Consider the following 144,179-nt stretch of genomic DNA (forward strand, 5'->3'; position numbering starts at 1 on the left):
TGAATGGCTAAAGTGTGCCAGTCCCTATGCCATGTGATTTTTACCTGTTACGCTTTGTATCTGGATCTCATTATATCTAGATCTGCCAATAGTCACAAAAATGCAACTTAACCAATTATAGTACAAGTTTTAAAATATGTTGTTGTTTTTATCAATAAAACTTATTTGATGCCAGAGTTATTTATAATGAATACTCGTTTACAGCATTTGTTTATTTAGTTATTCAACACACGTTTGTTGAGCACCTGCTGTGTGTTGTCCGTTGTGCTATGTGCTATTTTAAATGGTCATTTAGTTCGCAGAGTGCTGCTGCTGGAAACTTTACAACCAGGTATTTTACCCCACATGGATGATAGCTCCAAAGAAAATGGGTTTAAATTAAGAATGATGGTAGATCCATTCTACAGCACCAGAAAAAGTAGTGGAATGGGTGATGGAAGGTAGGTTAATGTGGCGGGTGGTTCTTCTGAGGAAATCTTCAAGAACAGAAGTGGTGTAATTAAAACATAGACTTGCTTCAAGGCAAGGCCTAAGCCCTGTCTTGGGTTCTTTTCAGTCTTATTTCAAGTTTCTAAATGTTGGAAGAGTAACCTCAACACACCATCTGTGAGTGACCAGTCTACATCAGAGTGGTGCAAATGGTCCTTTCTCTCACAGAGCAAGTTTTCTCAGCCTCATAGGACAGGCCTGAAGATGTAACTAGGAACGAAATGTGGGACATGGGAACTGGAAACTGTTTTTTAAGTGCTAAGAGCCGAAGATGTGTAGATTACTGCCCCCATCCCCAAGTGAGCCTGTCTCAGCCTTCAGCTATCCTGTGACCTTCGCTTGGAGTTTCCCGGGATTCCTTTCTGTCATTAGCCTCCTCCCCATCTCTACCCCCAAGCCCCTAGTTGTTTTTAATCTAGTTCAGTTCTGGTTTGACTGAGATAAGGTGAAAATAGCCCTTACTCTGATTGTAATGTCATTATATCCCACTGGGACAAAATTAGGCTATGTATTGTAGCAGAAAAAGCTGCATGAATGAAGAATGAGATAGAGTTGGAAGAAAGAACAATAATACTCTGTGGGCCTGGGATCCTTCTTGATTCTCACAGATAAACAATAAGAAAAGAACAAAATAAAGGGAAGTTTGTAGGTTCAAAACCTTCTTTGGTAGGTGGAAATTAAATTTTATTTAGAAATAGAGGGCTGCAAAGGGGCTCCTGGGTGGCTCAGTCAGTAAGGTATCCAACTCTTGGTTTTGGCTCAGGTCATGATCTCGAGGTTGTGAGATCAAGCCCTGTGTCAGGCTCTGTGCTCAGCATGGAGTCTGCTTAAGATTCTCTCTCTCCTTCTTCCTCTGTCCCGCCCCCCGCTCTCTCTCTCAAATAAATAAATAAATCTTTAAAAAAAAATAGAGGGCTGCATAACTTGTAGTTTTTGAGGTGATTATGTGGTAATACTAAGCTAGGTTAGAGGGACTAACTAAATGTTAACCCTACAGGAATAGCTAACTGTTTTGGGATGGAGGCCAATCATAGTAATTCTTTCAGAATCCTTCCACATACTCAAAAGCTTTAGGATATTTATTTTTTAAGTGGAAAAATGTGCAAAACAATAATTTCTGCTTCTTTATTCTTTGCTTAAAGCTCATGATATTTTTGTGCTATGCCAAGAGGGAAATTCTGTCCATGCATACATAGTTTTTCCACTTGTCAATACTATTTGCATACTGCTCACACAGATTCACTGAGATTGGGGATCTGGCATTATGCCTCAACAGTGAAACAATTAAGAATTTGGTTTATATCATTGTATATTCCTCACCTTTCCTAGGTGTTTTTTGGTGAGGTAGTTTTAAATGGTCTTAGACCTGTATTGAAGGTAGTAGGTGCCTGAACTCTCAAGGATCATTATTTTGCTTTTACATGGAATCATCTTTAAATTTTTCATACCACTGTTGACTTGGGATAGGGACCTCAGAAGGTGAGGAGAAAAGAAAGCGTGTATATTAGAATAGCTGCATGAATTATCCAAACCCATGAACTATCAAAAGTCTTCTAAAACATCCTATTTCCCTGTACTAGATTTGCTAATTTACTTTAAGCTTTGCTTAGTTGATAATAATGGAATTTTCTAACCACAAACAATTGGTTGATGCAGAACTAACCATGGTGACAAGGAAAAAGGACACCAAGCTTGAAATCCATTGTTCCCAAAATACACTGAGGCACCTGGGGCCACTGAAGACAACTCATAGGGATACTGCAGGATATTTTAAATGTTCAAGGGAAACACAGTGATATACCAATTACTGCTCTGGGATTGTTCACAGTTTCAACATTAGATCATACTACATTCCTTTTGATTAGGTAGTATCTTCAGGAAGCTGGGTTTTTGGTGATTACTGTTTTACCAAGCAGGTACCGTTGACAATAATTGTGTGACAGGAAATGAGAGTGACAGTTTTCAACTTGATTCCAAGGCTTGTGAAGTTGTGCAGTAGACACACATTATCACATTAGTCAGTCAATGTGGTCAAGATTAAAATAATTTTTTTTTCAATTTGTGTGAATTGACCTTCCAGATGGCGATTAAGTAGATGGGACATAAATAGTTATTAAGTTGTTTGTACCTAGCAGAACTCTTAATGTATTTCTTCTGGCCTAGGAATGTCATGAAAGAGTAAATCAGACCGTAAAGGTTACCATGAATCAAAAAGTTTGGCAACCAGTAGTTTAAATTGTTTTTAAAAGTTGGTTTGGGTAGCCCTTTTTTCTTCTAAAAAGCTCTTGTATTTTTTTTTCCATCATTTTATCTAAATGTACAAATGTAATCATCTGCCTTTCTTTGTTTTTTTTTTTAAGTAGTCTCCATGCCCAGCATGGAGCCCAGTGCAGGGCTTAAACTCACAAGCCTGAGATCAAGACCTGAGCTGAGATCAAGAGTTGGACGCTAGGGGCGTCTGGGTGGCTCAGTCGTTAAGCGTCTGCCTTCGGTTCAGGTCATGATCCCAGAGTCCTGGGACTGAGCCCGGCATCGGGCTCCCTGCTGGGTGGGAGGCCCGCTTCTCCCTCTCCCACTACCCCTGCTTGTGTTCCTGCTTTAGCTGTCTCTCTCTGTCAAAAAAAAAAAAAAAAAAAAAGAGTTGGATGCTTAACTGACTGAATCACCCAGATGCCCCTCATGTATCTATTTTTAAAAGTATTTTATTCTGTTTCTCCTAGCTTTCCTCTTCCTTCTCCTCTACCTTCTCATTTCCCTACCAGGCAGCTCATTAGCAACCTAGTATATATCTTTTTATATTTGTCAAGGATATGCTTCTGTAAGATATATATATACATATTAACTTATTTAAACATGTAAGCCTGGGAGGGGTCACTGTTTTATGAAAACAAGAGCGTGATAGTTACAAAAGGCAGGTGACATCCAGTATTATTATGAAAATAATTTTGACTTTGCAGACCCCTGGTAATGGTCTCAGAGATCCTAGGGGCCTGTGGGCCACACATTGAGAACATTTGCAATAGATATGTTTCTACAATAAGTGAAAATAAATCTGGATTGCAGTGATATACAATAGCAATGTTCTTTTTTTTTAAGTTCCATGTAAATATTTCATGTGTAAAAATGCTTGATGATTTTTATCTGTTGTACATAGTTTGATAAATGAATGTGTGTTGAATGTTATGGTACATGATGATTGATCTTAAGATTTTTTATTTGTTTTATTGATACTGATTAAATATCTTTTGAACTTATAATTATTTTAAATGTTTTACTGTGTGAAATGTATATGCAAATTTATATCCTCATTGCATTTTCTCTTTTGGAACTTGATTGTTGTTCTGATGAAAATGAATTATAAACAATAACACTTTTAAGCATCATTTTTATTCAACATTTTGTTAAGAAAATAAGCCAATCATATTTTTTTCAAATAAGTCATTTTTCATTCCAGAAATAAAAATTGTTTCACTTTGCACTGATTCCTGTTCAGCATCAAAAGGCATTCTAGGCTGTTACCACTTTGTACAGTATTAGAAGATGTTCTTTACTAATACGGTTTTTGCTTGTTTTCCTATAGATTCAGAAAATTCATGTTTATAATATTCAAAAGGAACACTGAGAAACTATCCTAATTTTATAGTCTTTTAATTCTGAGTATTTGTTTTTAATACTTTATTAAAAAGTCTTGCATTAAAAATACCAAGAAACTATACACTTATTATTTAAGAAATGTAATGTACTGACAATAAAACCAAAGAAAAAGCTAAGCACTTTAAAAGTAGAAGTAACTATGTAATTTGGGAATATAATAAACTGTTGATAGTCTTAAGATGTCTCTTAAAGATTGTGCAATATATTCTTGCTGCATACTGTGATGTGGGCCAAGTCAGTGGATACTGCATTTATTTCTTATCTCTCACTAGTATGGGAGGCTCACTTAGGGTTTCTTTTCTTTTTTTTTTTTTTAAAGATTTTATTTATTCATCTGAGAGACACAGAAAGAGAGAGAGCATGAGCAGGGAGAGAGGCAGAGGGAGAGGGAGAAGCAGGCTCCTCGCTGAGCCAGGAGCCCAATGTGGGGCTTGATCCCAGGACACTGGGATCATGACCTGAGCCGAAGGCAGACGCGTAACCATCTGGGCCACCCAGGCGCCCCTAGGGCTTATTTTCATGATGCTTCCTGACAATTGTCTTGAATTAATGAATTTAAATTATAATGGATACTTTTAGTAAATCTTTCTGCTTATTGCATTAGTATTATAAGATTTATTAATCAGTATAGAAGTATTTTGACATTTTACCAGTTCTGGCAAATATCAGATGAATATATCAATTCTAACCTTTTTGCATTCATGGAAGTATTATTCATTCCTCAAATAGCTGCTGATCACTTACCAAAAATGAGGCACTTTCACTTACAAAATATGAGGTACAAACATGTGTATGACTCAGAATGTGTCCTCAGAAAGTTTGTAATCTATGATATATCAACACAAGAAAATAGAGTATATGGAAGAAAAGGCTAAATACTAGAAAAGAAGTATTAATAACATAAAATTTGCATTCATGGAGAGATACCAGTTTTGTCTGGGAAATTTCATTGTCAAAGATTGAAACCATATATATTTTTCCTTATTACAACAATATATTCTAATTGTGAAAAATTCATAAACTCTAGGCAGTCACAAAGAAGAAAAATCGCTCATAATTTTAAATTTCACTTAACAATTACTATCATTAATATTTTGGTATTTGGTTTTAGCCACTTCATTATTTTAAGTAGACTCTTTTGAAAAGTGCTTTGTAAAGATACTCATTCCAGTTACAGTTCTAGGAATAATGCAGATATTAAATACAGCCCTTGGTACTGATGATTTTGGAAGAGGAAACACTATTAGGTCAAGTTACTTTAAGCATAAGTAGTTTTATGGACAATAGTGATTTGGCCATGATTATGGCTTTAACTTTACAGTTGTGCCCAAGACATCTGAAAGAGAATGCAGCTCTCTCACTTGCTGGCTTAGGGGTAGGAGAATCTTACTCATGGAGTTCTAAGAATGTGATAGGTTCTACTCAGAAACAAAAGTAAACCTTATCTTACTTCACAGAAGAGAAGGACTGTCAGCTGATTCTTAGAGACAGTATTATACATGAGAGGTGAAATCTTAGCACATCTGCTATTAAAAGTAGGTCCATATAAAAGTTATCAGTTAAATCTTTGTAATTTAAATTGGCATTTGCTTATTGAGATACTTTTTCCATTCATAGGAAAATATTAAACAATTCATTTTTTTAACTTTTTTTTCATTTAAAAGCATCATGTCACAGATAACCTAAAATATCAAGTGATTTGTGCTTCTTTATATTTGGAACCTATTTTTTTCCCCAGTAGATCTCTCTTCCTGTGTTGGAACCTATTTTTTCCCCCAGTAGATCTGTCTCCCTTCCCTGTTTACCATTTATTTATTTATTTATTTGGCTCCATGCCCAGCATGGTGCCCAACTGGGGCTTGAGCTCACGACCTGAGCTGATATCAAGAGTCGGATGCTTAACCAGCAGAGCCACCCAGGCACCCCTCTGTTTACCTTTTAAATAATTTTTGATACTAGTGTGAATTCCTTGGAGGAGCTAGCTTAAACATTTTTGGTGTCAAGAAAATATCACACTGGAGTGAAAGATGGGTGAAAGATAGTATTTCAAGTATTCACATGTAGGTAATGGAAAGCTGATAGCAGGGCCACCAGTATGCAAAATGAAAAAGGGCAAACCCATTTTTTTGTCCTTTCCCATCTTCTCTTAGCATTCCCCATTCTTAGCTCCCTCTTGCTATTTTTCCTATGGTCCCTTTCTGGTGGGTGGCACCTTCTCCTGTCCTGTTTATATGATGGCCAATACTTAGACTTATGCTTTCTCCCTTTATTAAAGCGAAACCCATACTGTTGGCCATTTTCTTGGTTATCATGTTGGAAAATAAGCCAGTGGGCTGATTTCCCCAAAGATGTTAGTATTTTAGGATATTTAAATTTGTTAATCTTTTACTCCTATTTGAATTTTGACAAAGGTTTCTAGAGAGGCAAAGCTTTAAACTAAGATGGAAAAATGTTTAATGCTAAATTTTCAGATGGCTTGGAGAAAGTATTTGGAGACAGGGCTAACATTATAGATCCTTCAGTTCATCCTATAGACAACCAGACAGTTCCAGTTGAATACATACTTCTGTTTTGAAGAGAGTAGAAGAGGAAAGTGCTATTTGTGTCTTTTAATACAAATAGCCATGTGGAAATTCCCTTTCTGCAAGGTTTTATAGACTTTATTGTTGCCTCCGGAAGTTAAATGTGGGGACAATTTTCCTGAAGAGATTTGAAGTAAAAGGAACATACTTGTAGCCAATTTGCAAGCCTTCTTTCTGTAGTGATTTCTATATCTCTAAGACTCTAAAGATACTCAAGGAAAAGGCACCAAATGCAGAGTATCAATTACTTTCACATCCACAGTTTGAGCTCCTAAAATGGCATAATACGCAATCTGAGAAAGGGAGGCAGTCATCTAATTCATTTTCTTCTCAGAGTAGAGAAGTGTGTGCATGATTACAGATTGAGCCTTTAGGAGAGCAATAAAAATAGCTCTGACAGCCATTTCCAATAAAAAAATAATTTTTCATTGGGCAGAGTATCGAATCAATAAAGACATTTTTGGAGTTCTTGTTTGGCAGTATGTTTGGAGATATTTTATCTCCAATAGCAGTTACGGGAGAAAGGAATACATGATTGATGCAGGACAAAAAACCAGACACCTTATTTTAAGAGAAGTGCTTTATGACCTTTAAGTTTTAAAATAAGATTTTCTTTAAAGATTTTTTTAAAAATAAGAATTGACTAAGCAACAGTTCTGTCACCCTCCACTCTTGTGTGGCTATCATTTTCACCAAAAGTGCCATTTAGTGTAAAAGGGTTGAAATTGTAATAACTGTGGTCTAAGAGCCATTCATGGTGCTGTAAGGATTTTCTTCCCACTCTTAGTACCAACTAGTTATATTTCTTTGCTCTGATAAAACAAGAATTATAGACTAGAGAAATTGTGGAAGATTTGTGTGAATCAATTTTTGATTTTAATTAATGACTATGGAAATTGGAAATAGAAGTGCATTAATTCTACATCCTTTCCCCCTGTATGTTTCTTCATTTTAAACAACAAGGTTTTAAATTCTTAGTATTCTATTTTATTAATGGCCAGGTATTACTTCTGGTATAACTGCAATAAGACTCTCCCCCCACCACTCCACTCATTTGCATGTGATTTCTTTCTATGGCTAAATAAGTTCATCGATTTTATGTTTCACGGAGATTAGTGGTTTAACAAAATAAGAGATTATTGATTCTAATTTTTTCTACATTGTTATTGGATTTAGTTGTCTTTTTAACTGAAAGAGAGTCTTTAAAGATGTTTTCTCTTTGCTTTAAACAACATTAAATAAAATGTACAGTGATAATGACAAATCAGGCATGTTAAATAAACAAGATTAATATTGTGGGATTTTTCCAAAAGGCCAAAGCCAGTTTCTAAGTACCCGTTTAATTTTCTGTATTCTGGCTATAATATTGAATTGTGTTTTCTTTATGGAATATTTAATGCTGCCTTTTGAAAAGGAAGTATGTTCACATGGGTAAAAAAATCAAAACAATATAAAAAGTATGTGGTAAGAGTTCTCTTCCTACTCCTCTTCCTACTTTTCTTCTTTCTCTGTTCCCTACACTCTACCTTCCACATAACAACTTTTACCAGTTTCTTGTAAATCTTTAAGTTATTTTTTATGTAAATACATATATTTATTCTCTCCAGCCCAGTTTTCCCCCTAAAAGTTCACTTAATATATAGACTGTTCTGAATCTCTCTGTTATTTCTTTTAATTATTTATCTCACTCCTGAACTGTAAACATTTTCACTAGACTTTTTGGCCTTTTAGTTAGACAAACCTATATTTGAGTCCTGGCTCTACTACTTACTAAGTGTGCAACCTTGGGTTAAATGTGAGTTTCCAGGGACTTATTAAAATGGAAGAATCAGTACCTATGACATAGGGTTACTGTGAGATTTAAATGAGGTAATACACAGCCAGTAGTAGCCTCTGTTGGGCAATCAATATATGTCCCTTTACTCGGGCCTTTTCTTTCTCCCAAAGTGCAGTCACCCTTTTCCATCATCTATTCCCTGAATTAAAGCTACCATAACCTCACAAATAGCTTCCCTGTCTCGAGTGTAGCTCCTGTCCATCCATCCTTCACGCTGCAAGTAGAGTGGTCTTGCTGTGTCTTCTATCCTCTGCACAGAGGATATACTTCAAAGAGCATGTGATACTCTTCATGATCTAGGTTCTTCTTACTGGTTCACCCTTGTTTTATGCATTTCCTCTTCTTCTCTACTGTATATGTATTTTTCTCTGCCCAGAGTTCTCAGTCCCTGTTTATCCACCTGACAAGCTATTGTAGGTTGAACTGTGCATGCACTCCCCCCAACCCCCGCCCCGCCAAAAAAAAGAATGTTGAAATCCTAACCTCCAGTACCTGTGATTTTATTTGGAAATAGGGTCAAGTTAAAATGCGGTTATTAGGATGGGTCTTAATTCAATAAGATGTCTTTATAAAAGGGGTAATTTGAACACAGAGACAGATACGCACAGGAAGAATACCATTTTAAGATTGGAATTATGCTGCCATAAGCCAAGAAACTACCAGAAGCTGGGAGAGGGGCCTGGAACAGATTCTTCCTTAGCACCTTCAGTGGGACTATGGTCCTGCCAACATCTTGATCTTGGCCTTTTAGCCTGAGAACCATGAATAAATTTCTGACGTTTAAGCCAACCAGCTTGTGGTATGTTGTACAACAACCTCAGGAAACTAATACACAATCTTTAAAATTTTCATCTCAAATGTCGCCTTCTCTGTAAAGCTTTCCTGACCTTCCTCCCATATAAAGGGTTCCTGCCTCTGTGTTCTTTGTTGTTTTCTCTATCAGATTATCTTGTTTTATTAAAAATTATAAGTTAAGGTAGTTTACGTTAAGTACTTCTAGACCCTGAGCTACTTGAGGACGGGCATCATGTGTTTTCATCTTTGAATTCCCTGTGGCCCGTAACACACAGTATGGATTAAGTAAACCTAAGTTAAAGCTTTTTTAAAAACTCTAAGGTGTTCTTGTCAGAACCTTGGTTCCATTAGCAGTGCATTTTTATAAAATGCTTCTTAGAATTGTTCTTTTCTACAGATGGATATTGTCACCTATTATATATGTTTTTACTGCAGTTGAGTCAAATCCTTTAAAGAATATAGCTTTAAGGATTCTTTAAAGTTATCTTTAAGATATTGTCCAAATTCCCTTAAAATCTTAAAAAAATATTCCCTTAAGTATAGTATATACAGTTTTTTGGTATGTACCATCTGGTACGCTAGTTTGTATGCATACTAACATTGAGAATCTTAGGAATTAGGCTCCCTGAGTACAGCTGAGAGCTGGGAAAAAGTGGTCCCATTAAAAAAGTTATCTTCCAGCCTGTAGAAGTGGCATATGTAATTTGGCTCATATTATGAGCATCCTCTCAGTGTATAAACACAAAATGGTTTTTTTTTGTTGTTGTTTTCTTTGCATTTGCTGCCCCCAGCTTTGCTATGATGAACCTCCACCTCCCACAGAGAATACAGTCAGCTCAATCGCCTAACTTTTCAGGTACTCTGTCGTTAGAATAGCCTCATTCCCTTTCTTTAAAGCTTAGTCCTTTTCACTTAAAAACTTCAATCTCATATCTAATTTACTGCCTTTGGCCTTAACATTTCTGGTTAGTGAACACTGTGGAAGTATGGTGGCTTCAACAGGTTCTGCTGACAAATGTCTTACTCTCAAGTATGTTCAAGTCTAATGTCCCCTAGACAATAATAACCCCTTTCAGGACTTGACTACATTCTCTGGGTGACCCCAGTTGGCAGCTTCGTGTCACATTTTTTTTTGGTCCTATGCTGTGATGACGCTCCATAAGAATGTAAACCCCAGTTTTATCTGCTTTGTCTGGCCAACTCTTGGACTTGCAGGCATGAATGGGACCCATTGTTCATACTTGTCAGGAGCTGGTTACTTCAACTTGGGAGCAGAATTGGCCATTTCTGGGCCATATCTGTCTAATGTTCTTTCCCCCTTAACTAATAATATTGAGTAAAGTCAGCAAGTTCATTGACCAGGCTGATGTCCACCTAGGGTACAAAATGCCAGCCATTATTATTATTACTATTATTATTATTACCTCAACCAAAGGCCTATTCCTTATCTATCATTCACCTACCTCCCTACCAAATTACCTGCTTACCAATACCTATGTATTTTATTGAATTATAATTCACGTACTATAAAATTCACCCCTTTACAGGTACAGTTCGATGGTTTGGTATATTCTCCAGGTTGTACAACCATTACCACTATGTAACTGCAGAACATTTTCATTACCCCAAAAGGAAACTCCACACCAGTAGTTGTCACTCCCCAGCCCTTCCTCCCCCAGCCCTAGGCAACTACTAATCTGTGTTCTGTCTCTGTGGATTTACTTATCTTGGACATTTCATATATGGAATCACACATCATGTGGCCTTTGTATCTAAAATCTTTCCGTTAACAAAGTTCAAGGTTCACTTATGTTTAGCATGTATCAGTACTTAATGCCTTTTTTATGAAATAATAGTTGACTGTGTGGATATCACATTTTGCTTCTTTGTTCACCAGCTCATGGATATTTAGGCTGTTTCCGCACTATTATGAATAATCCTACTGTAGACATTTGTGTGAAGTTTTTGTGTAAACATAGGTTTTCAATTCCAGCAGTAGAATTGCTTGGTCATATGGAAATACTATGTTTAACTTTTTGAGGAATTGTCAAACTCTTTTCCAAAGCAGCTGCATGGTTTTATATTTCCACTGGCCATGTATATATATATTTTTTCATCTTCATGTCAATAGTTGTTATTTTCTGTCTTTTTTATTATAGCCATCTGAGTGAGTATGCAGTGGTATCCCATTGTGGCTTTGATTTGCATTTTCTTAATAACTAATGATGCTGAGCATCTTCATGTGCTTATTGGCCGTTTGTGTGTCTTCTTTGGAGAAGTGTCTATTCAAATCCTTCGCCCATTTAAAAATTGGGTTATTTGTCTTTTTATTGTTGTTGAGTTGCAATAATTCTTTATTCTTTTTTTTTAAAGATTTTATTTATTTATTTGACAGAAAGAGACACAGCCAGAGAGGGAACACAAGCAGGGGGAGTGGGAGAGGGAGAAGCAGGCTTCCCGCTGAGCAGGGAGCCCAGTGCGGGGCTCGATCCCAGGACCCCGGGATCATGACCCCAGCCGAAGGCAGACGCTTAACGACTGAGCCACCCAGGCGCCCAGTAATTCTTTATTCTTGATGGTAGACTCTTATTTATATGATTTGTAAATATTTTCTTCTGTGGCTTGTCATTTTATGTTCTTGATAGTGTCTTTTAATATATAAAGTTATAAATTTAATGCTCTACATTTTATCTATTTTTCGTTTGTGTTCATGTGTTTTAGTTTCTTAGATACCTAAGAAATTGTTGCCTAATCCGGAATTGCTAAGATTATCATCTAAGTAGTAGTATATCTTTCATTCAGTAAATATGGGATGTCATTCCATTTATTTAGGTCTTTAATCTCTTTCAACATTGTTTGTAGATGTTAGTGTATTAGGCTTATGCTTCTTTTGTCAAATATATCCCTAAATATTGTATCCTTTTTGGTGCTATTTCAAATAAAATTGTTTTATTAATTTCATTTTCAAATGGTTCATTGCGAGGTATAGAAATAAACTGATTTTTGTATGTTGATCTTTGTATCCTGCAACCTTGCTGAACTACTTTTATTAGTTCTAATAGTTTTTGTGTGTGTGAATGGGTGCTTTAGGATTTTTTGCTTTATTTTTTACTGGGGTATAATGGATATATAACATCATATTAGCTGCAGGTGTACCATATAATGACTCGATATTTGTGTATGTATGCAAAATGATCACCAGAATTTGTCTAATTAGTATCTGTAAACATATAGGTACAAAAAATGAAAACCATGAGTTTATACTGATGATTCCAGTCCATAAGAGGAAGTTCAGTTTTTCTGTCTTTCCATATTTATAACTCCATTCTCCAACAATGAGAAAACTGACTCCCATTATCTTCCATATATTTATTTATTTGAACAATCCCTCTTGTTTGTAGCCAATCTCCCAGTGCTGATGCTGCCTTCTCCCACTCATGTGGATTTTCCCCTTACCTCTTTTGGGCTCCATACCTTTTGCAGGACCATTTTTTTTTTTTCTTGAAATTCAAGAGCCAACATATCATTAGTTTTTGATGTAGTGTTCAGTGATTCATTAGTTGCATATAACACCCAGTGCTCATCACATCACGTGCTCTCCTTAATGCCAATGTTACCTCTCTACCCTCTAACACCTTTTCACCCCATGAAGCAGACATCTGATTGCTCAGCGAGTTCCATCTAATGGTTTTTATACTGAGTTGTGAAGGATGGAAGGAAAGGTCTCTTGTTTTACCAAGTCTTTATTTTGAAAAATTTCAAGCTTACTGTAAAGTTGCAAGGATACTATAATGAAAAATCATATATCTTTACCCAGATTAAATAGTTGTTAACATTTTTTGCCACATTAGTTTTACTTCTCTTTTTCTCTTATATATAAATACATGTTTACATATATGTATGTCTAATACCTACATATCATTTTTTTCAGTTTTAAATGGATCATTTGAGACAATTTAGATATCATCACGTTACCGCTGAATACTTGACCTAAATACTTCATCTCCTAAGAACAAGGACACTCTTTCATATAACCACTGTATAGTTACCACACTTAGGAAATTTAACATTGATGCAGTGCTTTTATCAAATACACTGTTCATATGCAAATTTATTCAGTTGTCCTAACCCTGTTCTTCAGGACAAGTTTTTAAATCCGGGATTGAATCAAGGATCATACATTATCTTTAGTTAGTAGTTATCCAACCTTGAGAATAGTGTCTGACACACGGGAGACCCTGAGTAGATGTTTGTACTTTCATTAAGGGACCCTTGATTTAGCAGCATTTTCTCAATTTGTAATTTGACTTCTATTTTTTTTAAGGTTAGGCAATTTACTCTAGAAAGTTAGCTTTTTAAAATGCACATGATAAACATATAGAACAAATGAAAATACAGTAGAATTAAGTCTTCTTCCCATTCTAAACCCTAACCCCCCAGTCTTTCAGAAGTCAACCGCTTTTTCCAGGTTCTTGTGAATCCTTCCAGAAAGATCTCTGTTATAAGCGTAGAGCTGTATATACACATCCCCCAGTTTTTTACTTATAGAAATGGGATTATAGCACTTACTCTTCTGTAACTTGCTTCTGCATTTTTTAATATATCTTGGAGATAGTTGTGTATCAGCACACATAGAGGTACTTTATTCTTCATGACTCTGTAGTATTCTGTCATATGGATGTGTCATAATTTACTTAATTGTTGATGGATATGAAAGTTGTTGCCATTCTTTTAGCTATTCAAAACACATATTTGGCCTCTTAAAGGGACTAGACTTTTTAACTTTGGCATTCTGTAGCAGAATAAAAGGTTAAGAGCATTTAGATGATTTTCTTCACATACCTGGTTTTTAATGAGCTATTCAGTCATCATGGCTTTCATGTAGTACTTCAATGAAATACTAATAAACTTCATCTGTCAAATGAAGTGGCTGATGAATTATTCAGTATTAAAATAGAAGTGTCTAACTTAGTCATACAGAGTTGAATTAGAGCAATTCTTCTGAAACTATCTGTGGTGAAAGACCCAGATTTTTAAAAAATTTCCAATCCTTTGCAGACTGATACCTTTGTAAAATGCAGGAAAAACAAAGAATCAGAAAAATAAAAATTTAAAAAAGCATAAAGAATAAAACGTCCACATGATTAATACAGAGCAGTGGTTCTTAAAGTGTGGTCCAATAATTTTTCAGAGGTAAAGAGACCAAAAAGTTTAAGAACAACTGACACAGAATTTCTATTACAAGTTTTTGTTTCTCTCCCATTATAACTACATAGAATGTTATAAGTGAAGCAGTGTCCCTTTGTATTAAATGCCTGTATCCCACTTTAAAAGAATACTATATATGTCAAAATTTAAAAATTTCAGTGTGACAAATCTGTCATATTGAAACTCAGTGTGACTTGCGTTTTGCTTGTTAATTTATTTAATCTTGGTTAGATTGCTGATAATGCTATTCATAGGAAATAATGTATATCTAAACTGTGTCTATGGTCTGTTTTAATAACACTCTAGTACAGAAACCAGTCTCAGAAGTATTTGATGGCTGCATAAGAAGAGATTTTAAAACAAGCTCATCAAGCTCAAGATACTAATTTTTAAAATTTTATTCAAAATTTAACAAATGATTCCATATTTTCAAAATTCATCTTCAGTTTTTCATCAGTTTCACAAATTCTAACAATTTTGTCATTTAAAATTATAACTAAATCAATGAAATGAATAGATCCCAGATACATGAATTTCTTATGAATAGATCTCCTTTTAATGGAAACTAAAATTCAGAAATTTTATCAAATTAGACCAGTGTTTAGTACATCAAGACCACCTTTTTCTTTGATAATATTGATAAATTATAGAACATCATAATGTGTACTTGTAAGCTTTTACAATCATTTTGTGTTTTGCTCTTACCTGCCTTTATTTTATTTATTTTTTTAAAAGATTTTATTTATTTATTTGACAGAGAGAGAGCGCACAAGCAGGGGGAGTGGCAGGCAGAGGAAGAGGGCGAAGCAGGCTCCCTGACAAGCCAGGAACCCAATGTGGGGCTCAATCCCAGGGCCCTGGGATCATGACCTGAGCTGAAGGTAGATGCTTAACTGACTGAGCCACCCAGGTGCCCCTCTTATCTGCCTTTAAAAAAAGATGTTGTACCCCTTCTTTCAATAGAAATATTAGGAAAATTTAAAATGCCAAAAATATCAGACAAATAAGCAAGTCTGTTCATTCAATTTATATCCTTGAAATCTGCTTTTTTTATGTTATAGCAGCACAAGAAGTTCATTTTTGAGTTCAGACATTCTTTACAGACTTTCTCCAGTTGATTAGCACTGTACTTACACATACAACTATTTTTATTGTCAACTTTTGTATTATTATAAAAAACAGAATTATATAAGATTTAAGTGAATTAGTTTTTATTATGACCCCATTTTTGCTATGTCACTAAGCACACTGTTTAATTCTGTTGACTTTTTTTTTTAGTAACAGGACCTTGTCATTGAAGGAGGTGGTGTGATGACTTACATTTTGGCTCAAACTCCTTAATCTGAATTGCTGTTCCAAAAACATTTCCTGTCATTGGAGCCATGCCATCTGAACACATTCATATACAAAATTTAATTTAAATTCCAAGTCACATATGTTGACAACTTAGGATATTATACAGTTCAGAATTACTTGTGTTTATCAGCAGTGAATCTGGAAAAAATTATAAATAGAGTTTAAAAACAGCTATATTAACAATGAAAAATACTTGACTGGCTTTATTTGCTGTATTAGTTGGTCTTCTGTGTCACTAGCCAGGGCCTAGCTATGTTGAGCTGTTGTAACCTTGAAAAGTGGTATTTGAGCTACTTTCTTTGCCTTAGATTTACCTGTATTTTCAAACAATTTTGTCTGTGGTCTTTTAGTGGTAGCAGCCCAAAGTGGTACCTAAAAAAGGGCCGAGAATTGGTAATATTTATATGTGGGATATTGAGCGTATACTTCTGTTAGCTTTTTAACTCAGTGCCCTTTCTTTAAAAGAATTCTTTGGTTTTGAGCTTATTTATTTATGATTTATATGTAAGATCCATTTAAGGTTTTTTAAAAATATTTTTATTTATTTATTTATTTGAGAGAGAGAGAGTGAGAGAGAGCATGAGAAGGGAGAGGGTCAGAGGGAGAAGCAGACTCCCCACTGAGTGGGGAGCCCGATGTGGGACTCGATCCCGGGACTCGCAGGATCATGACCTGAGCTGAAGGCAGTCGCTTAACCAACTGAGCCATCCAGGCGCCCAGATCCATTTAAGTTTTGATTAGTCAGTACATCTCCACAAATATTACATTGTTATGTTAGTATTGCACCCTTAATTATAGCTACACAACTGAAGTCAGTATAAAAGATATCATATTCCTAAGAGAATTAGTACAAACTGTTTTGGTCCTCATTTATTTGGAATTACTTCCATCATTTGATTTATTACCACTGCTGCATTCAGAAAAAATGAGTGGCTATTCTTGACAGAAGTTCAGTGAGGCTTATCTCGGCATATGTAAATTAGAGTTAAAATAAAATAATTTCATTTTCCTAATTTAGCTTACTAAATTTAGAAAGTAAGCTTGACCTCAAATCATAATGATTGTAAAAACAATACATTTTAAAGATAAAACAAATACCTACATTTTATCAGATTTTTATTTATTTGTGGGTTACAGATGTAAACTAACCTGAAATATCACATTTAAGCAATCTTATTGTGCTTAACTAGCATGCATTTTATGCTCCATGCTGCTCACTGCTTGAGTTTGACAGCATCCAAACTTGTTTATACCTTGTTTATCAAAATGAATCCACTGGTCCCATGTTTGGATGTTGTGTCAATGTCAAATTGCTAAAGAAGTTTCTAAACACTACTGTCATATTCTATAGTTATCCTGTCAAGGACCTTAACATTCTGTGAACCAGTGCTGGCCTAGCAGGTATTAATATGCCATAGTAATAATAGTCAATGTATATTGAATTTGTATTGTATGCCAGGCTCTTTGGCAAGCAGTTTACACATTTTATCTTATGTAATTACCACCATCTAGTAAGATATAGGTGGTGTTATCATCCCCAATTTACAGATAAAAGAAAAATAAGGCTCAGACAAATTCAGTAAATTTCCAAGGTCATAATCTTCATTTACAGATGGAGCTGGGATTTGAGCCCAGGTCTGTGGACTTCAGAACCTGAGCTCTCAGTCTCTAAATTCAAATGCCATAAAGTACCGTCTTTCAACTTACAGGGTGAGTTATAATGGAAAAAGCAAGGAAGTGGTTCTATTTTTAGTTTTGTCATAACCTAGTTATGTGACCTTTGACAAGTCACTTTATCTCTCTGTTTTTTTTATCTGAATGTGCTTTGGGGAAAATAGTTCTGTGGTCTTTGAGCAGTGGGGGGCTAAGGCCAGTTCATTCCAGCTCATAAGAAACAATTGTTAAGTTTATAGGTATGTTTTTTAGCTGGTTGGTGTCATCCTGGTAGCATGAAACTAACTGTCATGGATGCATTTACACCATGGAAATTAACAAACACTGTCAAGTCAGGACTTTCCCCTGGTTTTTCAACATTTACCAGCATATGACTGCTTCCAGGTTTCCTACAGCTAATTCTGTGCTTTTCAACCTTGCCTACCAAACAGGAAGAAAGTTTTTTGTCCCTTTATCTCTAGCACCTAGCATAGTGGGTATCTAGTACATACTTGATGATGGTGGTGGTGATGATGATGATGATGATAGTGATGATTAAATCATCCCATCAGTACTTTAAATCTTTGGATGGGCCCTGCTTAAAGTTAGTTGTCTGGAAATGATGGAACCTCAAGGGAAGCTCTTCCTACATCCCCAGTGACCTGGGTATTGACCTACTTTTTAATGGAGATACTTTAACACAGCTTTTAGGTCTCTTTTTGCAATCTGACTATCCTTTCTCAGATTATTATGCTGAATGAGAAAGTGTAACACAAAAATAGTACATACGAAGTCATTCTTGTATGTACTAGTTCTGTCCAGCTTTTCTGGAGATAAAGAATTTAAGTGTTTTTCATTTTTAGTTCGATTCAGAATCCTACTCTATTCTTTACTAACCTGGATCACATCCCTATCTTTCCTGTCTCCTACTTCTTTCCCTCCAGTTCCCTCTTTCTTTCTTAGTAGGTCTGGATTGCTTTATGTGCTTTACCTCGTTCCATACAGTTATTTTCCTCTAATTAATCCTCATTTTCATGCTCTTTCTTGAGTAGTCTTTCTTCCTGGATCTTAAGAATTACAACTAATTCTTAATTTAATGTTGAGCATACTGTTTTTATATAATTAAGATGTATATTGATGAGGTAATAGAAAGAACCCTAGACTTTTGGTAAAGGAGGCCTGGGTAATTTGGTTTTGCTTTTGTTCTTTAACTACTTGGAACTTTAGTTGTCCTATTTATTAAATAATGCAGCTGGATTCTATCAATGGTTTCCAAACCTGCCTGTGCTCCACTATTCAGGGAACTTGATAAAAATAGAGATGGCTAGACTTGCTTTAATTCAAAACTAGTGAGTCTCTTTTGGAAATGGGGGACTGGGAATGGCCGGTACGGGAGAATTTTATTTTAGTCCAGTTCTGCGTGTCACTAGATTGCATATGTAAGGTTGCCAACCACTGGATTAGATTATCTCCAAGGTGTTTTACAGTTCTGAAATTATGTGTCTGATATTTTACCTCATCTTTCTTTGCCTTCCATCTTCCCCACTTCCTATCAGAAAGTCTTGAAGGCTACAAGTGTGAACCTATTTAAGGCACTGGGAGATTGTTGTTGTATCTAGATTTATATAATTATTTTGTTAAGGTTTCTGAACACTACTGTGTTTTATACAATGATTTGGTTTAACTCAATGGCTAATAATAAAATGTACAGTATTGCAGTTAATCCTAGGAAATATAAAACCACTAATGAAAGACACACATTGTCACCCGATAGCCTACAAAACCATATTTAGTAAATAAGAAAACAAAAAGAAATAGCTTGTTGCTTCCAAGAACCATACAAAATTTATCATATAGCATAGTATTACTGGTTCCTGGAATCAAGTATATGTTACAGCCCTAGATTGATAGGCTTAGAAGGAACCTAGATATCATCAGCTTTTTACAAATTAAAAAAATGAGGAGACCCTCAACGGCTTAAGCCCTCCATTCATGAGTGGCAGAACTGGAGTTACAAACTATTTTCACAGGAATAGAATTTTTTCTTTTATTTTCTTATAATGAAAACAAATAGGGCTATTTCTACAATAAAGTATTAATGAAATGTGCTACTGATTTTTAATTATGCTCAAAAGTTCTCATTTTTCATAGTAAAAGACATAGTTATATTTTTTCATGTAATAGTATTTAGGGAGATCAGTTAAACATTTATTGTTTGGTGAGTCACATAATATCTTTTCAGGCTATTTGTTCATTTAAATCAACTTAAATATTCACAGTATGCTTCCATATAGCTTCAGTTTTAGGAAGTGCAGTAAGAAGTATTTTCTGCCCATTCCTGTAGCAGTTAAGCCTAAGCATCCCTGTTGTCTCTTGTATAGGTTCCTTTCAAATCTCTTGTCAGAGAATGATGTTGGGTCTGGTCACTAAATTCCCCCAAGGGAGTTGGGATCTGAGAAAAATTCGCACCCCGTGCTTGAACCCATGAACTTGGAGCCAGACAGATCAAAGTTCATATATTTTATTTGTCATGTATAAAGTAACCAGAACCACAGTAAAATGAAATTAATTTGAGAAATTAGGCTCCTGGGAGATGTTTTTAGGATACACATTCTCTTAGGACACTATGAGACCAGCAGAAACAAGCCAATACGATTTTTTCTGTTCTTGTTCTGAAGCTGCTGCTTCTGCTACTTCTGAGCCTTGCAGCAGAGTTGCTTGGCTGGGTGACATTTGCTGATTTCAGCAATAGAGTTCTTATATACGGAATAGTGTTGGGTGTATGCCCAACCAACATTTTGCTTTTTTCTTTCTTCCTAAGAGAATTCTGATTTTGTCCAAATATCCACCCCTCCTCTCAGAGCTGTGTGCTTTAGGGGAAGTGGGCCTCATTTGTAGTATAGCAGGTAGACCCCGATTAGAGTGAGCCAGTGGTGATGATTTAAATGAATCACTTGTTAGTGATTGGTTTAGGGATGACATATGATTTGTTCTGGCCAATAAGACATGAGGGAAGGACTGCTGGGGAGGAAGTGACAGGTACCGGGAAAAGTTTTTGTTTTGTTTTTATGAAGGCTATATCAGAAGAGACCATCCTTCTTCTGCTTCTTGACATTATCCTGTTTTACGTTTTATTTGGAGCTTTTCTTTTACCACCAGCCTAAGGATAAAGCCAGCATAGAGGAGAAGAGAACCAAGATCATTGCAGGGGTGTGAAGCTGGGGCCCTGATCATACAAACTCTGGAATTGCTCTACTTCTGAACTTACTTGTATAGGAGACAATACACACCATTATTTCAACACATTGAAACAGTCTGTACTTGCAGCTGAAGTCATTCTCTTGCCTGTATTTCTCCTGTGTCTATTATTCTAGCCTGGTCACAGGTTCTTCTAATTGCTCTCATCACAGACTGAGACTAGACTCTAATGAAATGGATGTGCAGTGTGGAGAATAATTTTCATTGACTCACAAAGCCAAACCCACCTGGGGTCTCGCCCTAAGTGCGGTCGACACAGATGCAGCACAGGACAAGCGTGATGGGCAATACCTGCTCCAGGTTCGTCAGGGGTCTAGCAGGCCTGCATCACATTTGAACTTCTTCCTCTACCTGGTCCTGCCTCTTCATTTTTCCTTTCACTGGTGGCATTCCCTAATAAACGCCTTGCACTCCATACACCATCTTGGCATCTGCTTCTAGAGAATCCACCAGCCAGCTTCCTGTTTAACTTCTGTCCTGTCTCTCTGTGTCCAGAAGCGGCTCATATCCCATGATCATTCCAGATCTCTGTGAACTTCCGTGTCCTGGGCAAATTGACCATGCAGAAGCTTTTTTTTTTTTTTTTTTTTTTTTTTTTAATTTTCAGAGATTAATTCCAAATACAGGAAAAACTTTTTCCCAGGATATTTTGCCATAGGGTATTCAGTTTTTCTTTTCCAAGGGAGCCCCCATCCTTATTCATAGGGGCAGAGTCTCACTCTATAACTCCAAAAAGACAATCACAAAGGAGTCTGATATTTGTGTTGTCTGGTTTATATAGTCTGATCCATAGTTGTTTTATTGCCATGCTGGGTGACCTCAGGTGAATTGCTTAATCCTCTGAGTCTCAGCTTTCTCTTTCATTAAATAAAAATAATTATCCTCACAGAATTGTAGTTAAACTAAATGGTATATGAAGAATGCCTAGGGGAGTGCTGAATGTAGTATGTTCTTAGTTGAGGTTAGATTCCTTTTTCTTCTTTTTCACCATTCTCACTTCTGTCTTAGCCCCATATGAATTCTGTGTCTTGTTGAAATAAAATTACAGTAAACATCAAGGGCAATCATGAAGGAAGAAATAAGTCAAACATGGTATTATTAAGTATATATGTATACATATATAAATACATATTATATGTATTATTAAGTATATATACTTATGTGTAGGTATATATTATTAAATAATATTTAAGATTAATAATTATTAAGTAATAATAATTACTATTGGGGCGCCTGAGTGGCTCAGTCGGTTAAGTGTCTGCCTTTGGCTCGGGTCATGATTCCAGGGTCCTGGGATCGAGTCCTGCGTTGGGCTCCCTGCTCAGCAGGGAGCCTGCTTCTCCCTCTGCCCCTCCCCCCTGCTCATGCTCTTGCTTGCTCTCTCTCTCAAATGAATAAATAAAAAATCTTTAAAAAATAATAATTTTAATTAATAAGTAATTTTAATGTTATTAACAATTTTACTTAATTATAATTTTTAATTATATATATACACACACACATATATAAGTGTGGGAGAGCCATCCTATTTGTCAGTCTGGGTGAAGTTGGAAATTTTAGAGGTACATTGAATATATGTATCTTAGAATTGTTTGTTACTTTGTTTTAGTATGATCTATAGGCTGGTCTCCTACCAGCTGCCTTAGGGAAGTGTCGGTCATAATACTTATGAGTCCTCGTCTATGTTGACCCTTACCCAAAATGAATTCATTTATTAACATCAAGGTTCAAGGACTTGCTGATCTGATATAGTCTGACAGATTCAGACTAGGCTGTTATTTTAACCCTATGGTCTTATGTTTGGAGAAAAAAAACCCACCTATCAGGTCATGCCACCTAGTGCATGATGAATGATACCTCCCTTCCTGCCTGCCTGCCTTTCTTCCTTCCATTTCCTTGAGTATAATCTGCTTACTATAAAATTTACTCACTTTAAGCATACAGTTCAAAGATTTTTAGTAAATTTACAGTGTTATCATCACCACAATCCAATTTTAGAACATTTTCATCGCTTCCAAGATATTGCTCACGTCCATTTTTAGTCACTTCCTGTTTCCACCTCTAGCTTCAGGCAACCCTCGTTCTACTTTCTGTCTATAGATTTGCCTTTTCTAGACATTTCTATAAAGGGAATCAGAAATATGTAGTCTTTTGCCTTTGTCTTCTTTCACTTAGCATAGTATTTTTGAGGTTCATCCATGTTGTAACATGTATGTATCAGCACTTTGTTCCTTCTTATTGCAGAATATTAATCTGCTTTTTGGATATAACACATTATGTTTACCCATTTAACATTAAATTGTTTTCATTTTCTGTCTATTAGGAATAATGCTGTTGCAAACTTTTTCTGTATAATTCTTTGTGCGGACATATATTTTCATTTCTCTTCCACCTAGGATTGGAATTACTGGATCACATGGTAAATTTATATTTGCTTTTAAAAGGAAGTACCAAACTGCTTTTCAAAGTGGCTGTACCATTTCCTGTATTTATTACCTTTGATTTTTGTAATTATTGTAAGATTAGTTATATGGTGTTTATTAAGAAACAGAAGGTTATTAACAACAGTATATAGCAAATACTGTGATGTGACACCTCCGATCCTCCTTCAAGACTGAAGGGTCTTCTATTGCTCCAGCTTCCAGAAGTGCTAGTCCTCAGGTGTTAGCCCTCTCCAGAAATTGCCCCTGACTAAAGAGTCACCTTGCCCATGGTCAGAGCCCCTTCTCAGGGCAGTGAGTATCCAATAACTGGTTGAAGCAAGGCTTATGAAGTCCTTAGGTCTTCTTGCCCCAACTCAGGACTGCTCCCAAAGAGCTACCTAGCTTCAGAGCTTTGGGGTAAAATAAGGCTCTTTTTGGAACTACAGTAGAGCCCAGCTGCTGCCTTCTTTCTTCCCTTTCTCCAGAAGAAGGTTGAGCCCCAGAGTACTTCCTAATAAACTTTCTGCATGTTACTAAGTTGGCTCCTGGAAGAAACTAGCCTTGAAAGTAACAAATTGCTACCTTTTAAATATTACAGATTACATTGACACTTGTCTTATTAAATAGATCCCCCTACTGGCAAGAATCAGACTATTTTCTTGAAGCTTGAAGCCAATTCCAATCCCTGCAAAGAAATCAGCTTTTGTTATTTTAATCTACCAAGAGAGGGCAGTGAGATGCTAGTTAAACTAGCAGCCATGTGGTAAGAATAAAGGAGAATTTAATTATTTCTGAAATTTCCAGCACTTTGTTTTCTAAAATAATTATTTTTGTTGGCTCTTCCTATATCATCCAGAGATCTGTAGAATATGTAGGAATAAACTTCATTTAGTATACTCCAATAACAGCAGAATTCCAAGGAACTCCTCTTTTTAATATATATACCACATCTTTTTTTAAAATTTTATTTTATTATGTTATGTTAATCATCATACATTACATCATTAGTTTTTGAACTCCTTTTTTTAAAAGACATTTTTAATGCTTTTAATTTTTAATTAGTGTTTCCATTGATAGTAAAGAATCATTTGAAGAAAGTGGGTTTTTAAAAATTTAGTCAAGGATGACATAAAATCAGAGAATGTTAGACTCCCGAGTTTATCTAGTTTGTCCTCCTTATAGGTGGAAATACATGATGTGTAAGACTTGGAGTCCTTGGTTTAAGAATACCAAGAAGAATAAGGCCTAAAAGTTAGTAAAAAAAAAAAATCTTTTTTAACTAAACCTTGCTCTCCTTTTTCTGTTATAGGACTTTGATTATTTCCAGTTTTCCAGGGAATTAAAAACATTTATTCATTAAGAAAAACACTATAGATCTTCATGAATGTGATTGCTAATAGGTGTTAGCATTGGCAAATCAGGCTAACAATGATATTTTCAGGGACTGAGTTGGCATATTCCAGGATTTGTTTTCTTCCTCTGCATTTCCAGTCATTTTTAATACTACATTTTTGATGTGTGTGACTATTCCAATTTAACTTTATTTTCTATTTACTGTCTTAACAATTTGCGTTATTAGTGAAGTCAAATCTAGTTGACCAATTTCTATCTTGAATGATCTGGTTTTATTTTGTGGTGTCCAAAACTCTTCTCCTGGGTGAAATGCTATAGTTTAAGAATATAAAACCCTCTAGGGAAATTCTTAACAAAGTGAAATTCAAATAACCACTCCCTTCATCTTTGTTATTATCAATATCAAATTATTGAACATCTTTGCTTGGCAAAACCAGGAAATATCCTGCTATCAGACCTGATTAAGTTTTAATACCAGTTATATTCAGGGAGCTTTCCACATGCTGGTTGTCCTTTGTTCAAATCTGAGGCAAAGTTCAGTGCCATTTATTTTTTGATGACCTTCTTGCCATGAATTATCAATTCCCTTTGTCTCTGTAAATATGTACCCTTGTTGTGGCAGAATCCTAAAGAATTAGGAAGTGTAATTATAAATGCATTGCTAATTGGGCAGTTTAAGTTTTCTATCTCTTTATCAATGTGCTTTGAATTTAAGAGGTGTGTGCGAGAGAAAGAATGGTGTTGGGGAGGGAGGAAAGGAGCGAGGTGGGGAATGGGAGAGAAAAGAGAAGAGAAGAGAGATGTTTTCTCTATTGGTCTTCCTGCTTGTTTTCTTCTAGATTCAGACCTGGGGCCACTTAAACACTTAAAGAGTCAGTCATGCTTCACTGACTAATTCTTTCAGTACTGAGCTTTCTTTTTAAGGAACCCAAAGCCATTGGCTTAGTATCAGTTTAGTGTCAGTTTATCTTTCCTACTGGTCCAGCTCTGACCCTAGGTTCTTATTTGTTCCCCCTTGGGTAAATCATCTAAATTTTCTGAGCCTTGGTTTCCTTATATATAAAATGTGGTTAAGAATACCTAACTCATAGCATTGATGTGAGGATTAAATGAGATGGTAGCTATAAAATGCTTAGCACATAACAGTCAGTGTAGGATCATTACCTATTCATCAGCTCCTCACCTTCAAAAGTTTCCCTGTTTTAGATCGCCAGTTACACGGAGTATAGATAACCAAGAGCAGCTTGTATTATACACCCTACATTTCCCACTACATCCTAAAAGGAATGGAAATCTAATAGGGCCAAATCCTCAAAGAAAAGGGATGCATTTCTGGTGGAATTTCAGGCATTAATTAGCCAAATGGAAGGATCTGATGGAGTGTTGGTTAGCTTCTTCATGGCTTCCAAAATTATTCCACATAAGGAATTTACCCATTCTGTGTTTGGGCATGACTGTTGGGCTTTTGAAAACTTGAATTTTTGATTATCAGGATGACTACTTTACCCATTCATTCTTCCTTTCCCTTACTTCTGGCCTTTATTAATGTTTTTTCCTGTTAGTTCTGCCCTATGTTCTGCATATGCCAAATAATTTGAAGTATAGCACTTTTGTTAAAATTGCCTTGTATTTGCAGGTATCTACTAAAAATCCTTTAATTATAATTTATGAGTAAACTAAAGTTTTACTTCTGCATTTAAGTGTTCCAATGCATTATGTTATATATTTTGATAAGTATGTGTTGCTAAAAATGAACTAAAGCACTCACATTTCTGAAATGTGATCTTATAATTCTTTCCTTCTTTAAAAAATCATATTTTACTATGTAAAAATAAATTGGGAAGATTTGGAATTTTTTTTATGAAATAACTACAATTTGGGGGTTTAGGTAAGCTTGGGGCAATTAACAGAGATACATTGTGAGAATTTAGATAGTTTCATTTGTGAAAAAGTGTTTTGTAAACTATAAAGTGTTATTTATATATGAGGAATCATAATCATTGCCAAAAAAAAGTTGATAAACCACACTTGCAATCACTTATAAATGACTACAGGAATTTTAAAGGAACTGTAATGTGTTCTACAAGTTTTATGGTCTTTGGATTCAAGGTTTTACAAGATTATCTTTAAGGTAGGTAATCAACCTTGAGATTCTCTGAAAATACAAGCAATAATTCAAAAATAACAAAAATATTAGCACAACCATTGCAGTCCCTGCTCTTACCCTATGCAGAGGACAGTTTTCTCCTAAATATTAACTGATGAGAGGGGCGCCTGGGTGGTTCAGTCGTTAAGCGTCTGCCTTCGGCTAAGGTCATGATCCCAGGGTCCTGGAATTGAGCCCCGCATCGGGCTCCCTGCTCAGAAGGAAGCTTGCTTCTCCCTTCCCCACTCTCCCTGCTTGTGTTCCCTTTCTAGCTGTCTCTCTCTCTGTCAAATAAATAAATAAAATCTTAAAAAAAAATATTAACTGATGAGAGTTGGTTTCAGATTTGTTAGACATTACTGCTGTAATGTCTGATATTGGTTAAGTATCACTTTTATAGTCTGAGAGAGTCAGGGCTGTCTTTCCCTGACATCTCCCTACCATTTACAAGGAGCCTACTTTCCAGTGATGTACTTTGTAATAGTATCTGTTTTATCATTCAAATTAATAAGCTTTATGGAAAACCTAAATGGGATGTTATTTCTCTCAAGAAAAAAGGCACTTGAAAGAGTTAAAGGGCAGCTGAGTTAGACATTTACAAGTCATATCTATGGAAAAATAATATGTGTGCCTTTCCCTTCTGTTTTTCCTTTACAAAAAAGGATTCTGGTGCTGCAGATCACAGAAACATTTATGGCTCACAGAATTACTGTCACCCCAAACTCCCCTTTCCTGTGTTTGTTGGTGTGGTGATCTTGTTGGTGAGAAAGGGACTGGCATTTTGAAGAGAAATAATACCAATACAGTGGCTTGTGGTGGCTCTTTTATTAAACGTCTCTGTGTTCCTTTTCAGAGACTCCCTAATTAGCTCAGGCTCTGGCCCAGAGGACTGCATGGCTGTATTTAACCACCTGGGAAGTGGCTCTGGAAAGATGCTGGCTCAGCATAAGTAACTGGGTTGGATCTTGGCTGCCTCTTGGGTGAGAGCTTTATTTTTAACTTGCCTCCTTCTTTCAGATGATTGCTGAGGTCTGATCATAGTGAGGAGAGCTCCCTTTCATTCTTAGATCTTTTTTTTCCTATTTAGTAGAGTTCATAACTCTTTTCTTCTTGTATTTTGCCACTATGCGAAGGGAATAAAATGTTAGACTTCCCTGGAAAATGTTATGTGCGTAATACTAAAGATTTACTATGTATTTTCTCATCTGTAGATTTTGAAGGAATATCTCTCTCTTTTTTTCTTTGGGTCTTCTATCACTCAGTGATATAATAAATAAAATAAAGTGAAATAAAATAAGCAGTTCATTTGCAATCTTCAGTGTGGTAAAGGTTATAAATATGTAGAAAATGACACAGCCTTGCCCACTTAGAGCACGTAACGATAATATAAGGCAGACTGAAAGATCAGAGGGGAATATTCATAGTGTCCTTTGAGAGCTCAGAAAACTTTAAGGGGATGAGGGAATGCTCCCTAGAAAATGCAGTATTTATGTAGGGCTTTAAAGATGAGAAGGCTTTATAGGCAAAGAGGAGGCTGGGGGCATTTCCCAGTCAGTGACTCCTGAGACAGGAGTCTTCAGAATGCTTGATGAATTGCTGGAGTAGAAATAGACAACTATTGATGAGTATCAGGTACATGGTTGGGTGTACTCGGAGACTAAACTATAGAGACATGTTGGAGTAGGATCTAGGAGGGTCTTGAATCTGGTAGGCTAGGGAATTGTACAGTTCTAGATCTCTTCCCATAGAGTTTGGAACCAGTTGAATTTTTTCTTTTTTTGCTTTAAAAAAAGTCACGCCTTTTCCTTGAATTATTTTGGAGTCATGCTCTTGGTGTAAAAGCAATACATTTTAGTGAAGCAGAAATCATTTGAAAGGTAAGTTCACAATGCCATTTGTCTTATTTAATCATTTACTTATTTATTTATTATTTATTTATTTGAGAGAGAGAGAGAGAGAGAGAGCAGGTAGGCGAGGAGCAGAGAGAATCTTAAGCAGGCTCCATGTCCAGTATGGAGCTGGGCATGGAACCCGATGCAGGCCCAGCTCTGGGTTCCACATGGCCAGACGTGGGGCTTGATGTGAGGCTGAGATCATGACCTGAAATGAAATCAAGAGTTGGTTGCTTAACCGACCGAGCCACCCAGGTGCCCTTGGAAGGAGTGACTTTTAAACCTGATCAAATGAGATAATATACAAGGAGAGAGTTTGAAAAGGGTGATATCTATTACAAATGGGAGATTCTCCTATTCTGAAGAAAATCCTTGACCTTTACATTATTATATCTACATTTATTTAAAACCTCTCATTACTTTTCTTTTATTCCATGCCTTCCACCTTCATTTAAAAAATAAAGACAATTAAAATAACATTACGGAAAGTTCGGAAACAGAGGGGAAAACATATCCATGAGCCTCCTCCTCTCATAGAGCTACTGCTGTCCCTCTGGCTAGGGGTTAGGGCAAATTTGGACTTTTGTGGTTTTTGCCACCCTGGCATTCATTGTTTTTTCTTCCTTATGTAGCATTCTGATTTTCCCTGGAGAAACAAACTACTCTTAGGCCATATAGTCAGTATTGAACTGACCTATTGCTACATCTAGAAGATCCTGGCATAGCCAAATGAACAGTTGCATTGTCCTACCTATGATGATTGGTTTAGAGATGGGCATGTGTTTAAGCCAGGCCATTCAGAACCACAGACTCAATTTTATGACTTTTGCTGGAACTTTTAGAAAAGCATGCTTTTCTGCTGGGGTTGCTGAGGAAATAGAATATAAGCCCCAAACTGCTGGTAGTCATCTTGCTATCACTTAGGTAAGAATGAAGCCAACTGGCAGAAAAGCAGAACCAAGGGGCGCCTAGGTGGCTCAGTTGGTTAAGTGACTGCCTTCAGCTCAGGTCATGATCCTGGAGTCCCTAGATCGAATCCCGCATCGGGCTCCCTGCTCAAAAGGGAATCTGCTTTTCCCTCTGACCCTCCCCCATCTTGTGCTCCATCTCTCTCATTCTCTCTCTCAAATAAATAAATAAATAGAAAAGCAGAACCAAGAGCCAGAGAGGGAGATTACCAATACCTTGCTTAAGCATCAGCCATGCTAGAAATTGGCATTATAGTCATGAATTTTTTTAGTTGTGTCTGCCCAAAACATATATATATAAACCATGTATATATAAAACACACACACACACACACACACATATATATTTTTTTGCTTTGGCTACTTCTAACTGTGTTTCTGTTACTGGTGAGTGCACATAGAGAAATACTCTGGGTGTTAGCATTTGAATTCAAAGGAAGAAGCCTGAAAAAAAAAAGAGGGAACTGAAATGGTTTGGGAAGTGGTAATGTTGGACATGGCATTTTTTAATGAACTTTGAAGGATTGGCTAGAATTGGGCTCAGCTTGCTCCATCATGCACTGTGGGTTCTGCTGAGCAGTGTGCTTCCCCCTACCTGGGCAAAGAAAGGGCACTTCCAGGTACTCTCAAGGTCAGTTTTTAGGAGAGAAGGGGCAGCTACTCTGCCTTTCAACTGTATGCCTGGGATGAGACATGGCATAGACATACTTTTGCTTATAGCAGCTCTGAGTGTGCAGAGAGGATCGGAGATGTGGTCAGTTTTGGCCATTTTGAGACAGAGTGGCAGACCATGTCACATGCTTGGTTTTCTTCCCTTTGTTCTTATCCCAGAATATTTTTCCTAGTGGAATCTGTCTAAAATAAACAAGGACAGCCTTATTTGTAGACTTGTTGTGTACTTTTAGGACCAAAGAGCAGAAGCATCTCCTGTCCCTACCTGTCTCTCTATATGAGTGCTCAGGTCCCAGCAGCACAGACACTAATTGTGGGACCTTTGGGAGAAGTCTGTATGTGGCACCAAGGCTGTTCTACTACACCCTGGAAGGGGGAACAGAAGTGAAAGTGGACAGATTTTCCAAGCAGGCTTGAGCTCTGATGTCCTTCACGCTGCTGACTCTGGCATTGCCTTTGCTGTTGAGCTGTGATTGCAATCATGATCTCGGCAGGCATATCACAGCTCCGGTTATATTGCAGATGGTTGACACCCAAGCCAACAGAAAATGTGCATAATCCTGGGCTAACAGATCCTTACAAATCCTTCGCAGACAGCAGGACGTGCAACCCATGCCCAGGCTGTTTAAATTTCTGCAAATTCCAAACTAGTTAGACAGCTCAGGATTAGAGGCAGGCATTTAAGTAACAATAAAAAGGTAGACTGATTATATATTGAAGCAGCTTTGCATTTTTAATCTTAATACATTTCCTTCTTCCCTCCACTTATATGTCCTCTTATCTAGCTGTGAGTCCCAAACCAAATGTTACTACTATAGTAAGTCCTAGTTAAACAGAGTATTTCTCTCTCCATGTTCCTCTCCCCCTCCCCTTCTCTCTTTTTCTCTCTGTCCTTCTCTCTCCCCCACCATTTCCCCCTTTTGCAAGTTAATGACTTTTCTTTTATGAGAAAATCACGTAAAGGCAAACAAAATCAATCAACATGGGCTGGTACAGTGGGAAGATCACTGCCCTGGGAATCTTGAAACGTTATTTTTCTATGAGCTTTGTCTTTATACTCTGGACCTTAGTTTCCTAATCTGTAAAACTTCAAACTAGGATCACTGTATTAGTGTCCTACTGCTGCCATAACAAATGATCATAAACTTAGTGGCTTAAACAATATAAATGCATTATCTTATAGTTTTGTAGGTCAGAAGCCCAGTATGAGTCTCACTGGGCTAAAATCAGGCTGTCAGCAGGGCTGTATTTTTTGTTTGTTTGTTTTGTTTTGTTTTTCTTATAGGCTCCAGGGGAGAATCTGTCCCCTTGCCTTTCTAGAGGCCACTAGGTTCCCTGGCTTATGGCTCCTTTCTTCCATCTTCAGAGCCAGCAATGGCAGGTCAAGTCCTCATACTGTATCTCTCTGACCTACTCTTGGGCCTTCCTCTTCTATTTTTAAGGACAGGTATGATTAGATTGAACCCACCAGGATGATCCAAGAAATCTTCCCATTTCAGGGTCCTTATCCTTAAGCACAACTGCACAGTCCATTTTGTCATGTAAGGTAACATATTCACAGGTCCTGGGGATTAGGGTATGGATATCTTTGAGGGGTGGTGTGTTATTCATCTGCCTACTTGTTAGTGAACCCCAAAGTCCCTTTCAATATTAAATTTTGTTTTAGAAGCTTGCTTTCTTTCCAGCAATGTTCCATAAATCAAGAATATGGTCTAGATTTGACCCAGATTCGACTCAGTCTTTGATAAGAAGGGCTGCAATCTGGTAATTGATAGGCCAAATTAGGCTTGTAGTCATGCAGATTGGCTGACATGTTTTAAAAATGTTTAATTGAAAAATTTTAAATTGGAAGATATCATGTAAAGACACGAATATATCTGGCTTCTCTTGAAGGAACAACAAAAACAACAAAAAGTAGGAGAATTTGATAACATTAGGGTTTTTTTTTTTCTTTTTTTCTTTTGGATGGCAGCAATTAGCCAGACTTGAGTAGTGAGTATGTTTGGCTACTTGATAGAAGACAGATTGTCTTCTATCGACAGGATTTTTGTACCTGATTATTTATATTATCTGCTTGGTCCTATGTAGACATTTGAATTTTCAAGTGCTATTGTATCCCTTCTATAACTTCACCCCTACTATAAAATTGATCTTTACCCTGATGACCCAGGAGTACTGAGAGCTCCTGAGTCATTAATTATGCTTTATTCATTAATTATTGAGCTAGACAAATAGATTACTGTATTTTTTTTTATGGTTTCAAAAACAATACATATATTACAGCATTTGAGAAAACTTTCAAACTCACCACAGCTACACCCCTTCCCTTGAGCATGACAGTTAATTGAGGTTTTCAATATTTTTGACTTCCTTCTGTTTGTAAAAAGAAAAATAAAAAAATAAGTGATAGCTCTTTGTTTCTAAGTAGTAAATTATGGGTTGTTTTGATAACCTTCTTTTTGAAAATGTGTTTTCTAGCTATCCTAAGTGCAAGTGATACTTTTATAATCTGAAAAAATGTAATGGAAATTATTTATTTTAAGAACATACTTTTGCCACTAGGGTTTGTGCTACCACTACTGAGCTCTGGGCAAAAGAGTTGAATGGAAAATTGTTCACTGCTTGGTATTTTGAAACTTGCAATTCCCTTCCTAGATTATTCAGAGCCATTTATAACCAAAAGGCAAGGTGCTGAGATTTGTTGATAGACAAAAACAAAATAAACAAAAACCAATCCATAGTCCAAAAAAGTGCTATATCCCACATCAAATCCAAATGTTACTTTGTTGAAAAGGTAGAAACATGTAAATAATTCACATCTGAGATTTTCACCTTATGTTGAATGATCATACCATTTTAAACAATTGCAGACTCCTGGAAAGCTATCTTTTGGCCTTATGCACTATATGGGTCAAATAGGGTGATATTAGCCTAAATTAAGATTGCAGTAGCCATGAAAATATGGGAACAACAGAAAGAAGCTTTGCTAGAGATAGGCAAGATTCATCCTCAACTGATGATCCCATTTTGAAGGGAACGCAAAAGATGGAAAGCAAACCAAAAATTAGTTACATAATTTGAGCTTATGTCTTAAAAGCTTTTTAACAGTGCCTTTTTTTTTTTTTACACTACAACTCATTGAACATATAAAAGTTAGCTAGATTTTAAAAAAAATTGAAAACCTTTATGGGAAAGCACAAATAAAGTGTAATTGTTGATGAATTGCATTGGAAGTCAGATGATCTAAATCAAATGTTCTCTAATTCTGGTTTCAGAAGTGCAATGAGCCAGTAGAGAAGTTGGCATTTTAGATAAGATTACACCATGAACACTTTTGTTTTAGGGTGCATTTTTGCATTTAAATATAAAGATACAGAAGTGCAATTTCAGATTGTCTATTGACTGCCTGAATATTCACCAAGTCAGGCAATTTGCAGTTTTTCCTCTCAGAAGTAGACTTCCTTGCTTTGCTATGATTTCCCACTGTATCTGATGAAAAAACAGATTTTCTCCTTCATTGAAGAGGTTGGCTGGGTGCATATAACAAATTGGGAAGAAAGTGGTTTGATGGAAACTGCTTGAGGTTGTAACTTTCAATTTTCCTACTTTTCATTCTCTCCCTGAGACCTCTGAGTTCATTGTACCTGTAAAAAAAGCCAAAAGGTAGGCTTGTAATGAGCTTGGCTGTGTTCATTCCCTACTCTTGCCATTCAGGCTTTATTTTTCAATATTTGAAAGTTCAGCAGTTCCATAAGGGTGAATCTATTTAGGGATTATTATCTTTTTTTTTTTTTTAAAGATTTATTTATTTATTTGAGAGAGAGAGAATGAGAGACAGAGAGCATGAGAGGAAGGAGGGTCAGAGGGAGAAGCAGACTCCCTGCCGAGCAGGGAGCCCGATGCGGGACTCGATCCTGGGACTCCAGGATCATGACCTGAGCCGAAGGCAGTCGCTTGACCAACTGAGCCACCCAGGCGCCCTATTTAGGGATTATTTATTTATTTTTTTAATTTTAGGATAAAGATAATGTGGGCAGGTTGTACAAATGTTTTTAAACAGCTCATGGTGTGTGTGTGTGTGTGTGTGTGTGTGTGTGTGTGTATGTGTGTGAGTTTTTGTGTGTGCAAACATGGGCATGTGCATGCACATTTGATGGGGAGTCCAAAACCTCCTGCAGAACTATTATTTTCTACTTTTTTTTCAGGGGTTTTGATTGTCCTAGAGATGACACTTAGGTAGCTTCAGGAGAAGAAAAGAACATAGTTCAAACATTTAATTCTATCTTCATTTTGCAGAAACTGTATTTTTTTGTAGGCGACTAGGATCTTTCTCAGAAACTGAATAATTTTTTCAGGTAAAACAGCCCAAATTACCCATTTCTCTGTTTAAGTAGGTCAGTGTTGTGAGGACAAGGAAATTAGGATAGAAACTACCACTGTATGTATTATATTTGTTTTGGGGGCTTAGTAGAATGCATAGTTCATAGCCAACTAAAATTCCCTTGATATTTGGTTTGCTAAATGTCAAAGATAAATGGCATTCAACTCTGCTAGAGAACACAACTTATTTTTTTTTGTTAATTTTGCATGCCAATCCACGATACCTCCTGAGTTAGGGGCAGGAGACCCCCTCTGACATGTGGGCTACATGGTTCCAGGCACATCAGCAGATTCCACTCAGTAAGAAAAGTAGAAGGGGACAAAAGCTCATGCAAAGGCTGTCTGTGTCTCAATCTTATGTCAAGCCTCTTTGAATCCCCATATCCCCTTCCCAAGTCTGCAGGCCCCAGTGGGGCAGTTGGGTATATCTGTTTTTCCTCCATACCACATGTAGGCTCCAGGAACATGTTGCTCTCACAAACCTTTTCTCTGCCTGTACCTTTTCTCCCTTTGTCTATAACCGTCTTCCTCTACTACAGCCTTCCTGTTGGTGGAATATATTCTGAAAGATTGCATCCTCCCAGGAGTCCAGATGGAAGCAGGAAAAAAGTCCCTTCTGTTCTTACATCCTCAAGGTGTAGTTGAGGAGAAGGATGTTTCTACTACCCATTCTCCCATTCTAGGAATGAAACCCCAGGTCTGTGGGGATGTGTGGGAGGATGTGAAAGAAGCCTTCACTTAAATTGAATTCTCTTTTGTTTCTCTCACTTTCTTAATCCAGCCTAGGAATGATTTTGAAGGCTTTTCTTTGTAATGGGAAATTGCTCTAGCATTATGTCCTATATGTTTCTTACTCTGTTGCTTATAGGAAAAAACAGATGCCTTGAATTAGTCAGTCACTGGTTTTTAATATAAAGAGAAGCTTCTGTGACTTAGAAAACCTCTTTTCCCCCTCCTAATTGTTTGGCTCTTACTGTTGAGACCTATTGCATTCATGACTATTACACTTTTTTTTTTTTTGACTTAAAAGTATCAGGGTTGAGCAATGACTTCCTTATTTTCTGCCCTCCGGCAGTGGATGCTTTATCCTCGGTGACTTGAAGGTCATAAGGTCAACAAGACTTAGGATGAAAATGTATCAGACAATATTTGAAATGTTATTCCATCAAGTCAATACTGCTAATATCAAGAGCATAATAATGCCACCATGCAACTTTACATTTGTGTGTTAGTTTACATCTTACAAGCCATTTTCTGATGAAATACTTAATACCTTCCACAACTTTGCAAGGTAGCTTTTTAAAATTCCCTTTTTTGTGTAAGGGGATTAAGACTCAGAGGGATCAAGAGGCTATTCCAAGGCCATCTGTTTCATGAATTTTCCAATTCCAGACTGGAACTGAGGTATTCTGATTCTAAGTACTCTTTGCACTTCATCAGAGTCTTGGTGTCTGGATCAATAGGTCTTGTGGCGACTTGTCTGGGTCATTAAATTCAGCTTGATACTTTTTGAGGCCTATTGGACCACTGCTCTTCAGTTCTGGATGGACTCCCTCCATGTTAAACTTGCTCTTCTAATTTTAGTCTGATTGTCAGCTGCTCTCTCCAGCTCATGTCTTGCTTAGGCTACAATAAATCTAAACCGTGCCCCTGCCCCCAGCTAGCATTCCAGATCTCCAGCTGGGCTTCTCACTCATCTAATCCTCCTCTGCCTCTTTAATGTAGGAGATTATAATCAGATTTCCTAGATGATTAATGTAGAACGTAGTGAACGTTGCCCCCTTTCCAAAATCCTGAATTCTAGATTTGCAATCTAATATTGAATTTAATATAGCTTTATATAGAAATCTTTATTGGTGTTTTGGGGACTGTTGATTTTAGTCTAACATAGAATTGAAGAGTTGAATTAATGGTTTTGCCATTCTTGGGAATATCAAGGACATATTAGCTCAGAGTAGACTGGGCAAAATGTGGAAATTGTAAAACACATGTTCCTAAGTACTGTATCTTTCATTCAATGAATGTTGCACAGTGAGTTAATTAGTTGGCCTTGATTCTGGTCCCATTTCTGCTACTGACTCACTGTTTTTACCATCTGGGCAATGGGGCAGTGCAGAAAAATGCCTCTTTTGCCATGTGTTTTTGTATTATTTTACTATTTGCATAGAATTCATTTAAGTAGCAGGATGGAAGTTAATACTTAAGACACGAAGTCAGTTCATAAATATGGCTCCAAAGCAATTGCACATGATATATGCTTAAAGCTCATTAGCTGCTAGGGACTCATTAACCCTGAAAAAAATAGGTTGAACTTAACCAAAAATGAACTGTGTGTTAAAAAAATATGTAATTAAAAAAACAGCAGATCTGTGACCTACAGAATTAGTGCTGTACTTCCTCTGATTACAGTTATATTCGTCCTTATTCTTATGTCATAGAGAATCATGGAATGTCAAGATTTGGGGGACACTTGTCTAAAGCTGACAAGTTAACTACTTCTCTTGGTGGTTTGTGAAGTATTTTTAATTAAAAGGCATCAGGAAACAGAAAAACCAAAAGCTCAGATGACAGTGGTGACTAAAAAGAAGTGCTGAGTGACTGTGGGAGATTCTTATGTATTCCTTATCAAAAGGTCGTATACCAAGAGCAGCTTTTATACAAATTGTGGCCAAAGATATGGAAATGTAATTACATCAGTGAACAAAGTAACAAAAGGTTGTGGGGTCTAAAGGAAGTATTATTATTATTTTTTTATTTGAGAGAGAGTGAGAGAGAGAGAGAGAGCCAGCTGAGGGGAGGGGCACAGGGAGAGGGAGAAATAGTCTTTATTTTTTAATTTTTAATTTTTTTTATTAATTTTACTTTATTATGTTGTTAGTCACCATATATTACATCATTAGTTTTTTTAATTATGTTATGTTAATCACCATACATTACATCATAAGTTTTTGATGTAGTGTTCCATGTTTCATTGTTTGCATATAACACCCAGTGCTCCATTCAATATGTGCCCTCTTTAATACCCATCACCAGGCTAACCCATCCCCCCAACCCCCTCCCCTCTAGAACCCTCAGTTTGTCCATAGTCTCTCATGGTTCGTCTGAGGGAGAAATAGTCTTAAGCAGACTCCCCACTGAGCGTGGAGCCCCCTCCCCCGCTCCCTGGTCTGGACAACTTAACTACCATCCCATGACCCTGAGATCATGACCTGAGCTGAAATCAAGAGTTGGATGCTCAACTGACTAAGCCACCCAGGTGCCCCTGGAGGAAGTATTTTAACAGTGTTCTCTATCACAGAAAGGTGGATGTATTCAACAGAAATAATGCAAATCAGGAACTGGTTCTCACTCTGATCAGAATAGAAGAGGTCCTAATAATTACCTCAGAAAGATAGAAACAACTCTGCTAAGAACAGGATCATGATTTTAGTAAATTAGTTATCAGAATTATTTAACTTTTATGGGGGTTAGGGATTTGAAATAGACTGAATGATGAGAGAGAAACACTGTCATTTGGAGTAGTTAAAAGAATTTAAAATTTTTTGATTTTTTGGAATGCTGTGCTTTCCATTTTTCTTCAATTTGCAATAACATTTTGTTTTTATGTTTTATCTTTTAATCTGAGGTACAAAATTATAATTTGTTATATGCCACAATACTGTGTATGTGGTAGACACTCAGTAACTGTGTGTTAAATTGAATGAATGACTAAATCAATCAATAATTACAATGCAAATATAAGATTTATGTTATTGTTATGCCTTGTAGTTTTGTATTTGCCATGATTTCTGGTTGATTTGTCAGGGTTATGGCAAAAATTGAGGTCATGAAGCTTACAGAGCTGATTTTAGGATTTGATGTTTCAGCATGACAGTATAAGGAGAAAGGGATGTATTTACTATTAAAACATATAGGTGGTTAGCTACCTAAACAAATTTACAGTTAACCTTTCCTTTTTTTTTTTTTTTTTTTTTAAATCCTTCATCTTCTATGTATCTCTCTGAAACCTTCTGCTCCCAACAGGACCAATTTAGACAGTGCTGTCATTAACCTGACATTTTCAGTGAGTTATGCTTATCTTCATTTGAAGCTCTTTGTACAAAAATGGAGCAGTTTAATTAAGTTTGTTTAGAAGCAGCAAGGATTTTGCATTGTTACAACCCAGCTACTTCTTTTGCCTGTCATTCGAATAAGAGGTATAAGAGGTATGATTTTGGTAGAAAAGATGCCTTGAACCAATTAGCTACTTCCAGCATTGAAGCCAGCTTGGCAAAAAGAATTGCAGACCAGTGAAACTTTTTCGTTATTCCCTAGATAACACACTGTTCAGCTAGTGACCAGATTTTTTCGAGCAAAAGTCACTCATTTCTAGACTATTGTTCAATCATGACAACATATATAGAAAGGAAAGAAACATCACATAAAATCAAGGGGGCGGGGAGTAACAAATGCATGTAGAAAAGGCCACTGTGGCTTTGTAATGTTCATGTGGAACAGAAATCAGCAATACTGCCCTGTTGGTGAAAGGTATAGGTATTGGTAAATGGAAGGGAGAAGGTACAAAAATGAGTATATATTTCCTAGGATCCATGTTCTTTCACGTGTGTTCTCTCATTTAATCTCCTTAACAGCTTTGAAAAGTGAGAATTATTAGCCGTATATATCTTGTTTATATGAAAGAAAACTGAAGCACATAGGAATTGAAGAACTGACTTAAATTTGAGCTATCGTTAAGAAAGTCAGGATTTGAACCCAGGGCTGATTCCTCATCCCTCTACCTGAAGCATCTCACACAATGAATCTTTCCCAGTTGATGCTCTTTGCAGGTTTCCCCTGACTTTTCTTGAGTCTCTAGGTCAGATTTCCTTAGAAAGTTGAACTCTCCAGTCAGAAGATGTGTATGCCCCTCCATGGCTACCAGTGTACACCTTTATCATCCTGCCCTGAGTCAATCAAGGTTGCAGTTAGGGTCATCACCCCTCTGGTCCTCCTGTCAGTTTTTTTCAGTCTGTCTTCCAGCTCCTATTGAAGTCCTGCACTCTGCACTCTCAAGGTTTGATCTCTTGCTCAAAATTCGAGTCTGAATTCTGGTTCTTGTTAGTCTCAGTGTCTGGGTCGCCACTTCCATGCTCCCTGTGTTTTTTTGTTTTTGTTTTTTTATTTGAGACAGAGAGAGAGGGAGAGGGAACAAGCGGGGAGGAAGGTCAGAGAGAAAAGGAGAAGCGGACTCTCTGCTGAGCCCGGAGCCTGATGTGGGCCTCGATCCCAGGACTCTGGGATCATGACCTGAGCTGAAGGCAGACGCTTAACCGACTGAGCCACCCAGGCGTCCCTATGCTCCCTGTATTCTAATTGAAGTTCTTGCTCCTAGTTCCCTGCACCCTTACTCTATGCTTATACTACCCACACTGTGCTAAAAGCCACACCCTGTGAGACTCTTTGATGCCTATCTCTCCTTCCCACCTGTGCTGATCTCTTGTCTCTCTCATCTGGGCTGCCTGCTTCACTTTCTCTTGCCAAGGCCCCCAGACATCAGACTTTTCCTGATATGATGTGCAGGATGAGTGTTATTCCCATGCATAATACTGTTCCACAAGTATACCCAGAGTTGGATAAAATCCAAGGTACATAAGCAGATAGTACCACCAATTTGTATTCATTTCACATTGCATTCCTTAAGGTATTTTTTCTGGTATGTCAGTAATACAGTTTACCAATTTTATAATCTCAAAATTATAATTTATTTAGGAAAATCAGTTAACATGACTAATCTAATTTTTACCTTCACTTTAGAAGAGGAGTTATGCTCTACTAGTTAGTGAAACAAGCAAGTATATATCATCAAAGAATAAACATAAAATGTTTTATTTTATTGTGATGATTATAAGACTTATAATTTCAGGATTTTAACTATATATTATCTGTGTCACGTGTACTCTCACGTGATTTTTGACTGAGACATTGTAATTGTTGTGCCATTATTGCAGCAATGTTTTTGGAGTCCTCTTCACATTTGCCCTAGGTAAGTGTGCATGTACCATTTATGCTTTCTTAATCTGTGCTTGCTTCATTATTAAATATTTATGAGAAAAAATTAAGTTATTGATATCATGTTGTACAGTAATTTTTTAAAATACTTTCAATTTCCAGTTATATATTAGTAATAAGAGCACAGTGAATTTTTAGCACAAATGAGGGGTTGTATGTTATGTCCCAGGCTGTGGTGGCTCCTTTCTCTTTAGTTCGAGAAAACATTTCAGAATGGACATGAGTGAGAGTGAAGTTATTATAGGGATGTCCACAAACAGGTTGATCATCTACTAACTTTAGCGTATTAGTACTTGTGCTATTATTGGAATCCAGTTACTTTTGATACCTCACTGTTTGATGCATTAGTACATCTTAATACTGTGGATAAGAACTCCATTCTAGATGTTGATGTTTAAACTCACAGTGCTTGTGGGAGCACCTGGGTGGCTCAGTAGGTTGAGCATCCACCTCTTGGCTTTGGCTCAGGTCATGATCTTGGGGGCATGAGATCGGGCCCCGCATGGGTCTCTGTGCTCTGCTTTGGAATCTGCTGGAGATTCTCTCCCTCTGCCCTTCCCCCCGCTTGTTCTCTCTCTCTCTCTCTCTCTCTAAAATAATAAATAAAATAAAAATCTTAAACTCACAGTGCCTCCTAGAATTTTCCAGTTTTTTCAGACTTTGGCCCTTACCTTTTTAAGTCTGTTTCTTTTTGTTAACCAAAATCTGTTGGTATACCGTGTTGGAAAAGGATGAGAAACATAAAGCTAAAAAGTCATTACATTTTATTAATTCTTCCTAGGTAGTATTGATCCAGTTAGGAATCATCAAGAATCTCTTGTGTGTGGTCATTAATATTGTCAAAGAAATACAGAGGTCTTTTGAAATTAGAACTTCAATAGAAAATTTTCAACTGTAGGACCCTGAGTGTAACTCTGTGTGTAAAACACCTGTATGTAAATCTCATACACAGTGACCTGGCATCCTGATACATTATGGTCAGAACAGTGTTTCAAAATACAAAATGGATTTTGTCACTTTTCTGCTCAGTAGCTTTCATTGGCTCTCATTGCTCTCAGAATAAAGGCAGAAATCCCTAACATACCTACCTGTTTATACTCATCTTACACCTCATTCATTTTCATTCTCTGTGTTCTGGACATACTGTCCTCTTTTCAGTTTCTTGAATGTCACTGTCTTGGGCCACAGGAGCTTTATTAATGCTGATCCCTCTACTTGATCCTTTGACTCTTCTCTCCCCCACCGAGTCATCTCGCATCTCAGCTCAGGAATGATGTTTCTGAACTCCTCAATCCACATCAGCCCCTCTAATCCTTTCTTTTTATTGTCATCAGAGTTTTCATGATACATTCATGTATGATTCTGTGACTGATACTTGTTTTTCCATCAATATGAGCTCCAAGTATGAGTGCTATGAGCTCCAAGTAGGCAAGGCTTTGTCTGATTTGTGTTCTTATTGTTTGTTTCCAGTGCCTAGCACATAATCTGCTCTCAGTGAATAAATGAATGAACAGATCAAGTAAAATAATATGAGTGACTGGTGGTACCTTTTAAAACTTGTTTGATGGTCTACCTTGGAAGCACAGCTACACATAAGCTTCAGCCAAAGAATGTTCTTTGTCCGCCTGAGAAGGTCATCTGCCTTTTGGATCCAGATTCAGTTGCACTGCACGTGGGGCAGCAGCCAGATCATCAGTCTGTCAATTGCCCTTTCAACCAGGGATTTAATTTTTTATCTTCTGAATTGCTATTGGAGGGCAAACGATTGTTGACAGGGTGAGAATTATTTTATTATAAAATACATTCTGTTTGTTTAGTTCTTCTTAGCTCTCTTTTATATGACCTCATTTGGTCATCATGACAGCTCTACTATAGAGACAGAGCTGGTATCATTAACAAATGAGATAACTGTCTCCTGTTGGTTATGCGACTTACCCAAATCATGCCCTAAATACGCAGTTGAGCTGGGACTTAAACTTGGGCCTTAGACTTCAGTCCCTGACCTAGCCTACTAATACCAAGCTTTTTCCTCTCTAAGTGGACATATTATTTGGAAGCAAAGGATCAGTGAATTTCATTTGGTAGCCCCTTGCCCCACCATAAGGATAAATGACAGTATCAGCTTAGGCTGGATGTAGTTTATATAACAGGTTTCAGAAGTTGAAGACCTTTTGCTCTCTGTTGAGATATCATGTTATACAACTTGAAGAACCCTTTCTGGTTCCTGACTATAATTCTGTCATTTATCCTTCCTAACCCCCAAGTCTCCCTTCTAATTATTGAAATTCTCTTCCTAATAAACCAAACTCTACTAATTACTTTCCACTCATTTCTGCTTTGGAGTTTTATGTGTGTTTTGGATGCTTAAATCTATTGCATGATAACAATGGGAAAGGACATTTATCCTTCTTTTGGTCCATTGTTCTGAAAAATATGTCATTTGTCACTGTAAATCTTACTTTGAGGGCTTTTATAAACATCTTAATTCTTTTATGATATAAAACTAATACATATTATATAAAACCGTATAAAGAATAAACATAAATAATCCACATTCCATATTCTAATGATAGCATTTGGCATAATCCCTCTCAGGAAAGTAAAAATTATTTAAAAATACTATTTTAAATAGCCTTATAGCATTCTATTATTTGAGTATAATTATCTAACCATCCTTGCAATTTTTTAATACCTACATTGTTTCTAATATCTCACTACCATAAATTGTGTTGGGTGAACATCTCTCTCCAAACCTATGATTATCTTCTTAGGATAATTGCTTAGAAGTTGAATCATCAGCTTCATGGGTAATAATGAAAAAAAACCCCACATTTTTCTAAAAGTAAAATATAAAATTGGGAACAATAATAAAATAGTACCAAAGGGTTCAAAATAAAAATTAAAAGCATTATTTTACCTTCATAAAAATGAACTCAAAATGGGCCTACATATAAATGCAAAACTATAAAACTTCTGGGAGATGACATAAGAGAAAATCTAGATGACCTCAGGCTTGGCAATGACTTTTTAAATGCAGCACCAAAGGTACAGTCCATTAAAGAAATAACTGATAATTTGGACCGCATTAAAATTAAAAACTTTTTTCTTTTAAAAGATACTGTCAAGAGAATGAGAAGACAAGCCACAGACTGGGAGGAAATATTTGCAAAGGACATCTATGATAAAGGAGTGTTAAATTCAAAATATTCAAAGAACTTTTAAAATTCAGCAATAAGAGAATGAAGAATCTGGCTGAAAAATGGGCAAAAAATCTGAATAGACACCTTACCAAAGAAGATATATAGCTGACAGATAAGCAGATGAAAAGATGTGTGACATAATATGTCATTAGGGAATTGTAAATTAAAACAGTGAGATACCACTATTAGGATGGCAAAAATCCCAAACACTGACAATACCGAATCCTGGTGAGGATGTAGAGCATCAGGGACTCTTATTCTTTGCTGTTGGAAATACAGAATGGTACAGCCACTTTGGAAGACAATTTGTCATATTCTTACAAAACTAGACAGACTCTTACTGTCTGATCCAGGACTTGTGCTCCTTGGTATTACCCAAAGGAGTTGAAAACTTATGTACACAAAACTCTGCACATGGATATTTATCATAGCTTTATTTATAATAGCTTAAACTTGGAAGCAAACAGTAGGTGAATTCACCTTCAGTAGGTGGACTGATAATCAAATTGTGGTATATACAAACAATGGAATGTTATTCAACACTAAAAGTAAATGAGTTATCAGGCTATGAAAAGAAACATAGGAACCCTGAACACTTAACTGAGTGAAAAAAGCCAATCTGAAAAGGTTATATACTTGATGATTCCAGCAACATGACTTTCTAGAAAAGGTAAAACTGTGGCGATAGTAAAAAGATCAGTGGTTGCCAGAGATAGAAGTGGGAGGACAGGTGAATAGGCAGAGCATAGAAAATTTTTAGGGCAGTGAAGAAACTATTCTGTATGATATTATAATGGTAGATATGTGTCTTTATACATTTGTTCAAACCCATAGAATGTAAAACACCAAGAGTGAACTCTCATGTAAACCATGGACTTCAGGGGATAATGATCCATCAGTGTTGGTTCATCTGTTGTTACAGATGCATCACTCTGGTGCACGGATGCTGTATGTGCGTGAAGTGGAAACAGGGTGTAGATGGAACTGCTCCTACTTTTCACTCAGCTTTGCTGCAAACCTAAAACTACTCTAGAAGATACAGTCTACATAATAAACAAAAGCTTCTCCACCCCCAGTCCCCTCTTTCTACAGGCCCATTCATTAGAAAAAAATTCATCTTTGGCCATTTCTCATTTCTCTTTTTAGTTACTCTGGTAGTTGTAAGATGCTTATATCTCCATCTCTAACACTTGATTTCTCAGCTTCTGGAAGTTTCTGTTGATGCTGTGCTAAGAAAGATGAGGAATTCAGCTCATGTTTATTACCGCCCCCCCCCCCCCAGTAATTTTGTTGGCTATATGGTTTTACTAGTAGTTTCCTTTGTAGCTTTTAAACTGTATTTTGGTATCTTAATTTTAATGTATTATACATCTTGGGATAGTGGTGTGTTTGGCTTTCCTTTTCAGTATGTCACCATTGTCATGGAAGCCACCTCAAAGATTAATAGGTATGGTGGTAGTGGGGGAGGGATGCAGTAATTCAGGGCGGCATTGAGTTAAAAGAAGGGAGGGAAATGGCACTCTTAATCTCTAGCAATATCAATTGGAAAAGATCTGAGATGCTCACACATTAAAAACAATCAGGGGTCTCACTCACAGCAGTTGGCCCATGCTCGGTGTCTTCCTGCCACTCATTTTTCATGCCCACTGCTGCCACCTCTACCTGTCACACTGGAAGAGGAGATTTCTGTACTCATCATTGATGATGGCTCTGGTATGTGCAAGGTGGGCTTTGCTGGGGATGATGACCCCCCTCTCCTGGCCATGTTCCCATTCATTGTCAGATGCCCCCTGGACCCCAGGGCATCATGGTGGGCATAGGCCAAAAGACTCCTATGTACGCACCAAGGCCCAGAGCAAGCAGGACATCCTGATCCTCAAGTACTGTATCAAGCCCAGCATCATCAACAACAAGGAGGACATGGAGAAGATCTCGTACCACACCTTCTATAATGAACTGTGCATGGCCCCCAAGGAGTCCTCTATGCTGCTGACTGAGGCCCCCCTGCTCCCTAAGGCCAACCAGGAGAAGATGACTCATCATGTTCAAGACCTTCAACATTCCCGCTATGTATCTGGCCATCCAGGTTGTGCTGTCCCTGTATGCCTCTGGCTGCACCACTGGTATTGTCATGGACTCTGGGGACAGGGTCACCCACACTGTGCCCATCTGTATGGGGTACTCCCTGCCCCATGCCATCCTGTGTCTGGACCTTGCTGGCTGGGACCTGATGGAGTACCTCATGGAGATACAGAGAGTGATTATAGCTTCACCACCACAGTTGAGTGGGAACTCATGTGTGACATCACCGAGAAGCTCTGCTAGGTCACCCTGCACTTAGAGTAGGAGATGGCCACTGCAGTGTTGTCGTCTTCCCTGGAGAAGAGCTGTGAGCTGCCTGACAGTCAGGTGATCACCATGGGCAAGGAGTGGTAATCCTGCCCCGAGGCGCTCTCCCAGCTCTCCTTTCTGGGTATGGAATACTGTGTTATTCAGGAGACCATCTTGAAGTCCATCATGAAGTATGATATTGACATCTGAAAGGACCTCTACGCTACCAGAGTGCCATCTGGTGGGACTACCATGTACCCAGCCATCTCGGATAGAATGCAGAAAGGGATCACAATGCTGGAGCTCAGCATGATGAAGATCAAGGTCATTGCTTCTCCTGTAGGGGCTCCATCCTGGCCTCACTGTCTACCTTTCAGCAGGTGTGGATCAGCAAACAGGAGTATGATGAGTCGGGCCCCTCCATTGCCCACCTCAGATGTTTCTAAATGCCCTGCAAGCAGATATGTAGCATTTGCTGCATGAGTTAATTCCTAAGTATAAATTTGCCCTGGCAAATGTATATACCTCATGCTGGCCTTATAAACTGGAATAAGCCTTTGAAAAGAAATTTGTCCTTGAAGCTTGTATTTGGTGTCAGCACTGGATGGTAGAATTGTTGCTGATTTTGACCTTGTATTCAAACTAACTTTTCCCTTCGTATGTGTTTAATATCCTGTACATACCTTTGATTTAAACGCCTTGTACATGAGGCTCAGTCACTTCATGGCTAAGGTAAAAACATGTTTATGGACGAGAAATCCATTGGTTTGATGAGCATCCTCCATAAGATTCTTGATCTGTGTAGGGTATTAATGTGTAAGAGCTGCCTATTCTAGGATTTCTCTAGAGGCTGGCAAGATTTTTGAACCAGTTGACATTTTTATGTCTTGCTGATCTGACAGCTTTAAGAAGGTCTGAGCCTTAGGACCCATTTCAGAACACTGTGGGTTGTTACTGCCTTGAGTTGGAAAACAGTTTGCATTTACACCTATAAATTTATTCATCCTTCTAATTTATGTAAAGTTTTTATGCACAATTCTTTAAGAGATGACAACAAATTTTGGTTTTCTACTGTCATGTGAGAACAAACATTAGGCTCCCAGCAATGTGTCATTGTGTGAGGAAAATAAAATGCTATATAGTAAACTGGAAAAAAAAAATCAGCAGATAGCCTCCCTTGCTTCTTGTTCCAACCTTCCACTTTCATAAGAAACTTGAGGACATGAGGTATCCAACAGAATATTATTAAGCATTTTTTCTAATTATAGTTTTAGGACTTGCATATTTTCTACAGTTGTATAATAGTTAATTTAGCCATTTACTGATTGATTATCCCTGAGAGCTTTTTTGGGGGCCCTATTTTCTTCTTTCTTAGTACATTTTCCCTCACTGATCTTACCTGCAGTATGCTGATGACTCCCAAATCTGCATCTCTAGTGTAGTCTATTATTACTCTCCTTGAACAGGTGCCTCAGACTTACGAAAATCACAAGTACACTTGTCCTTTCTCTCCAGAACTTCTTAATCTTCCACATTTCAATGAATGGTAACACTTTCAAACAGTTGCTCAGGCAAAAAAATTGGGTGTCATCCTTGACTCCTCCATCTCCTTTATCTTCCCACATCTGGCTGGTCAAGTCCTGTTGATTCTCCCTGCTACATTTTTTTTTTTTTTTTTTTACTGTTCCATTTACTTTTTTCTGTCTTTACCACTATTGTCCTGGTCCAGGTTACTTGTTTTTCAAGTGGATTACTGTAGCAGCTTTCTGTCTGATTTTTCTGCCTCCAGTGTTACTCTCTTTAAATTTATTCATTGTGCTCAACCAGAATGATCTTTCTAAAATACAAATTCAATCAGTGTTACTTTCCTGCTTAAATCTCTAATATAAAAATGTGTGTATTAGTCATGGTTCTCCAAAGAAGCAAAACCAATGAGAATGAGGCAGAGAGATTCATAGGAAGAGATTTATTATAGGAATTGGCTGATGCGGTTTTGGAGGCCCAGAAGTCCCAGTAACTGCTGTCTGTAAGCTGGAGAACCAGGAAATGGTATAATTCAGGCTATGTGTAAAGGCATGAGAATCAGAGGACTGGTAGTCTAAGTCTCTGAATCCAAAAGCCCAAGAACCAGGAGCACTGATGAATCAGTACAGGAGAAGATCAATGTCTCAGCTCAAGGAGAAAGAATGAATTTGTCCTGTTTGCATGTTTTTGTTCTATTCAGGCCCTCAACAATTTGAATTATGCCCCCCTGCACTGGTAAGGGCCATGTGCCTTACTCAGTCTAATGATTCAAATGCTGATTTCTTTCATTAACACCCTCAGAGACACACCCAGAAATAATATTTTCATCAGCCAACTGGACATTCCTTAGCCCAGTCAAGTTGACTTGTAAAATTAATGATCACAATATGGAGATATCTAATCTTTATCATCTATATCTATATACCATCCGTCTGCCCATCTATCTATCCATATACACACATACACATACACACAAACATACCCTTGAAGACATGTGCCTACAGATCTCATTAGCCTCTTCTTGCTAGAAGAATTTATTTCTTTTTAAAATTTTATTTATTTTTTTAAAGATTTCATTTATTTATTTGAGAGAGAAAGAGCCTGAGCGGTGGGGAGAGGCAAAGGGAGAGGGAGAAGCAGACTCCCTGCCTAGCAGGGAGCCTGACGCGGGGCTCAATCCCAGGACCCTGAGATCATGACCTTAGCCGAAGGTAGACACTTAACCACCTGAGCGACCCAGGTGTCCCAGAATTTATTTTCCTTGATTATGCCATGCTCTCTTGTGTTTCTGGAATGTAACATAGTTTATTTCTTTTGCCTGGACTATTATTCCTACTCCTCTTTAATTGGTAACTCATTCTCATCTTTTGTGTCTTGACTTGGCTTACATATCTTTTTCTCCTTGAATCCTTCCTTAATCGCTGACATCTGGGATAGGTATCATTCATAAGTCCTCCCAGGGAAATGTTTTTGCTTCTTCCATGAGGATATATTATCATGATGTATAGTAATTCTTGTTTGCATATTTGATCCCAGCAGGCTGAGTTCTGTACATATATAAATATACACAAGCATTTATATGCATGTTTATTGAATGAATATGTGGGTGAACATGAGAAATGGAAAGATTCTATCCAGCATCTACATAGATTTTGGTGTTAAAAAGAAGTCTGTAAAAGGAAAAAAATAAAAGCAAGAACATGAAAGAAAACATTTAATACCAGAAGGTAAACTTTCCAATCACTGCTTCTACTTGAAGTGAGAAAAACATGGAATAATTCATATTCCCTTTGATCTTTGATAAATTGGTTCCTTTCCATGAATGTTAATTCATAAAAATAGAAATATTTAATCATAAAAATTATTCATTTTTAGTCTGATCCATGATTTTTTTTTTGCATTCATTCAATAACTATTATTAGTGCCTACCTTATTCCTGGAGCCATCCTAGCAATTGGGCTGTTTTCAGGAAGAAGTGAAGAGATCCATAAAAAATGTTGAGAAAAATGAGTAGTGCAAATAGGATTGAAATATTTTCTCTTGAGAAAAATGATTAGTGGAAATAAGATTGAAATATTTTCTTTTCCTTTTTTTAAATTGAAATAAATTTAACAGATAACATTATATTAGTTTCAGGTATAGAAAATAATGATTCAATATTTGTATACATTGTGAAGTGGTCATCTGAACAAGTCTAGTTACCATTTGTCCTCAGAGAAGTTACAAAAAATTGTTTTTTTCTGGTGATGAGAATTTTCAAGATCTTCTTTCTTAGCAACTTCCAAGTATGCAATATTATTAACTGTAACCATTATACTGTATGTTACATTCCCATGACTTTCTTAATTTATAACTGGAATTTTGTACCTCTTGGTCTCCTTTGCCCATCGCCCCATCTCCCCTCCCCTTTTGCAACCACCTATCTGGTTCTATGAGTTTTGTTTTGTGTGTTCATTTGCTTTGTTTTTTAGATTTTACATGTAAGTGAAATCATACAGTCTTTGTTTATCTCTGCCTGATTAATTTAGCATAATACCCTCAAAGTCTATCCATATTGTCACAAATGGCAAAATTTCATTCTTTTTTAATGATTGAGTAGTATTCCATTGTGTATATTTATGTGTGTGTCTATGTATGTGTGTATATATGTATATGTGTGGAGATATATATATATTGTTTCCATATCTTGGCTATTGTAAGTAATGCTGCAGTGAACATAGGGATACATGTATCTTTTTAAATTAGTATTTTCATTTTCTTGGGATAAATACCCAGAAGTATAATTGCTGAATCATAAGATAGTATTTTTAATTTTTTGAGGAAGCTCATACTGTTTTCCACAGTGGCTGCACCAATTTACATTCCCACCAATAGTGCACGAGGGTTCTCTTTTCTCCACATCCTTGCCAACACTTGTTATTTCCTGTTTTTTTAATAATAGTTATTCTGACAGTTGTGAGATATCTTACTGTGATTTTGATCATGATTTTTCATTTCCCTGCTGATTAGTGATGTTGAGCATCTTTTCATATGTTGGTTGGCTGTCTGTATGTCTTCTTTGGAAAATGTCTATTTAGATTTTCTGGCCATTTTAAAATCAGATTATTTGTTTTTTGATATTAAGTTGTGTAAGTTCTTTATATAGTTAGATATTAACCCCTTATTGGATATGTGATTTGCCAATATCTTCTCCCATTAACCAGGATGCCTTTTTATTTTGTTGATGTTTTCCCTCATTGTACAGTAGCTTTTTAGTTTGATGTAGTCCCATTTGTTTATTTTTGTCTTTGTGGCCATTTCCTTTGGAGTCAGATCCAAAAAAATATCACCAAGAATAAGGTCAAGGAGTTCTTCTTAGGAGTTTTATGATTTCAGGTCTTACATTCAGGTCTTTAATCTATTTGGAGTTAACTTTTGTGTATGGTGAAAGGTAGTATTCCAGTTCATCCTTTTTCATGTGGCTGTCCAGCTTTCCCATCATCTTCTCTTGAAAAGATGGTCCTTTCTTCATTGTATATTCTTGCCTCCTTTCTCATAAATTAGTTGGCCATATGTTCATGGATTTATTTCTGGGGTCTCTGTTCTGTTGATCTACATGTTTGTTTTTATGCCAATATCATCCTGTTTTGATTACTATGGTTTTGTAATATAATTTGAATCTGGGAGCATGATGCTTCCTGCTTTGTTCTTCTTTCTCAAGATTGCTTTGGCTGTTCAGTCTTTTGTGGTTCTATATGAATTTTAGAATTGTATATTATATTTGCGTGAAAAATGCCATTGGAATTTTGATAGAGATTGCATCGAATCTGTACATTGCTTTGGATAATACAGACATTTTATTCTTCCAGTTCATGAGCATGGAATATCTTTTCATTTATTTGTTTCTCCTGCAATTTCTTTCATTAGTGTCTTACAGTTTTCAGCGTAGATGTGTTTCACCTCCTCGGTTAAATTTTATTCCTAGGTATTTTATTCTTTTGGATGTAATTCTAAGTGGGATTGCTTTCTTAATTTCTCTAAGAGTTTGTATATAAAAACACAACAGATTTTTGTATATTGATTTTATACTCTGCAACTTTGCCAAATTTGTTTATTAGTTCTAACAGTTTTTTTTTTTTTTCCTAGAGTATTCAGGGCTATCTATATACAAAATCATAAATACAAATAGTGATGGTTTCACTCCTTCCTTTCCAATTTGGATGTCTTTTATTTCTTTTTCCTTGGCTCTGGATAGGATTTTCAATACTGTATTGAATTAAAGTGGTGAGAGTGGGCATCCTTGTCTTATTTCTTGTCTTAAAGGAAAAGCTTTCAGCTTTTTACCATTGATATGATGTTAGCTGTAAGGTTGTCATATATGGCATTTATTATGTTGAGGTACATTCTGTCTATACATATCTTGTTGAGAGTTTTTATTGTAAATAGATGTTGAACTTTGTCAGTTGGTTTTCTGTATCTGTTGAGGTGATCATATGATTTTTGTCCTTCATTTCGTTTGTGTGGTGTATCACATTAACAGATTTGCAGATGTTGAACCATCTTACATCCCTGAAATATATCTCACTTAATCTTGATGTATGATACTTTTAATGTATTGTTGAATTCAGTTTGCTAGTAATTTGTTGAGGATTTTTGCATCCATGTTCATCAGGGATATTGGCCTGTAATTTTCTTTTTTTGTTGTGTCCTTATCTGGTTTTGGTATTAGAGTAATGCTGGCATGATAAAATGAATTCAGAAGCATTCCCTCCTCTTCTGTTTTTTGAAGGACTTTGAGAAGGATAGATATTATTTATTTATTTATTTATTTGACAGAGAGAGAGAGAGAGAGAGACAGTGAGAGAGGGAACACAAGCAGGGGGAGTGGGAGAGGGAGAAGCAGGCTTCCCGCTGAGCAGGGAGCCCAATGTGGGGCTCGATCCCAGGACCCTGGGATCATGACCTGAGCTGAAGGCAGACACTTAATGACTGAGCCACCCAGGCGCCCTGAGAAGGATGGATATTAAATATTCTTTGAATGGTTGGTAGAATTCCCCTTTGAAGCCATCTGGTTCTGGACTTTTGTTTGTTAGTAGGTTTTTGATTAATGATTCAGTTGCCTTACTAGTAATTGGTCTGATTAGATCTTCTATTTCTTCCTAATTCATTCTTGGAGGATTGTATGTTTCTAATAATTTATCTATTTCTTCTGAGTTGTCTTATTTGTTGTATCATTGATCATAGTAGTCTCTTATGATCCTTTGCATTTCTTTGGTTTTAGTTTTAATTCTCTTTCATTTCTGATTTTATTTATTAGGGTCCTCTCTCTTTTTCTTGTTCAGTCTAGCTAAAGGGTTGTCAAATTTCATTTATCTTTTCAAAGAACCAGCTCTTAGTTTCACTAATATTTTCTGTTATCTTTTTAGTCTCTGTTTTATTTATTTGTGGGTGCTCTTATACTTATTATATCCTTCCTTCTACTAATTCTGGGCTTTGTTTATTCTTTTTCTAGTTTCTTTAGGTGTAAAATAGCTTGTTTATTGAAGATTTTTCTTGTTAGTTGAGGTAGGTCCATATCACTAAAATATTTCCATATAGAACTGCTGCTGTATCCCATAGATTTTGATGTGTTGTATTTCCATTTTCATTTATCTTAAGGTATTTTTTATTTCTCCTTTGTTTTCTTCATTGGCCCATTGTCATTCTGTAGCATGTTGTTTCACTTCTACAAATTTGTAATTTTTCCAGTTTTTTTAAATTGATTTCTAGTTTCATACTATTGTAGTCAAAAAGAATACTTGATATGATTTCAATCTTCCTGAATTTATTAAGATTTGTTTTGTGGTGTAACATATGATCTACCCTGGAGAGTGTTCCATGTGTACTAGAGAATGGCTATTCTGCTGCTTTTGCATGAAATGTTCTCTATATATCTATTAAGTTCATTTGATCTAATTTTATGTTCAAGGCCAATGTTTTCTTATTGATTTTCTGTCTGGATGTTCTATCCATTGATGTAAGTGAGGTATTAAAGTCCTTGACTACTATTGTATTGCTGCCAATTTCTCCCTTTAGTTTTTTTGGGTGCATAAGTATTTACAAATGTTGTATCTTTTTGTTGGGTTGACCCATTTTTATTATGTTATGCCCAGTTTTGTCTTTTATTATAGTTTTTGTTTTAAAGTCAATTTTGTCTGATGTAAGTATAGTTACCCCAGCTATCTTTTGGTTTCCACTTACATGAATCCATTTTTTCACACCTCTTTACTTTTAGTCTGTGTGTGTTTTTACGTTTATAGTTTCTTATTAGGCAGCAGGTAGATGATGATTGTGAAGATCTTCTTTTTCCTCATTCAGCCAATGTGTGTCTTTTGATTGGAGAATTTAGCCCACTTACATTTAAAGTAATTATTGATAAGTATGTACTTAGTGTCATTTCAGAGAAAGAATCTGAAGTAGACTCTGCACTGAGCACAGAGCCTGACTCAGGGCAGAGTCCCACAACTGTGAGATCATAACCTGAGCTGAAACCAAGAGTTGGAAGCTTAACTGACTAAGCCACCCAACTGCCTGTAGGTAGAGTATTCCTGTTTGGAAATTTTTCCTTTCAGCACTTTGAATATATCATGCTACTCTCTTCTGGCCTGCAAAGTTTCTGCTGAAAAATCTGCTCATAGCCTTATGGAGGTTTCTTTGTATGTAACAAGTTGTTTTCTCTTGCTGCTTTTAAGATTCTGTGTTTATCTTTTACTTTTGACATTTTAATTATAATGTGTCTTGGTGTGGGTCTCTTTGTGTGCATGTTGTTTAGAATTATCTGGGCTTCCCGGATCTTTTTTTTTTTTTAAGATTTTATTTATTTATTTGACAGAGAGAGACACAGCAAGAAAGGGAACACAAGCAGGGGGAGTGAGAGAGGGAGAAGCAGGCTTCCCTGTGAGCAGGGAGCCCGATGCGGGGCTCGATCCCAGGGCCCTGGGATCATGACCTGAGCTGAAGGCAAACGCTTAACAACTGAGCCACCCAGGTGCCCCATGGGCTTCCCGGATCTTGAGGTCGATTCCTTCCCCAGGTTAGGGACAATTTCAGCCATTATTTCTCAAATACATTTTCTGCTCCTTTTTGTCTTTTCCTTCTGGGATCCCTATAACATGAATGTTATTCCACTTGTCCTAGTTTTTCAGTTCATTTATTGTATTCTTCAGCTCTGTGGCTTCTGTTTGGTACTTTCCTATATTTTCTATCTCTTTGTTGATGTTCTTACTATGTTCTTGCATTATTCTTCTTATTTCATTGACATTTTTATGAACATTACTTTGAACTCTTTATCACTTGTCTCTGTTTCATTAAGGTATTTTTTTCTGGTGGTTTATCCTCTTTTCTTTTCATTTGGGACATGTTCCTCTGTTTCCTCATTTTGCTTGACTCTCTGTGTTTGTTTCTATGTATTAGGTTAAACAGCTATCTCTTACAGTCTTGAAGGAAGGGCCTTGTATAGGGGATGAACCTTATCTTTTAACTTTGCCCTAGCTCTTGGTTGTTTCTTGAACTGTCTCTCTCATTGTTTCAGACCCATTGGGTCCAGAAATAAAATTCTCCCTGGCCACTAGAGCCAAACACTCAATAGGTGTCCCCTGTGTGGGTTGCACTTATGTGCTGGGTCTGGCAGCAGTTGTAGGAATAGTACAGAGTACTCACTGTACAGTACAGTACAGGGCACTCACTTCCCAGTGCTAGCAGGCTAGAGTGAAAATGATACCTGCCTATGTCAGTGCCAGAAAGGTAGAGGGAGAATGTGAAGATGGTGCCCACCTTGCCAGCGCTAGCAAGATAGAGGTAGAATGCCAAAAATAGTACTTGTCTGCTCCTCTCTCCTCAGAGAAGGTCCCAACAGGTTTCTGCCCCTTTGGCAGACACCTTAAGGTTAACAAATGAATCCCCTTCACATATGGTGTAAATGTTTAAAGTCAGCTGCTTTTGTGCTGGGTCCTGGAGTGAACAAGTTTGCACTTGAGCCCTGTAAGAGTGGAATATCCTTTCTCCACAAGTGTATGTTTCTCCTAGATTTAAGCCTGTTGGTTTTCCAAGCCAAATGTTTTGGGTGCTCATCTCTTCAGTACAGGTTACAATGGTTGGGGTGCCTGATGTGAGCCAGAGACCCCTCACTCTTTGGAGAGAAACTTTATATTTCTGTGGTCCCTCTTGATTCTTCCTGCTGTGGGTTGTTGTGTCAGGGGTGGGGTGTTTGATAAACTGTATCTCTGCTTCTCCTTCCTGTCTTAATGTGGCTTTGTGGTGGAGGATCTGTTTAGCTAGTTTCCAGGTTTTTTTTTTTTTTTTTTTTACAGAGGGAATTGTTTCATATGTAGCTATAGATTTGTTGTGTCCATGAGAGCAGCTGAGTCCAGGATCCTCCTATGCTGCTGTCTTGAACTACCTGTCCCTAATTTGTTGATTTTTAAAAGTAAGAATACACAGAGTCACGGAGGCTACGTGACTTGTTCTAGAAACAGTCAGGACCAGATGCCAGATATCTTTATTCTCAGGTACTATGTATATATTGAACACCCATAAAACAGCATTGTGTTTCTTGTAGAAAGTTATCCAAGTTCCCAGTTTAGACACCTTAGAAAAATGACAGTAATTTTTTAAGGCTAGGATGTAATCAGTCCATTACATATGGGACACTGATGAATAATAAGGACTTAATAACTAATTAGGCAGGGGTGATCTGGTTAGTCCCTGGGAGAATCTGGTAATTGTTGGGGCACCTGTGGGCATACTGAAATATTTATTGGTGTATCAGTGGAAACACTGATGCTTTTTTTTTTTTTAAAGATTTTATTTATTTATTTGACAGAGACAGAGATAGCAAGAGCAGGAACACAAGCAGTGGGAGTGGGAGAGGGAGAAGCAGGCCTCCCCCTGAGGAAGGAGCCCGATGTGGGACTCGATCCCAGGACCCTGGGATCATGACCTGAGCCGAGGCAGACGCCCAACGACTGAGCCACCCAGGAGCCCAAAACACGGATGCTTTTATTTTGGGGAAGGGAGCAGCAATACCCTGCTTTTCCCATTTACCCTTCTTTCTGGGGGCTCATTTTATATTGACTTCAGTTTATAATTCATATTTTCACCTAACTCACCCAGGTTCAGGGACTACCTTGAGAAACTTCTATAACAGCATTTCATCTCTGCTCATCTGTACCCGAACAATTTTTCATGACTCAGTCATTTTGAAACTGCAGTGTGATAGTTTAAGACCTTATTGAATTGCATACTTTATTTTAAACAATTCAAATTGGTAGTGTGTTCTGTTAGTAGAGCAGGGTAGCCTTTTGTGGATATAAAGAAACAACTACCAAATTAAAGTGGTACTTTTTGTAGTTTAGTAATCACTGACTGGAATGATCTAGATTGACTACTTCCTCATGGAATAGGAAAAACAGCTTGTGATAATTAAATTAAAAAATGAAAATGGGTTATAAAAAATAAGAAAATTGCCCACTGTAGGTAAAAACACCCTACAAGGAGTTTTATTGCCATATCTTACACCTCCTTGTTCAGCAGAGTAGGAAGATTTGATGTAGATGGTTTTTGAAGCGTATCAACTCACGTTGACATGATCGGCCATAATGACATCCCTCATGATACCATCTGCAGATCTCAATATAAACACTGGCCAAGCTCCCACAGAAAGTGTAGTATTTACTCATTGATCTACAAAGGGTATGCTGCTGCCAAACACCCCATTTGTACCTGGATCTGAGGATGAGTCTTCGTAAGTCCAGATCATTTGTTTGGGATTCACTATTGAAAGCCTAGCTTAGCAGAGGGTACAGATATTTGCCTTATGTAAATCCATAGGCTTTTGTTAACTGCAGCTGCACATATGAAATTACTAAATTTGAGAGTTATGGACTCCTGGTGAGACCTGTGCAATCTCCTGAATTTTTTACCTTTCTTTAGATAAAGGAGGAAAGGAAGGAAAATAATCTACTGACCTTGTGGGGATTGGTCCAGCCATCAGATGCTTGAACATTCTTGTTTTGAATACAGGTGTAGCAACCACACTGGAATCCCTTTCTTTCTTAATGCACAATAGTTTGGGATATCTAAGGTAGTGAGAGTGTATTAGAGATTGTACCTTTTTGGCTGGTGAGATCTTCTGTGCCCTGGGATTGTCTTTATAATTTCAATGACCTTGAAAGTTTTATTGAATGATCAACAAACAAATACACATACAGGTTGTTGTTTATAGCTTTCTTTTTCCTTTTTTTCTTTTGGCTGCAAGCAAGCATAAATTCTTCCTCTTGTATAGTGCCCTGATTTCCTTTGGGAGAACTGACCTCCATCATTTCCTTTAATGTTGCTGGGACAGTAAATTTCCAGGTGCCTGTCTCCTTCCATGGAATCTGAAGAAGACAGAGCCTTCTGATCTGTGCGTCCAGGGGGCTGACATGTGACCTCTCCCTGGCAATCAGATTCTTTCTCTCTCCTGAGCAAGTGATTTAAGGACACAAAATACAGTTGGAAATTATTTATCTTGGGGAGCAGCTGCAGTAGCTTCCTCCTCCCCCTGCAACAGTGTGCTTGCTGTGGTTCTTGCTTCTTGGCTTTCTAGGGTTTGCTTGGTTGCTGCATGGTGCTAAACCTGCCTCCCCAGGCTCTGTTGGTTCTATGACATTCCATCCAATATATTTGCTTTTGTTTGTTAGTCAACCTCAATTGTGTTGCTTATGATCAAGCCCTCTGATGCCTGTGTCCAAGTCTAGTGGCCTAAAATGAACTCCTTTTACGTATCAATGAGGGACTGGGAGTAATTTGCCTTGGACACTCACTAGTTGTAGTTACTTGTTCTGATCATTCCCATTTAATTTTCACCTGTAGTCTTTGCCACTTGACAGATTAAGAAACACATATTTTCCCTAGGCTTAATAAAACATGGGATGAATTCCTGTATAATGAGATCACTCTGAGAGTCAATATAATATTGATGACCATGGTGTAAAAGTAGCATGGTTTTTAATCCCAGATTCCCATGTGGCATACATATTTACCTCCCATTGTCAGGATTCTCCCTTACCAGGATAATATAATGCACTGTTGACCTACTCCTCTGATAAAGGGTAACAGCAAGGGACAGGGTGAGAGGTTGAAATAAAACAGCATGCTTTCTACTTGAAGGGTTGTGTTATTTGAGAAAAATTCTCTGTATTATTTTCCCCGGGCAATGGGTGATTGCATTTGAAAGCAAAAGGGGGCCTGAAAAATCATCTATTTATAATTATCTCATTTCATTAGTGAGGAAACTGAAGTTCATAAAGGTTATGTAATTTAGCTAAGATTATATGGTTGGTTACACCACACTCCTCTTCCTCGATTTCTTGTAATAAATTCATTCTTGCCTCTCAGAACTGGGTGGTGGTCAGCTATTAACAGACCAGCTCTCTAGCTGGTTCCAAGGTAGAAGGTTTTGCTTTCTCTTGTTCTTTTGCACAATACATTATTTGGAAATATCTGCTAGCTGGCTTGAATCCTCTAGAAATGACAAGATCTTTTTATTCCTTTCCTTGCTAGAAATTTTTTGTGGACATAGGGTTATTAAATTCTGTAATTCAAATGTTTTAGTAAGTTAAGTTTTGGGTACCCAAATGTGGATACAATAAGAAGTATATATTTGGCCTTTGTCCCGGGTTCCTGGCACATAGTTCTTAAAACCCTGTAATCCTTAGAGTGATCAGAGTATCTTTTGTATTCTAATGAGATGACTGGTGGCTGAGGACCCCCAGATAGTTTCAGGATGAATACTGGTCACTAGAAGGACTAAGGCATGATTAGAGGATTGGAACTTTCAGTCCAGCATTCATTGGTATTAATCACCAATAGCAAATGATTTAATCAATCATGTCTACATAGTGAAACTTCCATAAAAAGTCCTAAATGACAGAGTTTGGAGAGCTTCTGGGGGCGGTGAACACATTGAGGAGCTGGGAGGATGGCATACTCAGAAGGGGATGGAAAATCTGAATCTCCTCCCCACCTTGCCCTATGCATCTCTTTCATCTGGCTGTTCTTGGGCTGTATCCTTTATAAAAAACCAGTAAATATAAGTAGAGTCTTTCCCTGAGTTCTTTGAGCTATTCTAGCAAATTATCAAACCCAAAATGGGATGTCGTGGGAACCCTCAACTTTGTACCAGGTCAGACAGAAGTGTGGGTACCATGGGCACCAAATACTTGGAACTGGCATCTGAAGTGAGGGTAGTCTTGTGGGATTGAGCTCTTAAACCTATGAAGTCTGATGCCAACACTGCACAGTGTGTTTATTTGTCTAGTGGTTTACTTATCTCTCTGTATATCCTTTACTGGTTTTATTTATTTAGAGTTTATGTTCCTAGAACCAGGTGTTGTCTTGATCTTGATTGCTTTGTAAACCAGTCAGCACTCTTTCTTGATGGTGAAGTTTACATAACATAGTGGTTATGAGCATAGTCTTTGCATCCAGGTTTGATTCTTATTTCCTATCTTTACTTACTGGGTATCCTTAGTCATAATAATTCCCCTTTTGGGGGGCCTCAATTTCTCTTTTGTAACTTGGGAAAAATTATAACATTCACCTCATGGAGTTATGAGACAAAGCATGTAGAGGCTTCTCAGAGCCTGACATCTGGTAATGGCTGTAAGCAGTATCTAGTGCTGGTGCCACAGGTACTTCTGTTATTAACTAAAGTGGTCCATTTAAAAGAATTGAAAAAAAATAAAAGAATTGATATGTCAGGGGTCTAAGAATTTACAGTTTTTTTTTTTTTTTTTTTTTTTTTTAGGATTTTGAACCTTAGAAAGCTGGAGGAAAGAATACTGAATGTTCTTTACTTAGAGGGAGCAGGTGTTTTAATTTCTCTGTAACCACATTTTCCACCATCCTTAAATTCCCCTTACATCTGATCTAGAGAAGCAGTGAAGCAGAGCTGCATAAAGGTGAGGGCAGATCAGAGAACATGGCTACTGCTATTAGTTAAAGTTGGGTATTGGCTCTAATTGGGCCCATGGGGGCCACTTTCTATGAACTAAGTTATTGGAACAGCAGTGTTACCCTGAGTGTTCTGTCTCCTGCCATCTGCTACCAAAGGATGTGTGCTTTGTTCTAGTATAGGATGAGGGATATTTGGACTCAGCTGAGTGCAGTAGGAAATATGCATATTGAGAGGGTCAGGGAGGCATGGTAGAGTGGCTTGGTGTGGGCATAGTTATGTTTTGAGTTAGAGCAGGTGTCTAGGAAAATCTATTGGTTGAAGTAATTTTAGTGTAAATCATGCTATTAAACATAAATTTGTAGTCATGGATAATATTTTAAAAATGAGTTACAGGGTCCTCTGCGCAGCCTGGAGCATCTGATCTCACATACCTCTCCTACCTCCTCTCCCACTGCACCCACGCCCCATGCCACTCCCACTTTTAGTTCCTTCAGAAAGCTCTTTCCCATCGCAGGGCCTTTGCATATTTGTCATCTCTGCCTGGAACCTTAACCTTCAACTCTTCCCATGGCTACTTCTCTTGCTCATTCTTTAGGTCTCAACTCAAATGTTACTTCTTCAAACAAGCATTGCTCTCAAATACAATTAAGGTTTCTATATTTGTAATAGTTATGTCTCATAAGATGATAAAAATCCAGCAGAAAAGGGCGTTCGTTGGTCTTTGACACAGGGAGCCCAGGGATGGAGCTAGCTTCAGGCATGACTGGATCTGGGGACTCAAAAACAATACCTCCTAGGTTCTAGCTCTCCTCTGTCTTTCCCATCTCTCAGCTTGGTGACACTGTTGAACTCATTTTCTCTGTCTAGAGGCTTATCCTACCATGTGGTTGGAGGGGGAGAAGGAGGTATGTCTAAAGACCACTTTATATTCCTCTTTCCAGGGCTTTGCTAGGCCTGGGTTAGGGGAGAGCATGGAGCCTTTTTTTGAGATATTTTCCCAATGTAGTGTGGAGAACATATATGTGCATGCATGGGGTGGAGAGGGGTGAGGAGCATGGAAGGGAGACACAGGGAGGAATGCATACTACATGGACAAAAGCCAGAAAGCTCTATTGTAGTCTCCCTCATGGCTTTCTCTTTTAGAATGCAGTTGTTTTTCTTTGCCTTTTTTTTTTTTTTTTTAAGACTTATTTATTTATTTTAGAGAGTGAGAGAGCGAGAGAGAGCGTGGGAGGAGGGGCAGAGGGAGGGAAACCTTAAGCAGACTCTCCGTTGAGCACAGAGCCCGACCAGGGGCTCGATCTCACCACCCATGAGATCACAACCTGAGCCGAAACCAAGAGTCAGACGCTTACCAGCTGAGCCACCCAGGTGCCCCTATGGTTGTTGTTCTTCATAGCACTTGTCCAATTTGAAATTTAGTGTATTTTATGTGTTCATTTAGTTAATATCTGCTGTGTGCTTCTCTAGGTTGGCAGTCAGTTCTACAGTGTTCGTAGTGGTATTCTAGTGCCTGTGGCTGGCATATAGGAGCTTGGTAATTACGTGTGGAATGAATGAATTGAATAGTCAAGGATATCAGAGTGTGGGAGAAGAAGGGAGACAGATGTGTTGTGATCTTATCTTTACACCTAATGAAGCTCTGGAGTATTTCTTGGGGAATTTCGTCATTTCAGTGATTGTTAGAGACAAGAGTTGAGGGCAAGTGTAGGGCAGTGGTTGCTAAAGTATGGTGCCTAGGCCAGCAGCAGCATCACCAGGGGACTTGCTAGAAATGCATATTCTCAGGCCCTACCCCACACAGGCCCTGATTTAGGAACTCTGGGAGTGGGACCCAGAAACCTGTGTTTTAACAAGCTCTCTGGGTGATTTTGATGCATAGAAATGTTTGGAACCACTGGAATGGGGGATAGAAAGAAGTGAGTAGATCATGCTTACACAACTGTGTCATATAAACATTATTGGCAGGGGCTGCTGCTTGGATTTTGAAAACTCCTTTTTGAGCTGGAGGATGGGAGTAGAGTAGAAAGTTTAAGAGCTCTTGAGCCAGGTTTTCTGGTTTAGAATCCTGGCTCCTCTGTTAATAGAATAAGTTTGTACAGCTCACTCAATGTCTCTAAGCTTCCATATAAAATAACCATAACAAATAAGTACCAAACTCATGGAATTATGTGAAGATTAAAAATGATGATGATAAAAAAATGATTATGATTATAGTAACCAACATTTATTAAGCCCTTGTTAAGTGTCTAAATGTGATGCCAAGCTTTTTCCAAGCGTTCACTTGGTGCTTACAAAGTGCTTAGCACAGTGCCTCACACGTAGCTAACATTTATTGAATGCTTACCACTATTGCTTATAAATGGAGAATTAATGGACTTTGTGTATTTGGAGTGGGTCAAAAATTTCCCAAGCCAAGGGACCATTGGTAAAGGTTGATAAGACATCTGTATGACTTGGGAGATAGTGGATGTAATGTCCAACCTCCTATTCTGTGTTTGCTCCCACTCTCCTGCTTTCTGATGAGTCATCTTTCCTGTATGTTCCTGTCTTATTGGCTGCCCTTGATGCATAGCATTACAATAAGCACAAACACTTGTAAACCTAGTGATCTCTAACCAAGGTCATCTGACCATTGTAATGAACCTTTATAGGTGGGATTAACTGAAGGTGTTTACTGTACAGGCTTTTCCTGAGCTCTGCATTTTTGAATATTTGCACTTCAGGGATTTTTCTTAGAACTTACTGAGGCTTTTTTAACCTCAGCTGACCTTTCCCTACTCACTGCTCACAGTCAAGGTCACCTAGATTTGGATCTGACAGGCCCATCAGTTTTGGTCAGTTGAGCTCTGGTCCCCAGTGATTTGGACTATTTAGTGTTGTTTGCTTGCATGCATGTCACCTGGGCCTATACATGTAGACTGAGGTACCTGGGAGACTGAAGAGCTTTGTAATGTGGTACATGGCCACTCTTTTATTATTGAAACATCCCTTGGGTATTTACTGTATATAAATCCCTGAGCCTCCATTCTGGGGAATGCTAAGAAAGTAATAGTTTGTCACATGAAATTTGCTTGCTTGAAACAGTCTGGGGCCAGTGGTATTTGCACACAGGAGAAGATGCGTTTTAACCTGAAGCAGACTGAAAACTGGAGATGTGGGGTGGGGGTTAGCATGGTACAGAGTTGCTGTTACACAGAGGGGTACCCTGGAACCTCTTGGGCACAATTATCAGCAGACACTTACCTACAGTTAACTATCAAACTATCACCAGTGGCCAAATGTGCTATAGGTGGAGATTTTTTCACCCAAGAGCAAATATCCAGACTCAGGACCTTTCCTTCCTTTCTCCTTCTAATGGTTCCTTGTCTTTCTACTGTAATTAGTTTGGTACATGGTCATGTCTTGTGCAAGCTGAGGTTTGCCACAGTGAGCAGAAGGGTTTTAGTCAGAAACCTTGATTGTATGTGACAAATCCAATTTGAACAAACTTAAGAAAAAATAGACTTGATTGGCTCAGATAACTGGAAAGGATGATGGTGCAGACCACAGAATTAAAGAAAACTGCAGGACCCAGGGACTTGAGAATCAGGACACAATTTCACCAGGGTTTCTTTTCTTTTCTTTTTTTTTATTTATTTGTTTGACAGAGAGAGATAGTGAGAGATAGTGAGAGCAGGAACACAAGCAGGGGGAGTGGGAGAGGGAGAAGCAGGCTTCCCGCTGAGCAGGGAACCCGATGCGGGGCTCGATCCCAGGACCCCGGGATCATGACCCGAGCCGAAGGCAGACGCCCAATGACTGAGCCACCCAGGCGCCCCTCACCAGGGTTTCTTTCTGCTCATCTCTCATTTATGCCTGTCTCTTACTGTTTTCATTTTGTTGTCTTATCTCAGGCTTTATGTTTTAGCTATAACAATGTAAAGAGCTTTGTGTCTTTTTCCCAAGGTCCATTTGTCATTGTTAGAAAAGGATCCAGTTGGCCCTACTTTGTCATGGATCCATTCTTGGATTCATCATGCGCCCAGGGAAGTGGGCAGGGCCGACATTCAGCCAGTGTGTACTGTTATGGTCATAATGGTTATCCATGGCAGGAGGCTATCCTGACTGTTGGTGCCCTTGCTGTCCTGGTTGAAACATTTTAAATAGCATTTTTAGAAATGAGGTATTCTGATTGGCCAGATCTGGGTCATCTGTCTCTCTCTGTGAGCCCAGGGTGGGGGTGAGGGTGCACACGGCATGGTTTTTTATAAAGATAAGAGGGGGAAGTGTGTTAGGGAGCTAAAATATGCCTCAAACATTATGAGGTGAATTCAATATAAAACAGACCCTAGTTACATAGTTTGTATCTAAGCATCCCAAATAGGCTATCGATTGATACTTGTAAAGCTAAGTTCTTCCCTCTTCCTCCCCTTTCCAGGACTTTTTCTAACTGATACTAAGGTCACCTGCTTTGCTTTCTGATAGAAACTATTATCTTCACCAATCTGGAAGTATGAGGCCCCTCTGACTCTGCTCATAGGAATCATAACTGCTTTTTCTCCTAAGGATGGACATGTAGTCTCCTGCACTGTTCCCCTCAACTGAGCTGAGCTCTGTCCATCTTCATCAGCCCTCATACCCTCCTTGCCAGGTTTTTTTATTTTTATTTTTTGCCTACCCTTGATTCTTCCATTTTTCTTCCTGTTCTTTTTTGCTTGCTCTTATCCTTAATGCTTTTCTATATCAGGCTGTTCCTGACAGAAGAAATGGCTGGAGGGATTATGAAATTTATTTAACAGATTGAAGAAATGAAAGCTCAGAGAATTTAAGGTGATTTGTTCCAGGTCACACAGCTGGTAGTTGGCAGATTAGCAATTTTTAGAGCCTTCTTACCCAGAAGCTCAGGGTCTTTCCTCTGCCCCATATTCTCTTACTGTGTTTGCTCATTATATTTAAATATATGGCTACTCTCCCAATAAGTAATCACCATCTGGAGAGGGGAATTTTTTGTGACAGTGATTTGGGGATAATTTTGGAGGGATGAATCTTGAGTCTGGAAGAAAATGTAGACTTTTGATGGATAGAAAGGAGAGGGGAGGCCATTCTAGGGAACAAGAGCAATCTGAATAAAGCAGCTGAGTGAAAAGTGTCTTCTGTCTTGTGTCACAAAACCAGCCTGGGAGTGGTGATAGTAAGAACTGTAGCCTGAAGGAATGTGATGATGATAAAACAAGTAGGCAAAGTGAGCAGCTGCTCTGCTCCAGGCACTGTTTTGAGCACTTTCATGTGTCATCTTTTTTAATTCTTACCCTGTGAGCTATGTAATATTATTATCTCCATTTTCCTGCTAAGGAAATAGAGGCACAAAGAGGTTAATTAGCTTGCCTGAATCACACAGCTAAAGTAAGAAGCAAAGTTTATATACAAACTTGAACCTGTTTGGTCTTGAAGTGCATTCCCTTAACCACAGTGCTCTGCTGCTGGAGGGTGCTGCATGAATTTAATAAGAAGCCCAACAAACAGTCCCAGAAATCTGCCCAGAGAGCCAATGTTATTAGTAAAAATCATTGTTTGTCAGGTATTTTTATTTTAAAAAGGTATATCTTTATTAGATTTGAGCAATTTAGAAATATTGTCGTTTCCTTGTAAAAGATTCAAACAGTACAGAATCAGAGGAAAATGTGATAGTTTCCCATTTCCATTATTGTTCTTTCATTCTGTGCAGATTTTTAAAAAAATTTTTTTTAGTTTATCTCTCAGTCTGCTGCAGTGGGAGAAGCGACTCTGCCACCAATTTTTTGTGGGACCCAGGGTATGTCACTTATTATCTCTGTACCGTGTTTCTTCATTGGTAAGCTTGAGCTTCACACTTGCTTCCCTTCAAGGTTCAAGATTCTCTGAATCTCTTATTTCTTTGCCCAGCGGCAGTGACTCAGGAATCCTGTGGGTAATAAATTATGTTCTATAATAATGAGCCCTTTCCTTCCATTCCGTCTGCTGGTTCTCCTTTTTACAGTGAATCTTGATGGGCTGAGGCAGAAAAGCTCACAGTTTAGAAATGAGTTTCTACCCCTTGGAGGTGCCCTCTGTGTGAGAAGATGAAAATGACAGGCATTCTGGGGGAAAGCTTGGAATAAAGGATGGGGGCTACTGGGGAGTGCTACTGCCTGCGTAACTCTAAACCCAACGCTAAACACTGGTGGCAATGTGTCCTGGTAGGATTTGAGAGTAATTAGTTAAGCTCCCAGTATTTACTGACCATGATCAAATACTAGTGAAAGAAATCAAACACATGATACCTCTCTCACAAGAAAAATAATTATAAACAGTATGTCACAGTGTTAAAATGGCAATAGATTCAGCCACTTTTATACACATTCAGCCAAGGGAGAGCATGTGAGTTAAGGGTGTTGATGGTCAGAGAATGCTCCCCAGAGGAGCTAAGATTCCAAGGGTAAAATAAATAAAAAGTTAATACATGCTCAATGTAGAAAGCTTGGGTAATTTTTTAAAAGCTTAAAAAACAAAATGATCTCTTATCACACCAGAGGTGATTGCTATTAGTATTTTGGTATATGTCTTTCTAGTTTGTTATTATCACATTATATAATCAAAATGAAATCTTATTATACATGCTATTTTGCAACTTTTATTTTTAGTAATATATGACATTTCCCTATGTCAATAAATCTTCAAAAGCATGAAATATTTACATTGGCTTTTTTTCTCAAAAATGTAATACTTGCAAAAAAAAAAAAAAATCAGAGGAGGAGTGCCTGGGAGGCTCAGTCAGTTAAGTGTCTTGACTCTTGATTTCAGCTCAGGTCATGATCTCAAGTTCATGGGATCAAGCCCCGCATCATGCTCTGCACTCAGTGGGGAGTCTGCTTCTTTCTCTCTCCCTGCTTTCTGTCCCTCTACCCGCTCTCTCTTTAATATAAATAAATAAATCTTAAAAAAAAATCAGAGGATCTTTAAGACATTATAAAGAAGAAAAGGAAAAAAAATTTACATAATCTTCCCCTTACGCAGTTACTACCATTATCATATGACTATATATACTTCCTGACTTTTTTCTAAATGTGTGTGTGTGTGTGTATGTACGTACGTAAAATATATCTGTATAATACATATTATATTTTATTCCTGTAGATGTTTGATTAATATTTTTCATCCACCCTCCACCATGAATTTAACCATCATGAAGGCAGACTAGGTCTATCCTAGTCACCAGAGTATTCCTAGCTCCTTGTATAGTGCCTGGCACATAACAGGCATTTAATAAATATTTGCTAAATGCAAGATGAGTGAATGGTATGTCCATGTGTGGTGGATCTTAAATTAGGATATAATAAGAGTGCTGTCTAATCACTGGGAAATGGGACAGGACTTTCAGAAGTATAGACACCAGGTTATGGCTTTTTACTTATGTATGGTTAGTATCTGTGCGTTTTTTTTTTTAAAGCCAAAGGAAAAAAACAATCAAACAAAAAACAACAAGCCAAATTCAAACATTATGCTACTTTTAACTTGATGAGAAGGTGCATTTTGACTGTTACGATTCATGACAACTTAAGCCACTTCCTCCTTTCACTGTCCCCATCATGCTAGCTAGCTCTAGGAAAGCAGGAAACATGTTCATCGTAGTACTGCTAATGCTGTGCCATCTGTGTCCTTGGCATCACCACATGTTTCTTGGTGAGTATGGTGGTTGGAGGAAGACGATGGGAAATTATCCATAGAGAGACCTTGTGGTGAATAAAAGGCATGTGACACTTCTCTAATGTGACCAGATGCTAAGAGGACTGCTTATTTCATTAAGATTCTTTGCCCTTACCTAGTTTTGCTAGACCTGATTAAAGAAGTTGCAGTGAGAAATATGTGTGGGCAGACAGTTAAGTAGCTAAACCAACTTTATTATAGCTTCACTGCTGTAGCGCAAGACTCTAGTGTACTCTCTTAGAGACATTTTAAATGCTCTGAACTCAAATGAACCAAAGAGTAATTTGGATCTAGAGATTTTAAACTTTTATGTTGCTGGAAGGGATCCAGAGAAGCCAACTCAGAATTGTAGAATATTTGAACTGGAGGGAGCTTGAATACCGACTAGTAGTCTTATTGGTAAAATGAGATAAAGAAACAGCTCTAGGAGGGAGGGTTGAATTACTCAAGCTCCTATAGCAAGTCAGTGGTAGAATGAACTACGCTGATGTGATTTCTGACTTTCTGAGAAAGATAAACATTTAAATCATCAAGATTAACTGTGTTTTATATATACAAAGAGAGAGAAAGGAGGCAAGACAGAGAAGAGGGAAAGTGAGACAAAGGGCAAAGGAAAACAAATGAAAATGAGAGCTTTCCTAGGCCATGCATTCTGGGAACAAAATGTTGAGTCACACAGAATGATTTGGAAAGTGATACTCTCATGAACTTCTTCAATACACATGAAAAGCCCAGAGAGTTATAGTTTTAAAAATGAATTTGAAATGCTTTGGACACCACTATTGGTAACTCACTGCCTTTTCTTCTAATCTAAATGAATTTAGCTCAGTTTTAGTCACAGGAGACTAATTAAGCCATCTTGCATGAACCGTAGCTAAATCCCCTTATATGAACTGTAGCACACACACAGGGAGAGGAGCTTCACCTGGAAACCCATGAAATTTGCTTACAGAATCAACTCAGCCTCTTAGTAATGGGTAATGGAGCCTAGGTAAAATGAAACAAATAATGTACAGTAAGTATAGACATTTTGTAGAAGAAAAAGGGAGGAAATTATAGTGACTTATGTAATACCCCTTACAGTTTTTCTTTCTATTCCCATATTTATCCTTCCTACCCATCCTGCTTCTCAGGTTGGGCTACAGCTATAATGTCGGACCAATTCTCCAGCCTGTTCACTCCAGCACATGTTAAACATTGCTTCCAGTTATGTTTTTTAAAATAATCCTTTCATAATTCTAGTCTTTGACTCAAAACATCTTGGGGTTTTCATTGCTGAGAGCAGTGATTCTTTTTTTTTTTATTATGTTGATCACCATACTTTACATCATTAGTTTTTGATGTAGTGTTCCATGATTCATTGTTTGCGTATAACACCCAGTGCTCCATGCAGAACGTGCCCTCTTTAATACCCCTCACCAGGCTAACCCAGCCTCCCACCCCCCTCCCCTCTAGAACCCTCAGTTTGTTTTTCAGAGTCCATCGTCTCTCATGGTTCATCTCCCCCTCCGATTTCCTCCCCTTCATTCTTTCCTTCCTGCTATCTTCTTCTTCTTTTTTTTTTTTTTAAACATATAATGTATTATTGGTTTCAGAGGTACAGATCTGTGATTCAACAGGGCAGTGATTCTTAACTTTAAAACTATTAACAGTGCATGGAGGGAGCCTGTTAAAAATGTTCATTCCTAAACTACCCCCCCAACAAGGAGAATCCAATTCCATGGATCTAGGATGATGCACAGGAATTTATATTTTTAACATATTCCCAGTTTATTTCTGATGCATATACCTCAGGAAAAATACTGAGAAAAATTGGCTAACATGGTGAAGTCCAGCTTTTTAGCCAGAGGAATGACCTTTAACGTTGGAAATTTAGATCTGTGGCAGGCCAAAGAGGGAAAAGAGAGATTTGGGTAAAGATAGGTCTCCAAAACATCTAGGAACTGGATATACTGGGAACCATGACTGTGTGAGAATTTGCATCTTATGGATGGAAAGAAATTTGTAATCTATTGTTCACTTTTTCGGCTTGAGCCTGCTAGATGTTTGGCATAGTGGAAAGAACTCTGGAATAGGGCCTGAAGATATGAGTGTAGGTTCCAGCCACTTATGAGTTGTATAACTTTTTGACTAGCCACTTGACTTTCCTGTACCTTAGCTTTCCTCATCTGTAAAATGGGAATGCAAAATGCCTTGCTTCTGCAATAAGGATCAAATATGTAGAAGTGCTTTGAAATTTGGAATAATGTAAGGTAAATAATTTGAATAATATAAGGTATTATGCATTTATTTATATTCATAATCTATTCTCTTCACTCTCTGTTCTTTTCACCTTTACCAAGTGACAAAAAGGCTCTTACTCAGGAGACTAATTGCAGTTAAACAGGCTAAACCTGTGAGGGTGTGTTTGTTGACATGAATCCTGCTACAGCTATTTGCAGGAGGGACTAAAAAAGCCATATAGCAGCAGACAAAATGTTTTTGATTACCCCATGGGTTTGGGTAGCTTGGAGATCTGCTGTAGAGCTGCATGCTGGAATCGGACTTCCTCTGTGAGTATGAATTTGGCTGATTTAATAGTGAGAAAAGCTTAAGAAAATCCACACATGCTGAAACCCAAAAGGCTAATGAGGAGAATAAACAGCTTGTGTAATCAGACCTTGTGCATTTCCCTAAAAAGAAATCCTGAAATATGTACAAAATGTTGTCTCTGAAGGCTTCATGGTTACTTGGTCTAGTTTTCAATTTGGAAACTATGTTCATTGCCTACAGGAATTGCAAGAAAAATAGGCTTCTAGTTGTTTATAAATTGATGCCCTCACATGAAGTCTGACATTTGATGTTCTGGCCTTGGCCCTACTCAGCAGCAGTCAACTTGCTCTGTTCTGAACACTCACAGCTTAGCATCCTTAGCTGGCTTTATTGTGACTTCTTGATGAGCCAAACTCTTCTGTTTTTGTTGTTGTTGTTGTTGGTGGAGGTGGTATTGTTTTGTTTTTTGGCTTCAGACATGTTTATTCTTCCCTGTATTGCTTGTCCACAATAAACAATGAAATGTTTTATCTTAAATAGATCTATTGTTGTTCTCAGAGGCCCCTGGTGTCTTCAATATAAAGGACACAATTGAACTTTTTTTCACCTTACCACCCAGGTTTATCAGATCTTTCCGTGTTGTCATTTTTTGCTTTATGTCTGTTATTATATTACATATATTTTAAAAGAAATAAGATGTCGTTGTAGTTCAGACCCCTCTGAAATTCTCCCCACCCCATCCCTGTTTCTCTCCCTCACTTACCAGAAGTGACCACTATGCTGAATGAAGCAAGCAACACAATATTCAACAGAACATTTTGACTAAGGTGACAAGATTGCAAAGTGAAGTTCCCGTCTACTTTGAAATGTGAAAGTAGGTGTCAAATCAGGCCATACCCATCTTTCAAAAACCATATAAAGTTCTGTTTCTCTAAAAATCGTTTCTCAGCTGATACAAATCTTCATTTTTTTTTCCCTGGCTGAATTTCAGTAGCAGTATTTAAATGCACCTCATTTTTTTTTTTTCGTGTTCTTTTTAAATAGTTTCAAGTTCTGGGGCGCCTGGGTGGCTGTCAGTTAAGCATCTGCCTTTGGCTCAGGTCATGATCCCGGGGTCCTGGGATCCAGCCCTGCATCAGGCTCCCTGCTCAGCAGGAAGCCTTCTTCTTCCTCTCCCACTCCCCCTGCTTGTGTTCCCTCTCTTGCTGTTTCTCTGTCAAATAAATAAATAAAATCTAAAAAAAAAAAAGTTTCAAGTTCTTTTTAAAAAATAGTTAAGACATTTACATGGTTCAAGAGTCAATATTATTTCCAAAGAATATGTATTGAGAAGTCTCTCTTGTCTACCCTGTTACCCGCCCCCACCATCCTGTGGTTAACAATTTTTATTAGTTTTTTGTTTGTACTTTCATTGTTTTATTATGAACATAAATGAAAATAAATATGTATTTCATTTTCTGCTCTTTTTATTAAAAATTGTATTCTATATTCATTGTTTTATACCATATTTTCATTTAGTAATGTATCTTGGAGATCTTTCCATTTTGGTACACAGGCATCTTCCTCTTTTAAAAAAAATTACATATCTTTTTACAGTTGCATAATATTTCACATAGCACATAGTAATACATAGGACTTGTCTGTTTTTTTGACAGTTACATACTATTCCATTGCATGGATATAAGATATTTTTTCAACCAGTCCCCTCTTGCTGAACTCTTGGGTCATTTTAAAATTTTTCCTATTTCAAACAATGTCATGAATTAACTTACACATATGTCACTTCATATGGGTACAGGTTCAGAGTGAGATTGTCAAAGGGTAGATGCAGTCAGTGCTTCATATGGATTGCAGCATTTTTGCATCCTCATTAACAATGTTAGTTTGTGCTTCCCCATAGCTTTGCCCAGAGAGCATATCAAATAACTTTTTGGATTTTCTTTTTTTTGCCATTAATAGGCAATAAATGGTATCTCAAGGTAGTTTTAATTTATATTTATCTTAAGTGATTTTTGAGCATCCGTAGCATTTTTTGAAGAAAATATACATAAACTACACAAATGTTGAGTTTATACCTTGATGAATTTTTGAATATGTAGAAACCCATATAACCATCACCAAGATAAGATATGTAAAACATTTCTAGTACCCTGGGCAATTGACTCTTGCCCCTTTTTGCTCAATACTAACCATCATGCTGAATTCCATCATATAGATTAGTAGTTTAATTTTATATAACTGATGTCATATACTGTGTGTTTTATTATCTCTGGCTTCTTCCCTAAACTTCATGTCTGAGAGATTTGTCTATGTTCTTGCATGTAAAAATTAGTTCATTTTTTTATTTGCTTTGTATTTTTTTCTATTAAATATACAACAATTTATACCAATTTTCCAGGAGATGGACATTTTAGATGTGTCTAAATTTAGGCTATTATGAATAAAGCTGCACTAAAAAATTTCGTATGTGTTTCAGAAGATATATTGTATATGTTCTTTTTGGGGATAAACTCGGGATTAAGGTTGCTGGTGTATTTAGCTTTAGTAGATACAGTAGTTTTCCAAAGTGGTTGTATCAATTTATACTGCCAACAGCAATGTATGAGAGTTTGAGTTGCTCCATAGCCTTGCTAAGAGTTGGTGTGTTATCAGTCTTTATAATTTTAGCCAATCTGGTAAAGGTGTAGTGGTATTTAATTGTGGTTTTAATTTATATTTCCCTGATGACTAATAATGTTGAGTACCTATTCATATGTTTATTGATCTTTTGGATATTCTTATTTATTTATTTGTTTATTTATATGAGAGAGAGAGAAAGAGAGAGAGAGAGAGAGACTGTGCGGGGGGGAGGGGCAGAGGGAGAGAGAGAGAATCTCCAGCAGATTCCACCCTGAGTATGGAGCTTAAGGTGGGACTCAGTCTCATGACCCTGAGATCATGACCTGAGCCGAAACCAAGAGTCAGAGGCTTAACTGACTGAGCCACCCAGGTGCCTGGATATTCTTTTTTATGAGTGTCTTTCAAATCTTTTATTAATTTTAGTTGGGTTTATATTCTGCCATCACTCTCCTAATGCTATCTTTTGGAGTACTAAGGGTCTTAATTTAAATTAAGGTGAACTTACCAATCTTTTTTTAATAGCTGGTGTTTTCTGTATCCTGTTTAAGAAGTCTTTGCTTATCCCAAGGTCATGAAGATGTTCTCTTAAATGTTTTCTTTCAGAAGCTCTATTGTGTTATCTTTCACATTTAGGTCTGTGACCCTTTTCAAATTAATTTTTGTGCATTGTGTTAATTTAAGGGTCAAGATACATCTTTTTTCTATTACATATCCAATAGTCCAGCACCATTTGCAGAGAAAAAGAGGGATCATCCTTTCCCTTCTTAACTCAGTGGTGTGTTTTCTGTAAACTGGTGACCGTGTATGTCTGGGTCTATTTCTGGGCTCTTTATTCTGTTCCATCAGTACACAGACCACATTGCCTTGATTATTGCAGTTTTTTTTCTAAGTATTGACATGTGGTTGTGTAAATCCACCAGTTTTATTCTTCCTTGATACTATATTTGCTCTTCTAGGTCCTTTGCATTTCCATATAAATTTTAGAGTAAGTGTGGAAAATCTTAGCTGAAAATTTGGATTGCATTGAATTTACAAATAATTTTTGGGGGAAATTGACCTTCTCATTTTTCAGTCCATGAATATTATTTAAGCCTTCTTTAATTTCTCTGAGCAATGTCTTGTAGTTTTCAGTAAGGAACTCTTAACCAAAATTTATTAGATGAATCCAAATATATTTGATGTCTTTTATTGCTATTTAAATGTTTATATTTTTCAGTCTACATTTTCTAGTTGGTTGTTCTTAGTATACAGTTGATTTGATATGTTGAACGACTTTTCATGTGTTTAAGGACCATTTGTATTTTTTTCTGGCATCTGTTTTTTTATTTTTCTATTGCACTGTGAGTTTCTTCTTTATTTCTAGGATCTCCTTATAAATTAGGAATACCATTTTGTCTCTAGTATGAGTTATAATAAAAGTTTTTCTCACATTATCATTTGTGGTAAAATTCATTTTTGTGCTTTCACCATAGACCAAATTGTTTAAATACTAGAAGGATCTTACAGATCTTCTAGTGTAACTCTCTCCATTTACAGTGAAGAAACTGTGGCTTAGAATGTCTGAGTGATTAAGGCCAAGCTACTGGGTAGTAACAGAGGCTGAATTTGAATGCAAGCCTCAGTACAATGCTTTGTTCACCAGAGTGTCTGTATCTAATAGTGCTTTGGATTAAAGCATGATTGACTTGTGATGTGGGATTTTTTTCTTTATATTAGATTGTAAACTCCATAAAAATAAGAAATTGTACTTCCTCAAAGACAGCTAGAAAACTGCATATATCATAGGTATCCAATAAATGTTTATTAAATTGAATAATTGAAAGAATAATATCCCACAGAGAAGAGCCCAAGTTTAGGTAGTTTAACTGGAGGATTCTATAAAATATTTAAGGAAAATATAGTACTAATTCTATACAAACTCTTTCAGAAAATAGATCCAACAAAACTTCTTCCCAACTCATTTAATGAAGCCACTGTTACCCTGATACAAAGCCAAAGACATCACAGAAAAAGAAAACTATGGATCAATATCTCTTATGAACAATGCTCCTTAACAAAATATTAGTAACCTGAGTCTAGCAACATATAAAAAGGATTATCACCATAACCAAATCATGTTTATTTTGGGAATGCAAGGTTGACTTATCTTTTTCTTCTCCTTCAGTTATTTCCTTATGTGAATGTTGCACCTCTTGTAGTTGTCCCACAGTTCTTGGACAACAGTTTTTTTGTCTTTTTTTTCTTTGCTTTTCAGTTTTGGAAGTTTCATTTGTCATATTCTCACGCTGAGAGATTTTTTAGCTGTGTCCAGCATTCATTTCTGTTATAGTGTTTTTGATCTCTAGCATTTCTTTTTTTATTCTTTCTTAGAATTTCCATCTCTCTGCTTTCATTTTCCATCTATTCTTGCAATGTGCAAGAATAGATGGAATCTAATCCTGGTTTGATAATCCTAACATTCTTGCTGTATCTGACCCCCGGTTCTGGTGCTTTTTCAATATCTTCAAACTGTGCTTTTTGCCTTTTAGTATGCCTTTGAATTTTTTGTGAAAGTGGACCTGATGTGCTGGGTAAAAGGAACTGTGGTAAGAAAGGCTTTAGTAATACAGTGGTTAGGTGTGGGGACAGGGGAACTGTTCCACAGTCCTATGATTAGGTCTCAGTATGTTGTTGAGTGTGAACTTCTCCAGGGCTTCTTAGGTACCCCCCACCCCCCCTTATGTGGGACATGATGGCTCGAGGGAGCTGGAGTTTGGTACTTCCATTCCCTTGATAGGTTAGGCTCTGGTTAAACCTCAGCAGGTTAGGTTCTGATAAAATTCTTTCTCCTGAGGGCAAGTTTTGTTAAGAAGAACAGAAACCTGTTGTATTTCAAAATGGTTCCTTTTTCTCTCCCCCTGCCAGAAGCATAAGGGATTTTTCTCCAGTATTCATAGTAAGAACATGGAACTTCTGGAGGTAAAATTCACAAAAATGTGGAGCCCATGATGACTGGGTCCCTCTGGAGTTTTTAATCTCTCAGATTTGTCTATATTGAGTTTCCAATAGTTGTCAGTTATTGTTCAGGTTTCCCTATACCATCATCGGTCCCTGCAAACTTTAATTGTATTTCTGCTCCAGTAAGCCATGATTCTGTGTTTCCACCTCTCTGTCTCTCCAACTCATTTGGGGTAGCAGTTTGTCCTGTTGCTTCATTTCTCTGATAGATCTAAGAAGACTTTGACTTTTCAGGTTTTTTTTTTTTTTTCTTCAGCATTTTACTTGTCGTTAGGATAGAGTGGTGACTTCTAAACTCCTTACACTGCAAGGCTGACTTATTATCAAATATCAATTTGTGTGATATACTCTATAAATAGAATAAAGGACAGAAACCATATGATTATCTCAATAGATGTAAAAAAATTGAAAATACACAACATACATTTATCATAAAAGTTCTCAACAAATTAAGAATAGATGAGAATTTCCTCATCCTTATAAAGGGCAATCGCCAATACCATGCTTAATATTAAAAGCTTGAATGCTTTCTGTCCTTAAGATTTGAAAGGAGACAAGAATGTCTGTTCTTGGCACTTTTATTCAGCATTGCACTGGAGATTCCACTCAGTGCAATAAAGTGAGAATAAGAAATTAAAGACATACATTAGAAGGTAAGAAGTAAGATTATTTTTATTCACAGACAATATGACTTGTATGTAGGAAATCCTAAAGAATCTGTCAAAAAGCTGTTATGATTAATAGTCAAGTTTGGCAAGATCACAAGATACAAGATCACTATACAAAAATCAGTTATTTTTATCTATTAATAATTAACAATCCAAAAATAAAATTAAAAAAATAATATTGTTAACTATGGAACCAAAAAGAATAAAATACTTATGCATAAATTTAATAAAAAAAGAGTTAAAAACTATGCTGAAGACCACAAAGCATTACTGAGAGAAATTAATGAAGACCTAAATAAGTGGAAAGATATACTGTGTTCATGGATTAGAAGACTTAGTTTAGTTAAAATGGCAGTTTTTCTCAAAATCGATCTATAGGTTCAACAGAATCCCTATCAAATTCCTGGCAGTCTTTTTTTTTAAGATTTTTTAATTTTTTATTAGAGAAAGAGAGTACAAGCAGGGGGAGTGGCAGGTAGAGGGAGAGGGAGAAGCAGGCTCCCCGCTCAGCAGGGAGCCCGACGTGGGGCTCGATCCCAGGACCCTGGAATCATGACCTGGGCCGAAGGTAGCCGCCTAACTGACTGAGCCACCCAGGCGCCCCTCCTGGCAGTCTTTTTATGGGAATTGGTACATGGATCCTAAAATTTATTTATTTTTTAAAAAGATTTTATTTATTTATTTGACAGAGAGAGAGAGAGCACAAGCAGGAGGAGTCGCAGGCAGAAGGAGAGGGAGAAGCAGGCTCCCCGCTGAGCAGAGAGCCCTACATGGGGCTCCATCCCAGGACCCTGGGATCATGACCTGAGCTGAAGGCAGTCGCTTAACTGACTGAGTCACCAGGCATTCTTGGATCCTAAAATTTAAATGGAAATGCAAAGTACCTAGAATAAACAAAACAATTTTGAAAAGAAGGACAATGTTGGAAGACTTATGTTACCTAATTTTCAAAGCTTACTATAAAGCTACAGTAATCTAGACAATGATATTGGTATCATAAACTATAGATCATTGAATAGAACAAAGGATCCAGAAATATATTTACTTTATAGTCACTTCATTTTTGACAAACTTGCAATAGTGGAATAAATGAGTTTTTTTCAACAAACAGTGCTGGAACAATTGGGTACCTATATGCAAATTAATAAACCTCAGCTGTTACTTTATACTATACACAAATTTCTCAAAATGGATCATAGATCTAAATATCAGAGCTGAAGGTATCATACTTCTAGAATTAAACAAGGAAGAAAATATTTGTGATCTTGGATTTCTTAGAAAACAAAAAACATGAACATAAAAGATAAATTAAAATTCTACAAAAGATAGCTTGATAAAATGAAGAGAAAAAGATATGCAAAAAGAATGGGAGAAAATATTTGCAGATTATATATCTGATAAAGGACTTCCAGATAATGAAAAAATCTCTTACATCTGAAGACACACAACCCAATCTAAAAAAATGGGTAAGATTTTGAATAGATCACCATAAAAGACCTATGAATAGTAAATAAGCACATGCAAAGATGTTCAACATTTTTAGTCATTAGGGAAATGCAAATTAAAACCCCAATGAGAAACCACTACACACTTACTAGAATATATGTAACCAGAAAAGACTGAGAATACTGTTACTGGGGTTACAAAGAAACTGGAACTCTCATACCTTGCTGATGGAAATGGAAAGTGATACAACTACTTTAAAAAAGTGCCTGGCAGTTTCCTAAAAAGGTGAACATATATGAACCATGTGACCCAGCAATTTATTTTCTAGATACAGTATCTGCTCAAGAGAGATGAAATCATATGTCCACACAAAGACTTCTATTTGAATGTTCGTGTTACTCATAACATCTCTAAATATTTGGAAACAACTCAAATGTCTATCAACTGTGGAATGGATAAACAAAATACCTATACAATGGAATACTACTCCACAATAAAAAGAAGTGAACTACTTATATATGCAACAACATGAATTAACTTCAAAAACATGGTAAGTTAAAGAAGCCACACAAACCAAAGAATATATATTGTATGGTTGCATTTATATGAAATTTACAGAATAGGCAAAACTATAGAAACAAAAAGCAGGTTGCCTAGGGCTGGAAGTATGAGCAGGGATTTATGGCAAATGGATGCAAGGGAATTTTTGGAGGTGATGAAAGTGTTCTAATGCTTGAGTCTGATGATGGTTACAGAACTGTATAAACTTATTAATCTGATCCATATGCTCCAAATGGGTGAATTTTATGGCATTATAAATTATACTTTAAAAAGCTGCTAAAGAAGGGGAAATCTCTAAAGAGGAAGTTGTATTATATGCCAGGAGCTTAGAGGGAATCTTTTTTAAATGATTGTTGCTTGTTTCTTCCTTTTAAAGTGAGTAGGGTTTTAATTTTTTAATTTTTTGCCTCTGAATAGGCTACTTCCTGGTGGTTCTCAGGAGGGATTATTCCTCAGAGCAGATGTACATTACAGATCATGCCAAGTTTCTTCCTCGGTGGAGACAGTTGCCAACATAGAGTGAGACTCAACTGGAAGGGGCTGAGTGAGGCTTCTTGGGATTCTCCCTTCAGGTTTTCCTCTGATTACTCCAGCTGAGCACACAGAAGAAAGGCAAAGCCACAGGGAGGCATATTAATTAAAATGTCTCCTTTTTTGGGGGCCATTGTCCTCTTCACTTTTAGGAGGTTACAGTTGTGGGTTTACAGTGTGTTATTTCCTTCCATGTTCAGCATAGTTGCATGATCATATAATCCCACATTTTAATATTCAGGAGTAGCCAGGTAGATTAATAAGCAGGAATATCTAATTACCAGTTGGGGTCAGGGAAGAAAAGGTATCTACTTTCAAAATGGGACCATTGGGAACTATTTTGAAGGGGAGCTTTCGCTACAGATTTCTTTCTGGTGTTGCTCACTTGGATGTAACAGGAAAGATCTTGGCCCTGGAGCTTGCCGGGGTCCAACTGTCTGTTACTCCATAGGAGGTGTAACAAGAGACATGAAAGAACCTGACTTGCTGGTTTTATTTCCACTGTTTGTTTAGACCGTCACTGCCAATTAATAAGGAACAGGAGAAACATGCCTCTTAGGGAATATAGAGAAAATATTGCTTTGATCTTATCTGCTGCAATTATTGAATATGCTTTCCATTTGACCAGTGGCCCCATCTCTCTTTCCACACAAAAAGCCTAAAATAAACAAAAAGAAAAAACGTCTGCTTAAACTGGTTGTTATTCAGAGCCTTTCTGATGTCATGTTTTAATTTAAAGATTACTCTGTTCATTGTAAGATCAGAGGCTTATATTTTCAGGGCCATATGCTTCATATCCATGAATGGATACCCTGTGGATCTCAGTGGGAGTTAAAAGCAGAGATGGTTGCAGAATTGAGCTTTCTTCCTTTTGTTGCACGAGGCACTTTTTACTTGCTTTTTCTGGAGAGTGTAATCTGTGTATTAAGGTGACTTGTTTGTCATAAATGTTTATTAACATGTTTGGATAGACAATGGCGTGTTTTTTATAGGCATTTCTTAGTTTACTTGCCCGCACTAGACATTAAAGATTCTCCCATAAAGAGTGGCATGCTCCCCATCATTTTGGGAGGTAAGTGTGTTCTACTTCCCGAATCAAAACATTCTTTCCTGGGGCAGTTGGGTGGCTCAGTTAAGTGTATGCCTTCCGCTCAGGTCATGATTCCAGGGTCCTGAGGTTGAGCCTCCAGTCAGGCTCCCTGCTCAGTGAGAAGTCTGCTTCTCCCTCTCACTCTGCTGGTATCCCTGCCTGTCTCTCTTGCTCACACACACTCTCTCTCAAATAAATAATAAAATCTTTAAAAACAAAACAAAACAAAAACATTCTTTCTTCATTCAGTGTTTTTTAGAAGAATAGGATGTTCCTTTCTCTGTCCCAGGAGTGCTTTCCTGCCTTAAAACTATTCCTTATTAGATTTATTACATCTGTCATGCCTTCTCATCTATAAATCTTACCTGTCTTTCAGAGCACGGTTTAAAGTTTAATCTTTTATGAAATCATCTCTTTCTTGCTCAGAACACACATCTCTTTTCTAAGCTCCTTAGTGTATATTTTCCTCACAGAGCTAATTTCCAAACTAACAGGCACTGATGGTTGGGTGACCAATCCCTTTCTCTTTGTATACACTATTCACCTAAGAATAGCCACGTGTATCTCAGAGGCCAATAAAAGGTTGAAGTCTGCTGTATGGTCTCTGGGCAGCTTTGTTTCCCTGATGTAGATGTTGAGCTGCCAGGTGTTGAGGTTGGTCAGTGAGGACAGTGAGTCAAACTGAAAGTAACAATCAAGCCTTTATTTATTTATTGAGACACTGCAAGCAAGAGGCAAAAAGTGTCACTGGTTTCCTAGTGTTCCACTTTTTCTCCATGGAACAGCACTAGGCAAGGGGTCAGGTGGATGCAGCACAAATGGGGGAAATGTTTTATTGCTGTGGAGCCTGAAATAGAAGTTTCCTGGCTTTTTAATGGATCTGGGGGGTCTGGTAGAGGGTGAGGGGAAAAGATAAAGAGTGGAAAAGTACTGAGCCAGAGTGGAGAAAAATGCTTTAGTTAGGGCCTCTGGTAATGAAGTCTTGGTGGAGGTGCCTTAGAAGTGCCTTATCAAAGGCCTCTGATAAGGAAGTCTCTGAATAGAGCTGCTTAGGCTAGATATGTATATGCAGATATGTATCAGCATGGTAGCCTAGGTGGGGTGGGGTGGAGATTGGGCTGAGTTCCTGGCTGTAACTCTCTTCGGAAAATTGCAGTGCATTAGCTGTGCACCAAGTCTCCTACAGGGAGGGCAGCAAGCTTCTAGCTGTGAGGCCTATCAAGCAAAGCCTTGTAATTGCCTGTAGTCAGGCCTGAATGATCACACATAGGATTTTAGTCTAGAGTTGGACTCTTCAATAGGTGCCACCTCTTCTTTTTATTTTCTTTAGGCTGGAATGTGACCTGAACTGCAGTAGCCAAAATGGATCCATAAGGGAAATATCAAGGGAATTCAGAGGCTCTGGAGCTAACTAAACCAGAACCAACAACTGCATGCCTCTTGACTTCCCCTTATGTGAGGAAAAATCAGTTCCTAATATTTAAGCCACCATAGTCATGTTTTCTTCTTGTAGCCTAAAATATTACCAATTGATACACCATTTATTTTTGTAGTGCCTTTTACTGTTATATAACTGATTTATTTATATTATTATATATAGTTCGTGGTACCCAGAGGGACCAATCTCAGCCATCCTCTGCTACTGTACTATTTCCCTTTAATCTTACTGCAGTTCAAACTGGTGGTAAGCATACTTTGAAGCTGCCAGTATTTCTTTTTTGTAGCTAAGTCACCAGAGATGAAAAACATAGGATTCTTAGTTTATTTTTTAGTGCTCATAGAAGAGTGATGTTGGGCAAAATTCCCAGCATCAACTGCCTTGAAATTGAAGACCTAAGTCGAGTTCTCAGTGATAGTTTCTCATTAAATAAAGCACCAGGTAAAGGCCATTTGCCTTTTGAATATTCAGCACTGCTCTCCATGATGGGCTTACATCATTGTCTCTTTGTTATTTCTGTTACCTAGGAGTAAACAAATGCTTGGAATTATATATAGGGTGATTCCAGTAAAAAATGCATTCTTTCCCCTCTAAATTATTCCATTTAGAGGTAGGCCTATTTCCTTCTTGATAAATTGCATCTCTAGATTTCTCAGGACAACATCTTTTCCAGGAGTTTTGGGTTTTAGGCATAGCTCTTGCCTTATTGACCAGCATTGTAAGAGCTTCATCAGTTTGTGATTAAGTTTCTTGGGAACTTTGAAAATGTTGAATTTATTGACCTCCCATCAGTCCTTGGCTTAAGTACAGAAATTGGCTTTGCCCTAGATACAGACTTCTGGCTACTGATAATTATATGAGACTTGTAACACCACTCTCCAGATTCCAGGTCATTAGAAACAGTTTCTTGACAGATTAGATAATTTCAAGGAGACAAATAAAATATGTTTCAGATTCTCCTCCTTAATGTGTATCTTAATGACTTGATATTATTCCTGGATGAGCCAAATCCATGCTTCCCTGCTATAGAGAACAGACAGATAAGCCTTTGCCTAAATGCTGATGATACAGTTTTATTTCCTCAAATTTATAGTAGCAAATTTATAGTAGCATCTATAGACAGTGGTCCTCAGATCTAATTACTTTACTTTAAATTAGTTATTTCAAAACCCAAGCCATCAGTTTTGGCAGAGGTCCTCCAGCATTTAACTGGTCAAATTCTAAAAGCCCTGTAGAGAAGGCCCACTTGTTTGCTTACTACTAGCTTATCTTGAAGGGTTCATCAGTAGTTAACTGTTTGCAATTCAATATTATGTGGGCCCTATATTGACATTATTAATATCTCCTTGTATAGTTTTCAGGTTATAGTTATTACAGGCATATTTTGTGGCAGAGAATAATTCTGATAATGATGATAAAAAAGCTAAAATTGATTAAACATTTGTTGTGCAAGGCAATGTGCCAAGCAGTTATATAGCTTTTCTCTTTTAATTCTCAATACAAGCTGATAAAGTAGATAGAACTTTGGGGACTCTTCTTAATATAAATTGTAGTGAACTCTGGATTGTTATATGAGGAAAATCTTATTCTTATCTGCAAATATTACCTTGCCCCATCTCCATGTGGCAGTCAGTGGTCTTTTCTCCAGGTTCATGCTTGATGGGTAGGCTTCTTGACTTTATTTTTATTTTATTTTATTTTATTATTTTTCTTCAAATTTTTATTTAAATTCTAGTTAGTCAGCACAGTACAATATTGGTTTCAGAAGTAGAATTCAGAGATTCATCACATACAGCACCCAGTGCTCATCATAACAAGTGCCCTCCTTAATACCCATCACACATCTAGCCCATTCCCCACCCACCTTCCTCTGTCAACCCTCAGTTTGTTCTCTAAGAGTCTCTAATGGTTTCTTTCCCTCTTCTCCCCACCCCCATATGTTCATCTGTTTTGTTTCTTTAATTCCACATATGAGTGAAATCATACGGTACTTATCTTTCTGTGACTGACTTATTTCACTTAACATCATACACTCTAGCTCCATCCACATCATTGTGAATGGCAAGATTTCATTCTTTTTGATGGCTGAGTAATATTCCACTGTATATGTATACACCACATCTTCTTTATCCATTCATCAGTCAGTGGGCATTTGGGCTCTTTCCATAGTTTGGCTATTGTTGATAGGCTTCTTGACTTTAATAACAAAATATTAAACCTACCGATTTCTTTGATACACATTGAACACATGATTCTTCTTTTAACTAGTAACTTAGAATTAAATGGACTTGAACTCTTACTGTCCCGGTCCTTGCCCAAAGTTTGGCTGTGAGGAGTAATGTTCACGAAAGAGCACCTGAAGGGCATGTGGCCCTTGACCTCTCTGCTGTACAATATTTGGTAGCCACTAGTTTTGTGTGACTATTTTAAATTTAAATAAATTAAAAATAAAATAAAATTAAAAAATTCAGTTCCTTAGTCAAAATGCCCATATTTTAAGTGCTAAATAGCCATGTGTGGCTAGTGACTTTTGTATTAGACAGCATTAGATATAGAACATTATGACCATTGTTGAAGTTTAATTGTACAGTGCTGTGATAGACTGTTAGAGAGATTCACATCTGGACCGCATCTTTTTAAAAAAAATAATTAGTTTCATTGAATTGTACTTTGATGTGTTGACAGTGGCCTGTACTAATAATGTGTATGGAGTGTTCTTATGTGTCAGATACTGTCTTCAATACCTTTTATGCATTGACCACTTAATTCCTACAACTATTCCATGAAGTAGGCTTTATTTTTATCTCCATTTTATAGATAAAGAAACAGAGGCTCATAGACTTGCCTGTGGTCACTCAGATGGTAAACAGTGCAGTTGGGATGTGAGTCCTCTAAGTGTGGCTTTAAACCTGTGTTCTTATGTACCACACCATGCTGAGTCTAAAATCCCTATGAAGAGGACTTGGAATTCAGTCTCAGGATATGAGTAGTAATTCTCATCACTTTATTTTTGTATCCTTATTTCTCCTGGCTATAGCTGTATATTTATTTCATTTCTGTTACTGCAATGCTATGATGCAATTCTGACGCCAACTGCATGGTGTTAGCACAGACTCTGCAAGTTAAGGGCACAATTCCCAGAAAACTACCCTTACTTCTGATGCCAGCCATAGTTTCAGGGGTTCCCAGACCACCCAGACTTGTGACCAACTAGCTACAAATTTGGGGATTTCTATGACTGTCTCAGGTCTGATAATTTGCTAGAATGACTTACAAAATTCAGGAAAGTACTATATTTATAATTACAGTTTTATTATAAAGCCTATCAATCAGGACCAGACAAATGATGAGACAATTAGGATGAGGTCTGGGATGGAAGCAGAAGGCATCACCCTCCACCTTGATGTATTCACCAACCAGGAAACTTACCGAGATTTGTTGTTCAGAGTTTTTATTGGAGTCTCATGACATAAGCATGATTAATTGAATCATTGGCCATGTGTTTGAACTGAATCTTTAGTCTTCCTCTCCTCCCTGGAGGTTGGGCTGTTTCAAAGTCCCAACTCTCTAATCCCATGTTTAGTCTTTCCAGTGACTAGCCCTCATCCTTAGTTATTTTATTAGTGTAAATCAAGTATGACACAAGGGACACATAAATAACAAAGTCATTCCCATCACCCAGGACATTCCAAGGATTTTGAGATTATCTCCTGGGAACCAGGGTCCAAGATGAGACAAAGTCTTTATTATACAACAGTATGCATTTTTTTAGGCTGTCTTAGATACTTTTTGAAATGAAGTGGAGGATTTATTTATGTTTGTGTATATACGTGTATAAATAAAAATATAAACATTTTAGGTATATATGTATAAATATGTATTTTTTTTTTTTTAAAGATTTTTATTTATTTATTTAACAGAGATAGAGAGAGCACAAGTAGGCAGAGCAGCAGACAGAGGGAGAGGGAGAAGCAGGCTCTCCGCCGAGCAGGGAACCCGATGTGGGGCTCGATCCCAGGGCCCTGGGATCATGACCTGAGCCGAAGGCAGCCGCTTAACCAACTGAGCCACCCAGGCGCCCCTAAATATGTATTTTTAATATAGGTGCAAGAGGACTACTAACCATAGTTTTATAGATTTCCAGACATAAAGATTGCCTTAGAAATAACTTAGTTTTACACTCTTACTTTACTGATGAAGACATAAGCCCAGAGAAGTAAAATGGCTTGCCTAGGTACTTGGTGGCAGAGTTGGGACTGGAGCTCAGGGTTTTTAATCTTATATTAAAACTCTCCTTGTCTTCTCAATCTCAAGCTCTTCCTCTAAAATAGTCATGTCACTACCACTGCATACTTTTCTCACTTCCTTACTGCACCTTAGAAACCTCAGGCTGACTTTAGGAGATAGCTTTGGAGCAATGGATGAAGCTTGCTGCAAACTGTGTTTTTGTATCTCCTGCCTTTGCACATGTGCTGTTCTTTCTGCCTCAAATGTCATTTTACCTATTGGCCATCTCTTCGTTGTTTTTGTTTTTTTATTTTTTTAAATTAATTAATTAATTAATTAATTACTTGTTTTGGATATAGTGTTCCATGATTCATTGTTTGCGTATAACTATACCCAGTGCTCCATTCAATACATGCCCTCTTTAATACCCATCACCAGGCTAACCCATTCTTCCACCCTGCCCCCTCCCCTCTAGAACCCTCAGTTTGTTTCTGAGTCCACAGTCTTTCATCTTCATTGTTTTTAAGTATACAAGCTAAACTTCACATCCTCTGTGAAACCTTCCCTGCCTTTCTCTCCTCTCACAGATTTCGTCTCTCCTGTCTCTCTGTTTCACATTATTTAGAATATGCCCTTATCTTAGTGGTACTTACCATAATTATATTTTTAATTCTTTTTCCACATCTCAAACCTTAACAGAATTTTTTATTTCACCCTTGTTGCCACTAAACTTTTTCCTCTCTTTGTCTTCCTAGCCCTGATACAGCAGCATCAGTGACTCAGCTGTTTCATCCAAAAATCTAGAAGTCACCTTGATTTCCCTCTTGTTCTCATCTTGCTCATCTAATTAACAGCAAGTCCTTTGGTTCTATAGCCTAAATATATCCCAATGCTTTTCTCTTTCACCTCCGAACTGGTCTGTCTGCTTTTACTCTTGCTTTCTTTCAATCCATTCTCCGTACAGTGGCCACCGTTCTTTCAAAATGTAAAGCATTTTGAAATCTCGCTCCTCCCCATTTGAAGACAGCCACATCTTCTGGTGCAGTGCCAGCCACTTCCCCAAGACATGATGGTGAAGGTCAGAGTAAATGGATTTGGCCGTATTGGGTGCCTGGTCTTCAGGGCTGCTTTTAACTCTGGATATTGTCGCCATCAACAACCCTTTCATTGACCTCAACTACATGGTCTGCATGTTCTAGTATGATTCCATCCAGGGAAAATTCCATGGCACAGTCAGGGCTGAGAGTGGGAAACCTGGCATCAGTGGGAAGCCCATCTCCATCTTCCAGGAGCAAGACCCCGCCAACATCAAATGGGATGATGCTTGTGCGAGTATGTTGTGGGGTCCACGATGGAGAAGGCTGGGGCTCACTTGAAGGGTGGGGCAAAGAGGGTCATCATCTCTGCCCCTTCTGCCAATGCCCGCATGTTTGTGTTGGGCATGAACCATGAGAAGTATGACGAATCCCTCAAGATTGTCAGCAATCCCTCCTGTACCACCAACTGCTTGACCCCTCTGGCCAAGGTCATCCATGACAACTTCGGTATTGTGGAGGAACTTGGGACCACAGCCATGCCATCACTACCACCCAGAAGACTGTGGATGGCCCCTCTGGAAAGCTGTGGTGTGATGTCCGAGGGGCTGCCCAGAACATCATTCCTGCTTCTACTGGTGCTGCCAAGGCTGTAAGCAAGGTCATCCCTCAGCTGAATTGGAAGCTCACTGGCATGGCCTTCTGTGTCCCTACCCCCAATATGTCAGTCGTGAAACTGACCTGCTGCCTGGAGAAAGCTGTGCAATATGATGACATCAAGAATTTGGTGAAGCAGGCATTGGAGGGCCCTGTCAAGGGCATCCTGGACTACACCAAGGACCAGGTTGTCTCCTGCAACTTTAACAGTGACACCCACTCTTACACCTTTGATGCTGGGTCTGGCATTGCTCTCAATGACCACTTTGTCAAGTCCATTTCCTGGTATGACAATGAATTTGGCTACAGCAACCAGGTGGTGGACCTTATGGTCCACATGGCCTCCAAACAGTAAGAGCTTCTGGATTGCCAGCCCCAGCGAGAGCAAGAGGAAGACAGAGGCTCTCAGCTTCTGGGGTGTCCTTGTCCCAACTCATCCCCCAATACTGAGAATCTCCTGACCTCCATAGTTTCCATTCCAGATCCCCTGAAGAAGGGGAGGGGTTTGGGGAGCCCTACCTTGTCATATCATCAATAAAGTATACTGTACCTAGCCAAAAAAAAAAAAAAAGTAAAACAAATCATGTCATTTCTAGCTGAAAATCCTCCATTAACTTTTTCTTTCACTGAAATAAAATCCAAACTTATTGTGCCAGGCAAGGACCTACATGATATAGCCAGTTCCTCCTTCATTTTGTATCAGACTCCCCCACTTCCATAAATTTCTGTTTGTTTCTCAAACATACCATGTTTGTTTCTTTTTCAGGGCTGTTCCAAGGTGTAGCTTGCTGTGTGAGTATGGTGGGAGGGAGGAAGCTTAACTTCTCTTCCTCCCCTGTGTTCGCCATTAGCTTCCCCTAAAGCCACTTGAATAAATGTAAAATCTAAGGCAAAGAGGTGGCTTGCTCTACAGCCTCAGGATGAGAGGCAAGTTCCCTGGGTTCTCCCAACCAGATTGCTGCCACAATCTTGAGGCTTGTTTCATTTCAAGCTTCTGTTAAAATGTCATCTCCTCAGAGATGCCTTCTTTGATCCATTATAGCACCTTCGTGGCTCTGTGATATCGCTTTGTTTTATTGAGTTTGGTTGCACTCAAGAAATTGCCTTGCTTAGTTAATTAATTAATTTAATTAATAGGCTTTATTTTTTATAGTAGTTTCAGGTTTATATAAAATTGAGGAGATGGTTCAGAGAGGCCCATATACGCCCTTCCTCCTACTACCACCCAGTTTCCCCTACTGTTAATATTTTTCAGTAGTATAATACATTTGTTACAGTTCAACCAATATTGATACATTAACTAAAGTCCTTAATTTACATTAGGGTTCACTGTCTTGTATAGCAATATGGGTTTTGATATATAGGTAAAGTCATATATCCACCAGGACGGTATCATACAGAATGGTTTTACTGCCCTAAGGGATCCCTCCCTTCTTCATTTTCCCCCAAACTCCTGGCAACAAGTGATTTTTTAAAATTGTCTCTATAGTTTTGTCTTTTCCAGAATATCACATAGTTGGAGTCATAGAATATGTAGCCTTTGTGTTGTTTATTTTAAATTACTTGTCTGGCCTTACTAGAATGCACATTCCAGGGTAGTAGGAACCTTGTCTATTTTGTGTGTTGCTCATTTCTCAGTACCCCAGTCATACTGGGCACGTGGAAGACCCTCAACAATTGGAAGTTGCTGAGTGAATGAATAACCACCTGTTGTCTGCAGCAGGCTCTGTGTTCTCTGAAGGCCGGAACTGTGACTTATTTTCTGGTGTCCCCAGTGCTTAGTACAGAGAGTTGCACAGGGAGGGAAGTCAGTAAAAGTTCATTGAGTAATATTAAATAAAATTTGGCCTCTATCGTTTATTATCTGTGTGACCTTGGGCAGGTCCCTTACCTCTTTGAACCTCATTTATAATGCTCATTTCTTAGGGTTGTTGTCAAGATTAAAGGAGTTCACATTGAACACTACATCAAAAACTAGTGATGTACTATATGTTGGCTAATTGAATTTAAATTAAAAAAAATAAAAGATAGGAATAAAGCTAAAAGAAACTAAAAAAAAGGAGGTCAATGGATACAGTATTGTATAAAATGTATGGGATTGCTATTGCTATCATTGGTCACTTTTCTGCTAAACATGCCAACAAGGTTTATATTAACAGTGCATTCCTCAGTAATGCCAAAGCTACTCCTTACTAGCCTTCACAGGCCCGAGATGCCTCATATGGTAAATTCTCAGGAGGCTGAAAGAATGTTATAATAACTCTTTTGCTTCTGTATTGTTTATAGTAACGCAAGCCTACTTGGTAACTTAGAGCTGTCTACAGACACGTTGCTGTTGCCAGCACATAGTTCTTATTTCCCCTGTGCCTCCCTAGTGTTTCCATTAGCCATGTAATATAGTTTTCTCCAGCTAGTGATTAGGGACCAACTGTTCCTGTGTTAATGCTTGTGTTCAGTTCATTAAAAAATAAAACAAAAAAAAAAAACTCCTGATAAGGATTCTTGGTTCATTTAAAAACTGTTTAAAGTTCAGAAGATACTTCTTATTTAAAAAGAGAAAGAATGATCGTTCAACTCAGGGACTTTATTTACGGTGGGACTAAGAATCTTTACAGATATTGATGGTTATTTGAAAAAGTCAAATTGGAGTGCAGTTCACTGATGTTGTTAAGCACAACAGCTACTGAGGCTATATTTAAACATGCATTCCGAAGTGAAGGGTGAGGAAAATTGCTTTGCAGATGCTCAGATGAAAGCAGTCACTTTATATTAGGCAGAAAAAGGCAGTTTGAGATAATCTTAGTTTGAGGAAAGTCCGATTTTAGACCAGCCAAAGAATAGGAGCACAGTGGGAGGGTGGGAAGTGTAGAAGGTGTTATCACTGATCTGGAGCATAGAGGATTAGGGAGAGCGTGCGGACATAGTGTTAAATCAGGTATGTTTGGATCATTTATTTTTAGTTTTCTTCCCCACTTTAGTTCCTAGACATCCTGAGTCTTTAATCCAAGCCTCCTGCTCTCTTGCTTCACTTGCTTTTCCATCACTTGCCTCATCACAACATATGTATCCTCTCATTTATTCCATCAGCAGTCTGTTAATCTGAAACCCTGTTTAGTGGGTACTAAATGAGCTAAGCATGAGCTTGTTCAGGTAATATGTTTTCAGGTTTGTCAGGAATTCTCTGGGAATATCATTTCTGACCCCAAGATGATGATAACTGCTACTTTGAATTTTGGGGATTTTATTTTAAGATATTTATCTTTTCAAAATTTCCCTGAAATCACTTCCCACAGACATCCACCAACTCTGCCCAAATAAAGTTAGCCTTAAGCCGGACCAGTGGGCCATTAGATGTGGGTGATAATCAGAAAAGTGTAGAAATGCCCTGGTGTGGAGTATTGAAATTTCTCCTTCTCCCAATTTCAGCCCTTCCAAATTAGCTTTCCCGTCTCTGTCCTGAAACCAGGGATGCAAATATAATATAAAGCCCAGCTTATTACATGCAGAGACTATTTCTAATGGATTAATATTTTAGATTTGATTGTTTAAACAATTGGTTTACCCATGTCTCCTATTTTCTGAGTTAACAGACTAATTTGACCAAATTGCTCATGTGTCTTAAGTTCATAGAATATCAGATCAAACCCACTGAATTGTTGCTTTTCCAGGTCAAAATGGTGAAATATTGGTAATTTTATACATCCAACCTAATAAAAATAGCTAATAATAGCTGACATTTATTACATGTAACATCTATTAATTGTAGTGTTTATTCAAATTAATATAAGCAAAGCACTTACAGCAGCCCCTGGCATAATAGGATCTTATTGTGTGCTTTATTCTAAGCTCTTTACATGGATGACCCCACTTAATCCTCAGAAACATTTTTTGTGTTTTATACATGAGGAAAATGAAGCTCAGGAGGTTAAGCAAATTGCCCATGTTGAAATGGCACTAAGAGATGAGCTAGGGTCTGATCATGAGAGGTTTATCTCTCAGCCTGCTCTCTTACCCATTATGTACGTAGTCCCAGAGCATGCCTATTGTACTTTCATTAAACAAATGTTTTGTTCAAGACCTACTGCCCATAATTCTGCCCTAAGTGAGGTTTCCTGGAGGGATAAAACATGTGCATAAAACAATTTTATCATGAGTGGTCAAGATCAGTGTCAATACAAGATAGCTACATTGGGATATCACAAGGAGGTACATGTTAAGGTACAGGTGCACGTTCAGAAAACACTGTTAAATTAAAAAATTATTTTGATAATATGAAGTCCAGAGGAAGTTTAAGACAAACTACCAGTGGACACTAAATTCAAAACTAGAAGAAATTTATTAATCACTGTTACAATGTTTGTTGACATGTAGTCACTTTTGTACACATGTGCCATATTATCAATGGTTGGTGAGTATAAATGCGTAATTACTTCCATTTGCTGCAATGGAAGCAACTTTGATTTTAATTGATTGAGAACCCCTCCAACAAAATTCTGTCCTTCTCAATTTTAAGTCCACAATTCTGTTCATCATTCATTAAATACTTAGTGAACATCTATAATGTACTAGGCACTGGAAAATAAATATCAGTAAACAAGATATAGTCCCTGGTCTTAAGAAGCTCACAGTCTTCAAACAGCCTTCCAAATGAAAAAGACAAATATTTGAATAAGAATTCCAGTGTCTGAATAAGAAAATCAATATTTCCATATACCACAAGGTTTAGAATTAACAAAGGCTTACACAGGTGCTTCCTGACATTACAGATACATAGTCTGTGTTGCATCATAACTTAAAATTCTTTTGGCAGTTCAGAAGATCCATGTTGTATAGTCATCCTATTGTATAGTCACAACACATCAGGTCCTGCTGAAAGGTGCTGTTAACATATTAGTTTGTATCTTTTGCCTGCAAGGTGATTTTAAGTAATGTTTGATTTTGGAATAAGTCTAAAATTTACTAGAACTAGGTAAACTTAGACTGATGTAATATAGAAAAGTAAGAAGAGTCTGATTCACTACTTCTTCAGATACTGCTAACCTCATGGCATCATGGGGCAGACAATTTACCTTCTCACATTTTCTCCAAGGAGGAAATTTTGGTTAATGTTTAAATAGTGAATAAAGTATCTTACACAGAGTTTACCTTCTGTAGTCAGAGTATAAGACAAAATTGGGGTCTAATAAATATTACTTTTGAACACTCAGTAAAATTGGTTTAATCATAGGGACATTCTTGTCCCTTTGGAACAATGGAACTGAGATTGGTTGAAAACACTATGGATTCATGTATTTCACTTCCCTCTGACTCTTGGCTATAGACTTATTCAATGAAATGGTGGGCAGAATTGCCCATATTATTTAAGTTATATATATATATTTTTTTTTAATGAGCAACATATATTTGAATTTGTGTGGGTTTGTAGAGCTATGGTGATAAGCTACTGTATTGGTTATGCCCTTGCTCCTCATTATGTAATTCACTTCCGGTTCAGCTCTTCCCCATTAATATAACAACCCATATGAGTTGAGTCTTATTGAAAGAATGGGAAGATTGAACCTCCAAACACAAAATTGATCCCTAATTTGGAGGTGCTGGCTTTCACGTTCTGATCATCTTATGGGATCTTGGTATCTTTTGACATATAGCACTTGCCCATTAGCGTGAACCTCCAAGTCAATCCAGAACATCCTAATGTCTTGGTGCCAAGGATATAAACTACCCCAGGGTTCAGTAAACATAGAATTTACAATATCTTGGGTGTATTTAAAATTGCTCAGTTACAAGTGATAATTGGAATGCACACACAATTGGTCATATTAAAGGTACTATTCATAGAGAAAGACAAAGGATAAAGGATCTAAGGTCAGGGTAGGTTTGATATATCCAGGAAAAAACATTTTCTTCTGGTGTGTCAGTGTGGGTCCATCCTAGTTGAGTTTGAGATTTCTCCTTTTTAGTCCTACCCACCATAAATATCTTTCTCCTTCGAGACACATTCCTAAATAAACAAGAAAATCCTATTTAAATCAGCATAGTTGATAATTCTGGCAATTCACACGTACCTACAGTTACCTATGTATGTATAAACCCTTTTTCTTCTCTTTCCTTATTAATCTTTTATCATAAAGTTATGCTCTAACTTACTATTGAACCATTTATTACAATTAATCCATCAATTTGTAATCATCATAGTCATTATTGCAGTTATTAACTGTGGCGTCTTTTGTTATTATTGTTGTTCTTGGTTCCAAATATTAACTTTCAACTGCTACAGTTCTCATTATTATTAATTTTGGAGTAAACTTCAGTATGCACTCTCCCAGTTTAGAGAAGGGAAACATTTCTGTCTGCTAGGACAAGGCTTAGACCATTTGAAGACTCTCAGTAGTCTTCTCATGAGCACAGAAGATATGGGAGCTTTTATGGCAGTTACTGGGCTGGAGTAGGATAATGTATCTTGCATTAAGTAATTCGCCAGCATCTTTAGTTGTTGTTAGGTTCAAAGAAACAATGAAAAATAAAATAAGCCTGTCATCGCCTCCTGCAGCTGAGAATCATTCTTCACTCATTATTGGTTATTTTGAGTGTACATGTGAACATTGTGAACATATGAAAGTCTGTCTTTATATTAAGATGGGGTTATATATGAGGTTCAGATGATCTCTTTGAAGCTTCAGTTGTGGATTGTTCAGTAAGCAAGGACTGTGCCTTCTGAAGTTTGCATACAACATGATTTCTCTAGGGAAACTCATAAAAGGAACATGATATGTAAAACTCCTAACTCCTTGCTTCATGAGACTGACTGCTTCTTAGCTCTAACCATCTCCTAACAAAATTTTACCAATAAAATATCCTTGTATGTGACACAAGATGACCATACCTTATTTTAAATCAGAAGAGTTTACAGAGCATTTCTAATATGTTTTTAAAGCATATGGAAAAATGTCTAGCATATTTTAAACCAGGGAAGACTACTGTTTTGGTAAATACCTAGGAAGGTGGAATTGGATTTAATTAAGGTCTGAGTCTGAGACCACAGAACATTAAAGTTGAAGTGACCTTCAAAAATATGTTGAAACCATGTCTTTCCCTCAGTGTAAGAATCTCCTTTTTTGCCTTTTTCTTTTCTTTTTTTTTTTTTAAAGATTTTATTTATTTATCAGAGAGAGAGGGAGAACACAGCGGGAGAGTGAGAGGGATAAGCAGAGTTCCTGCTGAGCAGAGAGCCAGTTGCAGATGTGGGGCTCTATCCCAAGACCCTGAGATCATGACCTGAGCTGAAGGCAGACACTTAACCAACTGAGCCATCAGGTACTCCGCTTTTTTTTTTTTAGAATTTCTTTTTTGTTTTTTAAAGATTTATTTATTTATTTATTTATTTGAGAGAGAGAGAGCGAGAGAGAGCACGCATGTGCTGTGCACATGGGAGCACAAGCAGGGGGAGTGGCAGGCAGAGGGAGAGTGAGAAGCAGACTCCCAGCAGAGCAGGGAGCCCAATGCAGGTCTCAATTCCAGTACCCTGGGATAATGACCTGAGCTTAAGGCAGATGCTCAACTGACTGAGCCACCCAGGTACCCTCTGCCTTTTTTCTTTAATGCCTTTTTTGATGGGGTATTTACTATTTATAATGTAGGCAATGACATTGTGGACCAAGTCCCTACTCTTTGTTTTAATTAATGCGAATCCTATTTCCTTTTGACATCTGCCCACTGGTCTTGGATATTCAGAGTTATATAGGCAAGCCTAAAGAGAATAGGAAAATTGTATTGATACTGATTTTCAGTGTAGACACTGATTTTTCCTTGAATCTTTTTTGTCTTTAACACCATGAGGACTTTAGGTACAGATCCTGCCAAAGAAGTGAGCATGTAACTCTTTTCCCTCTAATTAGTTAATTCTCAAACTAAATTAGGTCTGAGTCAGCAATCTGCAATTAATCCATTAAGATTATTATCTGGTGAGTACTATCAATTTTACTGCTGTCCCTGAATTATTAGTCTCCTATTTGTTTACATTACAAATTCAGTAGGAGTAATTATGCAATAAGAAAGTGATACTGTCACTTTAAATAAACTGCTCAGCAACTAAAACATCAGGACTATAATTAAAAGCATCACTCACAGCTTTCATTTTAATACATAAAGGAGAAGGACATGATTAGATTTTAATGAATTTACTTTTGTTTTAACTATATTATTATTATTTTTTAAATCTGGATATGGCGATTTCAAAATACCACTAAATGTTACTAAGCATCCTTAATTTCATACATTGAGGATATAGTAAATTTAACTGTCTTTGCCTCTGACATCACGCTTTCAATTTTTAATCTGTTCTTTAGATATAAGCACAACTCCTTCTAGTACCCAGAATGGAGCAGTTCTCCAAAGTAGTTTAGATAAATCCCCAGGCCAGTAAACTCCCTTATTCCCAGTTGACCAGACTCCCCGCTGAGCAGAGTCAGTTGTGGTTGTGGGGCTCTGTCCCAAAAAGTGTAAGGTCACACACTAAGACCCAAGCAAATGCCCCCTTGTCCAGCACAGCCCTTAGTCCAACATAAGTTCTTGGTTGAGTTGGCCTGAGGATAATTTAAGGAGTGCTTGGAGGCTTAAAACCTGGGTTGAGTATCTCAGTTGCTGAGTTACCTTCTTTGAGCCTCAGTTTCCTCTTATGTAAAATGGAAAAAATATAATCTACCTCTAGGGTTGTTGTGAGAGGTGTCTCAGATTAAGGATCTGAGCCTATTTTGTTAAGTATAAAGCATGGTGCTGATGTTGACTAAGATTACTCTCTACTTGTGCAATTCAAAGTGTCTGAAACTATACCTGAAGTCCCAAAACAATCTTCCCATTGTTCTGCCCTGTGCTTGAAATTTAGACTACAAAAATCATTCCTTTGAAATATGGCATATGTAAATCACATCAGGGGCTTTTTAGCACTTGAAGACTCCTGGACGTGACCCCCTGGTGGCCTACAGAATTAGCGTTTCCGGGGAATGCACTTCACGGAACCAGAGACAGACCAGGAAAAATCAAAAAGAGAAACTGGTGATGGGGGGGATGGGCATAGTTGGGGATAGCAAGGCTGAGAGTTACTAAAGGAAAGATCCTTGAGTAGCTAGTCTGTAGAGGGCCAGCGTCTGGTGTAGAGGCCAACAGCATTAAGGAGTTTCCAAGAGAAACCCTCTCAGAGTGAGAGCAAGAGCAAGCAAGCTGGAAAGAGAATATGAACTTGAGTGTTTGGTGGAGTTGGGGTGGATACATGGCAGAACAAAGCCCACTGAATTTATTTTAGCTCCTTGAGACCCTCAAGATTCTCTTATGATTTAATGGAAGCATATGTCTGAGGTCCCAGATTTTACCCTCTAAGCTCTGTTTTTTTTTTTTATGTCTTATGGCAAAAGGGAAAAAAAAGGGAAAATTATATAACCAGATTTTCAATGCTCCATTAACGGATATTACTTGAAATTTGGATTTATGATGTTCAAATAATTGATTTGTGGTGCTCTATAAGTACCAATAGGATAACCTAGGGCCTTAAAGCATTTAAGAATAGGCATAATCTTTTATTTTTGAGAGAAGAAAAATGGCAATTCATTTTAGACTCCAAATTAATGTACATATCCTATCCACACCATGCTCAGCCATATCTTATGTCATTATTTATATCTGTTTTAACTGAAACTTATAGAGCTTGAAGAGTTAGATTCTTGCAGGTGAATCTCTAGGGCAACCTTTAATATTTTCAGGGCCCAGGGCAACAGTATGAATGATTTTGCATTCGGTATACATCTAAATATTTAAAAGTTGTAAATCAGGCTAACAAACAAATAAGGTAAGTTTCATCCTCCTACATTGGCCAATTAATATTATAATGACTTGGAAGGCTATGTGTGGACCCCTCAGAATTTGGTGCCAGCGTGTGGTAGCAAAGTAGCCAGTCAGCGGCCTGTACCGCCCCACCAGCCCCACATCCATCCATGCAAGTGGATATTTCAGCCTGCATGGTCAAATTCAGTTCTCAGCCTCTGCAGACAGCAGCCTCTGGAAGCTGGCTCAACGCCAGTTGAAGAGAGAATTCTGATGTCCTTGATGCTTGGAGTCAGGTCCAAGGCTAGGCTCATCCATTTGGTCTTAGGAACTCTCTAAAGTATGGGTGCCACGACAGGGGCTCCTTTTGCCTGGACGTAACGAAGTTACTAGGAATTGTGCAAAATCATGGAGTTATAAAGCTGGAAGGGAACTTGGAGATCATTTGATCCAAGGCCTTCATTTTGCAAATGAAACAGCTGAGATGCAGAGAGGTTATGTGACTAATCCAGGTCATACCCCTAGTTAAGGGCAGACCTAAGACTAGAGCTCAGATCTTCTTTCACCCATTCCTCTCTGTCCAACCTTTTTATACAGAGTGAAATCCCCAAATAGCTGTAATTTCTATTGCTCCTTCAGTTTGAAAAATGACATTCAGGCCATCTTTTAAATAACCATCTTCCCCAGGGTAACTAGTGACTTAGTCTGGGACCCTTCGTGGCAGTGGGTCCATCCTGGCATTGTAGTAACCAGGAAGGAGGAAGGGGATAGAGGTGGAGAGATGGATTCTCCCTTGAGCAAAAGCTGTAATGAACAACAAAGCTAAGGAAAAAACCGAATGAGCTAAAAACTGGTCTTTTTACCAAAATAAGTCAGAGGACCGCATGTGGTAGCACAATATGACATACTCTTGGTGGCACCCCAGTCTTTTCTTCCATTCTCTGTGTAAAAAGAAATTCCTATGACATCTTCTGGTATGGATAGCAGTTACATAAAACACATTTTCACTCTTTTTACTTTATTTTCCAACCTCCAAAGCTAACCAAATATATTATTATTATTTTTTGTTAGGAAATTAATTATGAGTTTGTTTTTCACTGAGTACTCAAAGGGAAATGTATTTTAGTAGCAGAATTCTTACCAATTACATAGGGGACCCACATTTAATTTCCAGACTACCATAATATAATTCTAGCTAATACTAGCTAGTTATCTGACTTTGGGTTAATCACAATTCCTCACTAGAAGAGTAAGGGAGTTTGGCTAGATATCTTAGAGATTAAGAAAGGTGGCTCTGAAACCCACTTTTGCCCTGTGACCTCAGGTACTTAACCTCTCTGAACCTCACTTTCTCATCTGCAAAATAGAGCTAATAATAGCACCTATCCTACAGAGTTGTTATGAGATTAAATGAATTGTATAAGGAAAGTGCTTGGAAGATGCCTAGGATTTGTAGTTTACTCTTATTATTGGCCCTATTTTTGAGCATATACCTAGAAAACACACATGTAAATAGTACAGACATCACAAACTACACATGGCCAAAGTCAGCCTTATCATCCTTTTTCCACAACCCACTTCTCCCCTTGTGTTTTTATTGTTGACACTGACACCACCACTCACTCAGTTTTCCCAAGTCAGAAATCTGGGGGTCATCTTAAAAAACTCTTCTTTCCCTTGTACCTAATCAGTCTAATCAATCATTCAGAAATCAAGAGTCGGACGCTTCACTGACTGAGCCACCCAGATGCCCCTAGATTTAAGTACTTTTTATTTTTCCCCCCTTTCTTGCATTGCCGCTGTCCTATCTAAAGTCTGTTTCTGTGACCCCTGGGTGGCTCAGTCAGTTAAGCGTCTGCCTTCGGCTCAGGTCATGATCCTGGGGTCCTGGGATCAAGTGCTGCATTGGTCTCCTTGTTTAGCGGGGAGCCTGCTTCTCCCTCTGCCTGCCGCTCCCCCTGCTTGTGCTCTCTCTCTCCACTCCCAACAAATAAATGAATGAAATCTTAAAAAAAAAAAAAAGGCTGTTTATACAGAAACCTTCTAGCTTGTCTCCCTGCCTCCATTTTGCCACATCAAACCCATCATAGTGCCTTTGAAATGATCTTTCTAAAACACACATTTGATAACATCACTCCTCTAGTTAAAGGTGCTTACAAGGGTAAAGTGTGCTTGCCTCAGCCTGGCACAAAAGGAGGTCATGGTCTGACCATGTTTCCCACCATACCCTCTGGCACCTCATGTTTCTGATATAGAAGCACTTGCTTACTCTTGAACTTATCTTGTGCTTTCTCTCACCTCTGAACATGTTCTTCCCTGAGTATACACTTCCCATCCCACAGCTCCATGTCCTCTCTACCTCACAAGTACCCCTAACTGGAATCCCAGTCATTCTTTAAGACTCAGTTCAGGTGTGGAGCCTTCTTTGGCATGGGCAGACCTAAGTTCTGCCTCTTTGTGTTTCCTTGCTCCAGGGTTATCTATTTTACCATCTATATTCATATTTTCCTAAGACCAGGCAAGTAATTGATTAACTTATTTTTGACATAATTGGTCTAATTTAGATGAAATCATGTGGCCTGAATTATTCAGGTGATTTTTGGATTTGTTTGTCCCTTATAGATACATTTGTGAAACTCAAGTCCAACTATCACTTAACCAACACCTCAAAATCAATTAACTCTTTACTTTTAGCTTTATCTCCTGTTCTGGGTACTTACTTCATATAGACTCTTGTGTGTTGACCAACATTTTGACAAATGCATGATGAGGGGATTTCCCTGTATATTAGAGAATCCTGGAATAGATTTCAGAGCATCTGCAAATACTCCTTGCTGCTGATGGTGGCAAAATCCTTAGAAGATGGCAAAATTCTGCATGGTGGTGGGGTGGTGGGGAGGGGGGCAGGGCTGAGTCACACGGAGTAAGGTGTTCATTCAGCAATACTAGAACATAGAGTATCCTCTCTCTTTAAGGATGTTTGAATAATTCCTTTTGCTAAAGTGTGAACTGGAAGTTAAGATTTGTTTTCTCATCGTTAGAACTGAGTACTCTTCAGGACAGAGCCTCAGCAGTCTTTTTTCTGATACTGATAGAGTTTCGGTGGATGGCATAGAGCGCTATGTTATCACATCTGTCAGATTTCTTTTTTATTTTCTCTCGTATAAACATTGAGGTGTAGTCCATGCACCAGTGTCTGACCTAATCTGCTTCTGGGTTTATCTTTCCTACAAACCATGAAGAAAAACCTGCTGTTCTCCTTTTTGTGTATGGTGTGAAGAATGAACTGAAGTTTATATTTTTTGCTTATGGATAGCAAAATGTTCCAACACCATTTGTTGAAAAGGCAATCTTTTCTTCATTGTGTTACCTTTTCATCTTTGTCAAAAGTCAGTTGACTGTATATGTGATGGCTTAATTCTAGACTATTCTGTTCCATTAATCTGGTAGTCTATCATTATGACAGTACCACACTGTCTCGATTATTCACTTTACAGTAAATTTGAAGTCAGGTACTGTAAGTTGCCCAACTGTGTTCTTCTTTTTCAAACTCAAACACAATTTTTTAATCAACTGCTCTTCCTCTCCCCTCTCCTTAAATCACTCTTACTAGATGCATCTGTTTAGTGTAAACTTAAAGCATGGTTCTCAAAGTGTGGTCATTGGAACTTGTAGAAATGCAAATGATCAGGCCCTACCCCAGATATTTTGAGTCAGAAAATCTAGGGGACTCAGCAGTCTGAGTTTTAACAAGGCCTTCGGGGGATTCTGATACCTGCTGAAGTTTGAGAACCTCTAATATAGAACACTCTACTGTAGAGTTCAGCAAACTTTTTCTTTAAAGAGCTAGATAGTAAATATATTAGGCCTTGCAGACCATATGATCTCTGTTGCAGCAACTCAGTTCTGCTGTTGCAGCATGAAAGCAGCCATAGACAATATGTAGTAAGTGAGCATAGCTGTGTTCCAATACAACTTTATTTACAAAAATGGGTGGCGGACAGATTTTGTCTGCAGGCCACAGTTTGCTAACGTCTGTTGGAGTCCATTCTCATTTATCCCACATCTGAAACCTCAGCATTTGCCCCATTCCTCTTGAAAATCTGTATTCTCCTTCATTTTAGACCTCTTTATTTTAAAGCCCCTCAAGGAAGACTCTCTAAGTGAAGCTATGTTAAATAATTCTGTCATCAGGGCTTTCTCAGTGCTGAGGTCAGATATTTCACCTCACTCCAGCTTATCTACTTTTGATTTTAAAAACAAGAAGTTTGTCATTTAGCCCCACTCTTGAGCATGCCACTTGCATGAGCCCCATATATTGGCCATATGCTGTGGGAGCTTTTAATTCTCTGCAAATCACCAGCCCCCAAAAGGGTTTTGGTAATGGTGATTGTATTAGTTTGCGAGGGCTGCTCTAACATAAGTACCCAAAACTGGATGGCTTAAAACAACAGAAACTTGTCTCACAGTTCTGGAGGCTGGAAGTCCCAAATGTCTGCAGGGTCATGCTTTTTTCAGTGGCTTTAGGGGATAGTCCTTTCTTCCTTCTTCTAAGCTTCTGGTGTTTGTCGGCAGTCCTTGGTGTTTCTTGTACTATATATAGATGCATTACTCCAGTCATGTGGCCCCTTCTTCCTATGTGTCTTCACATTGTCTTTCCCCTGAGCATGTCTGTCTTCGTGTCCAAATTTCCCTTTTTTATAAAGATACCCATCATATTGGATTAAGACCCACCCGAATGACATCATTTTAACTTGATCATCTATAAACTTCTAATTCCAAATAAAGTCCCATTCACAGGTACTGAGAGGTTAGGACTTCCGTATCTTTTGGGGGGATACAGTTCAACCCCTAATAATGATAAAGGTGGGAACTGAGGTTTAATAGCAACTGTTGCAAAGAAAGAATCTTTGCACATGAATTTGCAAGCTTTATCTGTTCTACTTGTTACAAAATGTAATATTTACCTTCGGGAAAGGTACAGAGATTGCTTTGCCTTATTTTAGTAAAAGAGACAATAGTCCAAAAGAGAAAAAAGTCATTACTTGTATAGCAAATATGAGGAGGGCTTGAATCTATGAACAGGAATTTGGCCAACAGTTTCCTAGAACAACATCTAACGTACTTCCTGACACACAGCGTGTACTCAGTAAGTGGAAGAAGCATCCAGAGTTGAGATGGAGAATAACGTTCTTTCATCCATATTAACTTCAGTGGCTGCATTTGTTTAGTTCTTCCTGTGTGTTCTGCAGTATGCTAAGGAGTTTACTTAGATCTCAGTGAATCCTTACCATGACACTAGGTATTATAATATCTCCTTTTTAGAGATGAAGCTTAGAGAGATGAAATATGAAGTGACTTGCTCAATGTCATGACCAGAAAGTGGCAAAGCAGGGATTTTTAACCCATTCAAACTAGTTTGAGAGCTCATTAAAAACAAAACAAAGCAAAACTTTTTTTTGGAAGTGTAATATCCACACACAAAAGTGTATGTATTGTAAGTGGAGAGAAACCCCATGTTTTTAACCACTGTGCTATTATTATCTCTTTCTGTAACTCATTTGCTTAAAACTTTCATTGAGCACCTGCTATATAACAGTTTAATGATTAGATCATTACCTTGTTGCTGAACAGAGCTGGTGCTCGGGGTAGGGGGCAGATCTCCTTGTCTGTCTGCCACCATCTTTCTTCCAGTAGGTTGCCAGGATTTCTGAGTCATTGCACTTAGCTCACTGAACAGAAGACAAAAACACTCAAACCACCAATTCTCCTTGTTTTTATCATACCAAAAAACAATGTCAATCTTCTTTTGGACTTTTTTTAGTATTCCTTTTTATGCAGATTCTCATCAGAAAGAAAAAATGAAATGAAGGAAAAAAGAAAGGAAACAAGAAGAAAAGAAGAGAAAATTACAGGCCAATATCCTTGATGAACATAGATGCAAAAATCCTCAACAAATATTAGCAAACTGAATTCAGCATTACATTAAAAAGATCATATACCACAATCAAGTGGAATTTATTACTACCTAAAGCAATCTACGTATTCAGTGCAATTCCCATCAAAATACCAAAGGTATTTTTCGCAGAACTAGAACAAAGACTCCTAAAATTTGTATGGAACCACAGAAGACACCAAATAGCCAAAGCAATCTTGAGAGAGAAGAAAAACTCTGGAAGTATCATGCTCCCAGATTTCAAACTATGCTACAAAGCTATAGTAATCAAAACAGTATAGCACTGGCATTAAAATAGACGCATAGATCAATGGAAAAGAATAGAGAGCCCAGAAATAAACCCACACTTATATGGTCGATTAATCTATGAAAAAGGAGGTAAGGGGTAGACAGTGAATTTTTCTAGGCCGCTGCTTAGTTCAGTATCTAGTGACTTTATATGAGACATTTATAAGTTTGTTTTTTTTTTTAAGATTTTATTTCTTTATTTGACAGAGAGAGACACAGCAAGAGAGGGAACACAAGCAGGGGGAGTGGGAGAGGGAGAGGCACGCTTTCCGCAGAGCAGGGAGCCCAATGTGGGGCTCAATCCCAGGACCCTGGGGTCATGACCTGAGCCGAAGGCAGACACTTAACGACTGAGCCACCCAGGCGCCCCCATTTATAAGTTTTTGATCCATCTGGGCATTCTTCCTCCTTTGGTTGGCTCACTTGGACTAGCTAATAACTACATTTTTAGAGGGTCAGCACTAGGCTCTAAAATGATGAGTTTGTGCCTTTGTGAAACACATTCCGCATTTTTCACTTTTCCTCCACTAACTTTCAAAACCTTTTAATTTTCATTGTAATTTGCCACATTCTGCCTTGTATCTTTGGGGTAACTTATATAACCATCTAGACCATAATAATCTCCATGAAGGCAGAGACTGTGTTTTTGGCCTTTGGTAATTGTGAAGGATGCCTAGTGTGATGCCTTGGCACAACGTAGATATTCCTTGAATTGAACTCAGTTGAATTGAATTTCCCTGGGTTGTCTAGCAATTAGGGCACTAGCTTAAAATGAAATCAGTGCTTTCTTGTAATCTATTCAACTTCCCTACTCCATGTATTGGGCAGGGCTACCAGACCCAGATAGTGCAAATGCAGAATACAATATGCAACACATGACTTAAGCATAGAAATATTATTCTTATGGGCTCAGTGCCCAGGAAGATGAATAGTTTTTAGCTTGGCGACAAGATGGAAATGATCAATTCCAGAGTTAAGGTCTGTTATAACAAAAGCAACTACTAATAGATGCCTCTCTGTCTCACTTGTGCAGAGGGACTTAAAATTCTGATGGCTTCATTCTGGAAAAGGGTACAAATAGAGAAATGTATGGAGATAAGCAGAGTGATAAGGGGAACAGAACATAAGTGTTCCTGTTGATTATAGGGGAGATCAATAGGCAGAGACAGTTCATGGGACAATTATAGCAGGATGTTCCAGAAGTCAACTGTTGCCCTTCAGTTCATACTTTGCCAATGATACAAGTGATTTTAAGAAAGTGACCCTGAGGGTAAAATATTATGACATAAAATTGAGAACTATTGATTTGAAAATATTTTGGGGACAGAGAAAATTACTTCTTCCTGCATGAAAGGTACAGAGACTGATAATCAGAGTGTTGATAAATACTCCATCATAATCTCACAGATAATAAATAACCCACTTGGAAAGCAGCCTCAACTGACTGCCATGGGCTGGTACTATATAGGGTTGAGGGAAAGGTAAAGAAAGTCCCTTTCCATGAAGTTCTACTAAGTCCAACAACATGATGACCATACCCAAGGAGTTGGCCTAGTGGTGAGCTAGATAAGTGAGGATATGGGGTTGGAGATGTCTGTGATGCTAAACGACCTATTATGGTTTTCTGTAAATTATCCCTGTGGTAAGACCAAACACCAGGCAAGTAAATGGGTGGGAACACCTGAGAGCAAGGACATTATTGATTAATTTCATAGCCAGTAGAATGAGGTGTAAAAATTTGGTCTTCAGACACTGGAGGATGCTTTAGGTATCCAAAGATGCAGGTAAACTGTGTCCAAGCCTTCTTTCTGGATCAACTTTGAAAAACATAAAAGGCTCTGACCATGTTTTAGTGATAGCATGTATTTGCATGTAGAGATACATGCATTTTACAGTCATTAGCATTAATCACTCATGTTTGCATTTAGCTAATTGGGAACTAGGAAAAACTCATTTATTAATTTATTTAAGGATATGTATTTGGCATCTACTCTATGCTGGATACTGCTCTATGCACTGAAGATGCAGTGGAGAACAAAACCTGCCCTTGTCTAGGCTCCTCTAGTAAATACTTATAACATAGTTGAGGTACTATTAGTGCTTTGAGGTTGAAGTATGGTAGGGGACAGAGAGAGGGTATGCCAATGTTGGTAAGAAGTGGAGAGAACTTGCATTCTGGTTTCTAAGAGCTGTGTAGCCTTCTGCAAGTCTCTTCCCCTCTCTGGGCCTAAGGTTCTTCATTTGTTAGATAAGAGGGACAGGCCAGCTTAAACTACCTATGACTATTTTTTTTCTTCCTTTCTGCAGTAGCCGTTGTGTCAGATGTACTGAGCCAGGTTACCTTATGCTGGTAAGAAAATAATGGCACTTTGCCATTTTACATTTCACAAGCTGAGTTACTCTTATTCTCTGGTGTACAAGTTTTCCTTCTTAGTTGCAGATAAAAAGCAAAACCCCAGGTCAAACTGTTGGTCCCAGCTTGGGTCATGTGCCTTACCTGGACTAGTTACTGTATTCAGGGGAACAGGATACATTGATTAGCCTAGTGTTCAATATAAAGAGTATTTGTGGAGGGGAAGGATAGGGAGAGCCTCTGTGATGGACAAACTGATTTTTGTTGTGACATTATTAAAAGAAAAGGCTAAAAGATACTGAGCAGACCAAACCTGCAAATGCCCACTGTATCAGAGTTCCTATCTGCAAGGGACAGAGACTGACTTTAGCTGGATAAGCTTGAAAGAATTTGTTAAATGAATGTTAGGGAACACAGATTTTTTGTGAAATCTGGGGACCAGGTTGGAAGCTATCCCCCAAATCCTGACATTGGATTGTTTTGAAGAGAAAACTGCTCTCAACACCACTAAATCTTGGAAGTCACAGTTTGCTGGACTGCTATTTCTTCACCAGGAACATGGCCTTTATGTAACTTATTGCTGCCAGGAGGGAAAGAGTGGTCTCTTCTCTCCCCTTTTGCTTCAAAAGCTCCTAAGTCAGTGTCTAGCATGGAAGGGTCACATGGAAGGACTTTCTCCCTCTGTCTGTGAGCCCTAGCATAGTGCCTTACTCAGCATAGATGTCAGCTTCCAGAGAAGTAAGGAAAAAGCCAGCCTTCCATTACAAAAGCATGCTTCATGTCAGGAGTTACAGAAAGAAAGTTGAGGTCTCAACAAGGTGATAGGTGTCTAATGTTTTCCAAGACAAACTCTGTCACCCCTTTGAATAAATGTCATCTGTGTTCTTTTCAAATAGCCTTTTTGAAGTTTGCCTACATAAAACTCAAAGGTCCATCTCTCCTTCTCTGCTGAGTGTTATAGGTCTTTCACCTACCTGGGTTCACAATGGTTTTCCTTCCCTGCTGACCACAAGGTAATTTTCAGAGAGGGTCTTACTTAAGTTGCACTCATCTATAAAAGAAAGCAGTAATTTTGATGTATTCTGGAACAGGGATGTGGTGGTTGCCCAGCTATTGGCAGGTGAGTAACCTTGTCTTTGCTTTCTACAATGAAGTTCTTAGAAATTTCCTATTTTAAAATTCTGAGTCTCTGGACCTGTTTTCCATAGCAGAGAGCGCATAGTAGGCAATGAGTAAATATTTTTTTGAGTGGATGAATGAGGCAGTGTGAAATCCTGGAAAGAGCCCAGGTTTGTGGGACAGATAGACTGAAAGGTTGAATTCTGTTTCGGTTACTTCATAGCTGTGTGACCTTTAACAACTAACTTAATGGCAATGAGCCTCATTTATTCATTGTAAAATGGAGATTAAAAAATGGAGATAGTCCCTACCTTGTAGGTATGTGGCAAGATCAAATGAGATAATGTATATAAAATGACTGGCACATAGTAGGTACTCAATACATGTTATCTATTTTATTATTTATGTTAGAGTGGTAATTCATTAAGTGTTAAATGAATGAAAGAAGAAATGAAAGGATGTCATGAGAAATTCCACTGGTGAGTGGAGAGCTTCCTAGTGGGTTCTTGGTGGGATGAGTGTCACAGGAATTAGGATCATTTTATGTGATGGCTTGTGAAGGAGAATAGAAACATTTAAATCCAGGCCCAGAGTCTGCCATCATGTCTCCACATGCTGCCAGTTCTCTCTGGGGTATCCTTGCCCCACTTCTTCACCTGATACCTCCATACCTTCTATTGCATTCTGGCTCAGGAGTCACCTCTTCCTCTGAGAAACCTTTTTCGACTCCTCAGATAAGGTTGGGCACTGTGCCATTCCATGTTTACTTTTTTTAAATTTTTAAATTTTTTAAAGATTTTGTTTATTTATTTGACAGAGAGAGACACAGCGAGAGAAAGAACACAAGCAGGGGGAGTGGGAGAGAGAGAAGCAGGCTTCCCGCTGAGCAGGGAGCCCGATGCAGAGTTTGATCCCAGGACCCTGGGATCGTGACCCAAGCCAAAGGCAGATGCTTAACGGCCTGAGCCACCCAGGCACTCCTCCACGTTTATTTTTGCCACAGCACTTGTCATAGTGCTTAATTAGATTGTGTCACTAGCATCCAGTGCACTACCTGATTCTTTGAAGTTCAAGGAAGGAATTTTATCCAATATCCAAATTGTACAATTGGATCTGAGGCTTTGAGCAAGTGTAACCTAAGCTCCAGTTTCCTTGGTAGTAAAATGAGGATGAAACTCTGACTTTAATGCCTCCCACCAGGATTGTGAGGATCAACTGTGTTTATAGATATAACCTAGCCGGGCCTTAAGGGCCTGCTTGGAATATTCAGAAGACCAAGGTTTGGTTAAGGACCAGGTTTTTGCTTAGCTTATGCAATAGAACTAGCGTTTATTGTGCTGGGTGAGGATTGCAAGCTGACAGGGTTTTAAGTATCTCTGTGGGAAAAGTAAGTTGGAGAAACTGGGGCAATTGTCCAGGAGAGAGACTAGAGATTTGGAGAGAATTCTACAGTTATTCCTTCTGTCTATCCATGAGTCCATCAGTAGTAGTTATATTACTCAACAGTGCTTTTGGAGTTGAGTTTCCAACGTTTTGTTTGAGGGGGTGGGGTAGGGTAGGGTATGGAGAGCAGGCAGAATCTCTGATCATTCTTACTGCCCTCAGGATGGCCATGGGCCACATGAAGCGCTGGCCCATCAAGGTGTAGGCAGTTTGATTTAAAGATGTAAAAGTGGTTTGTGTTGAAACTGATCAATAGGTGGGTTATAAAGTGGATCCATATACTGTCACTTCTGTTTTAGAAACTGGCCTACCCTTTTAGACCATCTAGAAAATGACCAAATGTCTTCTTGGATCAATCCTTTTGTTCCTTTTCCATTTCTCATTGCTTTGTACCAGGCAAATTTGTAAATGAGTCTAAGTTTATTTTAAGCGTTCAGATTCTTCCAGTTCTGTTTTCTTCATACTGCCCTCTGCTCCAATTTAGTGCTTCAGTATTATGCTAATTTTTACTCACCTTTATGGCTCATAGGCTAGTCTTAGGAATTATATCAGCTATTTAGATATTTATATGAACTTAGATCATGAATGCTTGCATTTTAATCATGCTAATCCTTGAATTAGGGAACAAAAGGCATTATTTCCCATTAACAGGGTTTCAGAAACCACCTACTGAAAGTAGAGGAAAATTTTCAAGCATTGATGACAGATAATAGAAATAGGTAGTTACCATGCTTACATGGGAAGGTCATTTATACCTGGAGTTGTACAGTTCTAGTCCACTGCATCTTTTAATAGGGCATAGAGGACTTAGGTATCACTATTGCTTCCTTTTCTTATTAAAAATAAAGTTGAGAGAATTATAAGAGCAATTCTACGACACTTGTTCAGCAGTGGGATGCACTGCAGTCTTTTTTTTTTAGATTTTATTTATTTTTTTCACAGAGAGAGAGAGTGTACAAGCAGGCGCTACCTGAGTGGCAGGCACAGGGAGTGGCAGGCAGAGGGAGAGGAAGGCAGAGGGAGAGGGAGAAGCAGGCTCCCCGCTGAGCAGAGTGCCCGATGTGGGGCTTGGTCCTGAGCAGAAGGCAGTTGCTTAACCAACCGAGCCACCCAGGTGCCCCTGCATCCTTTTGTTTTTAAACTTATAAATCAGCAAACCAAATCTCCAGAGGCTAAATGTTAAATGTCTAAGACATCCAAATGAAATCCACTGATACAAATATGAGCCTATTGAAGTGATGAGTTTCTCATAGGCAGAGCAAATATATAAATGGTTCAGATACAGTATCAACTGAAGCAAGCAAAACTTTTTTTTTTTAATTTTTTTATTGTTATGTTAATCCCCATACATTACATCATTAGTTTTAGATATAGTGTTCCATGATTCATTGTTTGTGCATAACACCCAGTGCTCCATGAAGCAAGCAAAACTTTATTGCCCTCTATCCACCACCACTCTGCTTTACTCTTTGGCACCAAGTAGGGCTGAAAATTCACAGGCAAGGGAGGAACCCCATAACTGGGAAACTTCCAAAATTCCTTATGTCAAATTTCAACGTTAGTGAATTTTGAAAATGATAGTATATGACCATGGATTTCAGTGGTAGCAGGTGACAGGTGGTTAATTTCTGTTTTGGGATTATCCATAGTATACACAAAGCTTTGGGAAAGCAGATGTTTTAGCTCAATCTGAAGAAGAAATTCCTAATAGAGTGGTTCAAAGAAGGAATATATCACTTCCCCAAGTCATGAGTTCCTATTATGGTAGTAATTTCATCACTGACTGGCTCAGTGAACTGCGTGGGGATGTAGAAGACGGGTTTCAAGCATTGAATAGGGGTGGGCTAGGTGTACTGGCATTCTGTCTTATGCTGAGGTAAAGTTTTAAGGTCAGCAGTTACAACTACCCTTGAAAATCTGTCATGCAGGTACTATTATGGAGAGCACAAACTCTGTCAGTAGGTTAAATGCTCTCATTCTTTGTCTTCTAGCCTTGGAGATGATTGCTGTTTCTTTAGTTGGGCACTGAATTGAGTAATTAGTGAGTGCCATTGTAGAAAGTGATATACTATCAAACACTACAACTAGAAACGTCACTCTGTAGGGCAAGGTACTCATGTGATGAGAGTTCTAGTAAGTTCCAGAGTTCCTGAGGAACTCCAGAGGGGCCAGAATTAGGGAAGGTGAGTGATAAAGAAACATGAGATTTCTCCTCTCTTACCTTAGGTCTTTCTCCCACACCAGTTATAGGTTCAGCAAAGTTCAGTGGTGGGTTAATGGTCTACGCTATTTAATTGTTAAAATTTTTTTTCTCTTTCCTTCTCTCTTTTTGAACTTATACCATGTAGAGTTGAATTTGGGTAACTAAATGCACAGTTTATCTGATTCTTGCATAAGAGTCCTTCTAAACATGAGACTTTGTGTTTTCTACTCAATGAATTTCTAGAGACCTAGTTTAAGAAGTTGTTAACCTTTTAGCCCAGAGTTGGCAAACTATTGCCCAGGCCACAGACAAAATTCAGCTGTCACTTGTTTTTGTAAATAAAGATTTATTGGAACACAGCCATGCCCATTTTTTTTATACATTGTGACTGCTTTCAAGCTACAATGGAAGAGTTAAATAGTTAAAATAACAAGTGTATGGCCCACAAAGGCTAAAATATTTACCATTTTGCCCTTTACAGGAAAGTTTGCTCATCCCAATCTAGCCTTTTTTAAAATTTTCTTGTGGATAAGGAAACATGCATATACTTATGTACTTGCACGTGAAATGGCTTTCTGTAAGGCAGGAGTTTTCTATGATTCTGGGAAATAGCTCACCAGCCCAAGAACTCTGACCCAGAATATTATTAGTGCTTGTTTTTCCACTCACTAAACTGAAACAAAGAACTTCTATAAAAATAATCCATGAAACACTGCTTATCACTATATCAAACCTGTCAATAAAAATCAATCCCCATCTCTTGGGTGAGAAATTCTGCAAATGATTATGGCTTACGAGAAAGATATTTATCTCATCTCTTGTCTCAACAGCTTTTCTGTGCCTGATTAGCTTGGGTGGAATTTAATTCTGCATTTGAAGATTTCAGATTAGATTAAAAGAAATGTTTATTCAGAGGAGTGGGTAGGAGCTATACCTATGTGTGGAAATGCTGATATTAAACCTTGTGATTAAACTTAGCTAAAAAATGCTTTATTTTTTTAATGTGCCAAGGGAGGCTTATATTTCATCCGACCTCAATTTCCCTGAATAGAGCTGAGTGAGATTTCCTAGCATAGTGCAGAGCTGCTTATCTTGAGGTGGAAAAAAAAGTGTCATTAACTGATTCCTGCTGAGGCATCATATTTAGAAGGCCTAATGGTTAGCTGGCTAACTTAAGATCAGGGAAGGGGAAATTATTGCTTATTATAGGACTATTTCCACCTCTGATTTGGGTCCTTATTTGATGTGATCATTTTGCTGGCTTAGGAACATAGTAAAAGGGGATAGTGGTGCTAGTTCTTTTTATCTCCATCCTAAATCACAACTGTTATAGGAAGCATCTGCTTCCACACAGCAATGAGTTAGTCATTATATGTGGCCATAGTTTATTTCCTAAAATAATATTTTTAAATATAAATATTTATTTTATTATGTTATGTTAATCACCATACAGTACATTATTAGTTTTTGATGTAGTGTTCCATGATTCATTGTTTGCGTATAACACCCAGTGCTCCATTCAGTACGTGCCCTCTTTAATACCCATCACCAGGCTAATCCATCCACCCATCCCCCTCCCCTCTAGAACCCTCAGTTTGTTTCTAGGAGTCCATAGGCTCTCATGGTTCATCTCCCCCTCCGATTTCCCCCCTTCATTTTTCCCTTCCTACTATCTTCTCTCTCTCTCTCTCTCTCTCTCTCTCTTTTTTTTTTTTTCCACATATAATGTATTATTTGTTTCAGAGGTATAGGTCTGTGATTCAACAGTCTTACACAATTCACAGCACTCACCATAGCACATACCCTCCCCAGTGTCTATCACCCAGCCACCCCATCCCTCCCACCCCCCACCACTCCAGCAACCCTCAGTTTGTTTCCTGAGATTAAGAATTCCTCATATCAGTGAGATCATATGATACTAAAATGATTTTTTTAAAAGATTTTATTTATTTATTTGACAGAGAGATAGCAAGAGCAGGAACACAAGCAGGGGGCATGGGAGAGGGAGAAGCAGGCTCCTGCCAAGCAGGGAGCCCGATGTGGGGCTCGATCCCAGGACCCCAGGATCACGACCTGAGCCACCCGGGTGCCCTTTCCTAAAATAATTTTAGTGAAGGCGTGGCACATTGCTTTTGTTATTTTCACAAAGGCTAGAAAAAGTCTATAAATTCTGTTAACAAACAACTTTTTAGATAAGGCATTTATTGGGGCGCCTGGGTGGCTCAGTCGTTAAGCATCTGCCTTCGGCTCAGGTCATGATCCTGGGGTCCTGTGATCGAGCCCCACATCGGGCTCCCTGCTTGGCAGGAAGCCTGCTTCTCCCTCTCCCACTCCCCCAGCTTGTGTTCCTGCTCTTGCTATCTCTCTCTCTGTCAAATAAATAAAATCTTTAAAAAAAAAAAGATAAGGCATTTATTATCTCAACTCTAGGACTAATCAACTCCTAGCTGAATTAAGGAACTTCCATTCCCTAGGTCTTGGATTATTCACCTGTAATATGAGAGAGTAGATAGATGGTTGATGTGGGTCTTGATTTCTGATCTTCCAAGAGTCGATGCTATCCATAACTACCAACTTCGCTCTTCTGGCTTTTCATATGCTGACAGTGTTAATTACATGTAGAAGACTGGAGTATGGTACAGACTTCTCCATTTAACTTTTCCCTCCCCAGTCTCTACTGGAGGCACCATCACTCTCCATCTTTCCTTAGAGTGTAGCTTCCCATCTCCATTTTTCCTTCGCCTCTTTCTTAGTCTCTGAGAGCTCCCTCCTTTTTGCTCCTTCCTCCATCATCATATTATCTCTTTATTTCTGCATGTTTTCGCCACTGCCCTCCTTCCTGCCTTATTTCTTTCCCCTCTTTCATCCTCCCCCCTTTTCTGCAGGTTTGTTTTGAAATCCCCCTGGAGCACACTTGTGAATCTGCGTTCTCTCAGTGCTGAGGTCCTCAGGTGAAATGCCTTTGCTGGAGGTGTTAGGCAGAATGCTAAGTGTTCTAAGGACCTGCGAAGGTTGAGTACCTGTCTGCTGGAATAAATGGAGCTTCACAGTGAGACCAAGTTGACACAATGGGAAGACCCAGTGGATTTTCCTTCTCTGTTAGCCCATGGTGAAATCAATCATAATATGCCTCCTTGAAAATTGAACTCAGGGAATTGTAATCAGTGAGGTTCTTTGTAACTGTGCTTGAAGGAGTAGGAGGGGGAAAACTGAGAGGTAAATGGGCCAGGCAGCCTTTTAAGAAAAGTATCTTAAAATATTTTTCCATTGATGATTCATGCTTGTCCTCTGTCCTCATTGTCTTGTGTACAGAACCACTAGAAACAATTCATCATGAAACTCAAAGCCCTCAAAACTCCTGAATTGGGATTTAAATATGTGTCCCATCCATTTTTGATATAGTCATGAAGCAGGCATAGAAGACTTGTGACCATGAACTTGGTATCTTTCATGAATTAACCCTGCATTATGTACAGAGTATAATCTAGTAGTAATATATATGTGGATTAGAAAGGCACTGTAATTGCTTATAGCTGAAGGTAGGTCATATAGAAGAGGAAGCAGATTTGTTCTGTTCTGAACTTGAGTGGTTGGGTGCAAATTGCAGGAAGGCAAAATTTGGCAGAGTATAAGGAAAGAATTTCTAACAAGCAAATCTTCTTTAAGTAACAGGTCTCTGTGTTTCCAGTTCAAGAGAAGCTGGAAGGAAGACAGTTTGCAAGGGATTTATTCACTCAACAAATATTTACTTAGTATCTACTCAAAGTCAAGCACTTTTCTCAGTTCAGGGACCAGCAATGAACAGAGATAACTGGAGGACTGAGGTATCACATGTGTGACTTTAAGATCCCTCATGCCTTGAGAATAATTCTGGGTTGTTTTTTTTTTTAAGCTTTCAGGAATGGAGATTTTAATGAACTAAAAATAAAAGAAACCATCACACATGAACTATCATTTTTTCTAGAATTAGAATGAAGTAAAACTTACTTATAACTGAAATTATACTAAACACAATGGACAAATGAATTAGTCTCTGTAGATATTACATGTCATAGGGTCATCATTCTGAATATCAGTTACAAGTCCCAGAAGAAAGCTGGTCATTTGTGCTCGACTTGGATGATGAACAAATAGACATTCACTTTTTATTAGATTTTTTAAAGGCTAGTGTTGAAATGCATTTGTATTCCTAATGATAAGACCTATAGAGAAAACTGAGAAGAAGGGGAAATTTATCTCTGGTCCCTTTCTTCCATTTTTGCCTTCCTCTCCCAATTCCAGAATCTTCTCTTATTTGCTTCAAAGATAGTGGTATTTTCAGGGCCCAAGGCTCCCATGCTTCACTATATCTCATATCTTCCTTCACCCTTCCAAAAGTAGATCTTTCCAAATCATACATTTTTATCACTTCTCCTCTCATCTGTCAAGTAATATTCTTTCTTTGATCCTACTTCCCAAACTGTTACCATAACAATAAGAACATGACCACATTGAGGAGTCCACATTGTCTGGTGCAATGCTTCTTAAACATACACATTATATACGTGTATACTCACCTTTGTGGCTCTTATTAGGATGTCAGTTAAGCTTCACCAAGTCTGGCTTGGGGCTTGAAATTATGCATTTCCAACAAGCTCCCAAATGCTGCTGCGCCTCTACTCTCAATCAAAAGATGAGTAGCAAGAATTTCATGGATTTGGAATTAGGAACTTCTCACTTAGTTTTTTGACCTTGGGAAAGTTACCTGCCTCCCTGGGCCTGGTTATCTCTTATTTAAGAGTGGGGATAAATCTATCCCCTTTTCTCTGCATACTCTTTAGTCTAAGTTCAACTACAGTTCATACACAGATAACTATTTCCTATTTCACAGAGGGGCCTTGTGAATGCCATTTGGTCACATTTTAGGTCAAAGTAATATAGATTACAATATTCTCATTGGGATGCATTGGAATATCAAGAGTGAACTCTTTGTTTAGACATAATCACTACTGTACTGGATCAAATCCCACCATCTGACCTTCTCATTATGTTCCCTTAGGAAAAAACAGAACTTGCTTCCTGTGAGGTACACTTGACATTCTTATAGTCAGGATCACCTGGGAAAAGTTATTGCCATGGAATCCAACTTATCCCTGGCACACTTTCAGAACAAATTTGAGCCAACTTTTCTGCATGGGTCTGTTCTTGAATCTGGCACTTAGCAGCTCTCTAAATTTAGTGGGCATTTTCTACTTTAATGAATATCTAACTGTGTAAATATAGATGTTGTTTGGTCAGCACTTTCCCTAGCAGTATTTTCCAGAGATAATTTGCCTGCAATAAACTCCTGAGGCAAACATGCTTCCCCTCTACCAGCCTTGCACAAACAGCTGATCTAGGCTTGGGGACATAAATAACCTCTACAGACAGACGCTTACCTCCAGAGAGTCCCAAACTTTGTCAGGGCAGTCTTTGTCTTAGAAGCGACTGCCTTTCACATTTCTATTGGTTGAGTCTCTGGATTTCTCTTAGGCCTTGATATTGGTAGGCATGGCCCTTCTTCAGGATTGTTTATCTTTTTAGGGCTAGAAGTTCTTTGACATGAGCTCTAGTGGTTCTTAACCTGGAGTTCATGATGGCTTTGGGGGTACTTAATTTACAAACCCCCTCAAAATATACGTATACTTTGGAGAGTATGGAGGCTATGAAGGGGAGAGGCTCATAGCATTCATCAGATTCTGAAGGAGTCTATAATTGAAAAAAATTGAAAAACCTCTGATTTGTTTATGTCCTCTCATTCCCAAAGCATCTCTTTTTCAAACACATAAAATAACGATTAGCCTTTACCTGTATTTTATAGTTCTTAAACAAGCAACAAATTTATTATGTTAGGTACTGTGGAGTGTGCAAGGAGATGCAATGAGCAATCACGGCTATTTTATATCTTATATTATTAATTGATCAAGTAATTGAGGATTAAAAATTACGTGGCATCCCTTATTTAGACTGGGGATACAAAGATAAAAGACACTATTTCTACTTTTAGTAAAACTTCAGTGTAGATGAAGACTCGTGACCATACAGCCGTTTGTGGTAAACATCAGTGTAGCACATGCCCCCCTTTACCCTCCCCCTTCCCAGAGGAATTGTAGGACACATGTAGAACTGCCAGAGGTACATGGATTCAGCTCTGTGAATTGGGAAACCTAAGGGACAATTCTGTATATTCTGCAACAGTACAAAACCACATGTTTCTCATCAAAATAAAAACAGACTAACTCTTCCTTGGGAAAGTTTGGGGAGGAGTTAGCAATATCCCAGGATTAGAGGAAACAGCCACATTCATCAAAATAGTTTCCAAATCTGCCTATATAGTAGAATACCCTGGAGAGATTTTTGTTTTTTTAATGCATATCAAAGTAATTCATGACACAGTTACAGATATCAAATAGTAGACAAGGTTCATGAGAAGAAATGGTAGCTCCTGCTCCAACACTTTTTACTCCCACGTCTTGCTCGAGCAGCTTTTAAAAATTTATGGTTCCTAGGAATCCACCCAGATATCCTAACTATTTGGATGAGTGGGAGAGATCCCAAACTGTTATTTTGTGCTGGGGCAGCACAGTTCCAAAGGTTTCCTATGGACTAGTCCAGGTTGGCTGAGTAGAATCACTTGGGTTGCAACCTTTCCACTCACCCAAATAGTTTAGGCCTTCAATGCCTGTGATTAAAGTGCCAGATAAGTGCTAATGATGTGTTCTAAGGAAGGAGAGATCACTTCAGCAGCCATCATTAGTGTCAGCTTCCTGACTGAAGTGGCATTTAAATGACCCTGGATGAATAGGTTGATTTTGAGTCATACTCTGCTCTTCCTGTACTGGGAGACTGTTTTAAAGATCTTCTGAACATTCTGGAAATTGTGGTGGGTTTCAGTTTCCTCTCTCTCGGCCATTCCAAAAGACCTTCTGTTTACTCACATGCCTAACTCTAATATGGACCACACTTATTGATGGTTATCTCCAGATGAGGGGGAAAATGAGATAAAAGGTCAGGGGAGTACTCTCACTGCTGCATTTCCTTGAAACTAGTATACTTTGCCTTGCAAAATGCTGTGGCGGAAAATATAGTGAACCAAAATGAAAATACACTTGTGACTAACTTGACCTATTCTCATAACAGTCTCTAAATACTAATCTCATTATGTGCTTCAAATGCCATACATGGAGACGGATGCTTTTAAAAGTCGTCAAGTGAATGTATTAAAACAGTCTTTTATTGACTTATTGGGTGAAAAAACCAAGAAATGCAAGCTTTTTCTCTTTTCTAGGGATTTTAATTTTTCCTCTTCCCTCTTCCTATTCCCATTATGTTTCTTTGACTTTAATCTTTACAGAATTACTAATAATCTCTGTTCCTTGTAAGCTTAATGATTGTCAACAAAATAAAAATGTATTTGTTTTTAATTTTGGTTGGTTTTTCTCTTTTTATGGGTATCCCTCTCCTTTGGGAGCAAGCTATATATACTATTCTCTGCTGAAGGGACAGTAAAAGTAAATATTATATTAATGAAAATATAATTTGAAATCCTTGGGAGAAATGTGCTACATAAAGTAGTGTCACATTGTTTCAAAGAAGGGCAGAGTTAGGTATAGTCAAGGAGTGACATAAAAAGTTACATAGGAGTATAGGAATAGAAAAGTAGGAAATAGTTTATAAACTGCAGGAGAAAGAAATATGTTTCCTCTTTATTTAAGTAGGAGAGAAAGTAAAGAATGGATGATTTCAGAGTGCACTGATTTTTCACACTTGACAAAATGCTAAACTTTGCTTTGAAAACCAAAATAGACAAATGATAGCATTCTAGGTTGGGATAGCAGGGAGTTACATAAGAACAGAGTAAGAGGCAGTTTTCTGAATCCTTTTAAAAAGGATCAAAGAAATTGTGGCTGGGAGAAAAGAGAGAAACCCCAGGGAAGGCTTACAGATACATCTGATGTGAAAATAAGAGCCCCATTTTACTACATTCAAGTCAGCATCTAGAATTTTGGAGAAGCAGTCAGGTGTTATTCTCAAAGGGGAAAGCCATGCCCGGGTATCCTGTGGAGAATTGAGTCAACTGCCATGGATATTAGGATAAATTCCAGTTCAAGGTCCAAGATCAGCATTAGAATTAGGATGTAGAGTCAAGAGTTTTGAGTTGGGGGAAATAGTGGTCTAGTAAAAGCTGAGAGAAATGAGTTAAGAGATTTCAGAAATGCCCTAGGATATTTATGGCTCACTTATCTTGGGTTTGGCAATGGATGTGTGGTCTTTTGGAGTGAGTGGCTAAGAGGCAGAACAGTTCTTGTCATTGAAGTACACATGCCAAGTGCACATCTTCAAAGAGCCCAAGTAAACTGTGTAGTCTGTCTATATATGGTAGGCTGGAGTCATTGCAGAACTGGTCCATACAATTTTTTAGGAAAAGATGGAGACCTTGGAGGTTTAAAGAGGGAACATGTTACTTGTCAACATAACTTCTATGTCTAGAAATTATTAAAGCCAGTTGTACAATTAGACTAACTGTACAAGTGTTTATCAAATGCTAGACCTGTTTCCTTGAGGAAAATAACACTAAAACCAGTTGTGTGCTGGTAAATGAACAGCAACTGGCTCTCCAAAAAAGTGCATATACACATGTACACAAGTTTATTATACATTTTATTGGCATAAAGATATGTAGCACCCAATTTATATTTAATAATAAAATATACAATACTCTTTATTATAAATTCTATACAGTTGATTCTTGCAGAATGCTGTCATTGATTTTCTTTCAAATTCTTGTATCCATAGCCAAGCTGTGGTTGCATTTGATGAATGAGTATAGTTCTGACATGAATGTTGGTTGATATTTTCATTTACAATAATGAGTGATATGAAAACCAAACAGTGAGGACATGTGCTGGAAATTTACTCCTTTGTCAATGATGTCAGTGATTTCTTTACTTAACTGGGTAATTTTCAAATACTGGCAGGGTATTTCCTAAACTTCTTGTGCTATTCACAATGTAATGGCCATAGACACAATAAACTTTTATGTTTAATCTATATTATTATTAGTTTCGCTATCAAGAAAACAATAAATTAAGCCCAGATTTTTAGCATTTGCTGATTTCTGTGGTATAAATACTCTTGCTCTGGTCAACTTCAATGCACCAGTGTGAGTCACTGAACATGGGAAGACTTGTTCATTACCACACCAGTATATAATAAATCTAGTATACATATAAAATACATGTAAATAGACTCAAGAGCATTAAATCACCCAGCTACATATTTGAGGGTTCCTACAACCATGCTTGTTTGATAATTCACTGGAACAACTCACAGAATAAATGAAAGTGCTATACTTATTGATTACACTTATATTGTAGGACAGGATGCAAATTAGAAACACTCAAAGGAAGAGATGCATAAGGTGAAGTCTGGGAGGGGTCCAAACATGAGGCTTCTGGTTATCTTTTCCTTGTGGAGTTCTTGATAGCATTATCTCCTGCCAGCTATGATATGTGAAACCCTCAAAATTCCCAACCTGGGAAGCTCACCTGAGCCTTTGGTGTCCAGAGGTTTTGTTAGGGCTCTTATCACATACTGTCCACATGGCTGAACTTTCGTCTTCACCCCTCCTGGAGATTTAGGCTACACCTTTAGTCTTTATTTCCTTTGGAGGTTGGAACTGAAATGGCATATCCCAAAGCTCCTATCCTAAATCACAGCGTTAGGCTGTCCAATGGTTAAAGCCCCAGGAAACATATACTCCCATCAGGCAGGGCATTTCAAGGACCGAGAGATCATCTTCCACTAGCTGGGGGCAAAGACCAGACCAGACAACCTCTTTATGGATAAAGTTAATTTTTTACTGTATCAATTTTATTTTTTAAGATTTTATTTATTTATTTGACAGAGATACAGCGAGAGACGGAACACAAGCAGGGGGAGTGAGAGAGGAGAAGCAGGCTTCCCACTGAGCAGGGAGCCTGATGTGGGGCTCGAACCCAGGACCCTGGGATCATGACCTGAGCCGAAAGCAGACGCTTAACAACTGAGCCACCCAGGTGCCCCATACTGTATAGATTTTGATTAGGGATTATGTTGAAACTGTAGATCAGGGACAGGAAAAAGATGGCGGAGGAGTAGGGGACCCTATTCCAACTGGTCCCTGGAATTGAGCTGGATATCTACCAGACCACTCTGAATACCCATGAAATCAGCCTGAGATGTAAGGTATGAAGCGGGGAGCCTATATTCCATGGGCAGATATCGGAGGATAAACGGAAGGGGGAGGGAGCCGAGCCATTGGGATCCTACACCACCGGTGAGTGATATCCTCCCACGCTGGGGACAGGGCACAGACTTGCAGACCGGTAACAACGGGGAAAGGACTTTAGGGCAGCCCCCTGGTTGGAAACCCGGAGCAGTAGGGCCATGCATGCGAACTGGGGGTGCTGGCAGTTTTAGAAGCACAAAGGGCAGAGACGTGCCCCAACCTGGAGGGGAGGACTGGGAGCACTGCTGAGGGGTGCACAATACAGGACCCTGCAGTTTATAGCAGCACGGACAAAAACGGAGATAGTGTGGCCTGGCGAGCTCACTGAAGAACACACTGCGATCTCTCTGCTCTGAGGCAGAGGGTTGGAAATGGTCTCTTCTGCTCTGACTCTCAGAAGAGACATGGAAAGTCGCCAGGAAAAGCCACCAGAGAACAAAAGCCCCCCAAACTGGTTTTCACCGAGCCCATCCCCCCCCACAGGGGGCAGGGCAACTCTGCCCAAACAGGTTTGCTTGAGTAATAGCACGGCAGGTCCCTTCCCCGCAAGACAGGCTGGGAAAACAAGAGGCCAGCAACCCTAAGGTCCCTAGAAAACAGGTGCATCTTGCTTGGGTTGTGGTCAATAATTTGGACTCTATACATTCCCTCAACCACCCCTCAACAGAATGACTAGGAGGAGGAACCCCAAAATAGGAAAGACTCAGAGACTATGATTTACACCACAGATTTACAAATGGATGCAGATATAACCAAGATGTTGGAGATGGAATTCAGGGTAGCAATTGTGAAGACAATAGCTAGAATGGAGAAATCGATTAATAGCAACATAGAGTCTCTAAGGGCAGAAATGAAAGCTGAATTGGCAGAACTTAAAAATGCTATCAGTGAGATCCAATCTAATCTAGGTAATCTAACAGCTAGGGTAAGTGAGGCAGAAGAATGAATTAGTGATCTAGAAGACCAATTAATAGACAAGAAGGGAAAAGAGGAGGCCAGGGAAAAACAACTCAAAATCCATGAAAATAGAATCAGAGAAATAAGTGACACCATGAAATGTTCCAATGTCAGAATTATTGGGATCCCTGAGGGGGTAGAGAGAGAGAGAGGACTAGAAGATAAGATATATTTGAGCAAATCATAGCTGAGAACTTCCCTAATCTGGGGAATGAAACAAAAATTCGTGTCCTAGAGCCAGAGAGGACCCCTCCCAAGATCAAGGAAAACAGGCCAACACCTCGGCATGTAATAGTAAAACTCGCAGATCTTAGAACCAAGGAAACCATCTTAAGGGCAGTTAGGGGGAAGAGATTCCTTACGTACAGAGGGAGGAACATCAGAATAATGTCAGATCTATCCACAGAGACCTGGCAAGCCAAAAAGGCCTGGCAAGACATATTCAGGGTACTAAATGAGAAGAACATGCAGCCAAGAATACTTTATCCGGCAAGGCTGTCATTTAGAATGGATGGAGAGATGCAGAGCTTCCAAGACCGGCAGGAACTGAAAGAATATGTGACTACTAAGCCGGCCCTGCAAGAAATATTAAGGGGGGTCCTATAAAAGGAGAAAGACCCCAAGAGTGATATAGATCAGAAATTTACAGGGACAATCTATAAAAACAATGTCTTCACAGGCAACATGATGACAATTAATTCATATCTTTCAATAATCACTCTCAATATGAATGGCCTAAATACTCCCATAAAACGGCACAGGGCAGCAGATTGGATAAAAAGACAGGACCTATCCATATGCTGTCTACAAGAGACTCATTTTGAACCTAAAGATACATCCAGACTGAAAGTGAAGGGATGGAGATCCATCTTCCATGCCAGCGGACCTCAAAAGAAAGCTGGGGTAGTAATTCTTATATCAGACAAATTAGATTTTAAGCTAAATACTGTAGTTAGAGACACAGAAGGACACTATATCATTCTTAAAGGGTCTATCCAACAAGAAGATCTAACAATTGTAAATATCTATGCCCCCAACATGGGAGCAGCCATCTACATAAGCCAACTGTTAACCAAAATAAAGAGTCATACTGATAACAATACATTAATTGTAGGAGACCTCAATACTCCACTCTCAGCAATGGACAGACCAACTAAGCAGAAAATCAACAAAGAAACAAGAGCTTTGAATGACACCCTGGATCAGATGGACCGCATAGATATATACAGAACATTCCACCCTAAAACACCAGAATACTCATTCTTCTGGAGTGCACATGGAACTTTCTCCAAAATAGACCACATACTGGGTCACAAATCAGGTCTCAACCGATACCAAAAGATTGAGATTATTCCCTGCATATTCTCAGACCATAATGCTTTAAAACTGGAACTCAATCACAAGAAAAAAATTGGCAGAAATTTGAACACTTGGAAGCTAAAGACCACTCTGCTCAAGAATGTTTGGGTCAACCAGGAAATCAAAGAAGAACTTAAACAATTCATGGAAACCAATGAGAACGAAATCACATCAGTCCAAAACCGATGGGATACTGCCAAGGTGGTCCTAAGCGGGAAATACATAGCCATCCAAGCCTCACTCAAAAAAATAGAAAAATCCTGAATTCACCAACTAACTTTACACCTTAAAGAACTAGAGAAAAAGCAACAAACGATGCCTAAGCCACACATTAGAAGAGAAATAATTAAGATTAGAGCAGAGATCAATGAATTAGAAAGCAGAAACACAGCAGATCAGATCAACGAAACAAGAAGCTGGTTCTTTGAAAGAATTAATAAGATTGCTAAGCCACTGGCCAGACTTATCCAAAAGAAAAGATAAAGGACCCAAATTAATAAAATTATGAATGAAAGGGGAGAACTCTTGACTAACACCAAGGAAATAGAAACAATTAATAGAAATTATTATCAACAACTATATGCCAATAAACTGAGCAATCTGGATGAAATGGAGGCCTTCCTGGAAACCTATAAGCTGCCAAGACTGAAACAGGAAGAAATTGACAACCTGAATAGGCCAATAACCAGTAGCGAGATTGAAGCAGTGATCAAAAACCGCCCAAAAAACAAGAGTCCAGGGCCTGATGGATTCCCTGGGGAATTTTACCAAACATTCAAAGAAGAAATAATACCTATTCTCCTGAAGGTGTTTCAAAAAATAGAAACAGAAGGAAAGCTTCCAGACTCATTCTATGAGGCCAGCATTACCTTAATCCCCAAACCAGGCAAAGACCCCATCAAAAAGGAGAATTTCAGACTGATATCCCTGATGAATATGGATTCCAAAATCCTCAACAAAAACCTAGCTAATAGGATCCAACAATACATTAAAAGGATTGTCCACCATGACCAAGTGGCTTTTATCCCTGAGATGCAAGGGTGATTCAATATTCACAAATCAATCAATGTGATAGAACACTTTAATAAGAGGAGGGAGAAAAACCATATGGTCTTCTCAATTGATGCAGAAAAAGCATTTGATAAAATACAGCATCCTTTCCTAATTAAAACTCTTCAGAGTATAGGGATAGAGGGAACATTCCTCAAGCTCATAAAATCCATCTATGAAGAACCCACAGCAAATATCATCCTCAATGAGGGAAAGCTGAGAGCCTTTCCCTTAAGATCAGGAACACATCAAGGATGCCCACTCTCGCCACTATTGTTCAACATAGTACTAGAAGTCCTAGCAACAGCAATCAGACAACAAAAAGAAATAAAAGGTATTCAAATTGGCAAAGAAGAAGTCAAACTCTCTCTTTTCACAGACGACATGATACTTTATGTGGAAAATCCAAAGACTCCACCCCCAAATTACTAGAACTCATCCAGCAATTCAGTAATGTGGCAGGATACAAAATCAATGCACAGAAATCAGTTGCTTTCTTATACACTAACAATGCAATTGTAGAAAGAGAAATTAGGGAAATGATTCCATTCACAATGGCACCAAAACCCATAAAATACCTTGGAATAAACGTAACAAAAGAGGTAAAGGATCTATACTCTAGGAACTACAGAACACTCATGAAAGAAATTGAAGAAGATACAAAAAGATGAAAAAACATTCCATGCTCATGGATCAGAAGAATAAACATTGTTAAAATGTCTATGCTACTCAGAGCAATCTATACCTTTAATGGCATCCTGATCAAAATTCCAATGACATTTTTCAAAGTGCTGGAACAAACAATCCTAAAATTTGTATGGAATCAGAAAAGACCCCGAATCGCCAAGGAAATGTTGAAAAAGAAAAACAAAGCTGGGGGCATCACATTGCCCAGTTTCAAGCTATATTACAAAGCAGTCATCACCAAGACAGCATGGTACTGGCACAAAAACAGACATATAGACCAATGGAACAGAATAGAGAGCCCAGATATGGACCCTCAACTCTATGGTCAAATAATCTTCAACAAAGCAGGAAAAAATATGCAATGGAAAAAAGACAGTCTCTTGAATAAATGGTGCTGGGAAAATTGGACAGCCACATGCAGAAAAATGAACCTCTACCATTCTCCAACATCATACACAAAGATAAACTCAAAATGGATGAAAGACCTCAATGTGAGACAGGAATCTATCAAAATCCTAGAGGATAACATAGGCAATAACCTCTTTGACATCAGCCACAGCAACTTCTTTCAAGATACATCTCCAAAGGCTAGTGAAACAAAAGCAAACATGAACTTTTGGGACTTCATCAAGATAAAAAGCTTCTGCACAGCACAGGAAACAGTCAATAAAACAAAGAGGCAACCCACAGAATGGGAGAAGATAGTTGCAAATGACACTACAGATAAAGGGCTGGTATCCAAGATCTATAAAGAACTTCTCAAACTCAACACCCAAGAAACAAATAATCAAGTAAAAAAATGGGTAGAAGACATGAACAGACACTTCTCCAAAGAAGACATACAAATGGCTAACAGACACATGAAAAAATGTTCATCATCATTAGCCATCAGGGAAATTCCAATCAAAACCACATTGAGATACCACCTTACACCAGTTAGAATGGCAAAAATTGACAAGGCAAGAAACAACGAATGTTGGAGAGGTTGTGGAGAAAGGGGAACACTCTTACACTGTTGGTGGGAATGCAAGTTGGTACAGCCACCTTGGAAAACAGTGTGGAGGTGCCTCAAAAAATTAAAAATATAGCTACCCTATGACCCATCAATTGCACTCCTGGGTATTTACCCCAAAGACACAGATGTAGTGAAAAGAAGGGTCATATGCACCCCAATGTTCAGAGCAGCAATGTCTGCAATAGCCAAACTGTGGAAAGAGCCGAGATGCCCTTCAACAGATGAATGGATAAAGAAGATGTGGTCCATATATACAATGGAATATTACTCAGCCACCAGAAAAGATGAATACCCAACTTTTACATCAACATGGATGGGACTGGAGGAGATTATGCTAAGTGAAATAAGTCAAGCAGAGAAAGTCAATTATCATATGGTTTCACTTATTTGTGGAACATAAGGAATAGCATGGAGTACATTAGGAGAAGGAAGGGAAAAATGAAGGGGAAGGGAATCGGAGGGAGAGACGAACCATGAGAGACTATGGACTCTGAGAAACAAACTGAGAGTTCTAGAAGGTAGGGGGTTAGGGGGATGGGATAGCCTGGTGATGGGTATTAAGAAGGGCACGTACTGCATGGAGCACTGGGTGTTACACGAAAACAATGAATTGTGGATCACCACATCAAAAACTAATGATGTACTGTATGGTGATTAACATAACAAAAAAAAAAAAAAAAAAAAAGAAACTGTAGATCAATTTGGGTAGTATAGTCATCTTAACAGTATTAAGTCTTCCAGATCATGAACACAGAATATCTTTACATTCACTTAGGTCTTTAATTCCCTCTGCCACGTTTTGATGGATACATTTGCTCTTACACTTCTTTTGCTATATGTATTCATAAATATTTTATTCTTTTTTGGATGTGAGGGCAATCTGGCTGCAACATCTGTTACCCCAATGATTGCCAGGGTTGATTTGGCTGTGGTGTCCCTATCCTCTCTCACTGCTCCATCTGTATCCCTCCCGAAGCTGTGTGCTTGCTCTGTTGAAGAGGAAGACCTTCCCTGTTAGAGGAGGACCATTCTTTGGTCAAGGGTATATGAGTAGCTGTCCTCCCCTGCTAGAACCTCCAAACAAGCTCTCGAGGTCCATTTGTAGGAGAACGTAGGGTAGTCAAACTTGCAAGATTCTAGACACATTGAAATGAGGCACTGCATGTGGCAGTCTGCCTTTATTTAAAAAGAAAAAATGAGTATTTTAGGGGTGCCTGGGCAGCTCAGTCGTTAAGCGTCTGCCTTCGGCTAGGGTCATGATCCCAGGGTCCTGGGATCAAGCCCCACATCAGGCTCCCTGCTCCACGGGAGGCCTGCTTCTCCCCCTCCCACTCCCCCTGCTTGTGTTCCCTCTCTTGCTGTGTCTCTCTGTGTCAAATAAATAAATTAAAAAAAATAAGTATTTTATTCTTTTTGATGGTGTTATAAATGGAAATTTTTCTTAATTTTAGGATTGTTTGTTTAGTATATCAAAATCCAACTGAGTTTTATATATAAGTTGTATCCTGTAATCTTGCAGAACTTATTTATTAGTTCTAAATAGTGTGTGTGTGTGTGCACACGCACATGTGTGTATTCTGTAGGATTTATTCTATACCATCTATTGTCATCTGCAAATGGAGATAGTTTTGCTTCCTTTCCAATTTGTGTCCTTTTATTTCTTTTTCTTGCCTTATTTCCCTGGTTAGAACCATCTAGGCAGCCATCTTCCTACACTGTGATCATACCTTCTGAGTAGAACGAGAGCAATTGTACAATAGAATAGACGTGGCTAGAGTAAACATCCTTGTGTTGCTCTTGATCTTAGGGGAAAGCTTCAGTCTTTCATCATTAGGTATGGTGTTAGTTGTATTTTTACAGATGCCCTTTTTAGGTTGAGGAAGTTCCCTTCTATTCTTCCTTTGTTGAATATTTACATACTTTAACTTTTACTAATGGTTATTATTTAACAAGTAGCTTACAGAATTCCTAACAATGTAACAGTTGGCACTCTCCAGCCCATATAAAGTCAGCTTCAGCACTATACTGTAATTGACCTTTTTCTCTTACTTTCACATGCCATCTCCAACTATGGCAAATGTAGGCCTATCAGAGGCCATTTGAATGAGTGCTATGTGGCTATAATGCTAACAAAGGCCTTCAAAAAAGAATTAAATGGAAATTTTTATTTTCATAATAAAGATTAGTTATCACATACCTTTTTGAAAATGCAAAATATATATTGTATTGAATAAGTAGTTTGCTTTGAAAGTAAAAATTTTCAAGTGCCTATTAACTTATATAATTTAGTGAGGTGATTACTATATAAAATGAACATTTGCTCTTTTTTTAGGTGGGGGAGGGGCGGAGGAAGAGGGGGGAGAGAGAGAGAGAGAGAATATTAAGCAGGCTCCACGCCTAGTGCAGAGCCTGACATGGGGCTCCATCTCACAACCCTAAGATCCTGACCTGAGCTGAAATCAAGAGTTGGTCATTTAACTGACTGAGCTATCCAGGCACCCCTAAAATGAACATTTTCTTTCTTTCTTTTTTTTTTTTAATTTTTTTTTTTAAGATTTTATTTATTTGCGAGAGAGAGAATGAGAGACAGAGAGCATGAGAGGGAGGAGGGTCAGAGGGAGAAGCAGACTCCCTGCTGAGCAGGGAGCCCGATGTGGGACTTGATCCCAGGACTCCAGGATCATGACCTGAGCCGAAGGCAGTCGCTTAACCAACTGAGCCACCCAGGTGCCCTAAAATGAACATTTTCTAATATATCATCTAGAAGCCTGTTTGTCCTAACTCAAGTTTAATTTGCAAAAGATACTACTAATGAACATCAGGTCTATTTTGATCACGGAAGTTTCTGTGGTTGTAGAATATTAGCCACAAAGCAATACCCGGTAATAACAACAAAAGCTTTAGTACTATAGCTATGGAAAGGCTCCATTAAAAAACACATTTCAAGGTGCACTGTTTTGGTTTTGTCTCATTACATGTGCAATTAAGGAATAAACAATAAGAAAAAAATAGTTTTCTGCTCTCTTTTACCTCAGTTACCTTTAGGAAGTTTAATTAGTTTAAGAAATTTGCAGATGAATATAAAACTGTCATGTAGTCTAAAAGCATAAAAGTGGAACTCCATAATGGTTTATAACTCTTATTATTTTTGTGGAAATGGGAAAAATAGCATCAATGAAGTCAGAATCTGTCATTTATGCTTTTTATTTATATTTAATCATTGTTTTCTGTTGCTAGATTTTATTAAACCATTAATTTAATTATGTGAATTAGTTAGACAAAGGCATTTGGGATTTCTGTCTTTATGATATAGCCTTTGGTGGTTCAATTATTGAGACATTTGCTGCCTTTTTTGTTCTTATTTAAACTAAGTTGCCCTTTTAGGCACATAGCAGGCCCTTGGAAATTTATTGACACTTCTTAGAGTTTGCAATAGGGGTGAGAAGTTTGGTCAGAGTCAGATATGAGCCCCAGAATTTAAGAAGTCAGATATCAGAAATCCTCAGTTAAAGGATTTTGAGGTAAGATGGCTCAAGATGATTAGTAAGAGAATGAGCTTCTCTGTGTATCTGGAACTATAGCATAGGAACATGGGAGTTCTGGGCAGCCATCTTGTCTCTGCCCTATTTACTGAAGGGCGTAGACAGCCAGTTAGAAGGAATGAAACAGATACACATGCAGAGATTAGGCAAGATAGAATACATACTGTTTAAAATGTCAAGGAGTTTTTGAACATGGGAAGGAACTGTCATTATTCTTTATATTTTATTGAATGCAGTTATTATTCTCTTACTTATATAGGAAACTATTTTTGTTGAATGAATTTAAATATTGATTACAAATTTCGATTAAAGCCCTTCAAACAACTTAAACTACAGTTATAAATTTACTGTGGTTGATTCTTCAAATTCCTGAAACAGCAGATGGAAACATATATAACATAATGATTACAGATCTTCTTGATGCCCCTTTACCAAGGATAGTTACAAAAAATACTAGTACCTTCTAATTAATTTTGTTTTTATTTTTTGGCTTCATCTCTTTTTTACTGTTTTCAACAATTACAATTTCTTAGGGTTTCAGATGTTCAATCAGATACATTTTAAAAAAAATATCAGTCAAGCTGGGGTGCAGGTTTGTGTTTTAAATGAATTGAATCTTATCTTTGTTTTTCCTACAGATTTTGATTTTTTGAGACTTGATTCATTTTTTAATTCTTTCTTTTTTTTTTTAATTTAAATTTCAGTTAGCATACAGTGTAATATTAGTTCAGGTGTACAATATAGTGATTCGACACTTCTATACAACACCCGGTGCTCATTGCAACAAGTGTACTCTTTAACTCCCATCACCTATTTAACCCATCCCCACACACACCTCCTCTCTGGTAACCATCGATTTGTTCTCTATAGTTAAGAATCTGTCTCCTGGTTTACCTCTCGCTCTCTTCCCCTCCCTTCTCATTTGTTTTGTTTCTTAAATTCCAGAGATGAGTGAAATCATATGGTATTTTTTTTCTCTGATGACTTATTTCACTTAGCATAATACTCTCTAGCTCCATCCATGTCATTGCAAATTGCAAGACTTCATTATTTTTTATGGCTGAGTAATATTCCACTGTATATATATACCACATCTTCTTTATCCATTTATCAGTCAATGAACACTTGGGCTGTTTCCATAATTTCGCTATTGTAGATAATGCTGCTATAAGTATCAGGGCGCATGTATCCCTTTGAATTAGTATTTTGTATTCTTTGGGTAAATACCTAGCAGTGCAATTGCTGGATTAAAGGGTAGTTCTATTTTTAACTTTTTGAGGAACCTCTGTACTTTTTCCATAGTGGCTGCACTAGTTTGTATTCCTACAAACTAGAAAGAGGGTTCTCCTTTCTCTGCATCCTTGCCAACACCTTTTGTTTCCTGTGTATTAATTTTAGCCATTCTGACAGGTGTGAGGTGATATCTCATTGTAGTTTTGATTTGTATTTCCCTGATGATAAGTGATGTTGACCTTCTTTTCATGTGTCTGTTGGCCATCTGTATGTCTTCTTTGGAAAAATATTTATGTCTTCTGCCTATTTTTAAATTGGATTATTCATTTTTTGGGTGTTGAGTTTTATAATAAATTCTTTATATATTTTGGATAGTAACCCTTTATCAGATACATCATTTGCAAATATTTTCTCCCATTTCATAGATAGCCTTTTAGTTTTGTTGATTGTTTCCTTTGCTGTGCAGAAGCTTTTTATTTTGATGTAGTCCCAATAGTTTATTTTTGCTTTGGTTTCCCTTGCCTCAGGAGACATGTCTAGAAAAATATTTACACCGCTGATGTAGAGAAATTACTGCCTGTGCTCTCTTCTAGGATTTTTATGGTTTCAGGTCTCACATTTAGGTCGTTCATCCATTTTGAATTTATTTTTGTGTTTGGTGTTAGAAAGTGATCCAGTTTTAATTCTTTTGCATGTTGCTTTCGAGTTTTCCCAACACCATTTGTTGAGGAGACTGTTTTTTCCCCGTTGGATATTCTTTCCTCCTTTGTTGAAGATTAGTTGACCATATAGTTGTGGGTTTATGGGTTTTCTATTCTGTTCTGTTGATATGTGTGTCTATTTTTGTGCCAGTACCACACTGTTTTGATCACTACAGCTTTGTAATATAACTTGACGTCTGGAATTGTGATGCCTCCAACTTTGCTTTTCTTTTTAAAGGTTGCTGTGACTATTCAGGGTCTTTTGCAGTTCCAAACAAATTTTAGGATTGTTTGTTCTAGCTCTGTGAAAAATGCTCTTGGTATTTTGATAGGGATTGCAGTAAATGTGTAGATTGCTTTGGGTAGTATAGACATTTTAACAATATTTGTTCTTCCAATCCACGAACATGGAATATCTTTCCATTTCTTTGTGTCACCTTCAGTTTCTTTTTCTTTCATCAGCGTTTTGTAGTTTTTTTTTAAAGATTTTATTTATTTAAGAGAGAGAGAATGAGAGAGAGCATGAGAGGAGAGAGGGTCAGAGGGAGAAGCAGACTCCCTGCTGAGCAGGGAGCCAGATGTGGGACTCGATCCAGGGACTCCAGGATCATGACCTGAGCCAAAGGCAATCCCTTAACCAACTGAGCCACCCAGGCACCCAGTGTTTTGTAGTTTTCAGAGTATGGATCTTTAACCTCTTTAGTTAGTTTTATCCCTGGATATCTTACTGTTTTGGGTGCAATTGCAAATGGGATTGATTCCTTAATTTCTCTTTCTATTGCTTCATTATTGGTATATAGAAATGCAACAGATTTCTCTATGTTGATTTTGTATCCTACAATTCTACTGAATTCTTGTATGCATTCTTGCAATTTTTTGGTGGAGTCCTTTGGGTTTTCAGTATAGACTATCATGTCATCTGCAAATAGTGGAAGTTTTACTTCTTCCTTATTGATTTGGATGCCTTACACCACAGAAATACAAACAATTACAAGAGAATATTATGGAAAAACTATATGCCAACAAATTGGACAACCTGGAAGAAATGGATAAATTCCTAGAAGCATATAAACTACCAAAACTGAAGCAGGAAGAATTAGAAAACTTGAACAGACTGATAACCAGCAAAGAAATTGAATCACTAATAAAAAAACTCCCAACAAACAAAAGTCCAGGGCCAGATGGTGTCACAGGCAGGCAAATTCTACCAAACATTTAAAGAAGTGTTAATACCTACTCTTTTCCAACTATTCCAAAAAATAAAAAAGGAAGGAAAACTTCCACATTCATTATATGAATCATACCAACACCAGATAAAGACTCCACTAAAAAAGAGAACCACTGGCCAATATCCCTGATGAACATGGGCACAAAAATTCTCAATAAAATGCTAGCAAACCAAATCCAATAATGCATTAAAATCATTCACCCCAATCAAGTGGGATTTATTCCTGGTTTACAAGCGTGGTTCAATATTCACAAATCATCAACCTGATCGACCACATTAATAAAAGAAAGGATAAGAATCATATGATCATTTCAGTAAATACAGAAAAAGCATTTGACAAAGTACAACATCTATTCATGATAAAAACCCTCAACAAAGTAGGTTTAGAGGGAACATGCCTCAACATAATAAAGGCCATATATGAAAAATACATAGCAAGTATCATCTGCAATGGGGAACAACTGAGAGCTTTTCCTCTGTGGTCAGGAACAAGACAGGGATGTCCACTCTCACTGCTGTTATTTAACATAGTACTGGAAATCCTAGCTACAGCCATCAGACAACAAAAAGAAGTAAAAGGCATCCAAATCAGCAAGGAAGAAGTAAAACTTTGATTCCTTTCTTTGACAAGTGATCTCTTCTTAATTTTATATAGCATGAAGTTTGTAACTCACCATATTGCCATGAGTGTTTGATATAAAATATGTATTTCTTATTACAATTTATTATAATTAGTGTACTTTCTGTAATTACAAGTTTCATTCCCTGGGAGGTAAAGATGTGATTATGTGTCATTTTCTTGCTTCTTTAGAACACTGGGCTAATTGATCATCTTGGAACATATACTGTTGTCATCAACTTCAGGACTTTCATTCTACTTGGTCATCATAGTGAGCCATGTGGATATGTCCTTCCTATTTGTGCATGGATATTACTTTTTCTTTCTTTTTTTAAAAAGATTTTATTTATTTGACAGAGAGAGAGAGATAGCGAGAGAGGGAACACAAGCAGGGGAAGTGGGAGAGGGAGAAGCAGGCTTCCCGCCGAGCAGGGAGTCTGATAACGGGACTCGATCCCAGGACCCTGGGATCACGACCTGAGCTGAAGGCAGACGCTCAGCGACTGAGCCACCCAGGTGCCCCTGGATATTACTTTTTCTAATGCTCTCTGGCTCACATATGTTAGTTCACTCTTTCCTGCTGACATGGAGAGAAGCTGGCACATATGTATGATTTATAGACAGACATGCTTACCAGAAGAATAAATATCTATATGTATTATTTCTTTCCTACTTGTTAAAATCAATGGAAGTTCAACTATCTATTGTATTCACTCTAGATTTTATCACTACATTTTGGTACTCTTTACATTAATTTTTCTATTCTGAGTATCCTTAGGGCCTCATGGCCTTTCATACATTCAGCTTGTTTCAATTTATTATTAATTTGCTCAAACAGATACAACTTGGTCAGTGAGAGCCCTTTAAACTGGCTCTTTTGTCCTCTGGAATTCTTGGAAGCAATCCTTACTTTTTGGAAACAATGGATTTCTAAACCCATTGTAAATTTGCTCTTCTGTAAGACATGGAATCAATTACCCTGTGAAGTGCTGGTGACATAGCAGGGAAGAATACTAGGAGATCAAAGTCTGAGTACACATGAGACTGAAGGGGATAAAAATGCTGCTACTTTTATTGAGTTGCTTAGGTCTGAAAAAAGTATTTTTATGATAATGGGTTCAAACACACCTTTTCAATTTAACTTTTTTGTTGTTTCCTACTTTCCTTATATTATCAGTTTTACCAGCCACAAATACTTTTGGCTTCTTTCAAATTTAACAGTCTTCCACTTGCCAGTTTTAGTCCTTCTTGACAAAGGAAGTGGCTATATTTGTACCTTTGTTTGGGTGGGCATATCCATTTATTCTTAAACTTCTGTTGCTAGAGTTAGCTCACATGAGCTTCTGCTTCTTACAACCAAAGGTCTTAACAAACATAAGTTTATTATGACTAAGGAAACATTTCTTTTAGGGCTCCATAAAGATAATAGAACCCAGTGCTTTTCTGTCCCTTCATACTAGCACTGTCCAATAGGATTTTCTGTGATGATGAAAGTATTCTTTAATCTTTACTGTCCATTATAACAACCACTGGCCACATACAGGTTTTTGAGCATTTGAAATGTGGCTAGTGTACCTGAGGCACTGAATTTGTTTTATTTCATTTTTAATTTTTTAAAATTAAAATAGCCATATGTGGCTGGTGTGGCTAATGTGTTGTACAGCACAGTTTTATACTGTCTCCACATTTTTAATGAAACACATGCAAAGTACATATTTTTTATTAAGAGATATTTAAAGATTTATAGGATCGTAAAATGGTTTTACTGAGAGGATCCTCAACTATTTCACAACTGTTTACAGATGAGAAAAATGAGACCCAAAGGAATTAAATAATGTATTCAGAATCACACAGTTACCAACTGAACAGGGACTTAAATTAAGGTTCTTTGAATCTCAGCCAATGCATTTTTCATAGGTACCATATTATAGAAAATTGTCCTTTATAGTTATGTAAGTGTATATTAGACATTGACTTCCAGTGGCCAAGCGGTACAAATTTCTCCTAGTTCTAATTTTTTTGATTTTAGGTATAGATACATTGTGTTCTTAAGTCAATACATTGATTCTTTGTAGATAAGGATTCTTAAAAATGGAACCTTGAGATTTTGTTTCTTAGTTGTGAAGGCAAAGCTAATTAACATTAGCTTCCAATGAGTAAATGTGTACCCTTTCAGGGAAGACTATTTTTAGGTCCCTGAACTTCAAAGTTGATTTCCTCTTTTTTTCCTCACTCAATTAAAAAATATATTATTTAGGACTGTGGCACTGTGCTAATGTATTTCTGGAAAAGGGAAGAGGTGACCTGCTGCTGTGTAAAACTGTAGCAAGAAATCAACAGAGAAGGGATTAGAACAATTAAAATCTTACATTCACAAAGGGAGGAAATGAAGTCTGATTAATAAAATTTATAGTCTGTATTTATAGGAAGGAGAACAACACTATTTCAAACATTATTTATATCAAACTAAACTCGTTATCTTCTCCTACTCCCCAATATATAGGAAAATTCTTCCTTCTTATATCAAGTTGAATGGGCAAATGCATGCTTGTATCATTTTTTAAGAGTAGAATTGGATTGTCTTAATGCCATTTTAAAGAAAAATCCATTTATTCTATCTTCCCAAATGCAGAGAGGTAAAGCTAATTTGCTCATAAGTGGGATTTTATTTTTCAGAGAGAGAGAGAGAAAAAAGAAATTGATGTAGTTTTTTCCTCTGGCTATTGGTATATTCAAATCCTATTTTATTTATCACATAGGAGTCACAAATATTCTGGTAAGTAAAGGGAGGGAGGGAAAGATGTCAGAAAAGGAGCTGACCTATGACCCAGCAATTACACTACTGGTATTTCCCCCAAAGATACAGATGTAGTGAAAAGAAGGGGCACCTGCACCCCAATGTTCATAGCAGTGTCCACAATAACCAAACTGGAAGGAGCCAAGATGCCCTTCAACAGACAAATGGATAAAGAAGATGTGGTCCATATATACAAGGGAATATTACTCAGCCATCAGAAAGGATGAATACCACCATTTGCATCGACATGGATGAAAATGGAGGGATTATGCTAAGTGAAATAAATCAGGCAGAGAAAGACAATTATATGGTTTCACTTATATGTGGAACATAAGGAGTACATGGAGGACATTAGGGGAAGGAAGAGAAAACTGAAGAGGGGTGGAAATCAGAGGGGGAGACAAACCATGAGAGACTATGGACTCTGGGAAACAATCTGAGGGTTTCAGAGGGGAGGGGGGTGGGGGGATGGGTTAGCCCAGTGATGGGTATTAAGGAGGGCACGTGTTGCAATGAGCACTGGCTGTTATATGCAAATAATGAATCATGGAACACTACATCAAAAACTAATGAAGTACTGTATGATGACTAACATAACATAATTAAAAAAAAAGAAAGAAAAAAGAAAAGGAGCTAAATCTGAAAAGCACCAGGGTAGATGTAAAGATGGGGAAAGAAATATATGCCCCAGAAAAATCACCCTCTTGGATGAGTCCCCATATCTGATCAATGTCTGCGCTGTATCTTTGCCTCTGATTCCTACTGTCCTCTGCCCCCATATAACCACATATTAGAAAAAGACCTCAGAGATTATACAGTCCAAATTTCCCCTTGTATAGAGGACTTTGAAGTGCAAATAGTTGAAGTGACTTTCCTAAGTTTGCAGAGAATGTTAGGACAAATTTGGGAACAGAACAGAGGTCTCATAATTCCCAGTTCAGGGTTCTTTTCTCCCTATTGTGCTTCTGCTTACCACAGAAGTTTAAAAATGGCTGAATTTTTGCTTCCAACTATTTGATCAATACAACAAGTATAATACATTTGTTTAATTCTGAGTCTTGTCAGAAATTATATCTGAGTAGTAGAAAAGGATTTGCTTCCTACAGACAAAATTGAAAACAACCCCTCATCCCCACAATAAGCTTCTTGGTTGTCATTTAGCCTTTCCCTCGCATTGTGATCTTTAACAATATTTGTTAAGTGTCCACTGTATGCAGAATATAGAAGTTAGCTTTGTAAGCAGTTAGTTTGTGACCTAAAGTATACGTATTGGTGAAGCTAATTTTTGCTGTGCTGTGGTATGACTCCCCCACCCAGCCCTCACTCTGAAGATCTAGGTCTCGCTCATCTAAAATATCACCTCTTCAAAAATGCTTCCTTGCCCACCTTATCTTTTGCTGCATCTCTCCTCCAATCTACTCACCTCTGTATTACTTTGCCATCTTTTCTTCTAGTTGTGATCTTGTCTGAATTTACCCTCTTTCTATTCTTTTCTTTCATGTATCTTATTCTGTATTATTTAAATAGTTCCATGAAAATAAGGATCATCTCTCTGTCATACCCAAATTATAGAGTGATGGCTGGTACTTACGAGCTGTTCAGTATGTAATTATAGAATGAATGAATTTGTGGTTGAGTGGGCACACATCCACTTTTCCCCTGGTGCCCAGGTGGTGGATGCAGGGACGTTGGGCATCAGCCACATTGAAGCCCAGTCTTCACCAATAGCAACTAAGGTCCTGCTGAGCTGGGGCAATGGCCCTGGGATCCCCCCACCCCTTTTAAAGGCAGTTTTTGCTTTAGCCCTTGGGGTTCTTTCCTGCTAGCTAACCACAGTTAGAGCCACGGTAGTCTCTTTCAGCACTAACATTAAACTTCAGAGTTGAAGTTTGGCTTGAGGTCTTTATAAGGACTTCAGATTCCTAATGGCAGTTTTCTTTTATCCTCCTGTCTAGGTTTACATTCTCCTCATCTCAGTAGGCCTGTACTATTTTGTCTTAATAAGGTGAAATTCATATAACATAAAACCATTTAAAAATCATCAAATCAGGTGGCATTTAATACATTCACAGTTTTGTAGAACTACCACCTCTATCTAGTGCTAAAACATTTTCATCACCCCCAAATAAAACTGTGTGTTCATTGAACGCTTTCCATTCCCCACATATACTGCCCCAGGTCCCTAGCAACCACCAGTCTGCTTTCTGTTTATATGAATTTGCCTATTCTGAATATTTCATATAAACGAAATCATATAGTATGTGACCTTTTGTGTCTGGATTGTCTTACTTATCATAGTATTTTTGAGGTTCATCCATATTTTAGCATGTATCAGTATTTAATTTCTTTTTGTGGCAAAATAATACTCTATTGTATGGATATACCACAATTTATTCATTTATCTTTTGGTAAACTTTTGAGTTGTTTCTACTATTTGGCTATTTTGACTAGTGATGCTATGAACATACATACAAGCATCTTTTGAGTCCCTGTTTTCATTTCTTTTTTTTTTTTTTTTAAGATTTTTTATTTATTCATTTGAGAGAGAGAGAGAACACAAGCAGGGGGAGCGGCAGAGGGAAAGGGAGAAGCAGATTCCCCACTGAGCAGGGAGCCCGACGTGGGACTCCATCCCAGGACCTAGAGATTGTGACCTGATGTGAAGGCAGACGCTTAACCATCTGAGCCACCAGGCACCCCTGTTTTCATTTCTTTTATGTATATACCTACGAATGGAATTGCTGGGTCATATAGTAACTCTGTTTAACTTTTTGAGGACCGTGGTGTTTACATTTAAAATTATGTTTGTAGGCTACGAGGAGCCTCCTGGGTGATTCTTGGCAGAATAAAGCGTCTACCTTAAGTTGATGTCCCCGACTCTATTAATTAAAAATAACTGTCATTGGGGCGCCTGGGTGGCTCAGATGGTTAAGTGTCTGCCTTCGGCTCAGGTCATGGTCCCAGGGTCCTGGGATCGAGCCCTGCATCGGGCTCCCTGCTCAGCGGGAAGCCTGCCTCTCCCTCTCCCACTCCCCCTGCTTGTGTTCTCTCTCTCGCTGTGTCTCTCTCTGTCAAATAAATAAATAAAATCTTTAAAAAAAAAATAACTGTCATTTTAGGAAGGTAGTTACCCTTCCAAAAAACCTACTTCCCCTTACCCAAACAGCCACAATGCCTGTTATGAGAAGATTAAGTGAGATCTAACAATAATGCATGGAATCTTGCATGCAGTAATTTGTAATTTATTAACTATTTGACCTTGACCTTGGAGAGGTCATTTAATCATTCTGGCCTCAGTTGTTTCATTGTTAAAGATAATGTTATTCATGAAATGGGGGCTTGAAAATAAAATTAGGTATATGGAATCTTGAAACTTAGTGATGGTTAGAAAAAAAATCTCAATAGTCAAGTCCAGTTCCCTGAAAATACAATTGAGGAAGCTCTATCCTTGAATGGTTATGTGACTAGCCCAGGGTCACAGTGTTGTTGCTAAATTTATTACCCTGGTCTGAAGTTTCCCATCCCATACAGTAAGTTCTGCTAGTTCAGTTATTTCCTATTTGCTAACAATGATGGATTGCCCAATATAAACTGAGAATTGGGCTCAGTATCTAAGATACCTTACCTCATGTCCTCACAATAATCCTGCTTTTTATCAATGAGGACACAGAAGTTCACGGAGTTTTGGCAGTTTGCCCATGGTTATACAATTAGTAAATGGTAGTATCCAAATTAGAAATCAGGTGTGTCTGACACCAAACTGTTAAGTTTTTCTGACACTACAGATTTGGGACATTGTGAAGGGAGGGGTAGAGTGTAGAACCAGCAGGCTCAGTTCACCTGGCCCAAACATCCTCCTTGTAGCATTTTGGAAATCCCCTTCTCCAGACCTTTTCATCTGAAATCTGCAGTGGGAGAGGGACCCTTTTTTTCTTTTTGGCTTGCCATTTGGTCTTGAATTTCCCACAGGTATAATTGTGACTCCAGGTGGCCAGGCAGTATTATGATTATTTTCCCCACAGGGTAGACACCAAAGCTGGTATTCCAGGTCAGATTTGTGCAAGGATATCACGAATATCCTATAATTTTAGATGCTCAAGATTATTTCTTTGAAATACCTTTTTCTACCTCCTTTGCCAAATTATAGAAGTCTGAAATCACAGACTGTGAAACCTGACAGATTTTACAGAGAGCCTGATTTTGCAAGCTGTATTAGATTGGCTTATTCAACAAAGTATATTGAATGTTGTATTAGGTGCCCAATGCTGGACTTGTCACTGAGTGTTCAAATGTGAATAATATATGACCTTTGATTTCAGAAATTTCACAATCTGGTGATTGAGGTGGAAACATAAATATATAAATTATAATACAAAGCTGGCAACTTTTTAGTGGTGTAGGAAGACAGACTTTCTGTGTTTGTAAATCTACAGGCAAAGATATTATTCATGGACATTTTGCCCTGTCTCAGCTTTCTCCTATTTGTGAGGATATGCCTGTGCTAGTCCTGAGTTTGGCTTAATAACCAGAATGGCCTGTTGTTTGCTAACATTTCCTGAAAAGGAAGATCATAGCTTGTCAGTATAAATTCTTCTGGAATGACAATATACACCCAAGTATAAAAGGGTGATGCTATAGCAAGATTTCAACTTCTTTCTCAGATATGGCTATACCCTACATAAAGGAAGAGGTCAGTGGCAGCTGGACAGTCTATGGGGAACCAAGGAACAAGGAACAAGCTGCTCAAGGGTGAGGGGCATGCGCTCCTGATCTGTGCAGCCACTTCTGTTAAATTCTGTATTTAGCTTTTAGCCAAATATGTTGAGACAATTGTGTGTGTGTGTGTGTGTGTCCTTTTCCTGTAGATTCAGGGCCTAACCTGCAATGCCACAGGAGATAAGAACACAGGGCTATGGGAGAAGTGAGGAAGGAGAACTTAATTTGCATGGCTTCACAGAAAAAGTCACATTACAGCAAAGTCTTGAAAAATTAGTATGAGTTTTCCAGTTGAAGAAGTTGAGGAGGAAGTACAGGCAGTGTGAACACAATGAAGTGATGAAAGAGCCTGAGGCATTCAGGGACCAGTGGGGAGTCCAGTGTGTGTGCTAGAAAGGTTGTGTGTATATATTAAGGTAACATTGATTGGAGTGTGGGTTGTAATCAGACTGTGAAAAGGACTGTGAGGTCAGGAAAAGACTACTGTACTGATAATGAGCCAGTGAATGGTTTTAGGTAGGAGCAGGATGTGATCAGATTTGGTTTTCAGGAAAATAACTGGCAGTAATGAAGAGAGTGGATGAATTGTCATGGGAAGAGAGTGGCATATGAAGAGAAACATTAGGGCTAAAATAAGGCAGTGGTGGTATGGATGAGGAGGCTAAATGTGAAAGCTCTTTCTCATTTGAAGGTTGAGGGGGTTGTTGAGAATGACCGCATGGTTTCTAATTGGGTCAGACCATTATGTTGGATGAAGAATGTAGCAGACTGAGTGGATTTGGATTTTGGAGTTGGGGAGAAATGGGAAAATGATGAGGTCAATTTTGTAAATGCTAAGTTTGAGGTGTTTTTAGGACATCAGGTAAAGATATAGATAGTTGGGTTAGAGATTTGGCAGTCACTGGCTTATAGATTGGCAATTGAAACTTGGGAGTAAGGTCATCCAATAAGAGTGCATGGATTATGAGGAGGATAACTATAAGATGGAATACTAAGGGGCATCAAAGTTTAATGTAATGTAAAGAAAAATCAACAATGGTGATACTGAGCTAAGAGTAGGAGAGCTAGGGGAGAGTACCATCCTAGAGATTAAAAGAGGATAGGGAAGTGATTGAATGCGAATATTGCATTCAGTAGTATGAGTATTGAAAATAGCCCATTAGATTTGGCATTTAGGCTTTTTCACAGTGGGTTTGCCACCAGAACACAGATGTCATGAAAACCACTGCTAAACCTAAACCAAAATGGGAAAGGAGAAGACTCACATCAACATCGTTGTCATTGGACATGTAGATTTGGGCAAGTCTACCACTACTGGTCATCTGATCTACAAACGTGGTGGGACCGACAAAAGAACTATTGAAAAATTTGAGAAGGAGGCTGCTGAGATGGGAAAGGGTCCTTCAAGTATGCCTGGGTCTTGGATCAACTGAAAGCTGAACATGAATGTGGTATCACCATTGATATCTCCCTGTGGAAATTTGAGACCATCAAGTATTATGTGACCGTCATTGATGCCCCAGGACACAGAGACTTATCAAAAACATGATTATGGACACATCTCAGCCTGACTGTGCTTCCTGATTGTTGCTGCTGATGTTGGTGAATTTGAAGCAGGTATCTCCTAGAATGGGCAGACCCATGAGCATGCCCTTCTGGTTTACACACTGGGTGTAAAACAACTAATTGTTGGTGTTACCAAAATGGATTCCACTGAGCCACCCTACAGCCAGAAGAGGTACAAGGAAATCATTAAGGAAGTCAGTACCTACATTAAGAAAATTGGCTACAACCCCAACACGTAGCATTTGTGCCAATTTCTGGTTGGAATGATGACAACATGCTGGAGCCAAGTGCTAACATGCCTTGGTTCAAGGGATGGAAAGTCATCCATAAAGATGGGAATGCCAGTGGAACCACACTGCTTGAACCTCTGGATTGCATTCTGCCACCAGCTCATTCAACTGACAAGCCCTTGCGTCTGCCTCTCCAGGACATCTACAAAATTGATGGTATTGGTACTGTCCCTGTTGGCGGAATGGAGACTGGTGTTCTTACACCTGGCATGATGGTCGCCTTTGCTCCAGTCAATGTTACAACTGAAGTAAAATCTGTTGAAATGCACCACGAAGCTTTGAGTGAAGCTCCTCCTGGGGACAATGTGGGCTTCAATGTCAAGAATGTATCTGTCAAAGATGCTCATTGTGACAATGTGGCTGGTGACAGCAAAAATTACCCACCAAGGGAAGCAGCTGGCTTCACAGCTCAGGTGATTATCCTGAACCATCCAGGCCAGACCAGTGCCTGATATGCACCTGTGCTGGATTATCACACAGTTCACATTGCTTGCAAGTTTGCTCAGCTGAAGGAGATCGTTGTTCTGGAAAAAAACTGGAAGATGGCCCCAAATTCTTGAAATCTGGTGATGCTGCCATTGTTGATATGGTTCCTGGCAAGCCTATGTGTGTTGAGAGCTTCTCTGACTATCCTCCTCTGGGCTGTTCTGCTGTTTGTGACATGAGATGGATGGTTGATGTGGGTGTCATCAAAGCAGTGGACAAGAAGGCAGCTGGAGTGGCAAGGT

At 38.0% G+C, this 144,179-nt stretch overlaps 3 pseudogenes; all 3 read left to right on the plus strand.

The window, feature by feature from the left end:
- Positions 1 to 345: 345 nt before the first annotated feature.
- Positions 346 to 46,691, plus strand: LOC118525049 (actin, cytoplasmic 1-like; annotated as a pseudogene).
- A 40,606-nt stretch (positions 46,692 to 87,297) lies between these two features.
- LOC118525055 (glyceraldehyde-3-phosphate dehydrogenase pseudogene) lies at positions 87,298 to 88,901 on the plus strand (annotated as a pseudogene).
- Positions 88,902 to 142,800: 53,899 nt separating this feature from the next.
- LOC144380032 (elongation factor 1-alpha 1-like) overlaps positions 142,801 to 144,179 on the plus strand; it is a 1,510-nt pseudogene continuing 131 nt past the window's right edge.

This window comes from Halichoerus grypus, chromosome 1, assembly GCF_964656455.1.
Source record: "Halichoerus grypus chromosome 1, mHalGry1.hap1.1, whole genome shotgun sequence".
Classification (NCBI taxonomy): domain Eukaryota; kingdom Metazoa; phylum Chordata; class Mammalia; order Carnivora; family Phocidae; genus Halichoerus; species Halichoerus grypus.